A 104,253-nucleotide genomic window follows, 5' to 3' on the forward strand; every position below is an offset into this window, starting at 1 on the left:
ATTTTTAATTATGTGTTTATGAAAAAGGGTGTGCACATGAGTGCAGGTATCTGTAGAATCCAGAGGAGGATGTTGGATCCCCCAAAACTGGAGTTACAGGCAGTTATAATCTGCCTGATATAGGTGCTGGGAACCAAAGCCAGGTCCTCTACAAGAGTAGTAGGAGCTCTTATCCACCCTTCTTTTAAAGACATTTTAGAAGCATGTCTCGGGGCTGGAGCGATGACTCAGAAGTTAGGCGCACTAGTTGCTCTTCCAGAGGTCCTGAGTTCAAATCCCAGCAACCACATGGTGGCTCACAGCCATCTATAATGAGATCTGGTGCCCTCTTCTGCTATAAACAGAGACCCTAATAATCACACAAAAACTATATTAATTATAACACTGTTTGGCTGATGGTCCAGGTATATATCTAGCTAGCTCTTACATCTTAAATTTACTCATTTCTATTTTATATTTTATGATGCTCGTGGTTTGTTACCTCTTGCTTCTTGGGCAGCTACATGGCACTTTCTTGACTCTGCCTACTCTCTATATCTCTGTTTGGATTTTCCACCTGGCTTTATTCTGCCCTGCCATAGGCCGAAGCGGCTTCTTTATATTCAAATGGTAATAAAACATATTCACAGCATACAAAGGGGAATCCCACATCATTCTAGCCTGCAGGCAAACATGCAGGCAGAACACTCTACACATAAATTTTTTAAAAAAAGAAACATGTCTCACTATGTAGCCCATTCTGGCCGAGAACATGCTTGACCCTGCTTCTCAGTCTTAGTACTAGGGTCACAGGCATTCACTAGCATGTTAAATGTTTATCTCATTGTATTAAACTCGTCCATATTTTCAATTATGTAATTTTGTTTAGGATGTCTGTGTAATGTAGATCTCTTCGTTATAACAAAAGCAACAGTATCAATAGCCTCGGGTCAAGACTGTATATTACTGTTCATTGCTTATGAATATTTCTGATCCTTAATGAGGTTGGAAAAGCATGCATCAATCAAATAGTTGCATAGCACATAGCTGTATAACTACTGAAAGACCCCCATACTTAAAGCCCCCCGTGCCCACATACTATGTTAAACTCTGCTGAAAAATTTAGCTGGGCCCCCGGGCTCAGCTGATGCTAAAACTGGATATCTATGGGTTGCAGACTCACTGACTAGGCTAAGGAGAGGGATACTCCACCCCCCAAGACATCCTATCTAAATTGTCAACTTGCTGCAGGGTGTTTTATCTGTCTTTATAGTTTTTCAGGGAAATTCAAGAATAGACATGGGGCCATTCCCAGGATGAGCTAAGCCCACCAATTTGAGAGCCAATGAAATGCTTGTACTATACTGCCCTCTTATGTAATCATTTTTCCCTATAAATATGGCTGTTTGGATTTGCCCGGGGTGTGCAGTTAGCATAAGCTACTGTTACACCCACAGGCACCTGTGTAATCAATAAAGATACCTCTTGCTGATTGCATCTGTTGGCCTGAATTATTGAGACTGGGGGATTTCTTCCACCGCCTTTGAAAATGAGGGTTTTTCACTACCTCTCACAAAGATAAAATAATCAATACTCCAGCTCCTCACAGGGTTTCTTCTTGACTTAATTTGCCTTAATCTGCTCTTATCCTGCAGAAGAGGTCAAAATTTTCCAGGGGTCAGGGTGATGGATTAAATGGAGATATGATGAGAGTCAGAGTGATTTATACCGAATACCTGCCTGTTTTCTGGGGATCTGAAGTGTGGGACTGTTAGGCAGGGAGTGCCTATGTGACTAGTCTGCAATTAAACCTTGGCTATTTGAATGCACTTCCCTGCTAGGCAGTAGTTCCTCCATTATTGTCACAGTTTGATTCCGCTGGAATTGTGGGTCATGCATTACTACACTGAGGAAGGGCTCTTGCAAGACCAAGTGTCTGGTTTCTCCCAAGTTCATGTCACGTGCATTTTCTCCTTGCTGATCTTGGGTTTGTTTCTTTTCCTGTAATAACCACAAAGGCAACTATATGCTGAGTTCTGTGGATCTTTCGAGCGGATCATCAAACCTCGGGTTACCCTTGGAGACTTCAACCCAGATGTCCCTTCAGAATCGTCTGTCAGAGTCTGGATAAAGAAAACTGCAGGTGAAGTGGTAGAATAGACAATCCATGAGTTCTCCACCTCTGGCATTACTATTAAGCTGTCTCTCTCTTTTTTTTTAATGTCTTTCATCCTAATGTCTTTTCAATGTTCTTCTTTCTATGCTTTGTAAGTAAGTGTGTGTGTAATCTTCCATGCCTTGAAATTCAACCAGGTACCTAGACATCTGTCCAAACACCATTTCTTTTGAATGTCTAGCTCTTTTCACAATCCCTCTCCATGACAATTTCATTTGTTTAAGCCATTATCTTTTTTGCATTTATTTATTTATTGGTGGAGGGTTTTGTGTGTGTGTGTGTGTGTGTGTGTGTGTGTGTGTGTAAGTACAAATGCCACAGAATGCATGTAGTGACTTTTTAGAGTTGTTTTTCCTTCCACATAGGTTTTAGAAATCAAACTTAGGATGCCATGCATGGTTGCAGGCATTCTTACCCTCAGAGCTATAAGCCCTTATTTCTTAACAAAAATATTCCTTGCCGGGCGGTGGTGGCGCACGCCTTTAATCCCAGCACTCGGGAGGCAGAGGCAGGCAGATCTCTGAGTTCGAGGCCAGCCTGGACTACAATAGCTAGTTCCAGGACAGGAACCAAAAAGCTACGGAGAAACCCTGTCTCAAAAAATCAAAACAAAAAACAAAAACAAAAATATTCCTTGATTTTCCTGTGTCCTAGTGATAACCAGAGGAGTCCTATCTAAACTTCATACATCAATTTCAATAAATGCAAGTGACCTAAGACAGAGTGCCATGGTGTGGGATGTCTATTTTGCCTCACCTGCCTAAGGCACCTTCTGATTGGTTTAATAAAGAGTCAAATGGCCAACTGCTAGACAGGAGAGGATAGGTGAAGAACAAACAGACATGGATTCAAATCCCAGGCCAGCCTACCACTGTAGTACACATAGAGCACAATCCCGGGGCTGAATTCTCTGAGCATCTACAATGTAGACAACCAAAGGGAAGACTGTGTAAAGTCCAGATCATACAATGAACTTCCCATATAATGTTTTTCTCTTTTAAATTCCATCTTAGAAATATTGTAAAGGGGTCAAAATAAGAAGAAAAAAAACAGCAAGAGGAAGAAACACTTGCTGGAAATGACAGCAGTATTGAGGGGCTGATGTCAGTATTGAGGGGCTGACAGCAGTATTGAGGGGCTGATGTCAGTATTGAGGGGCTGGTGTCAGTATCGAGGGGCTGATGTCAGTATTGAGGGGCTGATGTCAGTATTGAGGGGCTGATGTCAGTATTGAGGGGCTGGCAGCAGTATTGAAAAACACGACCAGGGAGGTTTTCTGTACTTCAAAAACATCTCCCCTCTCTTGTAGCAGCGAAAAGTAAGCAAGGAACATGGTTCCACTTACAGATAATCTTGATTTTATTTTTAGGGCGAATCCTTTCTCCATCCTTCCATCCCAATTAAAACATGCCATCTAATCCATTTTTGATATACTTATTCCACTCATTCACCCTTATAAAACATAAACAATGCTACTCAAAATGTGGCTCACAGACTTATTCAAGTAAACTTGCACCAGAATGTAGAACAATTACGTCATGAAGCACATTTGATTCAGTCAATGATAGGCTAGGCTCTCGTGAATGGAGCAGTATGTTACTTGAAATTCTGGAGGAAGTACCTTATCTCATTCCAGAATAGTCATAGCTTAAAGTCTGGCTCCTAGTGAGTGGCTTGCTAAACAGTCCTTGCCCAGCCAGAGCTGTGGTTTGTGGTCCCTTGACAGCAGCAGAGTTCCCGACAGATGGGTGTCAGGTGATCAGCTCCCCCGGATCCTTGTGGCAGACCAAATCCATTTGAAAAGTGACATCACATCTGACTGGGCAGTTTGAGGCCTCGTGCTTTATAAGACAGAGAACATTTATTAAATAAAGAATGAGGTATACAGGCTATGCAGGATGCCAACCACAAAAATCAGAAATTAATGCCTTGCAGAGACAGGCATTCAGCCGTAGAAATAAAGTATATGCAACACGCAAGTCAATAAAAATGAAGCCTAGCTGGGACTATCTCAAAAGTAGATTTTATAATGCCATGAAGTGCTGCTGTGCCACTTAGCTGGAATGGTGTAGCGTGAGGTTCTCCCCAAAATGTAGCTGCCAGATCTGAACTCCCCAGGCCAGCACCACAAACTAAATAGACCTCTTTCCTTTATGAAATGGTTCCATTCCATGCGTTCTGTTATAGTAACAGAAAACCAACCAAGCTAAGCATTCTACAAACTAAAATCTAAATCATGTCATCTGTGGAACATGGGGGTTACCTGCTATCATTCCTTTCATCATTTTCCCAGAGCACAGAGTCCTTGTCCTGAGTCACTAGTTTCAGTGACACCTGGAAATCTCAAGGAAGTTACCCAAGCTGTCCTGGCTGAGCTGCTGAGATTCTCAAAACCACACTGTGTAGGTGTGGTCAGAAGGTTTAACTTCGCATGTCTATAAGTAGTCACTTAACAGAACCCAACCCAAGAACATTCGAACATAGCTCTCCAGCCTGCTCAATATCCCGGAGAATCCAGAACCTGACCATAAAGTCTCCAACATCGAGACATGTCACCCGCTCTCACTTTCAGAGAAGCAGTCTGTAAGCGGAGTAATAACCAGGCTAGCTTAATATGAAACAGCAAATTTTAATGAAGGGATAGTTTACAACACCAGGGATCCAGCGATGAGCAGGAGATACAAAAAAGAGAGACCGGCGGGGCTCACGCCCGCCAGATTTATTCGTAAACATTATGTGAATACGCCCCCCCCCAATGGGCTGGGCTATCCCTACAGCAGTCGCCATTTTTAAAATCCTTAATGTCTCTGTCCCCTCGTGCTATTTGCATTAGGCATCCATGTTCAAGAGGAAATGCTTGTTGGAGGAAGATTTAGTCTGCAGGAGTAAAGACAGCTAACATTTACAAGGCACCAATCTATTTCAGTCTATCAACTCATAGACCTCAAACCCACCCTGTAAGGGAGGGACTGCTGTTGATAGTTCTAATTCTACAGCTAAGAAACTTGAACAGAGAAATGTAAGGTGCCCCTTCCAGGCCTCACAGCTGGAAGAGAATAAAGACAGTAAGAGGAAATCTCATTCTTGTCAGCTCTGACCCAGCCAGACCCAGAGGTTCCGGTGTTGAGCTGTTGAATTATTCACAGTGTCCTATGGGCCAGACTTCAGCCATTCCATTCAGAAGCTCCCAGAGGGTGATGTCATCCTGGTCTGAGGAGGAGGAAAGCCCGCAGTTACTCATTACCACAATCTGGATCTGTCTGATGCTACCACCAGGCAGAGGGTGGCTGAGCGCTCAGGGTGAAGTCACCTCCCCACCTTGCAGGCAAGACAAGCAGGCATGTGTTTCTCCTGCACGGGTTGCCTGTCTCAGTCCATGGCCCCCCTGCGCTCTCAGAAGGGATGCGCGGAATGATAGTGGTTCCGAGCTATAAATACAGAGAGAGATGCTTCCATCATCTCCCTTCTGCTCTTTAACACACACGAGTCTCACTCTCAGTGACTGCTCTGACTGACGGCCTAGGTGATGGTTCACAGTCAGCTGCAGCAAACCCCACACAGGACACCGTGCATAGCTTCAAATACAACAGGCTCTAGGTTACTCCCAGTTGTAGAGCCATAAGACTAGGGGGATGGGGATTTCCTAGAAGGAGCCCAAGGTCTCACAGCTAATTGGAGACCCATGGCATGAACTGGAACAATGATTTATCCCAGCGGTTTCTCAACCTGTGGGTCATGACCCCCAAAATGCCATCAGAAAACACAAATATTTATATCACAATTCATAATAGTAGCAAAATTACAGTTATGAAGTAGCAATGACTAAATATTATTAAAATAATTTTATGGTTAGAGGTCAGCACCACATGAGGAACGTAATAAAGGATCCTACATTAGGAAGGTTGAGAACCCTTAACTGACAAGGGCTCCATGAAGTGGGCACCACTCTGACTTGACCAGGATGTTACTGCCATTCTGTTGTTAGAGCTCTGAGGTGACTTCAGGAACTTTCTACAGAGCTCAGTTCCCCTGCCCTGCAAAGTGGGGGAACTGGAGGTGTAGCAAAAATGTCTGAACCTCCTTTAGTAGAAACCCCAAAGCCAAGAACTAAGCACTCTATTTTTAACACAACCTAATTCGTGTCTTTCTACTCTGGGCAGCTTCACCTGTTAGCCTGTCCATCCTATCATGTCAGGAGCTGACAATGTAGGCGATTTGATCAATAAACAAAAAGTAATCATCGCCTGTTTATTTGCTGATATCTGCAGAACTGAAGATTTCTTGTAATTAAACAATCAAGGTGTGCATCGCCTGTTCACAGACCTGGGACCTTGCAATAAGGAGAGGCTTTGACCAGTGTGTTAGCACCCATCACCCACCTCTGCAAACCAGACCTCCTCAATCAGCTTGCGTCACAATGGACTTTTTAAATGAAGTCACCTCTTTTGTCTCAACACCTTATCTCTTATGGGCCTGCAGTACCAAGCAACACTCCAGTGACTGCCTAGGGGATGATCCCTAACAGGCCCTATAGGGAAGTCAGAGCTGCACCCACCTCAAGTCAGTACCAACCACAGAACCTTTATTGCCCCTCAAAGCCATTAGCACCAGCCATAGCAACTTCCTCAGCTTGACTCACCAGCATCCGCCACTCCCATGCTCCCTGCCACAGCCATCCTGATCCATGGCGCGCCTTAGGGCCACTTCTGGCATTACTCACTGGGCCCTATGAGGAGGGCCTCTCCCAGGCAGGAAGAGCAGTTCCAGTCTGATCAGATGTAGGATAGCTCACCTTTGCAGCTCTAGCGCCAGGCTACAGAGTGGGCCTCTCTCCAGAGCAGTGCAGGGTGAAGCGGATCTCTCTTTAGGGAGACCTAAGTCCTCAAACACCTCCAAAGCCACAGTCCTTCTGAACATCCACCACCCCATCCCAGCTTCCATACCAATTTATATCAAAAATAAGCAACATGGGTCAGCAAGATGGCTCAATGGGTAAAGACACCTGCCATCAAGTCTGTCAACCAGAGTCTGATTCCAGGAATCCACAGGGCAGAACAAGAGAGCAGTGCCCACAGATCGCCTTCTGAGCTCCACATGCTCACATGCACACACACAATATATGTATAGGTGATAGATGGATGGATGGATGGATAGATAGATAGATAGATAGATAGATAGATAATAGGTAAATGGATGATAGATAGATAATAGATGATAGATAGATAGATAGATGATAGATAGATAGATAGATAGATAGATAGATAGATAGATAGATAGATAATAGATAGGTAGATGGATGATAGATAGATAGATAGATGATGCATAGATAGATAGATAGATAGATAGATAGATAGATAGATAGATGGTAGATAAGTAGATGATAAATAGAAGATAGATATAAAAAGGTTTTAAGTATTTATTTTTGATCATGTTAATTATGTGTATATGTGTGTGTTTGTTGGGATATATGTATATGAGTGCAGGTGCCCATAGAGTACCAAAAAGGGGGTCATTGGATTCTCTGAAGTTGAAGTTACAGATGGCTCTGAGCCACCTGTAAGGTGCTAGGAATTGACCCCAAGTCCTCTCTACAAGATCACTGTTCACTCCTAACCATCAAGCCATCTCTCCAGGCCCAGAAAAAACAAACAGACACTCTTTAAATCTACATTTTAAAAAATAATTAATAAAAATAAAAAATCATTTTTAAAAATCTATTTACAAAACTATTTAGTAGCCAAACCAAGTTTCTTCAGCATTTGGGTTTCCTGAAATTTTAAATGCATTTATACGAGCAAGGATGTCAGGACCACGGGGGGTGCACCCACCCTCTGAGACAGTGGGGCTGATCTATTGGGAGCTCACCAAGGCCAGCTGGACTGTGACTGAAAAAGCATGGGATAAAACCGGACTCTCTGATCATGGCGAACAATGAGGACTGATGAGAAGCCAAGGTCAATGGCAAGGGGTTTTGATCCTACTTCATGTTCCGGCTTGGTGGGAGCCTAGCCAGTTTGGATGTTCACCTTCCTAGACATGGAGGGAGGGGGGAGGACCTTGGACTTTCCACAGGGCAGGGAACCCTGACTGCTCTTTGGATTGGAGAGGGAGGGGAAGAGGAGTGGGGGGAGGGGGAGAAGAGTGGGGGGAGGGGGAAAAGGGTGGGAGAAGGGGGAGGGAAATGGGAGGCTGGGAGGAGGCGGAAACTTTTTTTTTCCTTTTCTCAATTGAAAAAATGCATTTATAAAGTACCGGGAAAGAGGGGGAGACTGAGGGGATGAAGCGGGAAATTCACTAAGAGATTCTTCCCCAGAATGCAGAAGCCTGGCCTCCAGTGGAGGGTGTGCATCCAAGGGGGATGGGGACAGATTATGCCCCCTACCCAAATCCTCTGAAGAACGTATGAGACGTCCCAGACGTGACATCATTGGCAAAGGAGCACTTGGCGGTGGTCTTCGTTATCTATAGATGCCAGGTCCTTATTTAGTAGCAACTGATGGACTAAATGTCTTTGTATGTGCCCGTACATTGTATTAACAAACAGTCCTGCGTTGTCTGAGCTCACTGATAAAGCTTACTCTGGAGCAGGAGCTGCCCACCAGCTTCACACCCAAGCATGTTTGTCTCAAAGTGTTCTGTGAAGTCTGGGGATGGGCTGCCCCGCCTCACCTGTCATAGCGTGGGAGGAGAACAAAAGACGGCCGCAAGTAAAAACACCATGTCTTTGAGGACCAGTAGAAGGTGAGCTATTTCCAACAGGTGTTAATAATATTTACCCCATAATATCGTGCCTACTGTAAGGAAGAGAAACTGGCCACAGTAAGATTAGTCATGGAGAGAATCTCACTTGAGAGCTCCAGCCGACTGCCTCAGCTTTCCCAGTGGATTTTACTGGGTGTTTATAAGCCCTCAAATTAATATTACCTTCCTGCTGTTCATTCTTTTACTGCGAAGTCTCACCCAGGGGACACTCTGCTCTGCGCCACACTGTCTCTACTGGAGACTCCAGCTGGCTGCCTTAAAGTGACTTCCCTAGCCAGTTTCTACTGGATGTCTTGAGTTTCTGATTTGATGATATTTTGCTCCCTCATGCTCTCTCTCTCTCTCTCTCTCTCTCTCTCTCTCTCTCTCGTGTATGTTATTTAATAAACTCACTCATTCAACACTAAAAATATTGCTACTATAAATTATTCTCTAGACCACCCAAAATGGTATCTAGCCACTAAGCCTCTACAGTGGCATGTATGTACATCAACACAGAAGAAATGTCATTTATGTTAGTGTTCTCCAGAGAAGAAATAATAAAACATGTATGTTAGGAGAGGGTTGGTTTTAAGGAGTCAGTTCATTAAGTTGTAAAAGCTGACGAGTTTAAAGTTCACAGGGTAGTCTGGGTGACCAGAGATCTGGAGAAAAGCCTGGGAAACAGTTGTAATCCGAGGCTGCCCTCACATTCAGGGGAAGGTCTGACTTCATCTTTGGGGGCTTTCCACTGACTCGTTGAGGTCCACTGACTCACATGGGGGAAGACAAACCTGCATCACTTAGTCCACAGACTTAAGTGTAAACCTCATCCCAGTATACCTTCACAATGGCAGTGCAAACAATATTTGATTACATATCCAAACACTAAAGCCCAGCCAAAATAATACATAAAATTAGTCTTGACAGTGTATGATCAAGAACAGAAAAGTGATTTAAAAAAAAAATCCCTAGATCCAAAACGCAGCGTACAGCAAAGCACTAAAGACCCCTGGATAAACCTACTTTCTTTGTTCTTCCCTATAATGACGAGGTGCATAATCATCACCCATGAATAGGCACAGGCCCCTCCCACCATTCCATCCACAGACAAGCTAGACATTATCCCAAATCTACTTATGGAGGGCTCCCAAAGGCCAAAGCGAAGATGCTTCCATCCATTTGAAAAAGGTCAAATTCATACCATGCCATACAGACTTTACCACGAAGTCCAGAGCCAAAGAATAGATACAAAACACAGTCTCAAGGCATGAGATGGATTTGGCTGTGACGTCTGTCACCACATCCATCGCCAGCATTGGTTGGGCTGATATGGTGGGCTTGGCAATGTGTCCTCTTCCTTTCTCAACCTCCACTTCCACTCCTCCCAAAACTGGGAGAGAAACTCTCAGAAAAGACGATGCTCCCCAGTAAAGTACCCCTCTTTCATCGAGGGTGTAGAAGCTCCTCTGCTTCCCTGCTCCAAACCCTCTCACAACACGCACTTACTATGTGAGAGTTGCAGGTGCGTGAACAAGGCAAGCTAAAGAAGCCAGCACCCTTGTGGAGCAACAGAAACAGCCCCCAAAGTGTGCTCATCTGTCTCCTTTCTCTCCCAGAACTTGCAAAGCTGTTCTGCATCCCACAATGTGGATCCTTCTTAGGGCCCAAACTTCAGTTCTCTGGTGCTGTGGTTCCTGGGCCCCTGCCCTAGCTATCCCTCTGGGGACTTTAATAATTCACTCCAAGAATGTTGGTTCTTCGCATTTACTCTCTTAAATACCATGTGTTTAGTTATCATTGTTTGAAAACAGTTTTTCTCTGTAGCCCACTCTGGCCTGGAATTCACTAAGTGACCTAAGCTGGTCTTGAACTCATGGCACTCTACTACCTCAGTCTCTTGAGTGCTGAACTTATAGGCTTAAGCTGCCATGACTGGAAAAGGCATTTTTATTCTCCAATTTTTATTTATTAACACAACATTATAGTGACATTTTTAATTCGGCCATGTTCTCATCATCTGAACACACACCTAACCTCTCAGACTAAAGGAAGAAGACATGCTGTTACTACTCCCCAACTTCAGTTCATGAGGAAATCCTATTAACTTGGCCTCTAACACAAACAGTGAATTGCCAAACACCTCCACTGCTACCACCCCAATTGGAGTCGCCATTGTTCCCCTCAAGACTACTGTGGTTGTCTGTTAGAACCAGACCATCTTACCTCCAGCCTTATCTACTCTCCAGTCAATGGGCAGAGTTATCTTTTTAACACATGAGTAGGATTGTGTGTGCCTCTCTGTAAAACACTCCAGCTGCTCCCCCATCGAACCCACGATAGCTAGCCAGCCTCCTGGTACTCCTATACCTCTCCGTAATGACGTTCTCCTGCCCGACTACAACTGTTTCCATGCTGGCAGATATTCTATGCAACCCTACTTCTGCTTCAGGGGCTTTGCGCTGGCTATACCATCTGTCTGATTCAGTCTTGCTCCAGACATCCACATGCATGACTTCCCCACTGCCTCAAGTCTTTGTTCAGATATCATCTTTGAATTAAAACGTCAACCTCCCTGCGTTCCATACCTTGAACATTTTCATTTTCCTGTAGCATATATTACAGGGCATTCTAACACGTGATAGCACACTAAATACTTTATTCCTGTGTTCTTCTAGAGCCCTTTGGTATGAACCTTGGAGCTGATATTTTGTCTGTAGTCCAATAGTTTGGAATAATGTCAGACATAACGGGCACACAGCATGGTAACAAAAGCCCTGAGTTGCCGTTATTCAAGAGTCTGAACTATATATAACTTGAGCCCACAAGTTCAAGACCAGTCTGGGCAATGTAGTGAGACCCATCACCTCTAAACAAAAATTGTTCTCGAATTTTTTTCAAGGACCAAAATCAAGAAAGAGGAATTTTCTGCTTCCTCATTTGTGGCTCTTTGCCTTCTGAACTCCATCTTGACCCTCTGGTGGCGTCTCTAGATTGTCATCCTTTAAATCCCAAGACTATGACTAAATCTGCTCTTCCTAAAGTGCAGATGAAAACTCTGATCAACGCAGTCTTTTGAGTGAATGTTCTAAGAGAACAAATTCTGAATTGAAGTTATGATAATTTAATTAAAAACCCACAAATGCTCGCTTTTCACAGGCTTGCACAACAGTTTGAGCGTTGTGTCAATAACAGTCCTCTGAGGGAGGGTACTTATTATAGTTCAAATTTTGAATCTCCCCAAATGCCCAGTGGTGCTCCCCAGCCTGGAGCACAACTGGGTGGTGGGACCTTTGCCAGATGGAGACTGTTGAATGGGAGTGAGGTCACTGAGGGGTGGTTCCCTTAAAGGGACTCCTGGGACCCCCCTTGGTTTCCTGGTCACTGTGAGAAAAGTATTTGTGGCCCCTGCAATAATGTTCTCACCACAGCTCCGAAAGCAACAGAAACAACTGAGCAAGAGCTAGAACTTCTGAGCTTATGTCAAAATAAATATTTCTTCTTTTCAAATTGATTCTCAAACGTTTTGTCACAGTGAGAGAACACGGACTAACACACACACACCTCCAAAGATCTTGCCACAGAAGAAGCAAGATGTGACTGCCTCGCCGAATAAGGTACTGAGCCATGTGGCTAACAGATAAGTATAATGGGCTAATATAAGTTGTAAGAGTTAATAAGAAGTCTGAGCTAATGAGCCAATCAGTTTATAATTAACATAGACCTCTGTGTGATTTCTTTGGGACTTAATGACTGCGGGAACCAGGCAGGACAGAAAACCTCAGACAAGAGATCCCCACCATGATGATCATGGACTCACCGTTTGAAACTGTAAGCCTGAATAAACTCTTTCATCTGAAACAGTGGTTTTCAACCTGTGGGTCGCTACCCCTTTGAGGTCAAAGAACACTTTCACAGAGATCACCTATCAGATATCCTGAATATCAGATATTTACAATATGATTCATAACAGTAGCAAAATTACAGTTATGAAATAGCAATGAAATAATTTTAGGGGTGGGGATCACCGGGTCGCAGCATTAGAAAGGCTGAGAATCGCTCTTCTAGAAAAGCAACTAAGAGACCTTCCCATCGGCTAAGGAACCACAGACACAGCAAGGAGAAGGCAGTGCAGTGGGGGAGTGTTTGGAACTCAAAGGACATTGAAGGGGCAGTCCAAATGAAGGCAAGATGAACGGCGCTTGCCAGGCTTTAGCAGGAGCTTCAGGTCAATGAATGCAGTCCGGTATTTCCTTGAAAATTTTTCTCTCTCTCCCCACACGTCCAGGTAGTTGTGGTCCCCTATGCTCATGCTAATTGCCTGACTCACCTGCCGGTGACTCAGGCACTCTCCTTTAAAGCAGCTGTGGGTCCAGAGCAGCGTGAGTGCTCAGGGCGGAAGCCATGGCTCCCGGATTCCACTTCTGGGTCCTGGTCTGCTGGTCAGTGCTAACTATGGCAGAAGGTAAGAGTCTGGGTTTTTATTCACTGTGTGGGGGTTAAATAATTAATGCCATATCGGAAGGCAAATGTGGCTTCCATGATTATACATTTCCATAATTTGGAAATGTTTATATCTGCTATCATCAGCTCATGTGGTTAAATGAAAGGCTGGATTTTCTCATCTGAAGACCTGAATCCAAGTCTCAGCATTGTGATTTGAGACCCTTGTAGCCTCTTTGAGCATTATACATGAATTTCTCATATGTAAACTGACAATATTAATATGCATTATACTGGAGCTGAAGAAAACCATTGAACTATGTGCAAAAGAAAAGAAAGGAGGAAGAGGGAGGGAGAGAGAGAGGGAAAGAGAGAGGGAGAGAGAGAAATTAAGAAATTCTCACATTAAAAGCCTTACACAAATGCTATTATTGTCACATGGTTACCAAGCTAACAATGCCAACCTGGAATTACAGCGCTGTCTGTGAGTTCAGGGCCAGCCTAGTCTACATGGTGAGTTCCAGGATGGACAACCAGAGCTACTTAGTGAAACCATGTCCCCAAACAGGTAAAAATACCATTTGAAATGTGAGATTTGATCTCTGAGCTTACAGTCTAGGTTCTACATCCTCACTCACTTTAGTTTGTTGTGGGACTGACCTCCCAACAGGGTCATCGTGTGTCCCACACTCCCTAGGCCCTTGCCCCTCCATGGCAGCGGCTGCACCTTTCCTGCTTCACATCTGCTTTCTGCAATCCTGCTTCAAGTGGCTGCATTTAAATGTGACCATAAAGATGCATTTGCAAGCTTTCTCAAGACAGTATTATAAGAGAGCAGTTTTCCCCTCTGGCATCTTTGGGTTGTCATGGCAATCCGTACATCACCTACAGCATAAGTGCCATTCCACTTCGAAATGCAGATCTGTATATCTGTAGCACCTTCCCCATCCTCAGAGGCAGGCGCTGTCTTTGTCGTCTCTGCATTTAATTCAGCACCTGACAGGGGCCGCGCTCACAGTGGAACACACTTCACTCACAACACACTGAGCAGGACATCTGCTGGGCTCGAAACCACATCTTTCAAATGAGGGGTTTGAACGAAATAGTCAATCATTCTCTGAGTCTACGAAATGGATTAAGTTACAATTATTATGAGTCAGTTAACCACGGCACTGGTACCTCTTTGTGGTCCAAGTCTGAGATGGCGTGGGAATTCTAAGGCTCCGGCACTTTGTGAGGGAAGAATGGCATACCTAGACATCAAGTCCCAAGCCTGCATCTCTAAAAAGCACTACAGTTCGCTACAAAACAGCTATTGTCTGCCCAGCTAACCACAGACTACAGGTAATTAGAAAAAGATCTTCTCATCGTTACCTTTTTTTTTAAAGTGCTAGGTTTTGGGTACGTTAAAAATTTCATGTCTAGACTGTAATAAGCCCATTTAAAATTGATAGCCAAACTCCAAACAATATTTCGGTGTTTATTATACAATACTATAATTTTAAATATAAATTATTATTGAAGACATTCAAAAACAGGAATTATATACTCACTGAATACCACAAAAACACCGGAAAAAAAAAAAAAACAGCCAAAGTCTGCCTAGCCGTTGGGTGAATACACCAAGTGTTTACTAAAAACACTGTCATCCAGAAGTGTTCCAGGTCCCTAGTGCATCAGCAATGGCCAACAAAATCCTACATTTTATAACTATGTACTTTAGGCCTATCCTCACCTCGATGCACAGATCATGTTAACAAATGGACCTAAGAACTGGAGCTTGTGCTGCTAAAAATCCTTCTACAGCATCCACAGCCATAACAACTGACAGGGATGATTGCCAGCTCACTAAATGTGTACCGTGCGCTGTGCAGCGGGACACATCGAGAACCACGAATATCTTATTTTGGATAATCTCACAAGCCCTTTGAACAGGTCATATTATTCTCTCCATCTTACGAATAAGGAGAGCTCTCAGGGGTGAGGGCGTCCGCCTACAGTCACAATATTAGAAGCAGGACTCAGGGATCCTGCCCCTGGAACGTCACGCTGTCCTGCCTCCCCAGCTGTTTCTAATCAACATTCAACTTCGTGACCTGCTTCGGTCTCATTAGGCTTTCGGGATGCTTAGCTCTGCCGTCCAGTGCTTGTGCTGGTTTGGTAGTGTGTAACGTGTGGGAAATGTGTGTTAATCCTCACACTATCCCTCACGTGTAGAACGTGGGAACTAACTTTACAATTCTAGAGATGGAGATTTCTCTCAGTTGATTCAGTTCTTCCACAGGCGCTGGGGTGGGGCCAGTGGCTATCTCAGAAATGATGACCTCATGGCTCTGGTAAGAGTGATGCTGGTGGGCCAAGTCTGCTAGGAAGTTCTGGCAAGAGGCTGTCACGCTGCCTTCATGCAGGGAAGATGAAGGATCTCCCTAAGGAGATCTAACGTGGGGACTAGATGAGAGCTGTCGGGGAAAGAGGTAGAAAATAGAACTGTAGACATCTGGAACCCAATTTTAAGCCCAGGAATATTAGGCTTTGCAAAGGAGCATTTGTAGAGTGGAGGAGACAGCCACTGCTGTCGAATGTGTACGTAGTTTATGGCCCGCTTTAACAAAAGAACCTAAGAAGTTCATGGTTTTCCTCTCTGAAAAGTGACATTGAATAACTTGGAGAGGTGGATTCTTCGAATCATCCTGGGAGTTTTGAAGGCACTTTGAGGAGAAAAGAAAGATGATGACAGGAAGTGGGCAGAATGAGGTCAAACTAAAGGACAGATGGACAGGGTCAGTGGAGCCTAACATCAGGTTACAGGACGGTTTGACTTTGTAACATGTGACAGATACTCAAACCAACTCCTAGGCTCTTACATTTTATTTTTATTAAGTTTTATTTTATGTAAACGGGTGTTCCACTCACGTGTATGTCTGCATACCACCTGTGTGCCTGGTAGAAGAGGGTTATGGATGGTTATAAGCCACCATGTGTGTACAGGAATCAAACCCGTGTCCCCTGGATAAGTGGCCAGTGCTCTTAACCACAAGTCATCACTTCAGCCAATGTTCTTACATTTTAGAACACTTGTGTTTCTAAGTAGTGACCTGAAGCAGAACATGTCAGATGGGGGGAATGCGAATCAAATAATCCCACACTAGCTCCAAATAGGGTGTACGAAGGTTTTTCACAGATCTCAAGGAGGAAAAAGGAATGGGGTCCAACATCCAGGTATGGCGAGTGGAAAGAACAGGCTGAGTGGGTGCTCCCATGGACTTTTTGGTACCCAAAGGTTATGCCCTACCTTGTCCAGCCTCTCAAAGGCCATTGGCTAAGGAAGTTCCCCATCAGAGACCCAATATAATCACCATGTGATTAGTTTGTTAGGAAAATATCAAAACATACTTATATGGTCTTGTCGACTGCCTCAAGTCAGTGATAGAAGCAAGTTGCACCTTGATCTTGGGCCTTGTGGATTCCCAGAAGAGAACACTAAACTTCTAGACAGCTCAACCTAGGAGAAAATCTGCATGTCATGCTCTAGCACCCAATCATCATGGGATTTAATAAGATGATGGGGCTGGAGAGATGGCTCAGTGGTTAAGCATACTGACTGCTCTTCCAGAGGACCCTGATTCAATTCCCAGCACCCACATGGTGACTCACTGCCATCTGTGATTCCAGGAGTCCTAATTCCTCGATGACTAGCGAATGAGTGTTGAGTGCCCATCCAGGTGCTCAAGACTAACATTTCCAAGGACTATGAATAAAAAAAGGGGACTAAGGACTCTGGTGGCTGGATAAGCACATCCTGGGCAGCCACAAAGCTCACATCAACTGTACCAACAGGGGGAGGATCTAGTTCTTTCTAAATTCATCAGCACTCTCAGTCTCCTGGGGGATGCTCATGTTTCCCCCATTATGTCTGCCCGTCATCTCGTGTCTAGAGAGATGCATTCTAAGCCAAACAACGCTGCACAGCCGAGACCAACTCGACCGGTGACACAGGACGGGAGGAAGTGACACTTGGGTGCATCCAGATTTCTTCTCAAAAATAAGTTGTCTGCCTTTTTTTTTTTTAAGACAAGGTTTCTCTGTATAACAGCTCTGGCTGTCCTTGAACTCATTTTGTAGACCAGGCTGCCCTCCAACTCACAGAGATCCACCTGCCTCTGCTTCCCAAGTGCTAGTATTAAAGGCATGCACCAACACTGCCAGATTTTTCGTTTTAGTTTTTTTTTTTTTTTCTTTTTCGAGACAAGGTTTCTCTATAACTTTGGAGCCTGTCCTGGAACTAGCTCTTGTAGACCAGACTGGCCTCGAACTCACAGAGATCTGCCTGCCTCTGCCTTCCGAGTGCTGGGATCAAAGGCGTGCGCCGCCACCACCACCTGGCTCGGGTTTATTTTCTTAATAGTAAATAAATTCTTTTTTTTTTATTTCGGTGAATTTTCCTTATTTTTTTGTAAGTCATATACAAAAAATAATACCTTCAAATCTTAAAAGAACAACCTTACCACATTTTAAACCAGTATACATATGTTATATGTGTGTATGTTACATATATCCAAATCTACTTAATAACCACCAAGATCAAGGTGTAGAACATGGCCTAAAGAGTTTCTTGGTTAATTCCTCCGTGAAAGCACATGTGTGCTTACCCTCAGCTGGCCTGATTGGTTTTCTAACCATAGCTTCATCTTGCTTACTCTTGAACTTCCTATAAATGGACTCTTACGATGTACACAGTGTTCTGTCCAGTTTCCTTTGTTCAACATAACATGGACTCTCGGTTTCTAGGTATTGGCTGTTCTTCCTCTGTGTTCCTAGAGACTGTTGCCTTGTATGAACACACACGGTTTATTCAGCTCTTCTCCTATTGGTGGGCGTTTGGGTTTTCTAGACTGTGGACATGCTTGAACTAGTATGTTTGGGTAAATATGCATTTATTTCTTTTGGGTCAGTTCCCCAGATGGAAACGTGCATCACTAGGTGTGTCCACGCTTCGTCCCCTTGGACCACTGCCATTCGGTTAGTCACGCTTTCAAATGTCTCCGTGTTGTACTTCACCTCTCTCCCACCTTCACCCTGAGGGATCTAACTTCCTCCACTTCTGCTGCCAGGCCCATTTCCTGACCTACATTTTCATTTCCACAGGACAAGGTGTCGTGACCCCTCCTGGTGGCTCGCCAAACAATGGGAACCCTACAGACTGTCAAATCTTCACACTCACCCCTCCGCCCACAACAGGGAGGCCTACAGTAACAAGGGCCCAACTCAACCCAAGGATGCCCCTGTGGACTTGGACTTATTTTCTGCAAAGGCCTGGCTTCTACCCGAGGCTTCCTAACAGACCTTCTCTCCTTCCAAACTACAACTACGGCTTCCAGTTAAATCGTTTCTACCTGCCACAAGGTAGGCTGATTACTGGGCGGTACCTCGGAGGAGGACGGTTCCAGAGCGGAAGTTCATCTGAGGAAAGCATGGAGAAATGAGAAGCCCAAACACACGGAAGCAAAAGAATCGACGCCTCTGAAAAAGACGGTGAAACTGTTTCTCTCTCCAGTCTAAAATCCCCGCATTAGAAGACTAAGAATCCTCGGTACCATTGACTAGACATTTGTCCACAATGAAGAGATTAACATTTTTGTTAACAAAATCTGACAGTAACTGGATATTCTTATCCCATGGGATATTAACACAAATAAAATCTTTAAATGGGCTGTTCCAATCACTTCTATCTATACTTAGACACCAGCAGTATTAATTGACCCCCTCTTCCATATTAGAGTGGAGGACATTTTAAAGAGAACATGATGAGCCGAATGTAGAAATTAATGCCACTCTTTCATACTCGCTGGGAAACAGAGAATAGGTGGATCCACAAAGTGAACTTTAAAGGAAATTATGAAGCTTAAAGCGAAAGGCCTTCCGGAGAATATGACTCTAGGTCACACTGTAATTGTACGCTGAACTATCAAACTCGAATCATTTGCACAAAACCATCCTAACTTTAACATTAACTAGTGTACTAACTTGATAAACACTTCACTGTTTCTCCTATAATCATCGCATAGACAAATGAGACATCACACAGGTAAAATGAAATACTTCCCTTCAAACTCAACATGGTTCCAATCAAACACTTAGTTTTACAATACCCGGATGTTAGTTAATGCCAACTCAACTGTGGGGACCTTGCACTCTCAGGTGAATGACAAACTCACCTCTGTGTGCCTGACCTCTAGAAAGCCCCACCTCTTGCCTGTGTCACGGGAACCTGGGTTCTGTGCGCGTGGCCAGTGGCTTCCCTGTGTTCTCAAGAACTGTGTGCGAATGATGCCGTCACTGCTGCTGCAAGGGGAAACAAACTATACTACCACAAATGCATGAACTCTGGAAATGGACATCCAGGACAAGGACAGGATCATCACGCCAGCCGCTTCCTCCTTGTCACATGATGAAAGGGGAAACGGAGTGTAAGAGCGGATGTTTCCTCCAAACTTCTAGGCTTAAACCCGATCTGAGTCCTCAAGAAACTCTATTTTGAAATAAACTTCACATGTTCTCTCTGTGTGGAGAAGAGGAAAACCAACCAGAAAAGACCACACTTGGGCAAAGAAAGATGAAGATTTGGATTTCCATCCCATGTCTCTTCCTGGCCCTTCATGGCCACCTATGTGCTTGGCACACTCACAGCCCCCACTGGCTTAAACCAACCCGGGTTTAGATTGGAGCTTTCTTGCTCCAAACATTAGAACTTTTGCAATTAAAACAGTCAACAGTCCTGGGCCTGAGAGATGGCCCAGCAGGCAACGGTACTTGCTACAGAAGCCTGGCGGCTTAAGTTTGATGGCACAGAGCTCACAGGAGGCTGAGGAGGGAACTGGCTGCACTAAGTTGTCTTCGGACCTCTGTGCGGATGCTGTAGCACAGCAACACACGCACTTCCCACACATACAACAGTAACCAATACGAGTTTACAATTGGGCAGTTCTGAAACCTAGTTTCTTTGTTTATTTTATTTATTTATTTATTATGTATACAATGTTCTGCCTGTGTGTGTCCCTGCAGACAGAAGTTGGCACCAGATCTTATTACAGGTGGTTTTGAGCCATGTGGTTGCTGGGAATTGAACTCAGGACCTCTGGAAGAGCAGTCAATGCTCTTAACCACTGAGCCATCTCTCCAGCCCCTTGAAATCTAGTTTCTTACAAGGCCACATCAGGCGGTACGTAAGTCTCCGGTGACACAGCAATGATGGGTGACAGCTACAACGTGTCAACCATTGGGTCTGTTGCTGAAAGCGGGTTAATAGTGTAGAGTTTGACAGAAAGTTCTGCAGCTAACTTGAGGTAAAGCACCATCCCACTCCCTGTGCATGTGTGGTAGGCAGCACACACAATAAAAACATAAGTTTTTGTGACCTAAACATGTTTTCATCATTCCTTCAGTTTCATAAACTTTGCTTTTAAAATATGGTGGCTCCCGGCTAGTTTGTGTGGAGAATGGTCATTCTTTAATGCATCTTTGGCTTTGAGGCAAGAATGAACCAGGTAAGTCTATAAACTTCTAATCCATACAGATAAGCTCAATTTAACCCTAAAACAAACTCAAATTGAAGGACATTTTTAGAACCAGCATCTTCAAAAGTGTTGGCGCCATGAAGGGTGAAGGTTGAAGATGAAAGTGTCGTGTCACTGAGCGCTACAGGTATGTAGCATTGAGTGACCTCGCACGCACTACAGGTACGCAGCATCGAGTCACCGTGCGCTACAGGTACACAGTGTCCCATCCCTGGTAGATCCCGGAGTGGGAAAGCAAGGGAGGGGTGGTCATAAAGGACTCAGATACCTGGAAAGTTCAGAATATGAACAATGCATTTGGCAACAATTATGTCAGAGTTACATTTCTGAATTTGCTAATTCTGTAAGAGAGTATCGTGTTCTTCGTGAGGAGACCCTGGGGCATTTGATGGAGAGTGGGAATGTAATTTCAAGAGTTCAATCTCAGATCATCCAAGGGGAAAATGTGCTTGATAAATGAGCGGTAGATAGATAGATAGATAGATAGACAAAATGTTTTTACAATTGGTATACCTGAAAGTAAATGGCATATAGAAATTCTTGCTACCTTTCTATAGTATGACATCACATCATTTCAAAATGATAATTTAAAAAGCATTCTTAAAAATAATACAGACCTGGGCAGTAGTGGCACAGGTCTTTAATCCCGACACTAGGGAGGCAGAGGCAGGCAGATCTCTGTGAGTTCAAGGCCACTCTGGTCTACAGAGTGAGTTCCCAGACAGGCACCAAAGCTACATAGAGAAACCCTGTCTCGAAAAACTAAAATAGCAACAACAACACAGAGAGCTGGGCGGTGAAACCCCAGCACTCGGGAGGCAGAAGCAGGCAGATCTCTGTGAGTTTGAGTCCAGACTGGTCTACAAAACAAGTTACAGCACAGTCAGAGCTGTTACACAGAGGAACCTTGTCTTGATAAAACAAAAATCAAACAAGCGAACAAACAAACAAAACTGGAGAGGCTGGGTAGATGGCTCTGCAGTTACGCATATTTACTAAGGACTTGAATCTGGTTCCTAGCACCCTGCTCAGGCTGCTCACAACCACCCGTAACTCCAGTTCCAGAGTATTTGATGCCCATTCCAGAACCCAAAGGCTGCAGCATTCAAGTGTGTGTGCATGCATACACACACACACACACAAATTGAAAATAAATCTTTTCTAAAAACACAGAAGTCAATCTTATATTTATGCACGCCTTAAAGAGGAGTTAAAAATATAACCCTACAATACAGGTAAGCTAGCTCTGCTTCTAAAGGCAATGTTTAGCCTCTAAGTTTTTAAATGTGTGTGTGTGTGTGTGTGTGTGTGTGTGTGTGTGTGTGTGTAGAGCAGGTTTAAATTACAATGGTGTTGTTGTGGTTTGTTTTGGGTGAGACAAGGTCTCACTGTGTAGCCTTGGCTGCTCTCACAGACGACTAGGGTACAATTCCCAGCACCCACATGGTGACTAATAACAGTCTTTAGCCAGCCCCAGGTGATCCGATCCCCTCTTCAGGCTTCTGTGGACACCAGGCACGAATGTAGTACACATACTTACATGCAGGCAAAACACCCATATGCAAAATTAAAAAATAAATAAATAGCCTTTAAAACTCTGAGTCCAATCCTCTTTGTAAAAGCCCTCTGCAGGACCAGGTAAAGACGTAAATCTGTGGGTGAGGAGTTTGGCTCAGTAGCAGAGTACCCCTAGGAATCAGGACCCCCAAGCAGTGGTGCGCAAAAGACAAGGGTTTATTACATGTTCTGCATAAAATCAACTGTTTAACTTTGGAAACATCTTTCACAATTTCTTTCATTGCTCTGCTGGGGACGCGGGGTGTATGGCGGTGCTGTCATGAGACACAGCAGAAGTCTGGTCTAACCCTGGTTTAAAGCCCCTTGGTCTCCACACCGCCACCGCCTGCCTCCTTTCCCATCCTCCCTGATTCAGTTTCCTTGTGTGATTCTTTTTTTTTTTTTTTTTTTTTTTTTTTGTCTTGAGACATGGGCTAAGGACATACATTTTTAGACATAAAAAATATGCTAGTTTCCTGTAAAAAAAATTCTGCTGTGCATTTTTAAAATTGAGAATCCAGTGGAGTGATGGCAGCTGGGTTTGCTAACTGCCCTCAGGGTTGGGTCTACATTATGCAAATGAACAGAATCGAGGGAGAAAGCCGAGATCGGGGTGGATTCTCTTTCCACTTGCCCTTCACTCTGAGGACTGACTTACATTCTACCACTGCCTGGCACGTCACACTTGAAAACCCTGTTTCCAGTCAGTCCTGAAGATGTTTAAAGCCTTGAAAGACTGGAACTCTCAAAGTGGTCTGCTCAGCGTTCCCATGTCCCCAGTTTCGTTCTGGGAAGCAAATCAGCTTCCATGATTCTGTCAATTCCTTGTCTTGTACTCAGAGCTCTTGATGGCATCCATGTAGCCATCTTTCTTTTGGGCCCCCACCCAGCTCCCAAATCATGACATGGAGACTTCTTGTCAGTTATGAATGCTCAGCCTTAGCTTAGGCTCATTTCTTGCTAGCTCTTATAACTTATTTTAGCCTGTTTCTCTCCATCTATGTTTTGCCTTCCTTCCATTCTGGATGTCCTGCTCCGTGTCTCGCTGGCTGGTGGCTGCCTGGTCCTGGGCGTCTCCCCCTCTTTCTCCCTCGTTCTCTCTCTCTCCCTCTTGAGCCTAGATTCCTACTCCTACTTATTGTCTCTGCCTGGCAACCCTGCCTATCCATCCACTGTCTACCTACTGGCCATTCAGCTTTTTATTAGACCAGTCAGTACCTTAGGCAGGCAAAGCGACACATCTTTACATCATTAAACAAACGCAGCATAAACAAATGTAACACACCTTCACATTATTGAGCAAACGCAGCATAAACAAATGTAACACACCTTTACATAGTTAAAGTAATATTCCACAACATAAATAAATGTAACACATCTTTGCCTTGTTAAAGTAGTAAGTCCCCACATCCACTGTTCTTTATCATGTCCACTTTCCCAACCAGCCACATCTCTGCCTTGCTGACCTAGGAGTCCCCAGCCACCTAATGGCACCCAGGGAGCCCCGATATCACAGAGGCTGTGAGGAGATCAAGACCACCCAGTCTTCTGTGTCCCCGTCTTCTGTGTGTTTCAGAAACTCCTGGAGCCTGGATAAGCAGTGTGCTCCTAATGCTTGCTGGGGGGCTGGAGAGATGGCTCAGAGTTTAAGAACACTGGCTGTTCTTCCTGAGGTCCTGAGTTCAATTCCCAGCAAGCACATGATGGCTCATAACCATCTGTAATGAGGTCTGGTGCCCTCTTCTGGCATAATGGTGTACATGCGGAGGAACATTGTATACATAATAAAATAAATCTTAAAAAAAAAAAAAAACAATGCTGGGGAGCACCACCGCCCTGGTGGTGCCTTCTCACGCCCCATTACAGTGTTCCCAGGCCTTCTCTAAGTTTCAGGTGACTGACGACATCTTACCACGCTGTGCTTCAACAAGAACAAACACACACACACACACACACACACACACACAGAGAGAGAAAAGAGTGCTGTAGAGATGGCTCAGTGAGCTAGGCTCCCAGCACCTCTAACTCCAGTTTAGGGGATCTGACACCTCTCACATCCATGGGTGCCTGCACACATGTGCATTCCCACATACAGACTCACGCAATATACATTCACACATGATTAAATCTAAAATAATAGTAAATCACCAGTTTTAGATGCATGGACAAAAGACGAGAGATACTAGTTCCTCACACAAAATTCATCACAGATTTTAGTATTCTTCTCCCTTGGGATGGACATGACTTACCATGAGCAGGGCTTTACCGCCACCTCCTGGAATAGAGCTTGGCAGAACCCAGCATCCTGCACAGAGCCAGCTGCAGCAGATAACTCCTTAAGTAATCCCTGCCCAGTCAAGTGGTACTGCCCTCTCTCCCCTCCTGTCCAGAAGAGCTTATTTCTCATATTTTCTGACCACAGTCTGATAGAGGAATTGGGCTCTGTGCCCTTTTCTTTCTTCTGACTAGGTCGCATCTCTCAATATTAATTTTTGACCCGCAACATATTTTAATGTATTCATATTATATTACCTGAATTTGACATTTTCCTTTATTGGAAAATATGATAGTCTTTTTGGAGGACAATTTGACAGAATCAATCAAGACTAAAATAAAACATACCTTTTCATTTTGTTTTGTTTTTGAGACATGAATGGTTTCCCTATGTAGACCAGGCTGGTGTTGAACTCAGAACTTTCCTGTATACCTTTTGTAGCTTCAAATATTGACCCGTGGGGAAGACCATTTCTCCGACATCCACTCTTGCCTCCCCACTGTGTAGAGGCCATGTGGTTCCATGGATATGTTGCCACTAGCACAACCAGCAGAATCCTATTTCCTTTCCCTTCCATTAATTAAGGAGAGAATTTAGCAGAAAATCGGTACTCAGTATCCTGGGAGTGAAGCTTTGCTTAGTGATAAAGAAAACATCTCCATCTTCCTTTAATACAAGAAATACCAGGAGTATAAACTCTAAAAGCTCATATTACCTATTAAAACGTTTTTATTTTGTATGCATGGGTGTTTTGCCTACATGTATGTCTGTATGCCACTTGTGTGCCCAGTACCTGTGGAGGCCAGAAGAGGGCATGAGATCCCATGGAACTGGAGTTACAGGCAGTTGTGTGATGAAATGTGGATATGGGAAATTGAACCTAGGTTCTCAGGAAGAAGAGTCCGAGCTCAGAACCACTGAACCATCGCTCTAGGCCCCAGCTCTTATTATCTAAATAAATGTTTAATAAATTAATTTCTGCTGTAAATAATTATAACCACAATTTATGTCAACAAACACCCATTGGCTTGCTTAAGAAGTAACTTCTTTAACTGTATAAGCCTAGCTTCACAAAAGTATGAACAATATCTCTACTTTCATAAGCTTTTCTTATTACCACATTAGTAAGGTCTGGTTCCTAATCTAGAGGGACAAAGAAGAGTCAGCAACATGGTGACTGTACTATTCCTGTCCTGGATGGAGGTCCTGTCCAGGTGGTGATTGAGGACAATGTTTTCACGCCCCGACTCCATCTTACGTGAACTGACACACATCCCCAGAGTCCATCTTACATTAACTGACACACATCCCCAGAGTCCATCTGACGTTAACTGACACACATCCCGAGAGTTTATCTGCCCCTTTCTCACTTCTACAAGAAATGATTCAGGATGCCAAAGTAAAGAATAAAAGAATTAGACAAGGCTCCGAAACGGGGGAGAAAACTTTTCATGACAAACAACGTAAAATGACTAGTTCTGTTTTGGAGAAGTTTGCACTGCTGCTGGGAGGTGCGTCTGGATCTGAGGCATTTCTCAGAAGGGTGTTAAGAAGCAAGTATGCTGCCGAGTTCTTACATCTTCAAGCTATTCCATCTTTGAAACTAAGAAGAGGGGAAAGGTAATACCAATTAGAAAGAAATATGAGAATGTAACTTTTTATACAAATAAAAGCATTAAGGGCCCTTGTCATAAACACACTCAACACAATACAGAAAACTCACTAGACACGCCTAAGCCTTTAAAGCGAGCTCTGGTGGGCTCTACTTCCTGACCTGTGGTTTGATTGCATGAGGAGGCCTTAAAAAAATTCAACCACATTTTCCAGTATAAGTCTGACCAGCAGCTTCACACAGACCCAGCCGAAAACAGTAGGCTACTGGGGGATGAGGGAGGAAGCAAAAGGAAGAGAGAAGCCTGCCATTCTAAACACAAGGGGTCTCCACCAGCAGAACCAGGTGCCAGGCTTGGGCCTGGGTCTCTCATACTTTGGGCAGATGGTGTTACAAAATGTCATTTTGTCACAATACTGCCTGCCTATATCAACAGCTCTACAAGAAAAATTAACTTGGGGGCTGGAGAAGTGGCTCAGAGGTTAAGAGCACTGACTTCTCTTCCAGAGAATCTGGATTCAATTCCAGTACCCACATGGCAGCTCAAAACTGTCTGTAACTCCAGTTCCAGGGGACTCAACACCCATGGCAAAACACCAATGCACTTAAAATAAAAATAAATTTTAAAAGAAGAAAAGTAAGAGATAAAAGGGATTAAAAATAAAGAAGTCAAAGTATTAAAAGAAAAAAATTAACTTTATACCCTAAGTCCAGAATTTCTACCAAAAAAGAGAAGAGAATTGACTGATTATTTCAATTTTATTTATTAATACTATATAGTGATACGTATATTTTATACTCTCTTAATATAAATTAAAACCATCTATCGTGCTTAGTTAGACAATATTTATTAATTTTAAAACATAGGTAGGCACAGCAAGCCCATTGTCTCTCAAAAGTACTTAAAATCACTTCACATTAGCATGTCCATATAAGTCCATTATTGCAAGAAGGGACTAAACCCCACAAACTGAAAACAGATATTGTTTTGGTCAGTACCTACAGACTTGATCTGAACAATCTTTAGTTCTTTAGCGCCACACCAAAGTTCTAACCAAAAATGATCTTCAAATAACAATAAGGACTTAGAAAATTATTTTTAATTCCTTAATTCTAAAGTTCATAAAGTGTCTTACTAGGCCAAAGATACCAAACCCAAGTACACAGATTATAAGTGGCTGATAGACCCTCGCTCAGTCGTCAAGCTAAAATTCCGCGTTGGCCTTTACATGAAGATGACACTGCCATGCGCTGGGTGACCTCAGCTGTCTGTCTTCCACGCTGCTGTCTGTGGGCGATGCTTTTCAACACAACAGTAAGTCATGGATGTTAGCAGAAAGCCCCCTTCTGCTGATAGAGTGACTTTACCAGCGTGTTAGTCTAACTAGCCTAGGCAAACCCATGATCAGAGGTTTAAAACACAGCTTTTAAATATAAATAAGACTGCAGTTTAACTAGTACCAACAGACTTTTACGTGGGAACCTTTTATTCTTGCCTCCTCTGGAATGTCTACTCCTTTGAGGTCCCACATGTCCAGGTTTAGAGTTTCATTTTTAAATCCCCAAAGTAATGGAGAATTCTCATTCAACTCTTAGGCTAAATTCTAGTCAATGACTTTTGAGAAAAGCACACTATTAGATAGTTGATACAAAAACCCTACACAAATTCTGGCCCCCTGAAGAGCTATGTTCTCAAACGATAAACATGGAGCATGGCTGGAAACCCAGTAATCAAAACCCTGGAGTCAAACTGGTCTTCTCCTCCCACCTAAAAGGTTGTAAACCTATACAGCAGAAAGCATCTGTGGAATGCAGGGAAATAACTTTGCACCTTGGTAAAAAGGCTTTTGGGTAAACCTAAGTATTTGCAGTAACAAGGCAACAGGAATTTCTGTGGGTCCAATACACTATCAGCCTCTGTCACAACCACTATCACAGACAAGACTGGAGTCCACAAAAGCTTCCACCAAGCCTCTTCACTTGACTGATAGTGACTGCCCGACAGAACTGCCTAGGTGACTAGGCAGCTGTGCACCATCTCTTATTTTGTATACCTTTTTACTTTTAAGGGGGAGAGGCTCTGTTCTTAACTCCAGGGTGCAGCATTCCACATACAACATGAGCAACAGAAACTCTCACCGCACAGGACTAGCCAAGCCAAGGCATTAGAAACAACAGGACTCCGCTGATTAGTACCAGCACAGGTCTTAGACCAGCAGAGAGCAGAGTCCCTTCACAAGGACAGAAAACAAAGACACACATCTACCAACAGACAGCAGGCTCACACCACCTTAATGCCTAGAAGCAAGCTTTTTAAATGTGTTCTTACAGGAAAGGTAAAGGAAACTTCTCTTACAGATCCTAGCTTCTTTTTTCATTTCCTCCAACTGTAAACATTTATATAGATAATATGCAAAGTTCAATGCACAAGAACATGACCTTTTATAGTGATTCTTTCCTTTTTACTCACTTTTAATCTCAGAGAACTTTAAATACACAATCTAACTAATATCAAATACACATTCATGTAACAGAACTGCATCACTAGTCTTTCATGGATATATCTTGAAATAGCATCAATAGGTTGAAAAGGGGAAAGGGATAACAGCAGGGGGCACTTGTTCAATCTTCCTTTGAAGTATGTGGAAGTCTGTCTTGCCTTCTTCTAGAAAGCCTTTCTTAGAAAACGTAGGTAGTTGAAAAGGCAAGAGTCGGCCTGCAGATTTCACGGGTGCTCTGGTTGCAAGAGGACGTCATCTCAGGGCTGGCAGCATCTAGAAGCAGGGTGCGCACCAAACACTTTACACAGAATCTTCCTAGAAACTGATTGTCATGTTGTTACTTTCTCATGTCAAATATGTTGGTAATACTTGTAGATACTGTGTTGTCTAAGAAACTTAAAGATGTTAAAGACAATCTTTAGGATAATTACCAATCTAAACAGCCATGTGTAGCATACTGTCTCATTTTACACAAGCACAGACTGATTTGATATAACAGATCTAAGTTTTATAAGGCATGCAACTTGCAGAGTTCATGTGATATGAACGTCCAGAGTTCACGTGACCTAACTCAATGGACTGCATCACAGAGACCTTTCTTGGGGCCTTAGAAGGATGTGCAAATGAAAGCTTGCAATTTAAGCTTTTAAAGTAAATTTAGCTATGACATCATAGGTGCTCAGAATACTCTGTTGAGGTTAAAAATTAACTCCAACGACACAGCTATCAGCACATGGTATTTTATCGCCCTCACATTCTAGAGAGCTAATGAGATACCACATAAGAAATGTGCTTCAGGTCACACAGCAGATGTCCTAGTGGGTCTTGGGCAGTAAAGTTAGTTCTTACAAACAAGGCTACTGCGAATGTAGCATGGATTCTGCTCTACTGGGACAGAAACTGCCAGGGATCTTGCTTTACAAGTCCACAGGAAAAGGCTGATTCTGGAGACAGACACGCATTCTCCTGGAGGACTTGTCAGCTACCTTCATGTTGCCCCATCCAGTAAAATGCAAGTTAGCTTAAGAACAAATGTAAGCTCTGTGGAAAGTGATCTCATCCCGGGTGTGATGCCAGCCCTGCTTTTCTACGTGGCATGCCCCTCTGTGCCAGCGGCTCTCATACACAGCTTGAAGTGGGAAGAGCCAGACCTACCCTGTCAGGTTAGTGAGTCTCAGTGCTGGTGTTCCATTCGAGGCAGATCACCCTCAGAATCCTCGGACAGGGGCGATCCTGATCCCTAGGAATAATAAGTAAGCATTATAGGTGTCCAGTAGCTGCAAGACTCCCTCTACCCAAGAATTCGGATTATGTCAGTTCAGGCACAGACACTCAGGACACGCAGCTGAAGTTGCTCTTACGGAAAGGATGAAGTAAGAGGCCCTATTCCTATGTTTAAACACATTTTGTTTGTTTGTCTGTTCTGAGACAGTTTTGTGTTGCCAGAGCTGGCCTCCAGTTTGTTATCTAGCCAAGAATGATCTTGAACTCTTGACCCTCTAGCTTCCAATTCCTAAGTGCTGGGTTGACAGCAAGCACTGACATACCTGGCTTACACTGGCAAGGCTAGAGAGATGGCCTGGTGCTTTAGAACACTTGCTGGATTCAATTCCCAGCACTCACATAGTGGCTCATAACATATATAACTCTAGTCCAGGTTCAGGGTCTCAGACCCCTCTTCTAACTTGGCACACACATGGTATAATACATATGTGCAGACAGAACATTCATACGTATAAAATTAAATAAATACATTTTTTAAAGACACTTTGTAGCCAGATGTCATCCCAGCACTAGAGAGGAGGAGATGAGGGTTTTGAGTTCAAGGCCATATGGGGCTACCCAGTCCCAAAAAACCCATGTACAAAGAGGACATACTTCTGACCTGCCATGGCCCACTACAAACCAATATCTCTCACTCATCCCAAAATAAAAGCAAAAATCTGCTGGAACCAAAGCAGGCATCACAGCTGTGACACAAAGTAAAGGAAAACACTGCAAATGACTGGAGAAGTTCTCACCACAGGCAGAGGCTGCGAGAGAATGAAGAACCAGTGAACAAGGCGGGCTGGGTAAGACAGTACCTGCTGTTAAGATCTAATCATCGGGGAACAGTAGAACGGAGCCTTAACAGAGAGAACTCAGGTGGTGAAGCTCCTGTGAGCGTGATGAACTGAGTTTGGTCCCCCAGAATCTATGTTTAAAAGAGAATCTGGACTTGCAGCACATGCTTATAATCTCAGATGGGAGAGGCTGAGACCCATGGTTACCCGAGACCACTGGCCATGAGCCTAGCCAGTGAGTTGCAGGTGAGTAAGAAGTCATGTCTCGGAAGACAGAGTGGACAGACTCTGAGATGGCGATACAAGCACTTAACTATAAGGAGATGGATTAGGAGGATAAATGTACTTCCAAGAAGTCTGAGACACATCCAAGAGGCTAAACCTGCGAATGTACATGATAGAAGAAGGGGCAGCGGTACAATTGGATGGAATAGACACAAGTATTTAGTCACATTATCATGGTGCTGGGAGAGGGTAGGTACTGCACAAAAAGAAATTATCATAGAAAATTACCCAAATTTACAGAAAGACATAGGCTTCCAAACACAAGAGGCACACACAACTCCATACAGACATAACCAGAAAGGAAACACTCCATGACATATTATAGTGAAGGTGTCAAAATACAAGGTAGAGAAATAATCTTAAAAGCAGCACAAGAAAAATGTCAGTTCAAAGGCAGAAACATCAGAATTATTCCAGACCCTCATTAGCAACTGTAAGAGCCATTAGTACATGGAGTAGACAACAGTAACTGGGGATGCTATACACTGCAAACTATCTCTCAAAACTGATGGGTAAATAAAGGTGTTTTGAGAGAAATACAAATTAAGGCAATTCATGGCAGCCACACCTGTACTATAGAAAGTTAGTGGGATTCTTTGCAAAGAGGAAAACAAAAGATACCCTAACTAAGCCGGGCAGTGGTGGCACATGGTGGATCTGAGTTCAAGGCCAGCTTGGTCTACAGAGCAGGTTTCTGGATGGCCAGGGCTACACAGAGAAACCCTATCTTAAAACAAACAAAAAAAAGATAGTCTAACTACAGATAAACAAACTTGACTCGGGTAAGAAACAACCATATCCAACACCGCAACTTAGCAAATTCTCAGAATTAACATGGTAGCAGGAGAAGAAATACGAATAGTGCAGCAAAACAGAACATCACCGACCACGAGACACAGAAACCCCTTTCCATAGCGACCTTACCTGTAAGCGGCCTCAGTTTACCACCGACGTGATGAACTATGTATAGTCTGCCTCCAACAAACACACCTAATCAGCAAATATACCCCAAAACTCAATATCAAAGGATAGAAAACAAACTACCAAGGAAAAGTAAAATGTAAATAAGCCAGCATAGCTATCCTTATATCATACAAAGTAAGTTTCAAACCAAAGCTAACTGAAAAAGATAAAAGGGGATACTACCTATTAATAAAAGGATTAATTCATCAAAAGACAAAACAATTATAAATGTAAAAGTATTAGAGCCCTTAATTTCATAAAACAAAAACTAAAAACATAAAGAACCACATAGATCTTGATACAATAATACTGGAGTACTTAGCCGGGCAGTGGTGGCACACACCTTTAAACCCAGCACTCGGAAGGCAGAGGCAGGCAGATTTCTGTGACTTCAAAGTCAGCCTGGTCTACTGAATGAGTTCCAGGAAAGGCTCCAAAGCTACACAAAGAAACCTGTCTCAAAAAAAAAAAAAGCAAACAAACAAAATAGTGGAGTATTTTAATATTCTACTCTTATATTTAAATAGGTCTTCCAAAGCAAAAACAAATAAAGACATTTCAGAGCTAAATATACTACAGATGAACTGGACTTAACAAAATATAAAGAGAATACTGTACCCAACAGTACACGGAACCTTCTCCAAAACTGGTCACACCAGAGGACACAAGTCAAATCTCAACAAATAAAATAACATCAACAAAAAGAGGCAATTACTCATCTCCTATCAGACCATAATGCAATAACTAGAAATCAACAGCAAGACAACTACAGAATTTTGAATGAATATTGTGTCATCTAAAAAATCCGGCAGGAAATTATAAAATTCCTCGAGACAAATGCTAATGGAAACGCATCCTATTAGCACCTCTAGATACAGCCACGGCAGTCCTGAGAAGAGGGTAGATTGTGAGATGTGTTCATGAGAGATACCAAATAAATTAACTAGTGATGCACCTCAAGGTGCTCAGGAAAAAAATCCAGTCCTAAACAGAGCACACAGCAAGAAATAGGAAAGATTAGGGAAGAAATTATGAAGCTGATGTCAAAAGAATAATACATAAAACCAATTGAAGAGTTGTTTTGTTGAAAAAGTTAATGATATAGACAACCCCTTAACTAATCTGATGAAAAGGGGACAGGAGAAGATACAAACTAGTAAAACCAGACAGAGACCAAAAGGCCGTCATCCCAACCGACTCCAATAAAACTCAGGACATCATTAGGAATTACTACAAAACCCATACTCTGAAAAGCTGGATAACCAGGGGAAATTTCTAAAAGTATATCATCTTCCAAAATTAATACCTGAAGATGTATCTGAAACAGACCCATTACAAGCAATGAAAGTTATTAAAAGTCTCCTCTTGAAGACAAAGCCAGGACAAGGTGGATTCACTGCTGAATTCTATCTAAGCTTGCAAGGAAGACCTCATACCAATTCTTAGACTGGTCCACAAGACAGAAGAAACACTACCAAAATCATTTTTACAAAGCCAGTATCATCTTATACCAAAATACAATACATGTGCGTGTGCACACAAACCACACACACACACACACACACACACACACACACACACACGCTACAGACCTACTTCCTCAATGAACACAAATGCAGACACTTCCTCCAACAAGGCCACACCTCCTAAAAGTGCATTTACTGTTAGGTGACCAAGCATTCAAATATATGAACCTGTAGGGCCATTCTTATCAAGATCACCACACCAACATTAAATAAAAAGGAGAAAAACTGAGATCATTTCCTCTAAAGTCAGGATCAAGGATTTGTACTCTTCTCTCTCTTGATACAGTACTCAAAATCTTAGCTATAGTAATTAGAGAAAGGCAGCCTGGTCCTACTATAAGAATAGACAGGTAGGGGGCTGGAGAGATGGCTCCATGGTTGAGAGCACTGACTGTTCTTCCAAAGGTCCTGCGTTCAATTCCCAGCACTCACAGGGTGACTCACAGCCATCTGTAATGAGATCTGGCGCCCTTTTCTGGCCTGGAGGCTTACATGCAGACAGAACACTGTATACATAATATATAAATATTTTTTAAAAAATTAATAAATAAAAAATGATACTCAGCTCACAGCTGGTGCCATAAAAAAAACCCTCAAATGGCCAAAAGGCATTTAAGTAATTGCTCAACACCCTTAATCATCAGGGAAATGCAAATCAAAACGACTCTGAGATACCATCTAAAACCTGTCAGAATGGCTAAAATCAAAAACACTAATGATAACTTATGTTGGAGATAATATGGAGTCAGGGGATCACTCCTCCACTGCTGGTGGGAGTACAATCTTATACAGCCATTCTGAAAATCAGTATGACAGTGTCTCAGAAAATTGGGATTCAATCTTCGTCAAGGCCCAGTGATATCACTCCTGGGCATATAACAAATGGATAATCAATCATACCACAAGAACACTTGCTCAACAATGTTCATAGTATCATTCTTCATAATATCCAGAACCTGGAAACAACCTAGATATCCCTCTACTAAAGAATGGATAAAGAAGATGTGGTACATTTACACAATGGAGTATTACTTAGATGTTGAGAAAAGTCATCATGAAATTTGCAGGCAAATGGATGGAACGAGAATAAGCCATCCTGAGTGAGGTAACCCAGACTCAGACAAACTCAGTATGTACTCTCTCATAAGTGGCTCTTATATGTAAAGCAAAGGATAACCAGACTACAGTCCACAGCTCCAGAGAAGCTAGGTGACAAGAAAGACCCTAAAATTGACACGTGGATCTCTCTGGAAAGGAGGATTAGATGAGATCCCCTGGGTAAACTCTCTTGAGGAAGAGACCTGGTCAGTCATCCTCATCAACTTAGACCATGAAGCCCAATATGGACAAGTTCAACAGAACCACTATTTATGGGCTGCCCAAGAATGCTTCAGCATTGCCAGGACATAAATTTCAATTTCACTTCCCTGGGTAAACTGGAGAGAAGAGGGATGAGCGGTAAAGGGGAGGAGATGGGAACAGGATGGTCAAAGGGGAGAGGGATGGAGGGGGAGGAGAGAGATTGATAGACAGAGCCACTGTGTGATTATTCAGGTTTGGGTGGCCAGGAAATTCAAGAGCAGTCTTTGTTTACAGTGAGGTGCCTCTGATTCCATTCTGAATGCTTATTCTAACTGTACAGAAGCTCATGGAGTGGTATAGATTTTTGGTCTGGTTAACTTTGGTATGTGATTTTTTATTTTGGTTTTTTGGTTTTTTGAGACAGGATTTCTGGCTGTCCTGGAACTAACTTTGTAGATCAGGCTGGCCTTAAACTCACTGAGACTCACCTGCCTCTACTTCCCAAGTGCTGGGATTAGAGGTATGTGCCACCAATCCCTGGCAGTATGTGATGTTTTTATTTGTTTGCAAATTGTTTATAATAAAGTTTATTAAAACGTTTTTAAAGATAAAGACCCCATCTCACAAACTGAAGAACGAATTACCTCAATCAATAAGTGTTGCAGTAAATGCATGTGTAATAAAGTTCTATGTGTAATGAACTTATAAACAAAACAGAGCCCATAGAAAAACCTGCCAAATTCCTAAGAGCAAATTCCCCCTACAGCACATTATTAAATCTGAGAGAGACCTCAGCTGTATCTACGATGCGCATTTCTGTACCTGGTGTAAGGCAATACTGGAAGCATGCAGGTCAATAGCAGCCAGGGAGGGAATTCGAGATTCTGAAAGAGATTTGTTCTCCTTCTTTATTAGCCTAGAATTTCGAGCTAGATAAGAAAGAATCAAAAACATAATTTAAAAAATTAGGCACTATTAGTTTTTCTTTCTTTTTTTTTTTTTTTTTTTTTTTTTTTTNTTTTTTTTTTTTGAGACAAGGTTTCTCTGTGTAACAGTCCTGGCTGTCCTGGAACTAGCTCTTGTAGACCAGGCTGGCCTTGAACTCACAGAGATCCTCCTGCCTCTGCTTCCCAAGTGCTGGAATTAAAGGCATACACCACCACCATTTGGTAGTTTTCCACATAAGCACTATACTATAGATGAGTAGACACATTAGCCTACGTAAGTATGCACATTACTACACATTTTTAACATTGTTAGCTTAGCTTACAATTTAGCAACACAAACAAAAGGGCTGAAAAGAGTAGACGCTCATAAACGTACCTAAGCCTTCTAAAGCTCTCAGTTCCGGGAGATGATTATAGTTTAGTTCAGGCAGCCGCACATCTGCTTTGGAATACTCCTTCCTTTTCTTACTTGCCTGAAGGAGGTACTTTTCACTAGAGACCTGATTATCAGAATGATTAGCACACATCAGCTTTGAGGTAAGCTAGGCTTTCATTCTCTTGTAACTACTATATTCATATACTCAGATGTGTGATTTCAAGGGCTGAAATAATAACACTTTAAGGACATTACTGACACAGAAAACAGTTTCACCAGTCAATTTATCAAACTTGCTAACAAGTACAAAAACTGATTGTTCTCTCTTCTTTTCTCCTCTTTGCCAGTCTTCAGTGGAAGTCCCAGCAAGCAACAGGCAGCAGAAGATGGGCCTGCCATCCTGGTTCTTTAACCAGCAGGGTCAGTCTTACAACACCGTCTGGGCTTTTCAGCAAACAACTGCAGTTCTTTACCTTAATTGTGACCAGTTGGTCTTCATATACATTATCCAACCCCAAGTTTACTGTCTCAGTATAATCTTGTTACTCAGCTTTTGATACCCATACCACAGACCCTCTCAAGCAGCTTAACAGGCTAAGCATCCTGTAATTGATGAGGTGGATCCGTGAGAAAAAGTTCAAATTACCGAGCTAGAAGCTAACCTTCCATTGCAAAGAGATAGACAATACATTTATATAACATAGAGGGTATTGGGCATACACAGTGGAGGAGAATTAGGTAAGGAGAGGGTGTAGATAGTGATGGAGGACTAGATGCCATATTAAAATGAGTTCAATAATAAAGAAGTTCTCAAGATCTTCTTTATGGACTAAAGAGGACAAAAAGCATTTGTTGGATAGTCTAGGGGAATCATATTGTAAAGGAGAAACAGTAAGTGTAAAAGCCCAAAGGCATGGGTATATCTGGACATCATATAAAAGTAAAAAGGAAATCTCAAGTTGGAACCGATGGAGGAACATAACAGACAGAGATAGAATACAGGGCTAGGGACTTGATTCAGGCAAAAATACCTAGGACTTTGGCCTTTACACAGAGAATAGAGGCCAATAGTTTTAATCAGAACAAAAAGGTGGACTACTTGGTATGGTTGTGGCTGAGAGCAACGAAGTTCCTTCCCACACTATCTCTGAAGCATGTACATGCTTCTCACATTCAAATCTGCCACCGTGCTTGGCTGGTTGCTCAGTTGATTGTTTGGTTTTCCAAGACAGGGGATGTGTGTGTGTGTGTGTGTGTGTGTGTGTGTGTGTGTGTGTGCACAGCCCTGGCTGTCCTGGAACTAGCTCTGTAGATCAGGGAGGCCTCGAACTCACAGAGATATGCCTGCCTCTGTCTCCAAAGTTCTGGTAGATTAAAGGTGTGTGCCACTACCGCCCGGCCTGCCACCATGTTTTCGCCTTGCTGATCTACGAGACCATGAGTGCCATAAAGATTGAGTCAATTCAGTTCCAGTGTCTTATATACAATAGAATGATCATAGATGGCTCTTAAGTGATTATATAAAATATGTTCACTAAAAATCTAGTAAGACAATAAGACAAAGTATCTTCTTGTTTGCTCTTTAAAAATAACTCAACTGCAAGCATTAGGTTAAGAAAATGTACTTATGTTGCTGAAAATAAATGAGATTAAATCTTAAGAGAATCTTCAATTCAGACTTAAAAAATTTATTTAAACAATCTGAATTTCAAATTACAGCTGTCATAAGTTAGGATGGTATTGTATAATTCAGATTTTACTCTGTGTCTCCACATAAAACTCTTAATTCTTCGTTCTCATGCTTAGACCAGTGCAGGTCTGGAGGTGACGAGTGCTTGCTCTTTGGCTGCTGAGAACAGTTACTTACGGATGTGGTCACATTCATGTTATAGATCCCTGATGGGGAAGGCTGGCTGGCTTTAACAAATGGATTACAGTATTTCTTAGTTTTCTCATCCACTCTGTAACAGATTGTAAAGTTAGATCATTAATAATTATTTTATTCAAATACAAAATCAATGACATCATGCTAAAAGATATGCAATTTAATATCTATTCTCAACGCACAGAAGTCTGATCAAATATCCTGCCTCATGACATTGCTCAGGCTTCCCACAGCTGCCCCTTTCAGGAACAAGCCCAACGGAGCGTCTTATGACACCACATGCTCACCACCATTCCACGCAGCAGCAGCCACCCAACACCAATTAGTTCTCTTATTAAACAGCTATAGATTCTCTGTATCATAAGCAACAGTAAAATCATACTTTCTTAGGACTTAGGTGAATTCTTTCCTTTTTTCCTAGCAAACTCTAATAATTTTTATCACAAGATCACCATATTTAAATGGCTACTTTATAAGTAGAAATTGCAGTCAGAATTCTGTCAGTAAAATCATGTGAACAAATTAGCAAGCTTTTTTTTTTTTTTTTTTTTGGTCTCATCTCCCATTCATACCTGTAACTCTGAACTCCAGGAATAGTCCCCATCCCAGCATTGATGCCAGGAGCAACCGCAGAAAGATTGTGTGTGAGTGGAGGAATCGCCATGCCTGGGTTTCTCGGGTGGTCAATGCTGACATTACTGCAGTCTCTGAGGCTTGTGGAAGGCAAGCCTTTGATGTGGCTTGTCCCGTTGTCATGGATACAGCCTGCATTTGAAGTTCTACCTCCTTTTTCAGTTTTCTCACCATCAATTTTTGACCCTTTTATTTTAAGCACTTTAGAATCCTTCATTTTGGGATCAGCATTAGTATCCTGAACATTGATAAAGATATTAAAAATTTAATAATCTGACAAGAAACTCCACACCCTTATTCTACCTACGGAATTAAAATAAAGATTCTTATTCAAATAGTTATTGTGATAATACAAGAATATTTATTTGATGCATTATCAACTTGATAGATGATAGGTAGGTAGGTAGGTAGGTAGATAGATGATGATAGATGATAGACAGACAGATGATGGATAGACAGACAGAGAGATGACGGATAGATGGTAGAGAGACAGAGAGAGGCAGACCTGTGGCTGTGCGTATACATTTCAGTAGGGAGGAAAACATGGAAGATGAATAGAGATTGCTGCTTTTGGCTCTTACATATTCAAAGTCAGAGAGCATAAACTTGAAAACTCTTCTTTTGTTTCACTTGATAATAGTAGAAACTTTTTTTGTTTTTGGTTTGTTTTGTTGTTGTTGTTTGTTTGTTTGTTTTTCGAGACAGGGTTTCTTTGTAGCTTTGGAGCCTGTCCTGGAACTAGCTCTTACAGATCAGGCTGCCCTCGAACTCAGAGATCCGCCTGCCTCTGCCTCCCGAGTACTGGGATTACTTTTAAAAGGGTTTTGTTTAAGGTTGTGTCTACAGGAAAGAAATGATCTTTTTGCTTGTTTGGCTTTTCAACCAGTTTGAAAGTTCAAAATTTGCCCAGTGTTTTAAAACTTTAAAATCTTCATTATTGCGTGGAAGAGACAGATGGCTCAGAGGTTAAGGGCACTTTCTGCTCTGCAGAAAACAAAGGTTTGCTTCTCGGCACCCACATGATGGCTCTCAAACCATCTGAAATTCCAGTTCCAGAGGAGCCAATGCCCTCTTCTGACCCCGCAAGTACCAAGCCTGTATGTGCTTCACATACATATAAGCTAAACACTCACATATAAAATAAAGTGAATACATCTAATTTTTAAAAACTTAAATCTTCTGCCAGGTGGTGGTGGCACACCTTTAATCCCAGCACCGGAAGGCAGAGGCAGTAGATCTCTGAGTTTGAGGCCAGCCTGGTCTACAGAGCAAGTTCTAGGACAGGTTCCAAAAGATACCCTGTCTTGACAAACAAACAACAAACAAACAAAATTAAATCATCATTTTCCTCCATAAATTTAAACCTTAAAATATGAACATTTACCTGGACCACAAGCGTCTTTCTTTCTTCACCTAAGGTATCATCTTTTTCTTTCTTTCTGTTTTGAGATTTTTTGGGTAAAGAATTATTTCTGGCATCTTTCTCTATTTTTAACTGCAATTCTTGAGAAAACCTATATAAAAGTACATGTCTCAATTAAAATAAAATTATATGCGAAAGATAAACCTAGAAAAAAATCAAGATGATCATTTAAGATTCAGTGTTAACCTAATCCATTTTATTTAAAATGAAAAAAATCACATTCCAGTTTCTTAAAAGCCTTTGGGTGTGGGAGAGTCTTTCAGGAGTCTTAGCATGAGAATGTCTGGACCACCCTAAACACTGGTCCTGATGGTGGCAAACAATGTGGATGAGGCTGCTGGCATCCCACCAAGAACTGAGACACCTGCATTGACCCAGGCTAGCACTCCTGCGCTCCTCACAGCCACACAGAGTGTTTGTGGGGGGAGTCACTTATGGATGCTCACAATAAAGCAATGAAAGGGTTAATTTTATTAAATGAAACGAACCCGTGAACACCTCTTTTCAGATTCTGTGTGATGAGAAGAGAGACGCCTAGGGTCTGTAGTGGCTGACTAAAGAGCACGTGAATGACTGGCTACCCGAGCACAGGTCACGCCACACAAGTTTCCATGTACTATTTACACTTGAAAGACTAACTGAAAAGCCATGCTTATTTAGATGGGTATGTAGCAGACATTTTGCTTTGAAAATGAACAAGGTGAGGTAGTCATTGCAAGGAAAGAAACTAATAATATTTCTATAAACAATAAAATTCAAACTTTCATGTAAGAAATTACAACTCTATTAACTTGGGATCTTAGAGGTCTTCCCATAATTCAAAAGTTTTCTGATAAAAATGGAGCATAATTTTTGATATTATATTATGACATACCAACATTTTTAAAGTTCACATAATTCAGTGTTGCCAATGTGCTTCAAATGATGAAAGTATGTCATAAAAGCATGCACAGATAAAACATGAATTCAGAAGATCAGACAAAAATGGATTTTATTCAACAGAGAAGAAAAAGTCATTGGCTTACTTTAAATTTCACAACGCAACCAGTCCTTTAGAAAGCACTACAGAGGACTGGAGAGATGGCTCAACAGTCAGAGTGCTTGCTGCTTTTCCCAAAACACACTCAATTCCCATTACCCACACCACGTGGCTAACAACTGCCTATAGCTTCAGCTCCACAGCATCTAACACAATCTTCTGCATCTATGGGCACACACACATGACAGACAAAGGCACACACACACACATACATACAAACAAATAAACATAAGGTCAATTTTAAATAATGGAACTACAACAGCTGAGCTGGGCATGGTGTCATACACCTGTAAATTCCAGCACACAGGAGGAAGGGGGACCAAGGCAGGAGAATACTGACTTTGGGAGGAACCTAGGCTACATAGTGAGCTTCAGATCAGCCAGAAGTACAGTGTAAGACCCTGCCTCGAATATTAAAAATAAGAAAGGGACCAAGGGAGAGAAGGAAGAAAGGGGGAAGAAAAGGAGGAAACTAACAATGCCAGGTTTTGGTATAATATTAAAGTTTGACATAGAATCAAAGAATACTAAGTTACCTCAAAAGACTATTAAAACACTTTTCCACTTTTCTAGAGATACATTTGTTTTGTTCAACTAAAATAACATACTATGGTGTTCACTAATGACTATAGAAGCAAATATAAGAATCCAGATATCGTCTATTAAGCTAGATTTTTAAAGAGATTTGTAAAATGATGAAGCTTTAGGGCTGGAAAGATAACTCAGCAACTAAGAATGCACTGTGGGCTGGAGAGATGGCTCAGAGGTTAAGAGCAATGACTACCCTGCAGAGGACCTGAGTTTGGTTCCCAGAACCCATGTTGGAAACCATGCCTATAACTCCAGTTCTAAGGATCTGCTGCCCTCTTCAGGCCCCCAAGAGCACATCCATTCATGTGCTCACACACAATTCAGATATACATGCAAAGACATAAAAATATACATTTATGTTGTGCATATATAACAGGTAAACAGCACTGTCACAGTCACTCTTCTGGTTCTTGTTCAGTCAGCTGAGCCAAGGCTAACATCTGGAGCAGCACTGGGAGCCATGCCAGCAGCACTGGACCAGGTGTGGCATGAGTCTGCCAGCAACAGGAGATGGCAACTGCGCAGATGCAGCAACATAGTAATTAGTGAGCAGAATGGTAGGCGTCATCTCAGAAGACAGAAGAAGAAATGCGAAGAGACTGTTCCATGAAAACCTGCAGCTCTAGGCACACAGGAAACCACTCCTTAGGAATTACGCTACCGCTACGGGTGAATGGAGCAGGCCACAGATAACTGACGCCCTGCGAGGGTGGCGGTAACAAATGCGACACTGAGACTGTGCAGGAGACTTCCCTGTGACCCTGCTCCTATGGCCTGCAGAGCAGAGGCCGGCACTATGGTACCGTACCTCTCAGCAAATCCATCCATCTGAAAGAAATCATGTTGTAGAAGGTCAGCACAGAAGGGCCTTTTGTCCGGGTCAATATGCAAGCATTTCTGAAAAATCAAGAACATATACAAGTCTTCTTCAAGAACAGCTGTCTACTTTTAGATTTCTTCTTTCTACCCAATGAACAGAAAACAGCACAAATCACAACAGTGGCCATCAGTGGTTGGTATGTCACAAACGAGACCAGCATTCAATGTCTGCAGGTGTAAATGAATACACAAGTTCCCAAGAAGCGGTCTGTCCAAGGAACAAATTTAAAATCATCTGAGGAAACTGTTGACCTAAAAGATCACGTAGGGAAGGGGAATGGGAAGGAGGAAGGGAGGGAGGGGAGGGAAGCACATGCGCGAACCAAGTCTCCACACTATACACATTTCCTATCACAAAGAAGGAAAAGAACAATTACCTTTGCTAGATTTATTACAACTTCAGGGAGCTTGGGATAGCGGCACTCCAAGGGTTCTGTTTCTATGTCTTTGATCTCAGGCAATCTTACTCCAGCAAACACGGGGTTTTTATAAAACAGCTCCTGGTGTCTTGGAATTAAATTACCTGGGGAAAAACCCAGCATCCATCTTCATCAGTAATAGTCGACAGAAATGGTGCAGAGACGGTGACGTAGGGAAGCAGTGAAAGCAGTAAACTGACAGTGGGACTCTGTGTGCAAGATCAGCCTAGACAGACAGACCTGCTACTGTAAAGACAGAGGGACTCTGTGTGCAAGATCAGCCTAGATAGACAGACCTGCTACTGTAAAGGCCTTAAAAGCCACCACCACCTGGCATAAATAAGCATCATCTTTAAGGTATCATAACAATAAACACACAGAGAAAAAACTGTAAAATTTAAATCACAGATGTACACTCTTACCTAAACATGTCATGATATGGTGAAGCTGATCAATATCAGATTCTCCCGGAAATAGGGGCTGCCCCATGAGCATTTCAATGACCAGACAACCAATGGCCCAGACATCAACAGCCCTGGAAAAAAAGCAAGGTGATGTAAGATGTGGCATCCTGACACCTTCCCCATGCCTGCATCTTCTTGGCACGGAGAGGCACAGAAGTAAACCTTGTCACTTAAAGTCATTTCTCTATAAGAATTCAAACCCTCTATTTTAATATGTGAGACACCTAGAAGCTTCAACCATCTGCTATTAAGAGAGAAAAATCCTGAAAAGTCACACTGGCTATGTGTCCTTTATTCTGAAAATAAGGCTCTGCAGTGCCACTGAGCACCTGTGCTCCCTCCATCCCTTCAGCACTCACTCTAACAAGGTTCTCAGTGTAGTTCTCAGGATGCTAAACAAAGCACAGCAGAGAAAAGAAGTGGTCACTGATACAGAGTAACCATTAGTCAGAACTAAAATAATGTGCCAGCATAGAGCCAGCGCCTCTGAAGTTGCCCAGTCATGGCTGAATTATAAAATACTACAAAAATTCTAACAGTGAAGTAAAATGAAAACTCAATAATTCAAAAAAGATTACTGGATGTCTAATGTCATCAAAAATTATAGAAAATGTTTTAGGAAAATTTCTGCCAAAAGTAAAATTTATAGTCTTCCCCTCTTATAAAGAAAACTTAGAGTTTGAACATCTTTTTTCTTTTTTTAAGTTTTTTTTTTTCCTTGTTTTTTTCGAGACAGGGTTTCTCTGTGGCTTTGGAGCCTGTCCTGGAACTCACTCTGTAGACCAGGCTGGCCTCGAACTCACAGAGATCCACCTGCCTCTGCCTCCCGAGTGCTGGGGTGAAAGGCGTGCGCTGCCCCGCCCTGCTTAACTGTTAATTAAACTAAGTGCACGTGATGAGGGCGTGTACGTAAGTGCAGGTGCCCAAGGAGAGTAGAGGCATCACTCCTGCCGTTGGAGTTGCAGGCAGTTGTGTGAGCCACCAGAGTGGGTGCTGGAAACTCAGGTGCCCTCTGTGCTTGCTGGACCATCCCTCCAGACACTAACATTTCTTTCTGACCATTCAAATAACTCAGTTTCCCTTTAAAGTAAGTATATCCACCTCAGGTTATATCACTAGCTTTTTGTTGGTTTGTCCTGGCATCCTGTAAAGTAAAACCAGGATCTCACTGCAGCAGGCAAGGACTCCACTGAGCTACCCAGCCCTCAAAGGAAATTTTAAAAAGAACTTCCAAAGGGAATGTACTAGGGATTGTTACAAACCACTCACTAAAAATTGAATCCAGGCCTGCTTTTCAGTGTTAAGTGGGTCATTCATTACAGACACATCCCACTCTTGAAGACTCCGCATCTGAGCCCTCATTCCTGACTCTTACTTGCCATACTTGACATCACCAACCAGCAGTTCTGGAGCTCGGTACCACCGGGTGGCCACGTAGTCAGTGTAAACCTCCCCAGGAGCAGCCAACGTCCGTGCAAATCCAAAGTCACATAGCTTCACAACACCAGACTGAGAGACTAGTATGTTCTCGGGCTTTATGTCTCTGTGTATGATCTAAGACAAAACACACACAGAGCATAAAATATGTTAACGAATTGATGGGGGGGGGTGCCTGCCATGAGCAGGGCGCCACTGCTGTTCCTCTCAGAGTACGACACTAGTGAGGCAACAGAGAACATCCATGCTGCAAGGATTAGCTAAACCAGCCAAGATATTAGATAAAATACGTATCATTAACCATCAAATCAACTTTCAGTCAATTACTACTGTCAAGACCAAGAAATAAACATGTTGTTGAAGATTAGGGGTAGTCAAGGAAAATTTTTATGGAAGAGATAAGCTTTATGATAGATTTTTTAATATTGTAATATGTTAGCAACCACTTGGCCACGTATGTGTCAGGCACTACATGAAGTTTTACACACTTTAAAACTTTTTAACACACAACCCCCTGAAATGGGTGTTATGATAGTTTCCACTTAGAGAGGGCTGGGAATAGGCAGTAGAGGTACAGGAGTGTAAGGAGAAAGCAGGGTACAGAAACATAACCTAGGAGAATTTGCGAGTGGAGTAGGAAAAAGCAGTGTGACCTCAGGAAATGTTACTGCTTTGATGGAACTCATAAATTAGAGTGAGGTCCATTCTCTCCTCAAAAATGAACATTTCTTTTTCATTACTGGTTTGCATCAGAACACCACTAATTCAAAGACAAAATGGGAAAGAAAAAGACTCATAGAAACATCGCCGTTGCTGGACATGCGAAGTCAGCCAAGCCTCCAGGACTGGCCATCCGATCTACGGATGTGGTGGAATTGGCAAACAAACCACGGAAAAGTTTAAGAAGGAGGCTGCCGAGCAGGAGAAGGCTCCTTCAAGTGCACCTGCATCTGGGGCAAACTGAAGCTGCATGAGAGCTGCAATAACTACTGCCATCTCCCTGCAGAAGTCTGAGACCAGCAACTACGGTGTGACTATCATTGGTGGCCTAGGACACAGAGATTTAATCAATACCGTGATTACAGGCCAAGCTCATGCTGACTGTGTTGTCCTGATTGTTATGGCTGATGTTGGTGAACTTGAAACTGGTATCTCTAAGAACGGGCAGACCACTGAGCATGCCCTTCTGGCTTAAACATTGGGCATCAATCAGCTGATTGTTGGTGTCAACAAAATAGATTCCACTGAGCCACCCCATAGCCAGAAGAGATGGGAAGTAATGTTAAGGAAATCAGCACCTACATTAAGAAAATTGGCTAGGGAGTAGGAATTATATATGCAGTGGGGGAGGGGTGTGAATTAAGACCATGACAGGGAAACCCACAGAGACAGCTGACCTGAGCATGTGGGAGCTCACAGACTCCAGCTAGGGAGTTGGCATGTGGGTGATAGTTACATAGCTTGGTCTGTGGGGCCCCTAGCAGTGGGACCAGGGTCTGACCCTGGTACATGAGCTGGCTTTTTGAAACCTATTCATAGCCTCTGATGGGATGCCTCATTCAACCTTGATGCAGGTGGGGGTGGGGGGACTTGGTCCTTCCTCAACTTGATATGCCATGTTTTGTTGACTCCCATGGGAGGCCTTACCCTTTCTGAGGAGTGGATGGGGATGTAGAAAAGAAGTGGAGGGAGGGATTGGGAGGAGAGGAGGGAGGGAAACTGGCTGGTATGTAAAATAAATGTAAAGATTAATTTTAAAAAAGGAAATTGGCTACAACCCGGACCAGTATAGCATTTGTACCAATTTCTGGTTGGAATGGTGACGACGTGCTGAGCCAAGCGCTATAATACACCTCAGCTCAGGGACAGAATGTCACCCAGAAAGATGGCAGTGCCAGTGGGACCACACTGATGGCAGCTTTGCAACTGGCCCTCCAGGATGTCTATGATATTGGTGGCATGGTTACTGTCCCTGTGGGTCAAGCAAACACTGAACCTTTGCTTCAGTCAATGTCACAACAGAAGCATGGTCTGTTGATATGACAATGAGACTTTGAGTGTTCTCTTCCTGAGAACAGTGTGAGCTTCAATGTCAAGCATGCGTTTCTCAAATATGTTAGACACAGCAATGTTGCTGGTGACAGCAAAAACGACGCACCAACGGAAGCAGCTGGCTTCCCGGCTCAGGCGACTATCTGGACCCCCGGGTCAAATGAGCGCTGTGCCCCTGCACTGCACTGTCATACAGTTCTCACAGATTACAGCTTGCGGAGTTTAAAGAAGAGTGATCGCCATTCTGGCAGGAAGCTGGAAGATAGCGCTAACTTCATGAAATGCCTAAGGAAAGGAGCGTGGTGTTTGTTTGTTTGTTTGTGCTTTTTGGTTTTGGGGGGTTATTGTTTTTATTGAACTATATTTTTTTCTACTCTCCTTCCTTCCTCTCCTCTCCCCTTCTATCCTTGCCCATGCAAAAGGAGTGTGTTTTACAGACCATTTTGTGTTTGTGCATGTGTGAGTGTTGCACACATGTAACAGTTTTAATGGAAACAACTTGACCAAAAATCTGTGACAGAATTTTGAGGCCCATTTTAAAATGGGAATTGTAAACCAGTGGCTCTCAACCTTCCCAGTGCTGCAGCCCTTTAATGCACTTTATCATGTTCCCCACCATAAAATGATTTTCATTGTTACTTCATAACTGTAACTTTACAGTTGTGACTCATAATGTAAATATCTGTGTTTTTTGATGGTTTTCAGAGACTCCTATGAAAGGGTCATTCAACCCCCAAGGGGTCGAGAACTGCAGGCTGAGAACCACTTAAACAAAACAAGTTTAATGAGAGAAAACAAAAAACTTTTGTATAGATACAGAAACGCTCTAAATGTAGAGACAGTCAATATTAAAATATTAAACACTGTACCTTGAAGACAGGCTGCATGGTTACATATAGGCTGATCAGTCATAAGGATATAAAAATAAAGGGACAGAAATGCATGTATAAGCAGAATACACCGAAATATTCTTCAACAGAAAGCAAGACAATGGAAGCAGAGGCAGATGGATCTGAATTCGAGGCAAGCCTGGTCTACAGAGTGAGTTCCAGTACAGCCAGAGCTAAACAGAGATACCCTGTCTCCAAAAGAGAGAGACAGATAGGGGAGAGAGAGAGAGAGAGCAAGCCAGCTAATGATGTCACCATATGCTAACTTCCTTGGTCATCCTACTCTTAGGACAGGATGAACATAGAGTGCACTCACCCAAAGCTAAGCATTTCAGACTCACTGGGAAGAAACTGTTTTCTCTTTGTTTTTAATTATTTATTCTAATTTTTTAAAACTGTAAGTATATAGTTTCCCTCTTTTCATCTCTTCAATCTCTACATTATAAATCCTCCTTGCTATCAAATTTGGGGCCCCTTAATCATTGGCTGTTGTTATATAAAAATGTATTTCTAAATACAATCTATTTAGTCTGTATTTTTTTAGAGCTGGTCATTTGGTACTGGAGAGGTTATCTTTTCATTAGAAGGATTTATCAAAGTGAGTCTTAACTATCAACTTGAAGGAACAAACCTTTGGCTGACATGAGGTCAGTTTCAGAGACATTTAACTGAAGTGAGACCTATCCTGAACATGGGGGACACTATTCCGTGGGCTGGGGTCCTGGGCTGAGTCAAAGGGACAAGCAGGCTGAGCACCAGCTTCACTGACTGCCATGCAATGCAACCAGCTGCCCGCCTCCCTTCCTGCCACCACGACTTCCCTGCCACGATGGATTGTACTCTCAAATGTGCACCAGATCAGCCCAGCCTTCCTTAAGTTGCTTTGATCAGAGATTATGTCACAGCAATGAGAAAAATTACTAATATGTTAAAACTTCATACTGATCCAATTCCTGCATATCCAACAAATTATATATCATGTAGTCTGTTCCTATGACAACATATCTCTGACTTATTAAGCTGGCATTCAGTTTCCTAAGCTTGATTAATGTGAAGTTTCATTATAAAAACAATGTCAAAACTGTATTTCTCAAAAATCAATTTTCTGAGAGTGGATCATTGATTTAGGGGATTCACGAGGAAAGCCAATTATTTCCCTAGGTCCAAATTAAACTAGATGTCTCTACTGAAATATATCTATATATATACAGAGATAGATTCACCCTGAACTACATAATGAGAGTAGATAACAAGAAGACCCTAAAAACTGAAGATGATAAATAAGAAAGGGAAAACAACCAAATGTTCAGGTAAATTATTTTTTCTTTTACTTACTGATTATTTATTTATGCTTCAGTCTGAGCGTAGTTCATGTATGTGTATATGAGCATGTTGGGGAGAGCCTGAGAAAGGCATTAGCGCTCCTGAGGCTGGAAGTACAGGTAGTTTGAAGCCACCTGGTGTGAGTGCTGGAACCCAGTGCAGGGCTATGGAAGAGTGGTGAGCACGCATGACTGCGACATTGTCTCTCCAGTCCCTTCTCATATATTTACTGAGAGAAGAGTTTCATCAACTTGCTACTTAGCCAACTGTCCTGGACTCTACCTCCCAAGTGCTGGGATTCCTGAAATGTACACCATAACTGGATTATGGTGCTCAGAATCACACCCAAGACTTTGTGTATACTAGGCAAGGACTCTACCAACGGATTGTCCTCAGTTTTCAAACTATACACCACTATCACTCATGATAAGTGTAATCACAAAGAGGTTTTATATAAAATATTTTGTAAAACTGTAAAAGCATATGTCCTGCAAGTGCTTTTCTATGACATTCAACAGACAAAAAAAATGTTGCTATAGACTAGATGAGAAGAACAGAGATTTTCATACTCTCATACTTCACAAGTAGGCAAAAAACATGAGTCAGCAAAACATATACTACTTGGTATATACTTCAAATTTTCCTAATCCACTCAGCAAATGTTACATTAGAAAGAAAAATGGCCACCGGACGGTGGTGGCAGGCGCCTTTAATCCCAGCACTTGGGAGGCGTAGGCAGGCAGATCTCTGTGAGTTCAAGGCCAGCCTGGTCTACAAGAGCTAGTTCCAGGACAGGCTCTAAAGCTACAGAGAAACCCTGTCTTGAACAAAAGAAAGAAAGAAAGAAAGAAAGAAAGAAAGAAAGAAAGAAAGAAAGAAAGAAAGGAAGGAAGGAAGGAAGGAAGGAAGGAAGGAAGGAAGGAANGAAAGAAAGAAAGAAAGAAAGAAAGAAAGAAAGAAAGGAAGGAAGGAAGGAAGGAAGGAAGGAAGGAAGGAAGGAAGGAAGGAAGGAAGGAAGGAAGGAAGGAAGGAAGGAAGGAAGGAAGGGAAAAAAAGAAAAAGAAAAATGGCCAATGAACAAATGTTTAAGTCTAGTTTATTAGTAAAGTATTTAGTATTCTAGCATTTTTCAGGGCTAGAGAGATGGCTCAATGGGTAAAGGCACTTGCCACCAAGCATGACAACCTAAAACCAATTCCCTAGATTTACACAGTAGAAGAAAATAGACTCCTGCAAGTTTGTACACTGTGACATGGGCACACGCACAGTCAATCAACTCGTGTACAAAAGGTTACTAATGTCTGCAACTTACTTTAAATACATCAGTATTAGACATTAATAAATTAACAGATAAACAGAGATTATAAAATTAGTGTACAGACTATAAATAACTACGACCAACTATTAAATGCATAATATAGCTACTGAGAATAGGATGTCTGTTGTGTACCCTTTCAACATTTTAATAAGTACTTGTAATGGTCTGTCCTATCCATTTCAGAGACAAGCCCCACCCACTCCACTCCCTTGTGCCCACAGAGGCAATCGGATTTTTCTTCTGCTTCTAACCTGCTTGCTCTCTGCTCATCTCTCTTCCAAAATAGGTGGCTGTGGTCTCCTCTCCTCTCTCCCCCCATTTCTCTCTCTCTCTTTTTTTCTCTCCCCCTTCTTTTCCCTCCCCCTCCATAACCCACTAATTAAATACCCACTCTGCATGGCATGCCTATTCATCTCTGTCTCTCACCCGCTGCTTCCCACCCACCTAGGACCCACAGAGGCCTCAGGTGGTGGACCCCTTGCCTGTCTGCTGCCGCCCCTCAGGGACCTTCGCCGCTTTTATCTAAACCATTACAGGCCTACCATTTTTTAGAAATACCATCTTTTAGAAATTTTTCATGTGTCATATGACACATGAAGTTCAGCAATATCGGAATAATATAATTCATTTCAATCATGTTACTAATTCAAACTCAAAACAACTATCTCATTAAACTAAGTTACTAGTATCTAGATAGTCAAAGATTTGCAAAATAGGCATCATAATACTTACATTGTGACTATGGCAAAATCCAATTCCATTAATAATCTGAAATAAATACTTTTGAACTACTTGATAGTCTAGTCCATTTGGAAATACTTTCAAGTCATCAAGAATCGTGTGGTCAACAAATTCAAAGACTAGGTACCAGCGTTTTTTCTTCTTACATACTTCCAACAGATTCACCAAATTTTCATGCCTCAGTTGCTGTTATAAAAAATGCAAAATAATTTTAGAAGGCCAAGTTATGAGCAATTAACTTCTCTTTAAAAGGTGCTAGTATGAGAAATATGTAAATACAATGCATATAGTGCATATTGTAAAAGAACATTTGAGCTCTAAAATAGCAAAGAGCTTATTGTTCCTCCGCTCAGAGATCACAATAAAGTCAAAGAGAAAAAAAAAAACATTAAAAAGCATCCTCAGAACCGAATGGCACCAAAGACTAACAAGGGAAGGGAGACAGTAACAACCACACAGACACTTGCTGGAAAGAATCTATCAGACAAAGAAAGAATTTCATTAGGTAAAAAATCGGAAATTACAAATTTAGAGAAATTAAGGTTAACAGAATTCAATTCTATACTCAGCCCTATGACACAAAGAAACGGCTAGGAACCATGGTGGATTTCTGTTACTCCCCCCCCCCGCAAAATCCTGTCCCCTCCCCTAAATGAACCTCTTACCATTAGCTGCTCCAAAAGTATTATATTACCATAAAACTAAAAACATGCAAGGGCCTGAGGACACAGTTCAGTAACAGATAACTTAACCAACATGAGCCAGGTCCTGGGTTCATCTCTAACATGAAAGAGGAAGGAAGGGAGGGAGGGACAGATGGAAGAGGTGGGAATTCCGAGATCTATTCACCAATGCTATTGAGAAGAGTAAGACAAATGGCAGATTGACACTCATCGGATACAAATGAAAACCGTTACCACCTACGTGGTCAAGTAATATGACAGCCATTCAAATTGTATGTAAGTAAAAAAAAAGTACAGTTTTGAAAATGGGCAATTTATCCGTTTTACACAGGAACAAACATTATACACATGGGGTATCATGGCTATGAAGCAGGAAGCAAACATTTTATTTTATTTTTTGAAAGAGTATCTTTATTACATAGGTCTGGTTGTCCTGGGACTCAGTACACAGACCAGAAGGCCTCAACTCAGAGAGATCCGTCTGCCTTCTCCCCTGGATTGCTGGGATTACAGGCGTGTGCTACAGTACCTGGCTGTGTGCTGTAGGAATTCCTACCGCCAGTAGCCTTTAAGTTACCGGCCCACATGGGTGTGGCCTCTTACACTATATATGCCAAGGTAAAGCATGCGTCCGGCCTCTCTTTTGGTTCCTGTTCCCCACTTGTGCAGAGGACTGTAATCTGTGAGTCTACCCCTAAATAAATAACCCTCTATTGTACTCAATTCTGAGCTAGTGTGGAATTTCCTTTAAGCATCTGTCTTCAGCTATAAATCTTTATTTTTAAAAGTGCAATAAAACAGACAGCTAACTTAACTTTTCACAGGAACACTGAGACAGCAGAACAGTGGAATCAAAATTTGAACATAATGTAATTAATTCAAAGAATTCTATTTTCTGTGGATAATTTTTTTCAAAAACAAAGTAAAACAAAAATATTTTTCATACTGACAAAAATGAACAGCATTCCTTGCTAACAAATCTGCTTTAAAGAAAATAAAGGATTTCAAGCAGAGATTCAAGTAGCCTTGATCCTCTTGGATGAGCTTCCCATGTACTTGGACTATAAACACGCACCATCATAACTGACTGAAGTCTTTTTTGTTGTTTGTTTGTTTTTGTTTTCTATTTTTTGTTTGGTTTTTCAAGACAGGATTTCTCTTTATAGCTTTGAAGCCTGTCCTGGAACTTGCTCTGTAGACCAGGATGGCCTCGAATATATACACAGATATAGTCACCCTGAACTATATACTATAACATAACTACAAAATGGAAATAGACAACGAAACCCTAAAAACTGAAGATGATAAATAAGAAAGGGAAAACAACCAAATGTTCAGGTAAATTATTTCTTCTTTTACTTACTGATTATTTATTCATGCTTCAGTCTGAGTGTAGTTCATGTATGTGAGCATGTTGGTGAGGGCCTGAGAAAGACATTAGCACTCCTGAGGCTGCAAGTACAGGTAGCTTGAAGCCACCTGACGTGAGTGCTGGAACCCAGTGCAGGGCTCTGGAAGAGTGGTGAGCACTCATGACTGCCAGCCACATCGTCTCTCCAGCCCCTCCTGCCTCTGCCTCCCGAGTGCTGAGATTAAAGGCATGCGCCACCACTGCTTGGCAAAAGATAATATTAAAATATCCCAATAAATGCCAACTATGCATACCTAACAATACAGAGAATTAAAATACACAGAGGTAATAACATATAATCTTCAGTTCAATGCATGCACTTACCTTTAGTAACTTGATTTCTCGCATAGCGATTTTCTTTACCATTTTGTCATCGTCGCTTTCTAAGAACTTCTTAATAGCCACAATTCTTCCGCTGTCTTTGTTCCTACACTTCATCACCATTCCATAGCTCCCTTCTCCAACCAATCCTAGGTTCTCATATTTTTCCATTGTAATTTAAAACCAGTAGGAATTTTTCTTGCTGTGGAAACCAAAGGATAGCATTAACAATGCTAAGTGAGTCCATTTCCTCCAGTCTCCCAGCAAATTCACTCTTGGGAAATTGTTTCCCTTGTTACAGCAAGTCACTAGGTTCACAGCTATCTGTAACCTATCACAGTTTCTTACCATTCCCACACTAAGCTAAGCATTCAAAATGTTTATGTAACTTAAAATAAACAATGCAAAGGAATCAAAACCACTAACCTTACATTTTAGATTGTATAAATTCATATTAAAAAATAAATTATTTTTAAATATGTGAAGCAACAAGCTATTGTTCAAAACACGTTCACAAAGCACGATCCTTTTTACTTAGAGATGGAAAGGGCACAACTGAATTTGGTTTTCATGAAAATCAAAAATTTTTATTCTGGGACTGGAGACAGCTCAGCAATTAAGAACATGTACTGCTCTCCCAGAGGACCTGGGTTTGGTTCCCAAAACCCCCACAATGGATCACAGTCATAGCTCTGGCTTCAGAAGACTCAACATCCACTTCTGGCCTCTATACGCATTAGGCACAGACATGCATATTGGTGCACATATGTATGTGCAGAGAAAACATTCATACAAATAAAATAAAAATAGGTAACTACTGGACATGGTGGTGCACACCTTTAATCCTAGCACTTGGGAGGCAGAAAATGGCAAATCTCTGTGAGTTCGAGGCCAACCTGGTCTACAAGCAAGTTCCAGGACAGCCAGAGCTAAAAAGAGAAATCCTGTTTCCATATACTGAATCAAGGCTGAATCTTTAATAAATTTTCTCTGCTTTTTTCCTTTTTTTTTTCCTTTTAGTGCACTGGTGTTTTCTTGCATGTGTGTCTGTGTGAGGGTGTCAGACCCCCTAGAATTGGAATTACGGGTAGAGTGAACTGCCATGGAGATGCTCGGAATTGAGCCCTGGTCTTTGGAAGAGCAGTCAGGGCTTTGTTTCGTTTTGTAGACCAGGCTGGTCTTGAACTCATAAAGCTCTGCCTTCCTCTGCCTCATAAGTGCTGGGATAAAGGTATGGGCCACCAACGCCAGGTTCCAGCCAGAGCTCTTAAGCTCTGAGCCATGTCACAAGTTCCTTCTCTGCTTTTCTTATATACTGATTAAATTACTATATTAGACTTAAATTCTGTACCAGGATTCTTTTATCTCATTATAAGGCATTTTCTGAATAAAGTCAATCATAAATGGAATCTTCTTATTTTATCAATAATAGATGAAAATCCAGTAATCAACTTTTTCCATATTGCACATTTTAATACAGAAAAAAATCATTATTTTTAGGCTGGAAATGTTGCTCAGTGGTAGAATGTGGGCTTAGTATGGTGTAATATAGTAATATTCTATATACTATATAGAATTTACTTGACTCTGCCTCACAAGTGCTAGGATTAAAAGAGTATGCCACCATGTCCAGGATAAATTTTATTTGTTTTTAAGCCTGGTTTTTGAAATTTAAATTCCAGTAGCCATGAATAAAAAACATTGCTCCAGATCCTACTTTGGTTTCTACAGGGTTTGAAAGGGCTTAGCCATTAGGTAAGTTTATATCCAAATGACTCATAGTTGGATTTTTAAAGCCTGACCATACAAAACACCAAACTTGTGAAACAAAAACGATTCTTTCCTCTTAATACTGATGGAGTACTATGACGATCTGAAGCTAAAACTGTAAAGACCGCTGATGTTTTAGTGCCTTTTCTATCTGCATATGAAGAGCAAAGGGAAAACCAACAAACATACAAAAAAAAAAAACCACTGTCTTTTTTATTCTAGGAAATTACAATAATCCAAAGTATATATTACATTTCCAACTCTTGATATTTAACAGTTTGAGGTTTTATGAGATAGAGATGAGGGAGGAAGGGAGGGAGGGAGGGAGGGAGGGAGGGAGGGAGGGAGAGAGAGAGAGAGAGAGAGAGAGAGAGAGAGAGAGAGAGAATTAACCCAGGCCTCCAACAGGCTAAGAAGGTGTTTTTTTTTTTCTGCCAATGAACGACACCATCCAGCACCCATGATTTGCAAACTGCAAACGTAGAGTGATGGGGGAATGAAAGCAATCCCCAGGAACATCAAATCCGAAACCCTTCACTAGTTTATTTCGGTTTGGGTATCAGACTCTACTAAAACCTACTTCCAGTGTCCCAGGCACTGGCTTTCCATATATTTGGCATTTTAAAATCTCTTTAATTTTAATTACTTTTTAGTAAAACGTCTATATTTGGAAAACCCTTCTAATGCTTAGTTTTTAGCCTTCCATGAAGTATATATTATAAAGGAGCACGTTTTAGGTTAGTAATGCCAATAATATAAATAGCTGGAAACTATAGCCTGGACTGTTTTTAATCATACTGTAATTGGCATCCTAGATATTTGGAGATGCAAAGCGAACAAAATAAAAATTACTTTAAGCGTGTCTACAGAGCTCTGAAACATATCATGAGCTAGTATCATACAATCTCCAAGTTCATTCTCCCAACCAACTGCGCATGTGGACACACTACACTGAGCACACTTGCTCGTCCAAGTGAGTCTGTCTACAAATACCTTAAAAGTATCACGGCCTAAAATACGCCTTGTTTCCTCAGTTATTTATAATCTATGTTTGTTCTTGCCTTCCATTCTTAAATCTATGACTATCACGTGGCACACAAAAAGGGAGCCTGGTACGATGGCACTACAGTAATCTAGGATCTGTGCCATACAAGCATACTATTCAAATACCACCAATTTTCTTTGGTTAAAATCAGACCGAAATCTTCTATAGATAAAAATAAAAACGAGATAGCAGGGCTTTAAAAAGTATTATACTTACTATGTCTTCCAAACCCTTCACATGGAAAGAGCCAAAGGTTTTCAACTTGGAAACAAATTGGAGGTGATATGCATCTCGCTAGCAGATCTAAAAGATGCTGACTAGCAAAACTAGCAATCCCAGTATTGGGATTTTCTCTGCGGACGCAGTTACTGGTCCTAGGTGAAGCAGGTAGGGAGGCAGATTGGCTTCTGCCCTCCGCAAGCTCACGCTTCCGAGGACCGCGGGCCGCATGCTGCCGTCGTCAAGGCAACGACCTCACTCGGTCCCCAGCCATAGGCAGTCTCCAGAGAGAGGAAGGGCCGGGGTCAGAATGCGTCCGCGACAGGCGCGGACACAAGCACCTGTCACGGCCAAGAGCTGCAGAGAACTGAGCTAGGGAAAGAGGGCACCGCCTGCCAACAGCCCTGCGGTCCGCTCGGCTCCGGGCAGCAGCACCGCTCCAACCAAGTAACCCTTGGGCGAAGGCGTTGGCCACCCAGCTGCAAGGGGGCGGCTCTCACCCGCCCGGGCCCGCCCCGCGAGCGCCGGAGCCTCCCTGATTCTGATTGGTGGAACGCTGTCGTCAGGCGCTATGATTGGCTCCGCGCCATCCCGCCCCGCCCCTTCACCTGGAGTCCGCAGGTTCGGTCAGGTGACGCCCGCGTCTCCACACCTACGGGCTTAAGTTTGTAGGGACCTTTCCGCTCGGGCCAGACCGCCTCTGCCCTCAAGGGATCGCTGGTTCCTCGAGTGGCCACGAGGCGAGCGAAGGTGGCGGTTTTGGAGGACTGAGCAGACCGTGAGAGGTGCCCACCTTACCCACCCGGGGCGCGGCGGAGCGCGGGCCCCACCCAGGGAGGTTCCGCCCAGTCGCGATTCCTTCCTTTCGGTTCCGGGCGGTGGACCGAGGCGCTTAGTTGGTTGTTTAGCAGAGGCAGGTAAATAAGATATTTGGTGAACAGCCTTGACATGAAAAAGGACTCTGGGGACGCCAGCATGCTAGGGCATGATTTGGGGTAGAGCCTAGAGTAGACACGAAAGGATGGGTAAGCTGAAGCTTAAAACTTGCCTTCCTTATGCCTGAAGAACAGATAAACCGTGACTGGGCAAGATCTTGCGTGTGCTGACTCGTACAGGAAGCAGGGAAACGGGGGCTCTCCCTCGTTTTTTAACGGACCGAGACTGTAAGACCAAATATTTTTACTTTTACAGTAGCCACACAATTTGTAATCCTATTTGGTTTCTAAAGCAGCTGGAACCAGGGAAGTATCCTGATACCAGGCATGCCCTAGCCAGCACCCTGGGGTCGTTCTTGCTTAGTAAGGTGTAAGAACAATTCTTTTAGAATCTCTTCTTCGGTTGGTTCTGCAGTAATCTCCCAGTGCTCAGTTACTTACCTTCACCAAGCTGCTTAAAATCTAGTTCGCGAACCTACAGTTTTGAGGACCAGCCTGGGATCTGGTTATGGAAATCGCCTTTTGGGGACAACCCGAGATGAGTCGTAATGTAGCCATGAGCTGTGACCAAGCTGAAGATATGTCCCATCTCTTTCCTTTAAACTGTAACAAACATGAGCTTTTTAAAAAAAAAAATATTTTTTTGTGTGCTCTGGCTCCATGTGTGTCTGAGCACCATGAGTGTGCCTGGTGCCCATAGAGGTCAGGAGAGGGCGTCAGACGCCCTGGAACTGGAGTTATAGCCAGCTTGTGAGCTGTCATGTGCATGCTGGGAATCAAACCTGGGTCCTCGGGAGTGGAAGTGCTCTTAGCCACTGAGCCATCTCTCTAGCCTCTCATATGAATTTTTATGAATAAACTGAGGTTTGTTGGGAGTAGGAAGCTCATATTTACTTTTTTCCAGCCTTACAAAAGGGAACATTTTCAGGGCCTTCGAAGAGGCCCTGAAACTGAAATAACCCTTTGGTATCCATGGGAACAGAAAAGATAAAGGCCAAAAGTGAACAGGTGATACTTCTTGAGAAAGCATTTTTAAAAAATATTTATTTATTATGTATACAATATTCTGTGTGTATGTCTGCAGGACAGAAGAGGGCACCAGACCTCATTACAGATGGTTGTGAGCCACCATGTGGTTGCCAGGAATTGAATCCAGAACCTTTGGAAGAGCAGGCAATGCTCTTAACCACTGAGCCATCTCTCCAGCCCCGAGAAAGCATTTTAAAACAATGCAAGTGGGAAATAACTAAAGGAGATAGAGGGTATTCAGGAAGTACAAGTCCCTTTGGAACCTGGGAGAACAGTTCAGCGATGGACTGCTTTCCTGGAAAGCACAAGCCCTGGGATCGACACCCCACATTTTATAAGATGTTATGGTGGTGGGGCAGCCCTGTAATCTCAGCCCTCAGAGGTGGGGAGCAGGAGTATCACAAACTCAAGCTCCTCCTTGGCTACAAGTCAAATCCAAGGCCATCCTGGGCTACGGGAGACACTCTCAGGAAGGGAAGGAAGGAAGATTACATCCTGGGTCAACCCCATTCCTGGAGAGAAGAGACAGCTTATGAAAAACAAATGGGATTTTTTGTTTTCTTTAACAGTAAAATAACTGGTAGGGAAAACGTGAAGAAGTGGTGAGATACCAAGTGTAAGGGTGCATCAGAGCAGAGAATAAGCAGAGAGAACACGTGCACGTTTGATGTGGGAATAGTTTCTTATTAATAAAGAAACTGCCTTGGCCCATTTTATTGGATAGAAAATTAGGTAGGCGGAGTATACAGAAGAGAATTCTGGGAGAAAGAAGGTTAGAGGAAGAGTCGCCATGATGCTCCCACTCCAGACAGACGCAGGTTAAGATCCTCTCTGGTAAGCCAGCTCATGGGCTACACAGAATATTAGAAATGGGTTAGAACAATATGTAAGAGCTAGCCAATAAGAAACTGGACCTAGCCGGGCCAGACAGTGTTTGAAAGAATACAGTTTCCGTGTAATTATTTCTGGGTATAAACTAGCCATGCAGGTGGCCGGGTGCCGGGGACGCAGCCCTGCCGCTCCTATTTCAACACACGTTAGCTAGTCCAGGTCTTTAGTGAAGTTCATTCTTCTAGTAAACCTGGTTTCGGGCAGCCTGACACGGTAGTGAGAACCTTAATCCCAGGTAGCCCAGTCTAAGCTACGTAGCAAGTTCAAGGCCAGCCAGAGCTACATACTGAGACTCTGTCTCAAACAAAACAAGGTAACTAAAGTACTGGTCAGACTGAGGCTCACGAATTTGTAAGCTTAAACTCCTTTAGGTAGGTAGTTCTAACAGTCACTCAAATATGACCAGAATAAAAAGACCAATGTGCCCACCTGAACCTGGATACCATGAATTTACAGTGAAAACTGACTGTTTGACAAGCTCAAGGGCAAGAATGGAGACATGGGTATGTAATACGAGATGATTAAACAAAGGAACAGAGAACAGTGGGGAAAGCCTGGTCCCCAACTAGACAATAGGTAAATTATAATGGCTAGCTGGTAATTTGAAAATGAAGAACTGGAGGGAGTGGCTATAACTGTGGACAGGACAAGAGTAATTTAACAGGGACAAATAAGAGACAAAAAATCAAAATAAAGCTGTTTGTGAAATCTCGGATATGACACAAAATAATTGATCCATAAGGGTAAAAATTTAGATGTGAGGACTCAGTGCAGCAGTAAGGCCATTGTCCAGCAATAACAAACTCTGGCACACAAAATAATAATAACAAAAAAGGTCAAGTATATAGTGCTTCCTTTGGGTAGCTGAAGTTAAGCAGAAAGTGTATTTTAGCTCAAAGAAAGAACAGTAAGAAAAATGCCATTAACATGAACCACTCACAGTAGGAAAGCCATAAAATGGCTCTTAAAAATCATCAGAATTAGTGACAGTGTTCAAAGGAAAACACTGTGGAGATGGAGCCCAGTCCTCCAGAAATGGCAACAAAGCAGAGCTGTAAATGGGTGGAGGACTGTAACAACATAGCAGTTCTATTTCTCAATACACACCCAAGAAATTAACAGCTGCATTCACAGGAAAGCTTCTATTTCAATGTTTGTGGTGTTGACAGCAGCCAAGAGGAAACCCACTAGTCCATCAGCAGAGAAACCAATCTGTTAAGACTGAGGATGTGGTTCAGCATTTTCATTCCCTGTAACAGTGGTTCTCAACCTGTGGACCTTGGCCCCTTTGGGGTTACACATCCCTTTCATAGGGGTCACCTAGGACCATCAGAAAACATTTATATTACAATTCATAGCAGTTGCAAAATTAGTTATGAAGTAGCAATGAAAATTTTATGGCCAGGGGTCACCACATGAGGAACTGTATTTAAGGATCACAGCATTAAGAAGGTTGAGTTTAGGGGACTTAAAAATTTTCACCTTTAAGACTCTCTTTCAGGGTTCAATTAAAGATGCCACAGACAGCAAAAGAGGGGCTAGAAATCTGAGGGGTAGGAAATCTACTCACAACAGGAATCGTCCATCTTTTTCTTTATTCTTCTTCCTTCTTTCTCATTTCTATCAATTCTCCTTTGCTCTTTCTACTACATCATTCTACACTGTCCCTCGTTCTACCCATTACAAACGTTCCCAGTCACATGCATCCTTAAAACTAGCAATTTTCCAGCCCTAGCAGGTTCCAGGGCCAGAATTCTTTTGCCCCACGGAAAATCAGATTAAGGGTTTTCACACACACACACACACACACACACACACACACACACACACGAGTGGCTAGTACACATTCAGTGTACTACTTAATGGAGAAAGTTAAGGGAATTAAATCAGGAAATTCTAGAGGGGAAGATTAGTTGCTATGCTGCATTATTAGGTGATAGATAAAAGAGCTAAAAGATTTACTTTCAGTAAAATTATGAACAGGGCACGGATTGTATCGTAAATCAGTGTGCCACTCCTTTTCTCCTAATATGTATAGAGGCTGCCAGTAACTAGGCAACCTAGGGGAAGCTGGTGGTTCTTGACTGGATAGCACATACACCAGACACTAGTTACTACTGCCGCAGGTCTGGAGTTAACTGCTCTAAACAGAGACCCAGGCCTCTAAATTATCGGTTCCGGGCTACGCTGTTATCAGCTGTTCTAATTGTGGGTGTTGTGGGGTAAAACCAGAGCAGCAGCTTGAGCAGGTAGTCTGTCCTTGGAGATCCGTGACTATCTCAGATGGGATGCTCTTTGCCTGGACCCTAGACTCTGACCAAATGCCTGCTGATAAAGAAGGCAGATCTCTGCACTTAACCTAGAGAGAGGAACAAGAGTTGGCAGTGGGAAACTGTTTTCACTAAATAGTTCTGAAGTGTGGGAATTAATCCCTAAACATGTAACAGAAAGGGAGCTAGCACAGCAAAGTCTACAGCAAAGGACAGTCACTTTATTCCCAGAGCCTTTACCTGATCCCTTGGTCCTGATACATGGCTCATGAAAAGACGGCTGAACAATTACTGTATAATGTTGCGGCTTGTAGCAGTTCCACTGTAATAGAATATTCTTCAACCATTAAGTGGAAGTGGATTCATATCACAGTGTAGATGAATCATAAAAATACCATAAAGGGAAGATGCTACACAAAATGCTACTCATGATTCCGTTTTATGTGAAATGTCCAGCATAGGCTGACCCACAGGAACAAAAGATGGTAGCCATGAGTTAGACCGTAGTTGTTCTCAACCTGGGAGTTCCAACCCCTTTAGGGATTGCATATCAGATATTTACACTACTATTCATAACAGCAGCAAAAGTTATGAAATAAATAATTTTATAGTTGGGGGTCACCACAGCCTGAGGAACTGTATTAAAGGGTCGTAGCATTAGGAAGGTTGAGAACCACTGACTTAGAGGTACCTGGGAAAAGGAAATAATCACTAATGGGTATAGGGTTTCTTTTGGGAGGTGATGAAAATATTCTGAACTTAAGACAGTAGTGATGGTTATATAACCTTGTGAAACCAACAAGAACTCAGTTGTACACTTTTAAACCAGGTGACTAGAAGTCAATGTGATGTTCAGGTGGGTAAGGTACTTGTCACCAGGCCTACAGACTTGAGATGCATCCTTGGGATCCAGGGGAGGGGGGCTGACTCCTGAAAGCTACCCTGATGTGCAATAAAAAAAATTCTTAAAGTGATTGCTAGGCATGTAAATTACCTCTCAATTAAAAAAGAAACTAAGAATTACCCATCTCCCCAGAAATACTTTTAGTAAATTTATAAATCTTAAGCTTACAGTCCTCACACTGACAATTATCTCTGTTAAACTACTTCATAACTGCCATCACTATACATCTTGTCACCCAAAGGCAAGCACGTACGAGCCATTCCTTGCTTCCCTACCCTTACCCCAAGGCCTCTGCAGTTCCAAGAACCTGATTATTGAGAGGTTTTGGTATTACTCAAGTCATCAAGCGAACAAAAGGGTTCTAATATCTTGACATAAAGAAGGTTCTCTGTTACAGTATACTGTACCATAACTATGAACACAACACACACTATTAAAAACTTGAGGGCTGCTAGGCAGTGATGGCACACACCTTTAATCTTAGCACTTAGGACGCAGAGGCAGGCCAATCTCGTGTTTAAGGCCAGCCTGACCTACAGAGCAAGTTCCCGGACAGCCAGACTAACAGGGATAAACCCTGTTTCTAATAACCAAAAGAAAATGGTGGGGCTGGAGAGATGGCTCAGAGGTTAAGAGCACTGACTGTTCTTCCAGAGGTCCTGAGTTCAATTCCCAGCAACCACATGGTGGCTCACAGCCATCTATACTGAGATCTGGTGCCCTCTTCTGGTATGCAAGCATACATGGAAGGAATGTTGTATACATAATAAATAAATCTTTAAAAAAAAAGAAAATGGTGGATGAGTCCAGTAAGAAAAAGAGGAAAGGAAAAATAAAAACAGCGTGACTCATTTTGAGGTTCTTTGATCTAAAGAAGAGTTAATTCTGCTCTCCATCTACAATGGTTTCACTTATTAAAAACTTAGGGCTAAGCATAATGGCACACACCTTTAAACCCAGCACCTGCAGAGGCAGGCAGACTGAGTTCTAGGCCAGCCTGGTCTACATGGCCAGTTATAGGAGAGCCAGGGTTACAAGACAGACCCTGTCTCAATAAGTCAGGCATGCAACTCAAAGAGGTAGAGAGGGGGGCTGGAGAGATGGCTCAGAGGTTAAGAGCATAGTCTGCTCTTCCAAAGGTCCTGAGTTCAATTCCCAGCAACCACATGGTGGCTCACAACCATCTGTAATGGGGTCTGGCCTGTCTTCTGGCCTGTGGGCATACACACAGAATATTGTATACATAATAAATAAATATTAAAAAAAAAAAAAGAGGTAGAGAGGCAGGATTTCTGAGTTCCTAGCCAACCAAGTCTGCATACTGAGATCTGAGATCCCCACCCATGCCCACACCAAAGGCTGTTAGATCTGCAAAGGGAAAATCCTGTATACCACTTGTTCCAAGATCTACATAGCTTATCTTTTGCACTGACAGTCACTAAGATATTGACATTGGTGCTAATTCAGGAATCTAATCCTCAAATACTAAACTATGTGGAGTTGTTTTTTTCCCCACTGGTAACAGGCCTCACTCATAATCCTCCCTTTAATTTCCTGTAGCCTCTAATCCCATTCTCAAGCCCATTTTCAGAAAAGGGGACCGGACAGGTGGCTCAGCAGTTAAGTACACTGCTCTTCCAGAACCCACAGCAGCTCTCATCTGTTTGTAAAACCAGTTCTGGGGCATCCAAGAGGGCAGTCTTTTGGCCTGATGGCACCAGGCACACAGTAGCACACTGACATATGAGCCAAACATCCATACACATTTTTTAAATTGCTTTTTTAAACTTCAGAAGACAGAATCAGTTTCCATTCTTACTTGCAGTCCTCTTAGGCTTCAGCCATCACTTCACTGAGATGGCTGTTAGCAAGCCACTATATTCTACCTCTGCTGCCAGTTATCCAGAGCACATAACCTGCTACTCATAATCACCTGCCCCTCTCCTATCCCTACAGATGGCTTATTTCTCGCTGTCAATGAGTTCATGACAGACTTTCATGGACCCAGACCTGGTCCATAAAAACATAGCAAGGCCCTTCATGTGCTATGCTCTAAAGCAATCTCAAAGCTGCCCTACACCTACCTAGTAGACCCTCCATTCAACTGTTCCTAAAAGATGGGGAGGCCAGATGCAGCTGCTGCACCTCCACTCCCTGACAGGGAAAACTGGTTAGGGTCTGTTACACAGCTGCTCTGCAGTTAAGGCATTTGTCGTTCTGACTTCTCCGCAGCACTCAGCACAACCGCCTATTCTTTCCCAGGACACCAGTCCTTGTCCTACGTAATGTCCCAGCGTTCTCTGCCTCCAACACCTGCACTTGACCTTTAATTAGGAGAGGCTGCAGGAGCTTAGTGTTCGGCCTCTTCTGTATCTTCCTAGATGATCTCATCTAATCCAAAGGTTGCAAAACACTACAGAGCATTTTAGAATTCTAGAATTAGTCAGAAGTAACAGCACACACCTTTAATTCGATTCAAGACACAGGGAATTTGAGACCAATTCGGCCTAAATAGCAAGTTCCAGGCCAGTCAGGACACCAATGTGAGACCCTGCCTAACCAAAAAATAAAAAAAAAAATTAAATAAAAAGCCAAATTAGACATTTGACTGATGCTTCATCACGAATGTCCAAACTGTTCTATGAAACGTGGACAGCTGCATTGTTTTTCCACTTGAAATACTCTCCCTCCAGACTTCCTCAAGGAAACTACTCCATCTTAAGCGTGCGTTACTTGGTACCCAGGTCATAGAGACCGTTCGTTGATGGTCACTATTACATTCTCTCCCATTTTGATCCCGGATGAACCATTTATTATTGGATAAACCAGGTAGCTGTGCTGTCAGTGATCCTCACATGATAATTTTTACATCTTTATTAATATTTAAGAGGATTTCCCAAGCCAACTTGAATATACTTGAGTAGTAAGATACCTGCCTAGTAAGAGAATGGTCTAGGCTCAATGTCCAACACCATAAAAACATTTTGAAAATAAGCCAGGCAAACCAACCATCCACACCTGCATACTACCAGCAGCGCTAGTGTCTGGGAGGCCAAGGCACAGGATCCCTTGATGACATGAGCTTGGAATGAAATCAGCCTGATTAAGTTCTCCAGATCCTGTCTCCAAAATATAAAAATCCCAGACCCAGTAACTTGCTCCTGCATATTTTGGCCTATTTTCAAGTTTTTTTTTTTTTTTTTTTTTTTTTTTTTTTTGCAGACGGTGGTGGTGCACACCTTTAATTCCAACACTCGGGAGAAAGCGGCAGACTGATCTCGGAGTTCAAGGCCAGCCAGGGATGCACAGAAAAACCCATCTCAAAAAATTTTAAAACATTGATAGTCACATTCTGTTTAACACACATTCACAAACTTGCTATTCCTGTTGAGATTTTGGGCTTTGTTATTGTTTTATAAGACAGGATTTCTATGTAGCTTTAGAGCCTGTCCTGGAACTCTCTGTAGATCAGGCTGGCCTTGAATTCAGAGATCCGCCTACCTCTGCTGGGATTAAAGGTGAGTGCCACCTTTAATTTTAAGTAGGCCAAGCTGGCCTCAAAGTAGCTGTGCACGAGCCTGATCACCAGAGCTCCCTTCCCAACAACTATCTGAAAGTGTATTTGCACTTTTTTATTCTCCTCAGTCTGCTGGGACATTCTTTTACTTGTAAACTAGGTATGTTTTGCTTTCTTATATACCAAATGTGGTAACAAAAAGCAGTTTTTTTCAAACTGTTTCTCTAATTCAGACTGTATGAAATGCAACTGGAAGAAAATATTTGGGATAATGTAACTTCAGATTAAAGTAGGGACATAGATAAATGCTGCAGACATCAGTAGTTTATTATTTTAGTCCAAACACATTCAAAATGGAAACTCAAAAAGAATACTTTCCACCTGAAACAATTAAACTAGATTCTACCAGCATATAATGCTTAACACATTACACAATAAAGATGGTAATCCATTGTCCTCTACACCTACTAAAGCCAAGATGGTAAAGCCAATTTGGGGCAGTAGTGTCATAAGGATAGAATATTACCATCAGAATAAAATAAATCAGCAAATAACAGAAACGGTAGATGAGTAATGTTTTAGTTTGTCACTGAAAGGGGGACAAAATGTTGAAGGTCCACAGTTCTGCAGGTGAAGCTACCATGTAAACTTCTCCGTGTGGTGTGTTCATGTCTCATCTGTGGTATGTAAAAGCTGGATGAAGCTGAATGGCTCTGAGCTCCACTTCTGTATTATACTTAACACCGGTCTTTTGTTGCCATAACAGTTTCTATGGGTTAAAGGGCAATATCCTGGATTGAAATATATATGCTGTGTCCATGTGTTTTTATGTGTGCGAAAGTATTTACACATACATACAATAGGAAGAGGGAAATAAGAACAAAAGAAAAGTACACTTAGGGGAAAACCGCTGACAATAAAGCCACTTATTTCAAAGTAGTTTGGATAAAAGTTTCAAAACTCCAAAGTAATTCTCTAGTACGAACTTCAAGTACTATACATCAGAAAGTGTAAAACTGTTTCAAACAAACAAAAAACCTTAGCCTTCCAAAATGGAAACTACAAAAATCTGTGTCCACAAAATATATGCAATAGTGCAAGACATTCCCTCAAACATGGAAGACCTCATTCAAAGGGGAAAGAGACAATAAATTTTACCCATATTGCCCAGCTGACAAAAAACGGTTTACTAACTAGAGCCAACAGTCACATAGTTCAGAACCGACTGGCTACCATGTCAAGTGTGTGTTTGTTTTCACTAAGGTAGGATGGAGAAGTCTTCCATGTTAACTAACAAGCAGCTTTGAGTGGTCACACTTGTTTATTCCGCTTCTTGCTTGAAACAGCAGAAGTGTGATACACACCAACTGTTCCAGCCGTGAAAGCGGATGACCTTTGTCGTTCTTGTGGTCTACTGGAACCTGCTATAAAGACACAGTAAATCCAGCAGCTAGAAACTTTGCTCACAGAATTGTTTAAAGATTCATGTAAAAATAAAAAGATGTCGTCCCAGACTTAAATTCAGGAGCCATTCGGGTGCTGACATCAGTTCAAGAATTGTGCAAAATGAATGACAGTTCCTTGCCCCCCAAATCTTCGGAGCTGCCATTCTTCCCTCTGAAAACCGCAGTATCCTCACTTAAGTTTACTTGGCATTTTGGGGAATCTGACTGCTTTTAAAATGTGACTAAAATGTACATCAAGCTGTTTTACTTTCCAAACATTAAGTGATAACGTTTTATAGTTCACATTTGAGCTAAAAGTCAAAGACTTACTCAAATAACTGACTTCTGCCCCCTTCAAACACACGACTCCCTCCCACATAGAACAGAGAAGTTGTTAACTAAAGAACAAGATAAATAAGCATCCATTTTACTGATTTTAAAGATACTGCAATTTTTATACATCAATGATTTTCTTCAACGTTTTGCAGCTGGTTGGCTTCGCAGCACAGCAACTGATAACCACACTGCACAGAATCACCAGCGAGACTGGAATGATGTTGTAGAAGGCACCATCATGCTTATTACATTACCAGAGAACAAAAATACAGCAAACAGTTTTCACTGTCCACAGCTTAAAAAAAGGAAAGAGGAGGAGGAGTGTGTTGAGCAGCCAGCCATCCCTGTACTCAGGAGGGCAGGTCGAAAACTCTTATGATAAGGAGCCGCTAAATCTGGCCTAGTATTTAAGACCACAGCATTTGAGGTTCTCATTTTTGTTATTTCGTTCATAACTAAATGATTTCCTTCTGGAATATTTGCAGTCTTGTTAAGTAAGGTTTGTGTGTGCACACGCTGGTCACAGCAAGCAGATAAAATGCCCTCATCATTTCACAAACTATTCTCTACTGGAAAAGAAGATAAAAGATATTTTTCCCTGTTGCCTCCTGGTGCAGATGTCAACGTTAATGACTTCAGAGTACCTGATAGTGCATTTTGATGAATACATAACAAGTTTCTGTTGGTTTGTATTGGGGGGAAGCCAAGAAAAAAAAAAAAAAAAGGCAAGTTCTCCAATTGCACAAATTGCACTATTTGTGTTTCCAACATTAATAGCAGAAACAGTTAACACTTAAACAAAATGTGCAGCAGAGGATTAAAAAAAAAAAAACAAAAACTCAAATGACCTGAATTCAGTGGGCATGTCCTTTAAAGTTCCATTTTGTTGTAGACAGTTTAAGATATGGTCATTTCTCAGTCCTTAATTCTCCAAGTCTAGTTTTATAAATTAACAATATGAATCCTGTTGTGAAATTGGGGGAATAATGTCCACTTCAATTTAACTGATAACCAAAAGATGCTTTCACATCAAAGAAATGATCAAAAAGGCTGTGTCACATTCCAAAAGCCAAAAAAACTTAACAAGAATGCAAACACGATGAGTTAGGTACCACTGCCGAAACTTTGCCCACAGTGGAACTTCAACGACGCTGTCCTGTGAAGCGGCCTTCCATTTGCCCGGTTCCTCTTCCAGAACCAAGTTTCTGTGCCATGCCACCTCGTGGAGGTGGTCCTCTTCCATCACGATCACGCATCATTCCGCCACCCACAATTCCACGTGGACCACCAGGACCTCGGTCATTGCGCCTGATATCCCTGCGATCGTCACCTCCACCCCTGGTTTCTCGCTCTCTGGCAGCTCTCGTTTTCTTCTCTTCCACATTTAAGCGTACTTCTCCTCGAAACATAATTGGCTTTAAAAAAGGAGAAAAATAACATGGGTGGGATACACAAGAATAAATATTAATTTGCATATATATTTTTTAAATCTAAGAAATAAGAAACTTTAAGGAAGTTTTAATATACAAATTTTGGCCTTTTTCAGTTGAACAAATGAAACTTAAGATACATACAATAGACCTCTTTATTCATTCTTTGCATAAATACCATTTCATAATTAACTATTTTTAGCTTACCATAAATATTTTCTGTGGTTTTAAAATGTCTCAATTCATACTATATACTACAAAAGGGAAAATCAAAATTCACTTACTTTTGCAATTAAGATTCTCTGAACTGGTTCAGAATCATCAAAAACCACAAAACCAAAATTTGGAAGTTTTCCCCCAACACCCTTAGTATTGATGCGAAGTTCCACAACATTTCCAAAACCTGTGAAAATAGACATTACACCAAGGGTTAAATATTTTAACAAAACATTCTAGTGACTTTAAATGTTTCTCACCCAGCTGAAAATAAAACAAGGTGATTCTTGTAGTACCACTTGCTCAGGAAGGACATCACCTCAGACCCCTAAAACTTCAGCAGATGTGTGTCACTAGTGTTCATAAGGAAACACTACCTGTCAAGTTTTAAAAAGACAAAAAAATTTTTTCCGTCTTTACCAGCGAGTCTTCTAGTTCTAAATGTAAGACTATTAGTTTTGTCCAGCTCTTTCTCATCTCCTGAACCCGGCCAACAACACTCAGCAGTCACTGGGGATCATGTTATCATCTCTCCCTCTGACCAATTCTAGTGAGACTGGAAGCAGGAGATACAATACAGAGACAAGTCATCTAAAAACTGGGCTTCACTATGAAAACATATACCTATTTCTTCCTTTTAAAAAGCTGCATTTAAGTTCAAGAATATCCTCTTTGAAGGGAACCTTCATGTTCAAAGCATGCTAGGTGGTGGAGTTGTTGTACTGAAAACCGTGGAGTCCTGTGGTCCACTTGGACAGGACACCCCCAACCAGTCCAGATTCTCTTGCTCATGGAGGGCAGGTCAGGACCACAAGGCAGGAAAGGACTGAGCCCCGGCGAGCAACTATGGTTGTCTGAAATACAGTAAATCTAATATAGAAGCAAAATTAACCACTTACTCATAAAGAATTCTTTCAGTTCATTTTCATCAATATCATGAGGCAAGTTACCAACGAAAAGCTGATGACTATCCGGATAACGAATTATCCTCCGGTTGTCAGAATCATTCTGTTCCATATCTCCTCTGCCTGAAAGACAAGAAAAAGGTAGATACTAAAGCTACGACAGCATATGAAAACAGTAGAAAGCAATGAATTGAGGGGGAAAAGTCAACATTAATGCTGGGCACAGTGGTGCATGCCAATTCCAACACTCAAGAGGCAGATGGAGCTTAAGTTCTAGGACAGTCAGGGCTACACAATGAGACCTTGCCTCAGAAACAAACAAAATGCATGCAATGCTGCTGTCTTAGCTTAATAAAACCAGATAAATGTAGGCCTTGCAGGAAGTGTATTATTAGTAGGTGAATACAGCGAAGTGTGACTATTGACTAGAATATCAGTCCCTAGACCACTGATCTGATTATAAATGACCAATACTAACCCATAAGCAGATTTTCAACCAATAAGGAATATTCCCACCCAATATCCCCTTAGTCTTTTGAAATACAAAACACTTCATCTTGGCATGGTACAATTTCCTTTTTTTTGGGTCTCTTACCTTCTAAGGTACTGCCACATATAAACTAACTCATCTAATTCAGTAACCTAGCAACAGTCACACAAGAAAACTTCACAACATCTAAATGGCTTAAGAATGAGAAGTTCTCGGCACTCGTGGCAAAGGCGACTGCAGACGGGTCGGCGTCTCCCGCTGACGTGCAGTCAAGCTTCTCCAGTATGACCTCAACCAATAGGGAGATTGTGTCTATACGTTGAAGAAATTTGATCCTACGGGCAACAGACTTGCTCTGCCCATCTTGTTCGGTTCTCCCCTAACATCAAATACTCAAAGACACCAAACCATCATCAAGAAACGCTTCAAGGTGCTCATGACCCAGCAACCGCATCCTGTTCTCTGAGAGTTTGTTAATTTCATCTGCTGCCCGCCCCCAGGCTGATTATCTGTAACCAAATCTGTGAACATGACACCTTCCCTTACTGTTTGGAATCCTATCTCACCATGTGACTGAGTCTATCGTAATGGGGATCTCCCATAAAAGGAACGATCTCAACTTTTGTTTCTCATGCTTTGAATTAATTCCAGGTTATTAAAGATAAAATGACTTGAAAAAAAAAAAAGAATGAGCCGTTCTCTAAGCAAACAAGTGGAAGAACCCTGCATGACAAGAACTTTACATCTTTTTTTTTAAAGATTTTATTTATTATGTATACAATACAATGTGCTGCCCCCCATGTATGACTGCAGGCCAGTAGAGGGCACCATATATCATTGTAGATGGTTGTGAGCCACCATGTGGTTGCTGGGACTTGAATTCAGGACCTCTTGAAGAATAGTCAGCGTCCTTAACCTCTGAACCATCTCTCCAGCCCAAGAACTTTAAATCTTTTAAGGAAGAAACTGAAAAGATCTCCCATGCTCTTGGGTAAGTAGACTTAACAGAGTAAAAATGGCAATCTTGCCAAAAGCAATCTACAGATTCAATGCAATACTAAAATCCCAGCAAAAATCTTCACAGACCTCAAAGAACAATACTCAACTTCATATGGAAAAGCAAAAAACCCAGGATAGCCAAAGCAATACAATATAGAAACTTCTGGAGGCATCACAATCCCTGACTTCAAAAATAGAAACAACTACTCTACAGAAACAACCTAAATGCCCCTGGACCAAAGAATGGATAAAGAAAATGTGATACATTTACACAATTGAGTGCTACACAGCAGGAAAAAAAAATGGCATCTTGAAATTTGCTGGCAAATGGATGGATCTAGAAAACATATTGAGTGAGGTAACCCAGACCCCAAAAAGACAAATATCATATGTCATATGTACTCACTCATAATGGTTTTTAGACATAAAGCAAAGAAAAACCAGCCTACAATTCATAATCCCATAGAACGTAGACAACAAAGACGACCGACCCTAAGAGAGACATACATGGATCTAATCTACAAGAGAAATATAAAAAGACAAAATCTCCCTCCCTCATTAGCCCAAAGAGCAATCAAGTTTCCCTGCCCTGTGGGAAGTCCAAGGACTACCCACCTCCATCCAGTCTAGTAAGGTGAGCATCCAAACTGCCTAGGCTCCCACAAAGCCAGTTCGTGCAGTAGAATCAAAAACCCATTAAATAAATAAATTTTTTTTTTAAAAAAAATAAAAAGACAAGATCTCCTGAGTAAATTGGGAACATGGGAACCATGGAAGAGGAAGGGTGAGGAAGAGAGGGGAGTAGAGAAAAATATATAGCTTAATAAAAACAAAGAAATAGAGATGGGGGAAAAATATTGAATGAACAGCTCAGATTTAGGGATATCATCAAGATGATGATAGTCAAGGCCAAAGCTAATACAGGTTCCCAAATGGAACATTGGAATTCATCACTTTAATTACAAATTACATTTCTAAATTTGAGACACACACACACACACACCTGCATCCAAAAGCATTCTCTCTCTCTCTCTCTCTCTCTTTTTTTTAAAGATAGGATTTCTATGTGTAACAGCCCTGGCTGTCCTGGAACCTGCCTTGTAGACCAGGCAAGCCTTGAACTTACCTGTCTCTGCTTCCCAAGTGCTAGGTGGGAATCAAGAAGTGCCACCCCCTATTTATACATGTGTTAGTGTTTTGCCTGCCTGTATTCTGTGCACCACCAAGTGCATGCCTAGTGCTCCAAGAGGTCAGAAGAGGGTATCACATCCCTTAGGATGGGAGCTACAGATAATTCTGAGCTGCCATCCGAGTGTTGGTAAACTGAACCCAGTTCTCTGGAAGAGCAACCAGTACTCTGAAACACTGAGCCATCTCTCCAACCTCCAAAAGCATTCTTAAACTTCTCAGGGAATTCAAATAACCATATTAGTTAACATCTTAGTTAATGATGAAAAGTTAAGAAAAAATAGAATTTAAGAGGAATCAGTGTTTTTTCCTGAAGAGATAAAAAAGTGTAGGGTGAGCTGGTCACCAAAAGCTCAATGTAGAATTCTTAAAGCCAGCAACAACAAGCAAATGTTTTATGCCTTCAAAAAACTTGTCTCTACAGGTGACAAACCGTCTCTTCAAAGTTGTTAACCCAGGCTATCTCAGCAGATTGTGCGCAGATAGGAACACGCTGCTGAGATATCTTTACTCGGACCAGGTACAAAACCCAGTACAGTTTTTAAAGTTTAGCCTCCAACTGTCCAGTACATCCGAAGGCCGTGTAAGGGCTGAGCTTACCTGGTCTTGGTCCTCGAGGGGGGAACCCAGGTCGCTCTCGAGGTCGTTGTTCACGCACTCGTGGTGGCTGAGACTGAACTTCTGGTTTAGCGTCAACCCTTGGCTAAAATATAATGGAAAAATTATTAAAACTTTTATATTACAAAGAAATAACTTCTACTGGAGGAAAAGCCAAGCAAAGCAACTATTAGCAAGTCACTAGCAAGGATAATAGTATTCAGTTTATGATGTTTTCACCTAATTTTCTATGTTTGAAAAATACTTTTAAAAAGCTATTCTGTACCAAGCTAGGACTGTAGGGTAGATCTTAATTTTGTCACAAGATTGTAGTAGAATTCACACTGAGCTGCCTTTGCACAAAACACTCTTTAAAATTCAAATTATACTCACAAGAAACAGCGTAAGTTATAGCTACAGAAATCACAAAATGCAAGATGAGCAACTCCATATACATACATAAGACAAAGTTAAAAAGCTTTCTTATAAAGACAAGAATAAAGACACATAATTCCTCAATAAATATCTAGTTGCTACCTTCAGACATCAATAACATCTCCTAATCCCATCCCATAATCTTGAAACCAATATTTTAATAATTCGGACACATAACCCTTTAGCACGGTGGCAAGTGCCTATAATCCCAGCACTAAGTAGGATCTCAAGTTTGAAACCACCTTGAAACAGGAAGACCACATCTCAAAAATAAAAGCAATAAGAGCTTCCATATAACATCTCAAATAGTCAAAGGAGCCCTTTAGGAAGGACTGACCCTCCCAAATGGGGTGGGAAGTGACAGGGCTGTCTTGTCAACTGCTGACTCAAATACGCTGAAATCTTGTAAATGATAAATACCACGCACACTTCAACACAAACCCTTTGCATTCTCAAACCCTGCAAGCTTTCTACTGCCCACGGATTTATGGCCCAAGCAAAACACAAAACTAATGAATGAATCCTCAAAGGACACCCCCAACTAAGAGCCAGCACTTTAACCACTGAGAAGGACCTTGATCTAAGCAGCACTCAATTTTTCATTAACTGGGATGTTATAATTTGCAAGTACTATGGTTCTTTCAAAACTGCCCATTTAGATAGCAGCTATTGTAACCCTATGATGTGTGTGTGTGTATAAACTATAACATTAGCAATTATTTAGAATTTACCTACTTGTTACAGCCTAGTTTTTTTCTATGTAAACTATTTTCCCTCCAGATGAGATCACACGTCCTGGAATCTACCTAGTAACAAAATTAATTTTACAGGTGTGCTAGCACATCTCAGCACTGAGGAGGCAGAGCCAAGGGAATTTCTGTGACTTCAAGGCCAGCCAGAGGATTTAGTTCTCATTTTTGTTATGAAGTCAATCTAGCTATCTTGCTTTGTATGTATGGGAGGGGGCAATCCTGGAGAGAACTGGGTTTTTTAGCCTTGTTTTGTTCTTTTTTTTTTTTAATTTACTTTTATGTGCCTTGGTATTCTGCCTACATGTCTTATACATCTGTGTGAGGTTGCTAGATCCCCAGGAACTAGAGTTACAGACAGTTGTACCTGCCATGTGGGTGCTGAGACTTGAACCCCTGTCCTCTGGAAGAGCAGTCAGTGCTCTTAATCACTGAGCCATCTCTCTCTTCAGCCCCAGTCCAGCCTGATCTTAAACCATTCTTCCCTCGCTGCTGGGATTGCAGACACGCACCACTGAAAGAACCAAGCACGGTGCTTGAACTGATGCTCAGCAATTCCTGGTTCAAAGTATTCTATACCTGACAATGAGGTTAACTGTGCTTAAGAGTCTACCAGTCCATAAACAACCTAAAATGTAATGCCCAGAAAGGCGTATCTTTAGAAATATATGCTCACATCCACTAAGGGAGCCTTAAAGCAGAACTTAGTACAGTTTGCATATCAATCAGAATTGAAGAATACTCAAACTTTGGTGTCTTACTGGATATAATATATACACAATGTGTGCTGGGAATGATGGTACAGTCCTTTAATCCCAGCATCCAGGAAACAGAGGCAGGTGGATCCTATGAATTCAAGGTCAGCCTGGGCCTATTTCCCCAGAGTTCCAGATCAACTAGAGCTACATAGTGAGGCCCTATCTCAAAAAAAAAAGAGAGAGAGAGAGAGAGAGAAAGAGAGAGAGAGAGAGAGAGAGAGAGAGAGAGAGAGAGAGAGAGAGAGAGAAGGGGGTTAGGCAATTAAACACTTGCTGCTTTCTCAGAGAACTGCTTCAGTTCCCAACACCCACATAGTTGCTAAAAGGCCTCTAGATTCCAGTTCTAGGGTCTGAGGCCCTATTTTGACCTCTATAGGCACTGCACATTTATGGTGCACATGTGTGCAGGCAAAAACCACCCGGACTAATATATATCTTTTCTGAAAAAATAGCAAATAATACCTTGTATTTAGAATTTTCAGGAAAAAAAAAAAACAAGACAACTCAATCTAAGTATTATCAAAGAACTTGAGGATCTGCTCCAACCTCAATATATTTTAAAACATATTACCAAAATAGATTCTCAAAACAATTTAAAATTAAAGTAAGTTGAAAGGATTCCCATCTTTGGAGTGGTGGCACATGCCTTTAATCCCACCACTCAGGAAGCAGAGGCAGGCGGATCTCTTGTGAGTTTGAGGCCAGTCTGGTCTACAGAGCTAGATCCAGGATAGCTAGGGTTGTTGCAGAGAAACCCAGTCTCGAAAAACCAATGACAATGAAAGAAAGAAAGAAATTATTTCCCAGCTTATAAATAATTTGTACACTGATTTGGTAAATCTGTCTTGGAAGTAGACAGAACACCAGTGCATGCAAAGCAGATTAAAGAGCTAAGAACGGTCCCCCGCTAAGAAATAAATGCCAACTAAGCCAGCTATCGTGTTCTTGTAATTCTTCATGTCCAATGATTAAAACTAGCCATTGCTAGCAGATGAAATAGCTGATAGCCTACACTGTATTGGGGCTTTCAAATTAACTTCATGATCTTACAGAAAATGAATGTCAAACAAAATATAAAAATGGTCAAATAAAGTCAAAAAGGCACAGTCATACACAAGTCCTTCACTGAACACAAGCTATTTAGAAGAGCTAGTCCATTTCCAGCAAAACTGCCTTCCCACGAACTCCACTGACTCAATGCCATCAATGCCCTAAAAGTATACTTAACTTCCTTGTACCAAATAATCTACTTAAAATATAAGAAAATGAATCTTTTCAAAAGTAACAAAAGAAGCTGAAGGTTACTAAACCCAGTGGAAATATCACAAATTTACACACAGCACAAAGACATGAGGATTATTTTTAATTATGTATCTGTGTGTGCCTGTATGGTGAAATGTGCACAAGCAGTGCTGGAGGCATCAGGGCCCCTGGAGTTGGTAAGCCACCTGGAGTGGGTGCTAGGAACCTTAACTCAAGTCCTCTGAAAGAGCAATAATGTGCTTTTAACTACTGAGCAATCTTTCAAGCCCTTAAAGTTCAATTTTAAACATTTCTTATTGGAGGGAAAAATAAAAATAACTTCAAAATTAACTCCAATGTAAGCTACACAAAGAGCCTAGAATCTAGTAATTAAGACATACTTCAAATACATAATACTCTTCTTTGGTGTAAATATAAAGACACATTACCCTCCAAAGTCCTAAGAAAAATGTACCTATGTAAAACCACATATGTAGTTGATGTGTACCTACATAAATTCAAATGCCAGACTATATTTCAGCCGTCCAAACATGGGTGAGTTATGTGAGATCCTGACCTTCCTGTCTCTAAAATGTAGATCTCTGTGAGTTCAAGGCCAGCCAGGGCTATACACAGTTGAGACCCTGTTCCACCCACCCCCTAAAAGAAAAGTGAATGTAACATGCTGAACACAAAATTGTTAGTGGAAGACACATGAAAGGAATATTATTATTTAACTAATAAAAATAAGTGTTGGGCTGTATCCATGGCGTAACAGTTAAGTCATGTTCTTCCAGGTGACCCATGAGGTTCCATCCTCCGTACCCACACTGCAGCTCACAACCACCTGTACTCCCAGACCCAAAAGAACCAACACCCTCTTCTGGCCTCTGAGGCCATTGCATGCACAAGGTAAAACACCCAGATACACAAAATACAGTCAGTTAAAAATAAACCAGGCGTCACCAAATCTCTGAAACAACAATTCAAAGACTCCAACTGGGAATCTGACAGAAAGCAAGAGTTTCAAGTCCCAAATCACTCGTCCCTTCTCCAAGTGTGTTTGAAAAGCACTAATCATTAAGGTGGAATTTTGGCTTGTGATCAAATGCAACCACATTTAAATATGTAACTAGAAAAAAAAATACAAAGGTATTTTGGTACCAAGTAGTCTATAGGTTACTGTGTGTAGAAACATCACAAGGACAAGATAATCACTGCTTTTAAAACCTCAATGTCTTAGTGTTAAAGCATCTAGAAAATGTATACAATAACCATTTTCAATGTAAATTTTCTAGAAAAATGAAGCAACTCAAAATGTAGGGGAAAACTGGATCTTTACTATGCCAATAAACTTAATTCAAATTTAATTTAAACTTCTAGCAAGCATAAATAGTGTCTTACTTCCACAGTTTTGGAAAGCTCTGAAATGGTAAGATGACAAACAGACAAAAAGCAGAATACTGAAACGATCAGTTAAGGTGAACACTACAGTCATAAGTTGGTACAGGCTTCAATTAAATTGTGTGAACCACTTACAGACTGAGTTTAGGCAATGTAAATATACATATATAATATATACATGTAATATATATTATATATATATACACACAAATATTCTATTTCTTCAGAACAATTATTTTTAAATGTCTTTCTATTTTGTGCCTTTCCAAATTTCTCACCTAAAATATTCTTGCTAAGATGTAAAATTTGCAAACGGAGTATTTTTCTAAAGAAGCCTTTAAAATGACAACTTATATTAATAAAACCAACTTAATCTGTATTGCACACACCCAAACCCCAAATACCACCTCTGTAAGATTAATAGAGATTTGGCATTTAAAGTGGGTGCACTGACATTTAATACATTCTTGTATGTTTAATCCATAGTTCTGGTTGACTCACTTAAAAATGTATAAAAACTAAGCAATTGGCAAATGTAACAAGGATACAATCCAATGTGTTCACAGATCGTTACCTGTGAGACTGGTGCTTTAACATGGGGTGGAATTCCAGAGGAAGAAACAGTACCACTAGGAGGCAGGTTTTTACTGGTCACTGAAGCCCAGGAGAAAGCCTGCAGGAAATGCAACAGACCTAGACTACTAATCATGGAAAACCACCAACATTCCTACAGGGAAACTTCCAAATATATAATCTGTTTTCATTTCTAATCTGTTCCTTTATATTGATGGACTCCTAGAAGAAAGGCACACACACACATGCCAGTCTGTGTGCCAGCTCTCAACATCTCATTATGCAAGATACGACTGTTTTGTCTCAACTGCAAAATAAAACCACACCAAGTTCCTATGAGTAAGTGGCAAACAAAACCACTATCAACTAAACATGCTATAAAATCTGAACCAGAGAGAACTTCTTTCCCCTTTGGGGGGAAGACAGGATGTGTGAGTGACAGTGTTGGGGAAGGGGAAGAATAGAAAAGAACAGAGTACTAGTTGGAAAGTTAACAGACACAAATTGAACAAGGACTCTTCTACTTACTCTTCTCTCACTGCCCAAATATACTTTAACCTTCTGCTTCACAGAGATAGAGGTTTAACATGGTATACTATGGGTGTCACGCATCTCTACCAGAGAATTAGTATAGTAAGGAAACTGATCCCATTTAAATCACAAACAGGTATCTCTCACAGATCAACTTCAGCTGGGACATTGCATGACTCCTGGAGCATCAGAAGAGATAAGCAACTGAAAGCCTCATACATGGACTTGAGTAATTGAGTGTAAGTCATTCAACACTGCATACAGACAAGAGTAATTTTATGATATAAATTTCATTCTTAGGAATATTTTTGGGGTGGAGAAAAACCATGAAGTCTCCCCAGAACAGAAACTCCAGCTTCTTTCACATACATAGAAGTGTAGCTTACTATATCAAATAGCAGAACCAAAATCATGCTTCATTAATGACACCAGGCATGAAAACTGCCTGTGAAGCTGCATGTCTGAAAAGTTCCTCTGATCTCACCTTTGGTGGTTCTTGAGGAAGAGAAGCGGGCTCGGAGGGAGGAGGAGTGGCAGACTTCTCCTCTAGCTCTTCTAAGCTTTTCTCCTCCACTTGTGGTTTCAGCTCTTCAGTCTTTGTTTCAGATTCTGGCTCAGGTTCAGGTTCATGAGAGGATTCTTCTAAAGGCTCCTCTATGCCATTACTAGAACAAAACATCTAGGTCACCAGAGGTCCAGTGAGATAAAACTCCAAGCTAACAGCTGTCACCTGTTCTGTGTTCACGTACAGACGGTGTAGGGCTGAGATCCAAGTCCCGCCTCATGTGCACATACTAGCAAAACTTCTCTACCACAAAGACCCACACCCAGTCAAATCACAGCTTTCTGTCTGTTTTGGTTTTGTTGTTTTGTTTGTTGATTTCACCATGTTTCCTTGATTGGCCTCAAACTCAGAGAGATCCATCTACTTCTGCCTCCCTTGAGAGCTGAGATTAAAGGTATATACCATCAAATCCAGCCCCAATGTTTAAAAGTGGTATTATTTTGCCACGTAAGGATGTTTTGCTTACGTGTATATCTGTAAAGAAGAAGGCACAGAATCCCATGTCTGGGGTTACAGACTGCCGTGTGGGTGCTCTTACAGGCCGAGCCATCACTACAGCCACACCCCACCATTGTTACACTTAGATTACCCACAATGCTTCTCTTAGTACCAACTATAAATCCCGTGCTTATTTTCTAATGAGTGTGAAGGGCAATGCATGATGGTTAGAGCACTTTAGGGAGTCACATATCTCCTCCAATATTAACTCAAGAATGAAACTTGGGACACCAGGGCTACAGGTGAGCACCTTTACTGGCTGAGCCACCTCTCTGGCCCTATACACCATGCTTCTTATAAAAATTAAGTTCAGTGTATTGTCCTAAACAGTTTTTACTATCTGTTATCAACCACATCTGATACAAACCAGTATCTTGATACATGTCATAAAAAAAAATCAAATATTGGCTTAAATATGCTGTTTTAACAAAAATGTATTTCCAGGGGCTGAGGCTGTAGTTTGGTGACCAAGGGCATAATTAACATGCATAAAGGTCGGGGGTTTGATATTTAGCAACAAAGAAAAAGAAAAAACATTAACTTCTAACAATAATCCTACAAGCACTAACTACACTGCAGATCGGCGCAAATGCAGGCCTTGCCAACTGCTGGCTAGCCTTACGTCACAGGATGGGCATCATAGTAGGCGCTGTTAGCATTCTCTTGCACAGGTTCAGGAGATGGCTGCCTTTCTTCTTGCTCCTCTTCTACTTCATCTTCTGATTCTGACAATACATAATGCACCACATCTCTGTGAGAGGCTCACATACTTACACACTACAGTATCTTTCAGTGTAAGCTTCAAAGTCAGCAAACTTACAAAGGCAGCCATTCACTGGAACATTCCCCGTTCCCCACAAGCGGGACAAACTTGATTACTATGATTTATTTTCACAAGATCTATTAGTAAAGAAAGGAAAAGCTTGCAAAGAAAAGCTAAAAACCATTGTTTCTGTTGTCATATCTATTTAAGAGTAGTAATAATGAGAAGAAGGAAAACAAACTGATATTTTTATCAGTGGAAGATCAATAAAATAGCTGCAGTACTGCCACAGCTGGGATAGGCAACAGACGGCAAGGGAAAATGAGTACACTCTATGCCACTTAGTTCATTCTGAGAAAGCTGCTCGTGTCTCCAGACTCTATAGTATAGTATGGAATCTATACAGACATGTCACCTATACACACTCTTCCTAGGTTTGACTTTTACATAATTTCATGTACACACATATTCCCTTCAACAAGAACTAAAGGGGGGGGGGGAAAGAGTTGGATTCAATTAAAATAAAAGTGACAAATTTCAAAAAGCTTCATACTTATAGATGAGTTAAGCGCACCTTCATCAAGTTCTGGCTCAGAATCACCAAATACTTCATCTTCATAACGAAACATATCATTGTGAACATAAAATTTATTTGGAACAGATCCCTATAGAAAAACAACATGCAATCTCAGTTTTAGTACCACAGAAATAATATGGATTAATATAAGCAACCAAAGCTGAGTATGCTATGACACTAACACAAAAGAAAACTAGAAAAAGTATCATCAAATGAATACTGGATGAGTGTGGTGGCAAGCACATGTAACTCCACCATTTGGAGGACTGAGAAAGGAAGAGGACCGCAAGTTCCAGGTCCTGAGCTACAGATTCTGTCAAATAAATAAACAAATAAATGCAATACAAATAATACACACATATGAAAGTGTCAAAATAAAGCCCAGCATCATATATATTCTAATGCTTAAAAATAAGGAAATAGTACAATTAAAAACTCTTCAAGAAGAAACAGCATCCAAAGTTCTTCCATCTTTTCAAAACCCTCTGAAAATACAATTCAATATTTTTACAATCATGTAGGGTTTTTCCTTTGTCTTATGGTCCCAGGGACCAAATTCAGGGTTGTAAAAACAAAACCATGAGTCATATCACCCAGTCCTCTCTTCTGTATCTATCATCCACTTACACACACATTTCAGCATCTATCTGTAAAGTACACATGTACATACAGTGTATAAAACAAGCTGTATTAACACACCTAATCGAATCTCTCAAAGACAGCAGTGCGCAAACTGCAGAGATGGCTCAGTGGTTAAGAATACTGGCTGCTTTTGAAGAACAGGTTCAATTCCCAGCATGGTGGCTCCCAACATTATATAACTCCAGTTCCAGAGCTGATACCCTTCCCAACTCTATGGCCATTAGGCACACATCCATACACATGCAGGTAAAACACTCAAACACGTAAGAAACAAAGATGAAAGGGCTGGAGAGATGGTCTGGAGGTTAAGAGTGCTAGCTCTATTCTTCTATTCACCTACGTGGCAACTGTCTATGTCAGTTCCAGGGTATGCAATACCCTCTTCTGGCCTACAAGGGCACCAGGCATACACGTGGTGTACAAACAAAGCCAAAACACCCATACACATAAAAATAAGTAAAATTCAAACTATCACTTAATTTTAAAAATAGCAATAAGCAAATCCAAACCTGTAGGAACTCTTTAGTATTCCAACAAACTATTAACACATAAATCAAATAAATACAAACTAAGTGAAATGAACTTACTTCTGGAGCCAGAACAAAGGTTTGCATAAACTTCCTCTCTGGCTGTCCACTGTTAGACAGCAAGCCCATGACCTGTACAACTACACCATCACTCAGGGTTGCATGAGCATCCACATGACGAATTTTGGTATGACATTCGCTGAAGTTCAGAGACAACACTTTGTGGTGTATATCCTTTACAGGGAAAAGTGAAGAGAAGAAGAACATGTGTGCTGCCACATTAACTACAATCACTATGTACACACAGCGCTTATTTCCTCAGGACCCAAAAAGCTTAAGGATTTGCCTGTTCTGCATTAATCTAGACAACTATGCATTACAATCAAACTGCCTGTCAACTACCATCTTTAAGACATCATCTCTACACAAGAAATTAGAACGCATCTTGATCCTGTGCGTTGTAGTCTGGGTGTTAGGCAGCTAATCAGTCTCACAAACTGCTACCAACTGCCTTCTGACCTCACACCTCATTTTACCTTACTATTGTTTTCCTAGATCCAAATTTTTCCTGTTTCCTGCTAAAGCCCAAACCAAAGCCCCAGATTCTTCAAGACTGATCTTCCCATCAAGTTATGAAGCAAGTACTGTGCATATCTGGAGCATGAGAGAGATACTTCTCAACTCCTTCGCATATAAAATACAACACTCCACATTGTCCTTTTAATAAATACATCCAATCAACAATACATTTCTACTAAAACTAACTCTTTACAGCAAAGGGTCACACTAGAGAAACCCAGTGAGAAGTCCAGAAAGGCTACTTTTTAAAAGCTGTCTCCATTCAAAGATACTTGAAAACAGATAATCTGTAACTTACATTTTGGCCATAAACTGCTTCCTGGGGCTTTCCACTGGCATCCACTCCACCATGAACATAGGAGGAATTCCTGCCATAGAACCTGCAAAACCATTGACAGACACATCAAGGAAGGCATAGGGGCCACTAGAGTTCTGGTTCAACAGATAAAGGGGCTCTAACTCATCAACAATATATGGCTGCTGTAAGGATTAACCAAGTCAAGGCCTATAGAATCCTCAGAGCTTCTGTGTGACAAAGGCAGATGCTCAGTTAGCTTGCCTCAAATTCACGCCAGTGAATAAACAAACGGCTGTCTGAGGAGGAGAGTAAATATTAAAAACTTCACTCTTTTCTTTAGGTTTATTCATATGAGTATTTTTCCTGGATGTAGCATGCCATGTGCGCTGGTACCCTTGGAAGCCAGAAGGGAACAGAGGATCCCATGAGACTAGTTACAGAGGGTTCTGAGTGAAATGTGGGTGCTGGGAATCAGTCTCTAGCCAGCAACCCAAGACCAGCAGTGCTTTTAACAGCCAAGTCACCTTCCAACCCCTTATGCAAAGTTTTTAAAAATCTAAATTTTTATTAAAAGGAAAAGTAGTTAAATATGCTAGATATAATATGGAAGTCATACCACTTTACTTTGTGGATATTCATGTACACGTGTTTGTGTTGGAGATCAGAAGACACCCGTGAGAAGCCTCCTTCCACTTTTCTAATGGAATACAGGGCAAAAGTCTTTACCGGAAATATTCCTTTACCCACTGTGCCATGTTGTTAGCCTGAAAGTTCTATTAGTTGAAAACCTTGTTGGCTAGGTGGTGGTGGCACATGCCTTAAATAAATCCCAGCATCCAGAGGCAGATGTCTGAGGCTAGCCAGATGACAGAGACCTTACAGAAGTGGGCACGGCGGGGTGACTTCCAACCCCAGCCCTGGGGAATGAGGAAGAGGGTACAGTGATCTGGTTCCAATTAATTCACACCCACATAGTGAAACCCTGTCTCAAAACAGACTACCGATATTCTGAAAGATCAACTCATATATAAAGGTCCTAATAATCCCATTCACTCCCAAATATCACTCTTTTTTTTTTTTTTTTTTTTTTTTTTTTTTTTTTTTTTTTTTTTTTTTTTTTTTTTTTTTTTTTTTTTTTTTTTTTTTTTTGGTTTTTTGAGACAGGGTTTCTCTGTGGCTTTGGTTCCTGTCCTGGAACTAGCTCTGTAGACCAGGCTGGTCTCGAACTCACAGAGATCCACCTGCCTCTCAGTCTTAAAAGAAAAAAAAAAAAAAAAAAAAAAAAGCTCTGTATTGAGGGAATTAAAATATTTTACATACCCTCACTTCAGTACAATGTTGAAAACTGGCTATGGGTAGCTTGTTTACTTATTTATCCTTATTTCTAATCTTACTTTTCAAGAAAGATGCTGAATTAGTTATTAGCTTCAGCTGTCAAATATGAAAAATGAGATAAAGTACCTACATTAAAACCAGCATAAAATTAAATGGAAAAATAAAGAATTCACAGAAAGGGAACCCAGCAAAAGTGAGCACAATCCTCTCCCATACTGCCTAAGAGAGTATCAACATGTCAAGCAGTATAAACTGCCAAAGCTACCCTAAGACCTGCACAACAGATCGGCAGCAGCGACTGCAGGAGGTAACAACAGTGTATTATTTCAGCCCTGTCCTGCAGCATCGTAGGACTCATCTTTCAGCCGTCTCAATCACCTTTCAGCTTCACAAGTATAGCAGCCAAAAGAATGGGACTTGGCAAAAACTAGCTAAACACTACACGAATTTAATTTTAACCTCTGGAAAAACAGCGAACAAGGTTACTAACAGTGTCTCACAAAACAATACTATTTTTCACATGGAAAGACAAACTTTCACAGGTATATAGTAGTTTTTCTCAACACTATGAGAACTTAAAAAGATAAATTTAAGTCACTGATTTATAATTGCTCACTGGAACCCATTAGTAAGCCAAGTCCCTCATTAGTATAATGAAACATGAAATACTGAGGGGGTATGTGTGTGTAAAATAATGTGCTATAACACTATATGATGTGCTTCCTGTTTGCAAAGACATTGTCAGTAAAAGGTGGCCATGCCAAGAGAATATGAGGTGATGTCTAAATTTTACCTGTGTAAATACTCGGGAGCTTTATTCAGCAAAGTATAATACTGCCGCACAAACTCCCGCCCCACAAGCAGCGGACTGGGCTTCTCCATAACCATTTCTTTGCTGCACAATGTCAAATGCTGGGGGAGAAAACACAAGAAAACAGCTATTAAATCATCTCTGTAAAATGCCAGGAAATAAATCTTCATAGACATACAAATGAGACTATACATTAACACCATTAAAAAAAAAATTATTAACAGGCCAGGCGGTGGTGTGGCCTGTTAATCCCAGCACTTGGGAGGCAGAGGTATATTAATCTCTGTGAGTTCAAGGACAGCCAAGTGCTGTGGAGAAATTAGAGATGGCTCAGTAGTTGCCTGCTCTAACCGAGGACCCAGGTTCAATTTCCAGCACCTACATTAAGGCACACGACCATCTAATCTAACTCCAGTTTCACAGGATCTGCTGGCCTCTTATGACCTCCTTGGGCACCAGGCACACATTAAATAAAAATGAAAATCCTTTGTAAAGTGCAGTTTGTTACTTACTTTATATATATAGCCCTCAGAATAATCTATGTAATCACCATAAAGGGGCAGTGGGCTGTAGATATGGCTCATGGTTAACAGGTAGTTCCACACGACAATTCATTTCCAGCATCCACATTAGGTGGCTCCTAACTGCCTAATTCCAGTTCCAGGGGATCTGAACCTTTAGCCTTGAAGGCTTGCACATAGATTCAAAATAAATCTTGGACCAGAGAGAATGCTCAGCAGCAAAAGCTCTTGTTCTTGTGGAGGACCCAGGCTCAGTTAGTTCCCAGCAGCCACATGGTAGCTCACAAACATATTCCAGAGGACCAAATACCCTATTCTGACCTCCACAGGTACCAGCTACACACATGCTACACAGACAGACAAGCAGGCACAGGCGCATGTGTGCGGGCACACACATAAACACACACACACACACACACACACACTTTTTAAAGGGAAGTGGAGGAAGGAGAGAGCCATTGAAATGGCTTTGGAGTTTGCCTGACCTGAGCTTGGCTCCCCAGGACCAACAAGGTAGAGAGAACTGACCCCCAGTTTGTCTCCACTTCTTTTTTTTTTTTTAAGATTAATTACATATAGTGTCTGTCTGCATGTATGTTTGCAGGCCAGAAGAAGGTACCAGATCTCATTATAGATGGTTTTGAGCCACAATGTGGTTGCTGGGAATTGAACTCAGGACCTCTGAAAGAACAGTCAGTGTTTTTAACCTCTGAGCCATCTCTCCAGCCCCCGACTTTCACTTCTAAGCACAAACAGAGACCATCCCAAACACCACTTGTTTTTAAAAGAAGTAGTAATATGGCTGATAGTAGCTCACTGGTAGAGTACAGTAATTCCAAGAAATAGCTGCAGGTTCAATCCTAAGTACCAAAGATGTGTGTAGATCAACAGACAGAACACCCACCCAAACACCCATACAAAGCCTCAAGAGGATTCTTGACTATTTTTATTTATGTGCATGGATGTGTGTATCCACAGCGACCAGAAGAGGGTGTCAGATGCCCTGGAGCTTGGATTACAGATGGCAGTGAACCACAGTATGGAAGTGGCAAGGGAACTAAACTTGGAACCTCTGGAAAAGCAGAAAGCACTCCTGACTGCTATACTTGAAAGTACTAAAGGGGAAAAAACAAAACAAAGTAAAAATCAACCACAGTGTATATCAGGCAAATAAAATACTATCTGAATTCCTATTTTAACAAATTTCAATGCAGGTTTTCTTTAAGCAACTAAATACTTTCAAAGCCAAGCCATCCCATAATCACCAGCTTGGACGTGCTGTTTCTCACAAATGGGGCAAAGAGGTGGGTTAAGTACGACTCTTAGAGACTTCAGGACTGAACTCTGTTCTAACTAGCTGCTTCTTCCTTTCCAATTGTTCCTCTAGACACTTTTTCTTTCGTTTTTCGAGGCCAGACTTCTCTGCGTAACAGCCTTGGCCATCCTGAACTCTATAGACCAGGCTGGCCTGGATCATGGAGCACTAGCCACCTCTGCTTGCTGAGTGCTGAGATTAAAGGTGTGCACTACCCAAGTTTTAATACAGAAATGAATTTATAAACCAAGTTTAGTGGCTCAGGCCTCAAACTGAGGCACTCAGAATAACCATAAGTTCAGAGGCAGGAGAGATGGCTCAGTGGTTAAGAATAATCATGAGTTCAGGCCAGCCTGGACTAGAGTAGCCCTGTACTTTTTTTTTTTTTTAAAGATTTATTTATGTATCAGTGTTTTGCTCACCATGTATGTCTGTATACCACATGCATGCCTGGTACCCATGAAGATCCAGGGTATGAGATTGCCCTGGAATTGGGGTTCTATGGACAATTGCATGTAAATACTAGTAATTGAACCCAGAAAATGCTCTTCGATTCTGAGCCATCACACTGAAGCTCTGTATCTTTTGTTCTAATACCCACACAGCAGCTCACACTGTCAGAAATCCCAGTTCCTGGGGATACGCATGCAGACAAAATACTCATACACATAAAATAAAAAATTATGTTATTAACTTTAATTGGGAGACTAGAAAATGACTGAAGCATGAATAAAGGCAGAAGCAACCACAAGTAACACTCACAATTGGAAAGCTTCCTTCCCCGCCTCCATCACTGTCACGATGGACCCAATTGTTTTTCCTGTACTATACTCTTTCAAAAGATGGGGAAGAAATATAGCTTATGCTGTCTAAATGTCACAAAATGTACAATAACTTTGAAATTCTTAAAATTCAGGGGATCCAGGGCCCTCTTCTGGTTTCCAAGAACACTAGGCACACACACACATACGGGCAAAAACATTCATACACACAAATTTTATTTATTTTTAAGGGAGGAGGGGGCTTTTTCAAAACAAGCTTTCTCTAACAGCCCTAGCTGTCCTGAAACTTACTCTGTAGACCAGGCTGGCCTCAAACTCAGATACCCACAAGCCTCTGCCGCGGAAGTGGAGCACACACCTTTAATCCCAGCACTGAGGAGCCAGAGGCAAGTGGACCTTAGGGAATTCAAGGCCAGCCTGGACTACACAGCTAGAAGGGGCTTAGAAGGGAAAGGGGAGCCAAGGAAAAAATGGTTTTAGAGCAAAGATTAAAAGCACGGGAGTGAGTAAGGAATTTTAGCTAACTTGCCTACTGTGAGCCCTGCTGATAAGGATGGAAATATTCAACAATACTGATTTTTGCATAGAGATGAATGAGTCTAGTAAAGACTGGCCTTGAAAACTCACAGCAGGGGGCTGGAGAGTTGGCTCAGTGGTTAAGAGCACTGGCTGCTCTTCCATAGGTCATGAGTTCAATTCCCAGCAACCACACGTTGGCTCACAACCATCTGTAATGAGATCTGGTGCCCTCTTCTAGTGTGTGAGCATACATGGAGGCAGAATGTTGTATACATAATAAATAAATCTTTAAAAAAAAAAAAAAAAACTCACAGCAACCCTTCTGCCCAGGTGGCCTAAATCCTGAGCTTAGGTAAAGCAGCATGCCCGGCATTACATCACTAAACTAAGAACTACCCACTTTCAGTACCAACAGTAGCAAGAATGTATCTGTCCGACACAGTAATGTTTAGTGGCTAAAGTCTTCTTACACTAGAAATTACTCAGTAAAGGTAAATGAAGGAAGTTGAGATGGGAACAAATATGCTGAACAACATAGAAAAAAACTAATAAAGAACAAGAGAGGGTAGGGAGGAAAAGAAACTTTAAACTCAGGAGGCAGAGGCAACCAGATCTCTGTAAATGAAGGGCAGCCTCATCTACAAAGCCAGGGCTGTCATGCAGTGAAACCCGGTCCTGGGGGAAAAGAACAGAAAGTCTGGAGAAATGGCTTGGTGTTAAGAACTCTCACTGGCTGTTCGATCCCAGCAACCCCACAACCATGGCTGTTCACAACCATGCACAACCCTAGTTCCAGTGTATTTGATGTCCTCTTCTGCCCTCTGCAGGCACAAGACGCGCAAAAACATCTATGCACAGTAAAAGGAAAGTTTTGGGGCTAGGAACTTACAGCATCATAAAATGAGACATTGAAAAGACTAGAATAAAATGTTAAATTAAATTACTGTTTCATGAATTAAAAAGGCAATGTATATGATGAGCTAAAGAATGAAATTAATTTTAAAAATTCACTACAAATGGTAAAAATTATTATTAGAGCAGATTACAGTAGAAAAGGTTATCCAAAATAGTTAATTCTCATTAATTTCAGAGCTATCTTAAATGGTCTCTCTCTCTCTCCATATTCTTACTAAGAACACAGTGCTCCATTACTAGTGATAAAATGGCTAACTTCAGAAAAAAAAATCAAAATTTAAACACAAATACCTAACCACAACTACTAATGCAATTCTTTGAACATTCCAAATTTCAGAACATTCCAGCTTTCAGAACAGAGATATTTAAACCATGTGTTAAGCAAGTACTGTATCAACTGAGCTGTATCTTCAGTACCCCCAATCTTTAAAGCATTAAAAAACACACACCACTCACTGCACTTCGTTCCATGAAATTTCATGCCATTCTTTGGTAGTTATTTCAGTGCTTGGAGAGAACAAATATTTCTGAAGAAATCATACTTTTTATTAAAAAACATCAAGAAAACACCTAGATAAGGAGGAGGAAATGCAGATAAACTGCTAACCTTGGAAGGTTATACGTACCATATTTTATTTAAGGAAAGAATGTCTCCAACTGGCTGTAGCCTGTTTACCAGAATCTGCTATCAAAGGCTGCCCACGCTTAGCCCTAGCTTATCTCCAGGACAGGATGCTCACTCCCACTCCCTCTGCAGGGCTCACATTTAGGCCAAGGCCCATTCTCACTGACCCAAAGACTAGATCCCACTTTAAAACGACAGCTCCATTCAATACTATAACTTCCCAAAGTTCCTGAAGGTCTTCATCTAAAAGGTTTTAATGACTACAACAATACCAGCCATACATTTTTAGAACAAGAAATTCAGATTTGTTGTGGCAGACCTTGGGTCTAAGTACCACAGTGACAGAAATAGGAGGCCATGGGTAAAGCAAAGGGGACAAGTGCTGGAGTGCAGAAAGACACCAAGAACGGCCAACCCTTAAGAAGGGCTATGCTGGGTGGTGGTGATGGATGCAGAAACGGTTATGCTGCTCCCCTCTAAGAGAAGGTTTCTCTAAGTAGCCCTGGCTGTTCAGGAATTCACTCTGTAGAAGAGATTGGCCTCCAACTCCCCTCTTCTAGCCTTGCCTCCTGAGTGACTTCACCTGGCCCAAAGCAAATTTCCTGAGTGTCACACTGACACAAAATTCTTGTTCTTGGAACAGACAGGCCCTTTATCTCTTTGCCTTCTGAGTGTCAGTTTCATTTTTCTGTAAATGAAGTTTTTATATAACGCTCCCTATTCAAGAGGTAAAGGAAACAGGGGACTCAGGAAACATTAAAAAATAATGAGGTGGGCATGGTTGCAGACGCCTTTAATCCCAGCACTCAGGAGACCTAGAGACAGGTAAAAGACAGGTGGACCTCTGCGAATTCAAGGCCAGCCTGACCTACAAAGCAAATTCCAGCACAGCCCTGGCTACTCACAGAAACCCTGTCTGGGGTGGTAGGAGAGGAAGGGGCCTGACTGTCTTTAAAACACAGGAGACTGAAGACAGATCTCTTGAGTTGAAGGCCAGTCTGGTCTATAGTTCTAAGTCAGCCAGCCAGGGCTACAAAGACACTGCCTCAAAATACAGGGTGAAGGGAGCATGATGTGAATACACCATTTTCGTGGGACGGCATGGCCATTCTTAGCGTCTTTCTGTACTTCAGCACTTGTCACCTTATCTTGAGGGTTGAGGACAGAAGTTGTTTTATCCAGAACATTCTATTTCTGTTACTGAGGTACTTGGATCCAAGGTCTGCCACAACAAATGATCTCTCTTAATTCAAGATCAGCCTGGTCTACACACAGCGAGACCCTGACTCAAACAAAACCAAACAAACAAAAAAGCCACTCGACTTTTAGGGGTTGGAGAGAGGGCTCCGTGTTCTTTCTTCCCACCACCTACATTTAGGAGCTCATAATCGGCCTTAACTCCAGCTCCAGGAGGATCTAACACCTTCTATACACACATGCAAGTACATAATTAGAAGGAACAAAAAAATAAGTCCTTAAAAACTTTACAGTTCAGCTGGGCGGTGGAGGTGCATGCCTTTAATCCCAGCACTGGGGAGGCAGAGGCGGGCAGATCTCTGAGTTCGATGTGAGCCTGGTCCACAAGAGCTAGTTCCAGGACAGGCTCCAAAGCTACAGAGGAACCCTGTCTAGAAAAACCACAAACTTTACAGTTTAATTTTCACGCCAAGCACGGTAGCATATACCTCTACTTCCCAGCACCAAGGAGGCAAAGGTAGGACGTTACCAGAAACTCCAGACCAGCTTAGGACACAAAGTAAATATCAAGCTAGTTTGGGCTAAACAAGGATCCTGCCCCCAAGAAACCAAATAAATACAGTAATAAAATGCAAATCCAACTTCCAGTGTATTTTAAACTGGGGGGGGGGGAGGATTGACAGCAACACAATATAGTAAGAGATCTTCCCAGCATTAGTACCACAACAAGACAGGATAAAATACTCAGAAGTTAGATGATTACAATAAACCAAGGCACAAAACAACATTCTTTTGCTGAGGGTTTGGAAAGAAACATTGCTTTGCTTTACTGATTATTATGCACACATCTACCAGTGAAGGGCAACCATTAAAGACTTTTTTTGCTGGTTTTTTTTTTTTTTTTTGAGTTTTTAAAATAGGGTTTCTCTGTGTTCCTGACTGTCCTGGAACTACTCCTGTAGACCAGGTTGGCCTCGAACTCTTAAGAGAGCTGCCTGCCTCTGCCTCCCTCCCAAGGGCCGGATTAAAGTTGAGTGCCACCACCACCCTGCACAGGTCAACTAAACTCCACCACTCTCCATTCGGAGTAATCCAATTTGGGCTTCAGGATAAATGCTGAAAGGTGTCACTCTATCATCTTCTTCATATCCATTCAACATAAAACATAGGAAAACAATTTAGGAAACTAAGAAAATAACTTCTAATAATGGGTAATTCTGCAACATAAATTACTGCCAAGAATCTAAAAGATATTATGATTATCTGTAAATCTCCAGTTGTTGATATTGAATTTTGTTATTTAATCTCTAAGGCAAATACAGCTAACAAACATTCCCTGCTTAAACAATGCCAACCACTTCTTCAAAGCTAGAACTCGCCTAACAGTCCAGTTTACTCAGTCACTAAGTTACACTCAGTCTAGCTATTAATTTTGTGGGAGGTTCACAGGCCAAACGCTGATCAAGAAACTGTAGCACGCCCCCTGAACTTCAGTGAATGGTGGCAGGGCCTGGGTACTTCTGATGCCCCAGGTATGCTGGTGCCTTGAACCCCAAGAGCAAGATCTTACCAAGGTTCACTTACTAAACTATCCAATGACGTCATCATCCGCTCCTCCATTGCCAGCCACCCATCCCACTCGTGTCTAGTTCACTCCACTTCGGAGGTTTGCTTTCACTATCACTAGTATTTCAATTCTAGTTTTTTGTGTTTTATTTTCCAAGACAGGGTTTCCTTGTATAGCCCTCCCTTGCTGTCCCGGAACTCACTCAGTGGACCAAGGTGGCTTTCAACTTGAGATCTTCCTGCCTCTGGACCGCAATTAAAATCGTACTCCCAAGCCCAGCATTATTTCAGTTCTGAATGTTCAATAACCTCTGCCACCAAGAAACATACTTGAAGCCCTTCTCATAATTGATTTTTCATAATGAAATAATCTGTACACAACTGAGATGAGAAGGAAAGAAACACATGACCTAAAGCTTAGTAAGAAGGGACAACAATATTCAGTCCTAAGATCCAAACTGAGCAAACCTTGGGTGGGGGAGCGACAACAACGACGACAGAATCTCACTATGTAGCCTGGATGGTTTGTAAGTATGTAGACCAGGTTGGCCTCGAACTCACAAGATCTACCTGCCTCTGACCCCCGAGTGCTGGGACACCGGGCCTGAAAACCTAAAGACCAGAAGGGGACCACTGGATTTGACAAAGGCAAGTGTTTACCTAGAAACTTTGGTTCACATGCCTAGGGCTACATTAACAGCCAAATATGGACAAGAAATTACTATCATCTATTCCAGTGCGTCCTTTTCACTGCAGTTAATGGTTCCCCGAACTGCATACTTGCTACGAACGAGGTATGGTGTCTAGAATCTAAAAACCAGAAACCTTAACTCAAATTAATAAATAGCACAACAATCATACCCGGAGGGAAAAGGGCAATTTTCCTTGATTCCGCTTTGGTGCACGTGTTTTGTGATTAAAGAGGCAAAAGGCACCTCCTCAAACACTCGATTAAAAATCAGTTCTATCTTGGGAGCAAAAATTATGAACACGACCCTATAATCCCAAAGCAGTATAGGGACACCTGAAGAAATCGGCTCTTAAGAGACGCAGGAAAACCTCGATCAAATTCCACTAACAAAACCCACACCATCTAAGGAAACTTACATTCTTCTCCCCTCACCCTCTAAGAAAAAAAAAAATTGTGTGTGGAGGGGAAGAAACCCATTCCCAAAACACTCAAACGTCTTTTTTTTTTTCCCTGGGCTACAGGAGATCGCCTGCAGAAAAAAGGACGGAGAGTCTTCGCTCGTCACAGCCCTCGTATCAGAACATGTTCGGGATAATGGGGGGGGGGGGGAGTTCGAGCACCCGGCAAACGGAGCGGCGGCCACCTTCAACCCCGGATTCAGTTTCCGGGCACAGAAATGGTGCCCGGAGGCCGCTACTTTCGCATCTGCGTCGCTTCTGCCTCCGCCGACACAGCCTCCCTCCCCTCCCCCACGGGCGGGGCGACGATCGGGAACCAGGGCCGCAAACCAGCGGGGAGCCAGGCGGGTGGGCTTCCCACCCTGAAACCGCGTCTGCAGAAGCACACTGGCCCGCTTCGCGGCTTGGCGCCCGTCGGCGCGCTCCTGGAGCTGCGGCGGACAGGGTCCCGCCGAGCAGCCTCATCCCGGCAAGCCCCAGCCCCACCTGTGCCCTCCTCTGCACCACGCGCGCGGGTCATTTTCCTCCCCACGCAGCCTCACGCTCACCTTGCAGAAAAGGCTCGGCTCGCACACACGCACGCACTCTGGCTGGCGTAGGCAGCTGGCGAGAACAATGTTTCTGCCGCGGCACCCCAGACAACGAGCGCACACACCGGACGGTTGCTGAGAGCCGCGGAGCGGAGCGAAATGTCCCCTGCCGACCACCACACCGACCGCCCCTTCTCGGCCCCCGTACACACCTCCAACCAACAGCGGCGGCGGGCACGTCGCGCGGAGGTCAGGAGTGTCGCGGGATCGGCCACAACAGATTCTCCTTCCTCGACTAAGCCCGAGGCTTGGGAATCCGAAGACCTGCGAGCTCGGACCCTTCGAAGCCGCCTCTTCCCCAGAGCCTAGAGCTGCAACGAGCCACAAGAACACGGACGTCCCGCCCCCTTTGCCGCCGCCTCCTCTTATTGTTTTACCCCTGCCGAAAGGGCTAGGGAACCCCCCAGAACATCGCCAGCCAATCAGACATCACCATGGAGAGCAGGACCCAACCCTCTCGCGTCCCTCAGCGGAGCACGCGCAGTACGGCGCCGCGCTCGCGCACTCGGGCGTCCGGAAAGCCAAGGAACCGGAACCGGCCTCGAGCCCGGGCGAGAGCCCGCTGATCTGACGTCACAAGGAAGCTGCCTTTCTCTTGCTGTGATGCCGAGCCTCCGGTCCTCTCAGGTGGCGCGAACAAAAAAAAAAAAAAAAAAAAAAAAAGCTGGCTCCCCGCTGAGCAGTGTCTTTACTAAAGGATGGTCCTGGCGCCTTTATTCGTACTGGGGGCCTGCAGGTTGCTGCCTTAGCGGAGCATTAAAATGCAGTGTTCAACTCTGCACAGGGAGCGCACCTATTCTGCTTATTGACCTGTCTTAGGAAATGGAGGTTTTAAGCCTTTCAAGTCAATGTCATCCAGCTAGTTTAAAAGGGTTGCTGGGAAAACAAAAAAACCTTAGGCTGTATAGACTTGGGTCTCTTGTATGGCCTTGACCATCCTTAAATGGAACCAAGCATTTACAAACGAAGGCTCAAAGGCTTGATTGAAATTTCAAAACAAAACAAAAATGTCGTTTACAGATCTGGGACCCAGTTATGGACACTACATTGCCTCATGGATCTTGATTCACGGGGGAAAAATCATTTCTTGACAAGATGTTGTTCCTTTGCCACGTATAGATCCGGCAACGTTTTCAATATTAAGATATCGGAAGATATTGGGAATGCTCAGAAGGGCAACCCGAGGAGAATAGAACCAAGCACGATGCAGGCAGAAATACATCATCAGTTTTTCCTCACACTCCTATAATGGTGATTTTAATGTATTTCCTAAAAGTAAAAAAGGTTCACAAAAGGCAACACCGATATTTGAGCCTCCAAAATCTACACTGGTATTACTTTGGATGACAATAATTTGTATATGCAAAGTATATAGGCAGACCATTACTTATTAAATGAAACTGAGGTGGTTTCCCTTAATGCATTACATATGCAGATTTCCTTAAAAGTGTACTACTTATAGATCAGGCAGTCCTCTGATTATTTTATGAAATCACTTATGTCTCACAGAAACCCAAAGTTCACCTATTTGAATGCACACTTTACAAACACAGAAAGTATGGCTTAAGAGGTCTGTTTACCCAAGGACACACACCTATTACTCATCTCAGCCAGGCATGGAAGGACACACTTGTAATCCCAGCACCTGGGAAGCAGAGGCAGGGGGATAACCACAAGTTCTAGACCTACAAATTTGGTCTACAAAGCAAATTCCAGGCCAGCTAGGGCTACATAAGGAGACTGCCTCAATCATAAGTGAACAAACAATTACTCATTTCAACAGGAGCAGTCTGCGGCTACAGCCTACACCCTTAATTGTAAACTACAGAATGTTGCTATTATTAACTGCTAAAATTTCAACTGTTTCCAGCCACATACAGTGCTTTTTGTTTGTTTGTTCTGTTTTTGATGTCTAAAGACAAGGTTTCTCTGTGTAACCCTGGCTGTCCTGGAACTCACTCTCTAGACCAGGCTGGCCACAAACTCAGAGATAGGCCTACCTCTGCCTCTCAGGTACTGGGATAAAAGTGTGTGATACCTTGCTTGGCTCCATGCAGTGTTTTTATAAGTATTCTTTGTCCTGTAACCTAGAATAAAGATGGAAGTTTCTTGTTTGTTTGTTTGTTTGTTTGTTTTTTATTTTTGCAGCTTTGGAGCCTGTCCTGGACCTAGCTTTTGTAGGTCAGGCTGGTCTCAAACTCAGAGAGATCAGCCTGCCTCTGCCTCCCAAGAGCTGGGATTAAAGATATGCACCACCAACACCTGGAAGATGGAAGTTTCTTGAGAGTTGGTCTCAGGCCTTCATGTTCATGCAAATGAGATCTGGGCTTGTTATAATACTTCCCAGTGTTTCTGACTCTGCAGGTGTGTGGGGAGGCCTGAGAATTTGCATTTCTCACAAGTGCCCAGGGGATTCTGTTACTGCCACTCTAGGAACCAGTTTACCACTACGACGGCAGAGGCTGGCAAACTTCAAGAAAGAATCAACTACTATCTTCCTCTCCCCTCCTTTTATAATCTTTCAAAGCAGAAAAAAAAAATTCTCAGCTTAACTCTCGGCCTATACAAAAGCAAGCCTCAGGCAACCCCTGCCATTAAGACACAGCAGTAATTTGTGTGCCATTAAGACACACCAGTTTAAAAAAAAAAAAAAAAAAAAAAAAAGACCCAGCTATCTCCAATTTTAGTAAATTACTCTAACCAATTCCCACAAGTAGCTAGCATTTTTTATTTCCTAAATGTCTCTCTAGTCTGCTCTGTGAATACCTCTGCATTCTGGTAGTCTTTGCCCGGGGTTGGAGACAGTAACAGACTCGCTAATCTCCCTGCCTTTCAAAATCACCATGAAGCAACCACTGTCTGCATGGACCAAGAGGGAGGTCAGACTGAAGGATACCCAGTGGAGAGGCTCAGGCCAAAAACCTGTCACCTTTGATTCCACGCTTTTATCAAAGCACACACCCAATATTAGTGAACTTCCGCTCCCTCTACCTTCATCTACTCCAGATTAAACGCATCACTGATTCTGTTACGATGATGGTTCAAGCCCACTGCAAACCCTTCCTACTTGGTTGTGGCACAGCCACTTAATTCTTCATCCCTCTCACAAAAGCCGCGTCTTTTTTTTCCCTTTGTTTTGTTTGTTTTTCAAGACAGGGTTTCTCTGTGTAGCCCTGGCTGTCCTGGAACTCACTCTGTAGACCAGGCTGGTCTTGAATTAAGAGATCTGCCTGTCTCTACCTCCCCAGTGCTGGAATTAACAGCATGTGCCACCACTGCCAGGCTAAAAGCCAAATCTTTCACAGCTATAAATCAGGTGGCATTCCCCAAACCTCCTAAGGCAATACTGAACTTAATTCCTTACCAAGGCTTACGAGGATTACCTAATACTATCCTGAACCTGCTAATTCTACCTTTCTTCCTGCCGTGTTCCTCAAGCCATCTCAGCTCTATTGACATTCCTAAGTTCCCATCGCAAGGTCTCTGTTGTGAACCTTTGTCAAAAGTCTGAAAAAAAAAAATCCGTAAATTGTATCTGGTGATTCCCACTGTTAGCCAAAATTACTATGTCTTTCTTTCCTTTGTAATTAGTAATCATCTGCTTTGGAGTTATACTTTGAGACTGTGGCAGTTTGAATGAGAAATGTCCCTCCCTCATATGGTCACACATTTGAACACTTAGTCCCCGGTCGATGGGGCAGTTTGAAGAGATTCTGAAGATGTGCGGTCTAGGAAATAGGCAGTAGTTTTAAGAGTTTATAGCCTTGCCCCAATTCTAGTGTCCCGAGTCTGCTTCTGAAGATGTGATCTCTCAGCTTACCGGCCCTGCCTCCATGCCTGCGGCCATGCCTTCCTATCGTGTTGGACTCTGATCCCCCCCAGAACCGTAAGCCAGAATAAACTCCTTTTATAGCTTGCATGTGGTCATGGTGTTAACAGAGCAACAGAAAAGTAAGGAATATGCACAGCTCCTTATACCTGCGTCTACCACTGTGCCTTCTTTGGGGCACCCAGTTTGTTTCTTTAAAGGGGAAAAGAGTGGAAGGGTCTGAGCAAAGGCTGATAAGGAAAGGAGGAAGTTGAGAACTCTATATTACAGCTGGTATGGTGGCACATGCACTTGGGATGAGGGGGACACCATAAGCTGGAGACCAGCCTGAGTAACACAGAGAGCATGTATTGAAGAAAAAGGAAAATCAAACCACAGGGCTGGCTCAGTGGTTAAGAGCAGCGGCTTCTCTTCCCGAGGCCCTGGGTTTGACTTACAGCATACAAACGGTACTCGGAACCGTCTGTAATTAACAGTTCCCGAGGATCCGACACCGTCTTCTGGCCTCCACAGTAGTGCATATGTGTGGTGCACTGACACACATGCAGGCAAAGCACTATCAGAAATAAAATAAAAATCAAAAGCACTGAAGCAATAACCTCCCAAACAAACACGCAGATAGCTAAAACATGCCAACTAAGTGCATACTGAAGAGACGTCTAAGGAAGGATGCTCCAGAAGTTTTATCCAGTTAATACAGATAACACTGACAAAGTGAGAACAAAGCTTCGGTGAATGTTCTTAAGAATGTTTTCTTAAACCACAGAGACAAAATAAAATAAAACATCTATGCTACTTCATTCAAAAATGTCCTGCTCTAATGCCAGTGTGCAGGCGGACTTGGACAATCACGGCCATCCCCTTCCCTGCTCCACTTCCTGCTCATAGCACTACCCACTTCCCAGCACTGGCTATCTGTAGGCTCTTCCGGTTGTGGGCCTCTGCAGTGAACTCTGTAAAAGCCCTGGTTTTACCTACTCTGTGCAATGCGGCATGTCTGCTACTGTTGAAATATGAGCGGCGGCGGGGCTGCGTCCCCAACACCCCGGCCGCTTGGCTAGCTCATGCCCGAAATAACAACACACAAACTGTGTTCATTTAAGAACTGCTTGGCCCATGAACTCTAGCCCTTACAGGCTAATTCTCGCACCTGGACTAGCCCATTTCTAATGATGTATGTAAGCACCCCAAGGTGCGCTTACCAGGAAGATTCTAGCCTACGTCCATCGTGGGTCTCAGCTTCATGCGTCTGCCTCAGAGCGCAGAGCTATTGCGTCTACCTGGGAGGGCTGAGCATGGCGTCTCTCCTGAAGCAGAGCAGAGTCTGACCTCACTTCCTCTTCCGCCCAGCATCCTATTCTGTTTATTCCGCGCACCTATCTTTTAACCTATCAGGGCCAGCAGTTTCTTTATTGCTCAGCCAATGAAATCAACAGATTGATATGACACTCCCACATCATGCTACAAAACAGAAATTACAAGTAATTAATGGGGCTAGGGACTGCGCTCAGGAGCAGAGCACCTGCCTTGCTCTATGTAAAGCTTTGCTTTGAATTTGACCCCACCCTCCATTACATTATATTACATGCACACATAGTGTATCAATGAATTAAAAAATGTTGGTACTATTTGGCAGATAGAAATGAGCTATATCTAAGTACATACATATAATAAATACATTTTCAAATACTATATATATGAAAGAGAAGGAGTAACAGGATCACATTTACTTCCTTAACCATATAAATTGACCATTGTTTTCTATTAGTACATAAATAAACTTAATTTTTTCCTCAATGGCTAGGCAGGTTAGTTTAGGTAATCAAATAAATTAAAAAATTAGGATATAACCAAATTAAGGGCAAGCTATATATTTGCACATTTTTACCACAAATGAAAATCATCGGATTAATAAAACTTAATGAGAAAGCAACATGTAATTGATAAGAAACATAACAACATAATCATCCATATAAAAGGATGTCTGACAGGGGGGGAAGAAAGTACATAGTATTAGTAAAACCTAAAGGGAGAAGCTTCACTTAGAAGTTAAGATGAATTCATCCCTTCAAAAATAAAAGCTCTGTGAGGGGTGTGTGTGTGTGTGTGTGTGTGTGTGTGTGTGTGTAGGACACACACATATCTAAAGTTCTAAATTTAAATATTTAAGAATATTCTATGGCCAGGTAGTGATAGTGCATGCCTTTAATCCCAGCAGTCAAGGAGGCAGAGGCAGAGAGATCTGTGTGAGTTCGAGGACAGCCTGGTCTACAGTCCTAGTTCCAGGACAGTCAGAGATACAAAGAAACCCTGTCTTGGAAAAAAGTAAAAAAAAAAAAAAAAAAAAAAAAAAATGGCCAGTGGAAGAAAAGATACCGAGACAGCACCACGTCCTTTCTACCTCCAGGTCAGCTTAGAGAGGAACACAGCCAAGCATCCTTTGTTCAGGGTCAGCATCAGCCCCATCTCCCACCTATGTGTTTCCAGGGTAACTGCTTCCTTATTGTCTGGTAGCTGAGCAGGACTGCGGATCCATGGCTGCAGAACACTTATCTCAGCAGAAGCATGGCGAAGCTTTGGGGTTAAGGCATGAACCTCCCTCTGAATCAAGATGTGCCCCATCTTTCTCATCAGACCATAATCTTGGCTTTCTAAACATTTAGTCTACATCCTCTGGCCTCCAGACAGCCAGCCACTCTGAACTCTGCCTTATGGACTCGCCTTATCTCACTGTTTGTCTACGGCCTGGCACCTGCTCAGAACTGGCAGGAGGTCCCACTGCTCGCCTCTGTGCAGTCAGGCTTTAGTGACTCAGTGCGGCCTCATCCTAACTCCAGAAACATGACCCCAAGTTACCCACGCTCGTGGTGGTGACCTGAAAAGGGAAACAGAACTGAAAGTAACAGATTGCTTATTACTCGAAGGAAAACACGTTGACATGCTGATAGCGTTAGAATCAAAGATTTGCAGGGTTTCTTTGTGTAGCCCTGGGCTGTCTTGGAACTCACTCCATAAACCAGGCATATATATCAAAAGACTTCCAGTACCTTAAGTAAATGAGTAAAAAGAAAATTGGGGGTGGAGCTTTTCTACAAGAAGTAGAGAGATTATTTTGTTGTTGCTGTTTGTGTTTTTGAAGACAGGGTTTCACTTGCATAGCCCTGACTGTACTGGAACTCACAGAAATAGAGAGGTTTTAAAAGCACTTATTAATAAAGATGGGCTGCGGAGACGGCTCAGAAGGCAAAGCGCCTGCTGTGCAAGCCTGCTGACCTGACATCGATCCTGGAACCTTCCCAAAGGTGAAGCAGGAAACCAGTTCCACAAAGTTACCTCTGACCTCCACACACTTGCTCCAGCATGGGCCTCCCCCCATAAATAAGCCATATTAAACAAGATAAGAGTTTCTCGATTATTTGTGTAGATGTATTTCACTACACAGTGGTTTAAACCAGACCCTAAGTCTATGCATGTTTGAGGAGCTTGTAAAATCACAAACATTCTGCATATATATGTATAATTGTGTTTTTGTTTTTTTGTTTTTTTTTTTTTCTGAAAGGGCACATTTCATTGGCTCCTAAAACATATTTACAACCCAAAAGGTTGGACAGAGTATGTGGCTCGAGTCAATAATGCTTGTTTAGCTCTGGAAGCCTGGAGTTTGATCCCAACACTGCACACCAGGCAGGGAGCACCTCACACATATGTAAGGTAGCATACATACACTTTCAATCATCAGAAGCTCAGACATCCACAGCTGCAGAGTGAGGACAAAGCCAGCCAGCGAGGCTGAGGCCGGCCAGGTGGTCACGGACTAGACAGCAGGGACAAGGGCATGGTCTTCAGACACAGTCCCCAAAGAGGACATACACTTCCTTGGAGATAATCATAGAAATTTAAAAAAAGAAAGAAAGAAGAAAAAAGATAGTAAATATCATAAACAAAGTAGATATTGAAAGAAAATCCAGGATTGGGGAGAAAGTTCAGTGCCAGAGGGCTTCCCTAGTATGAGCAAGACCCTGGGTTCAATCCCCATCACTGCCAAAAAGAAAAAAAGAAGAGAAAATTTAAAATCTAATGTAACATACACACAAGGTAACTTTTAAATGGATAGTCCAGTAGCATATGCTTATGGCCCTGAAAGTGTGATAAAATCTTTATCTATATTGTTTCTATTTACTAATAGGCTAAAAAGACGATGGGATACTTTGTACAAAGCTGCCTGTTCTCCATCAAGGATTATATAACCAAACCTAAAGTTTGGAAGGGGGATAATAATGCATATTGAGCTTCCCTCCCCAAACATAGGATATTATTTTTTGTTGTTGTTGTTGTTTATTTTGTTTTGAGTCAGTGTCTCACAATGTAGCCCTCAAATTCCTTTTTTTTTTTTTTTTTTTGGTTTTTCGAGACAGGGTTTCTCTGTGGCTTTGGAGCCTGTCCTGGAACTAGCTCTTGTAGACCAGGCTGGCCTCGAACTCGCAGAGATCTGCCTGCCTCTGCCTCCCGAGTGCTGGATTAAAGGCGTGCACCACCACCGCCCAGCTGTAGCTCTCAATTTCAATAGTCTGGAACCTGCTATATAACCAGGCTGGCCTCAGACTAACAGAGTTGCAGAGATCTGCCGCCTCTGCCTCCTGGGTGCTAAAATTGAAGAAGTATGCCTGCATCATAATAATAGGATTTTTTTAAAATAAATAAAGCTGAGCATGATGGCTCAAACCTATAATTCTAGCACTCCGAGGCTGAGGTAGTAGATTATCAAAAGTTTGAAGCCAGAGGTCTGAAGAGAAGGCTCAGTGTTTAAGAGAATGTGTTGTTCTTACAGGAAACTTGGATTTGATTCCCATCACCCACACAGTGGTTCACAATCATTTGTAACTTCAATTACAAGGGATCCTTTGCCTAGCACACCAGGAATGCACCTGGTGCACATACATACA

General features: G+C 42.1%; 3 protein-coding genes, 1 non-coding gene and 2 pseudogenes across 7 annotated transcripts; 3 read left to right on the forward strand and 3 right to left on the reverse strand.

Annotated features, from left to right (window-relative positions):
- The first annotated feature begins 13,102 nt into the window (after positions 1-13,102).
- On the forward strand, positions 13,103-20,691 carry Odaph (odontogenesis associated phosphoprotein). Its single transcript, XM_050150158.1, has 2 exons — positions 13,103-13,361; positions 18,485-20,691. Exons 1-2 carry the CDS (start codon positions 13,301-13,303, stop codon positions 18,820-18,822), a joined length of 399 nt encoding a protein of 132 aa, XP_050006115.1. The 5' UTR covers positions 13,103-13,300; the 3' UTR covers positions 18,823-20,691.
- Positions 20,692-27,189: 6,498 nt separating this feature from the next.
- Positions 27,190-57,660, reverse strand: Cdkl2 (cyclin dependent kinase like 2). 3 transcript variants are annotated; one of them, XM_050150307.1, is made up of 14 exons: positions 57,472-57,660; positions 53,833-54,031; positions 51,406-51,600; positions 45,029-45,207; positions 43,612-43,724; positions 43,148-43,293; positions 42,700-42,788; positions 40,223-40,352; positions 38,778-39,076; positions 38,188-38,281; positions 36,321-36,444; positions 35,820-35,926; positions 30,014-30,098; positions 27,190-29,131 (listed from the first exon to the last, which is right to left on the reverse strand). In XM_050150307.1, the coding sequence occupies exons 2-13, from the start codon at positions 53,998-54,000 to the stop codon at positions 30,033-30,035; spliced, it is 1,710 nt and encodes a 569-aa protein (XP_050006264.1). In that variant the 5' UTR covers positions 54,001-54,031; positions 57,472-57,660; the 3' UTR covers positions 27,190-29,131; positions 30,014-30,032. The 3 variants fall into 3 exon arrangements, with proteins under 3 accessions (XP_050006264.1, XP_050006262.1, XP_050006263.1); XM_050150305.1 differs by lacking the exon at positions 57,472-57,660 and adding an exon at positions 56,861-57,334; XM_050150306.1 differs by lacking the exon at positions 57,472-57,660 and adding an exon at positions 56,861-57,334 and having other exon boundaries at positions 27,190-29,180.
- LOC126506228 (elongation factor 1-alpha 1-like) lies at positions 45,867-51,199 on the forward strand (annotated as a pseudogene).
- A 9,055-nt stretch (positions 57,661-66,715) lies between the features above and the next one.
- Positions 66,716-95,838, reverse strand: G3bp2 (G3BP stress granule assembly factor 2). 2 transcript variants are annotated; one of them, XM_050149924.1, is made up of 12 exons: positions 95,634-95,838; positions 86,285-86,403; positions 84,157-84,238; positions 83,340-83,513; positions 82,108-82,198; positions 81,393-81,495; positions 80,192-80,372; positions 79,178-79,276; positions 74,019-74,121; positions 70,736-70,864; positions 69,905-70,023; positions 66,716-69,605 (listed from the first exon to the last, which is right to left on the reverse strand). In XM_050149924.1, the coding sequence occupies exons 2-12, from the start codon at positions 86,377-86,379 to the stop codon at positions 69,333-69,335; spliced, it is 1,449 nt and encodes a 482-aa protein (XP_050005881.1). In that variant the 5' UTR covers positions 86,380-86,403; positions 95,634-95,838; the 3' UTR covers positions 66,716-69,332. The 2 variants fall into 2 exon arrangements, with proteins under 2 accessions (XP_050005881.1, XP_050005882.1); XM_050149925.1 differs by lacking the exon at positions 79,178-79,276 and having other exon boundaries at positions 95,634-95,836.
- On the reverse strand, positions 70,552-70,680 carry LOC126506635 (small Cajal body-specific RNA 23). Its single transcript, XR_007593287.1, has one exon. It is a non-coding gene; the product is annotated as a small Cajal body-specific RNA 23 (non-coding RNA).
- LOC126506229 (H/ACA ribonucleoprotein complex subunit 3-like) lies at positions 70,908-74,012 on the forward strand (annotated as a pseudogene).
- Positions 95,839-104,253: the final 8,415 nt, after the last annotated feature.

Source organism: Alexandromys fortis, unplaced genomic scaffold (assembly GCF_014885135.2).
Source record: "Alexandromys fortis isolate MF-2015 unplaced genomic scaffold, M_Fortis_MF-2015_v1.1 scaffold_0, whole genome shotgun sequence".
Lineage (NCBI taxonomy): Eukaryota > Metazoa > Chordata > Mammalia > Rodentia > Cricetidae > Alexandromys > Alexandromys fortis.

Coding starts and splice junctions, on each gene's coding strand:
- Odaph (XM_050150158.1), top strand. CDS start 13,301: ATGGCTCCCGGATTCCACTTCTGGGTCCTGGTCTGCTGGTCAGTGCTA. Junction 13,362..18,484: donor AGTGCTAACTATGGCAGAAG/GTAAGAGTCTGG, acceptor TCATTTCCACAG/GACAAGGTGTCGTGACCCCT.
- Cdkl2 (XM_050150307.1), bottom strand. CDS start 54,000: ATGGAAAAATATGAGAACCTAGGATTGGTTGGAGAAGGGAGCTATGGA. Junction 35,927..36,320: donor GAGAGCTTTAGAAGGCTTAG/GTACGTTTATGA, acceptor TTTCTTATCTAG/CTCGAAATTCTAGGCTAATA. Junction 30,099..35,819: donor CCAGTATTGCCTTACACCAG/GTACAGAAATGC, acceptor TATTATTCCTAG/GGATCAGGATCGCCCCTGTC.
- G3bp2 (XM_050149924.1), bottom strand. CDS start 86,379: ATGGTTATGGAGAAGCCCAGTCCGCTGCTTGTGGGGCGGGAGTTTGTG. Junction 83,514..84,156: donor AAGCAGTTTATGGCCAAAAT/GTAAGTTACAGA, acceptor TTCCCTGTAAAG/GATATACACCACAAAGTGTT. Junction 70,024..70,735: donor ACTGAAAGAATTCTTTATGA/GTAAGTGGTTAA, acceptor CTATTTTCACAG/GTTTTGGAAATGTTGTGGAA.